Source organism: Micromys minutus (genome assembly GCF_963924665.1).
Source record: "Micromys minutus genome assembly, chromosome: 11".
NCBI lineage: Eukaryota > Metazoa > Chordata > Mammalia > Rodentia > Muridae > Micromys > Micromys minutus.
Genome location: NC_137980.1, coordinates 29,324,056 through 29,464,321, shown reverse-complemented (window position 1 = coordinate 29,464,321; position 140,266 = coordinate 29,324,056). Strand labels below are relative to the sequence as shown.

At 41.4% G+C, this 140,266-nt stretch overlaps 2 pseudogenes across 2 annotated transcripts; one reads left to right on the top strand and one right to left on the bottom strand.

The window, feature by feature from the left end:
* Positions 1-24,244: 24,244 nt before the first annotated feature.
* LOC308427380 (prothymosin alpha-like) lies at positions 24,245-24,715 on the top strand (annotated as a pseudogene). Its single transcript has one exon. The product of its transcript is annotated as a prothymosin alpha-like (transcript).
* Positions 24,716-31,772: 7,057 nt separating this feature from the next.
* Positions 31,773-77,708, bottom strand: LOC308427379 (NADPH oxidase organizer 1-like; annotated as a pseudogene). The gene is made up of 3 exons: positions 77,569-77,708; positions 32,044-32,598; positions 31,773-31,991 (listed from the first exon to the last, which is right to left on the bottom strand). The product of its transcript is annotated as an NADPH oxidase organizer 1-like (transcript).
* Positions 77,709-140,266: the final 62,558 nt, after the last annotated feature.

The following is a 140,266-nucleotide window of genomic DNA, read 5'->3' as shown; positions in this document are numbered from 1 at the left end:
CACATCTAATAGTGCCATCCCCTGGGCTAGGCATATTTAAACCACCACAGGTTGCAAAGTCAACTGGAGATGGAAGAACAGAGGGGAAGTAGGAAGGGAGAGTCCAGGCTCACAGTTTGGGGAGATACAATCCATGTGAGGCAGGACAGCTCGGGCAGCGGGAGTGTGTGGCAGCTGGTCACACTGCATTTGCAGTCAGGAATATCTCCAGGTAAGGAGTAGAAAATGCTGATGCTCAGCTCAGTCTCTCCTTTTTATTCCCATCCCATGGAATGGGGCCGCTCACTTCTACAGAGGGTCTTCCAGCTTTGGCTGGCCCAATCTAGAAACTTCCTTACAGATCACACTAGGGGGGTTGTATTCTAAGAAATTCTAGATCTTCCAAGTTAGCAATCAACATTCACTATCATATACATGTTGGGCTTGAATCTTCTAAGTGGTTAAGGATATTCTTCAGTCCTAATCCTCACCCCCACCCCCTGAGATTAAAGATGTGTGTACCAAGCCTTCCTACCCCCATATGACCTGTTGGGTCCCATTGGGGTTGGGCTGGATAAACGACTCTAAAAATGCTGACAGAAGTTCCTGCCACTTCTAACCCCATTGGGAACACCCTCTTCTTTTCTTAACAACTAGCAGAAAGGATTTCTTCCCTCCCTCCTTCTCTGAGTTTCTGAACTGCCTAACACTATGCATGGCAGTTATGGGGACACAGACTGATGTGTCCAGTGACAGTGACCAGCACTGAGGACACGCCACAGCATGGAGACGAGGCCAAGGTCACTTCGTGCAGTGGTCAGGGATGACCTCTGGAGGTGATGTAAGTTGGATGCTTCCTGAGGAAGGAAGTGCAAGTTGGATGGTTCCTGAGGAAGGAAGTGCAGAACTGTCTGCTGATTGGGCAATTGGGCTTGACAGAGGACTCCCGAGAAACATCCTGGGAGACATCTACTTGCCTGGAGCTAGAAAGGCCACTACCAAAAGGTAGTGGTATCTAAAGAAATGGTTATCAAGCTACTCAGTAAATGTTTGGCGCTAAAAGAACCAGAAAGGCATTTAACTTTCAAATTGACTTAACTGTTAAAAATCCTGGCAGAATTACATGCTCAAACGTGGTATCTCCGTGTATATACAGATATACGTGCAGCAGGCACCACCCTGTGCACTTCTGCTTTGTCAACTTCGTTCATATCCAGAATAAAATGTATAGTGTGATTTCATTTGTGTTCTCAGATGACGAAAAAGCTAATATAAAAATCGGTGCCCTTTGGAATGTCTTATAAACCAGAATATTTCCCCCCAGTAAAGTGGAGTAAATAAATTTGGATGCTGAACTTGATGAGGCCACTGCTGTCACTTGACTCCAATGTGAAGTTTTTGTGAAATTTTCTCCTTGATCTACTTAGAAATTTCTATTTCATGAAGTGTGCTTTGGGTGGGAGCCATCTATTAAAGAGCAAAATGAAATCCTGATGCTACCAAGCACTGTGAGCCAAACTTCATGGTCATTTTGTCAACCCAGTTGTAAGGAAAAGAGTCAGGGGTACTCTAATGTATGGGATATTTTAAAGACCCATTTGTATAGGATGTTTAAACAGTGAAATTATACATTGATAACTGGAAAGATTTGATGTTTTTCAGGGGAATGAAGGGGAATAAAATGAGAAACACGGAGTACATGTTGACAATTAACTGGTCCACATATGGGGAAAAGAATCTGGATAAAAATTATGGCGGTCATTACAGAGAGGGTGAAAGTGAAGAGTTATTTAAAAACCGTATCTGAAAACTCATGTGATATTGATAGTAATGTCACGAGATCAAGGAAGAAAGGAGGGAGAGGGATGGGGTAGGGGGAGAGAGAGAAAGAGAGAGAGAGAGAGAGAGAGAGAGAGAGAGAGAGAGAGAGAGAGAGAGAGAGAGAATGAAGAGAGCAATGGGGAAAAGAGGCAGAACAGGGAGGGTTCAGCTTTGCTCCTGTATCACAGCCCACTCCTGTGGGAAATACAGAAATGCCTTTTGGTCCTTCCTGAGTCCCTTCTGAGGATAGTGGCCTAAGTGGCCCAGCTGTCCCTTACCTTCTGCAGACAACAGCACACTGCCACACTAGAGACTGAATATCCAACATGGAGCATCGGTTGTCACACTCAAACCACATCCAGCCTAGGCAGATCTTAAACATGACTTGGTACCAAACGTCGCATCCTAAGAGATTTATCTAATTAGTTACATGCCACAAAGATGCAGACGCATGACAAACCTTCAGAGGGTATCTGGATACAGCGACAGCAGGTGAGGTCTTTGGAAGGAGCCACATGTAACAGAACAGCAGAAGAGGAGCAAGACTGCAAAGGGCAATGTACAATGGTTAGAGAAGAAGGAGGGAGGGGCAGCATGGTACCAGAGTGGAGCAACCAAAGCACATGGGTCGAGCAGGACTCTAATCTATGGAGCTCCATTTGGTGTTTTTGTACACACCATAGGCTGATGTTTCTGTTCTTCATTGTTTCACTCATCCCCTCCTCCTTCTTCCCTCCTCCTTCCTCCCTCCTCCCTCTTCCCTCCTCCCTCTGGATGGCCTTTACCACTGCTGTCAACCTTGACCTTCTTAGGTTTCTGGGGGTGTGAGAACAATCTGGAGAAGACGCGGACACATGACTGAGCTCTAAATGTTGCTCATTCTATGAAGCAACCATCTTGCTCCTTACAGCCAGCTCCAAGGCTTGCTCAGAGCTTTTCTCCACATTGGACACTTTGGGCTTATGCCAGGTCATACCCTAACTGGGTCAGCACAGTGCAGGAAGCCTAACTCTAAGCATAGTTTCCACTCAGAGGTTGACGTTAGCTCTGGGTGGTGCTCATCCCATGTTCTGTTTTGTTTCCTGACAGCCCAGAAAAAAAAATCCTTGTAGATATAAGCACTCTTAGCTCTCCAGTTTAAAATTTGTGCATTTGCTCCTTACTGGATAAGATGTGTATGAGCCATTGTTTTTGCCTCTGTGATAAAACATTCACTCACATAAGGGAATGAGGCCTCAGCTAAGCTCGGCATTTGAGAGGATCTAGTTCATCACATGGTGGCAGCCACTTTGCCACAGCAGGGGGATCGTGGACCCTGCTCAATTTGGATGGGTAAGGAAACAGGAAGCTCTTTTGGAAGCAGGCTGGGCTCTAAACCCCAGGCTCCACTCCTACTGACCCATAACCACCTATGTCCCACATCCTAAAGATTTCACAACCTCCCCAAAGAGTGCAGTCAGCTGTGGGAAGCAAAGTGTTCACAAACACACACACACACACACACACACACACACACACACCTGTGAGGGAACATCGATCACTCAGACTCCAGTAGGATGAATATTCAAATCTCTAAACCATAGTCATCTCATAATACTGTTGAGAGAAAAGAGGCTGTTAAGAGGTAGAAACAAGAAAAATAAATAGAAGCAAGGAGACACAGGAGAAAGCAGACTCAAAAAAAGGGTGTAACAGCAACGGCTCTCAATCTGTGGGCCAGAACCCTTTCAGAGACTGAGAGGCCCTTTCACGGGGCTGCGTATCAGACACTGACATTATGATTCATTAGTAGCAAAATTGTGGCTATTATGTATCAACAAAATTTTCTGGCTGGGGGTCCCATCAACCTGAAGAAGTGAATTAAGGGGTTGCAGAGTTAGAAAGATTGACAGCCAGTGGCTTTAACACTCTAACATCTTCTAGCCTGAACATCCAGCCAGTCTCTCCATGTTCTTCTGGGCACTGTCATTTTTGACACATCTCAAAACTGCACAGTACTGCTCTGAGTGCTCACAGCCCAATGCCCGGCTTCTAAAATAGGTGTCTAAAGGATGGGCAGGATGGGTGTGCACACCAGCAGGAACGTTTGTCACGGGGGTTGAACAATAGAGCCTGTGTGGCTCTTACAGAAACACTATTTACAGGCAGAAACCTCAAAGTTAGAGGGCATATGAAGTCTTGGACATAATGTATATGTTCATCATAAGCTTCTTCTGAGTCTAATTCTGGTTTCCGATACCAACATGTGAGATGTTCAAGTCCCTCGTGTACAATGGCAGTGAGTTTGTGTACTACCTATGCACATCATCCTAAATTCTTCATCTCTGGGTTATTTATTCTACTGAAAGCAATGTAAATTCTTTCTAGTTGCCCTACCATGCTGTATTGGGATAATGGCAAGAAAAAATTTATACTTTATTTGGATAGTTTCTTACTTGTATGTCATGTTTTGAGATCATACCCCCCCCATTACTTTAGGACCCTTATCTCACTCCTACTAAACCCCCTCTTCTTCCCAACTGGTCCTCTTTCTACTCTTATGGCTCTCATATAACTTCTGTTTGTTTGGTATAGGTCTCATGCAGAAAATTTTTAAATAGTATTTTTAAGCTCCAATTGGTTGAATCTGAAGATGTGTATGCACATGCTGGCTGTACTTACCATGTGTTAGATATTACGATAAATCTGTAGAGAAATCGTTTTGTGGGCTCGTTACTGTTTTTATTCTTGTATGGTAGGAAGCTGGAACCAACAGTGTTAGTGAACATGTTCACACGCAGACTTCAGAGAGTGGTTGAGATGTGGGGGTCACTCTGGCTTCATCTCAAAGTCCATGACTTTAGCTCCTCTAGAGAGAATGAGAAAACCACAAAATCCATGCTGAAAGACCCTGCTAAGGTCCCAATTTTAACCAGTCGGGAGACATTGGCTTGCCCATCTAAAGAAAGTAAACCTTCTCCTGGATCCATGTCCCTTTCACTCCCGAGAGCTAGAAAGTAATAGATTTTCCAGTCACGACATTGGCAGTTCGGCTGTAGGATGTGAATAGTCCTTCCTGGACCACAAGCCTAACAGCTGTTCACATTTACACAGTAGGTTGGAATTTATATTTAAAATATAATAGGTCATAAAGAAAGAACCCAGAACAATGGTGACTGCACAAAAGGGAGAATCGTACTCATGAAAAATGAACTGGTGAGCGAGACATTATTTTTTTTTTAAGTGAAGCATGTTGCTGCATTAAAAAATGGTGTCTTTAATTAATTCTGCCTGGCATTAGAAGAGTAAGGTCACCCATACCGAAAACTGTTGAATAAAGCAAAAATGTATGAAAGATATACTCTCTGGTGTTACTCATAATGAAGAAGGGTTATCTACTGGTCAATACATTACCATTATTTCTTACACAGAGGTATGATAGTTGAAACTAGACAATAGCCTCACAACCTAATACAATTGTCACATAAAATATATTTAATCGGAGTGAAAGTATCTACTCATAAACTAAAGTTGCTTAAAGAGAGCAAGACCATTACTTTAACAAGGGATTTTAGCTAGAGCCAGCTGGCCACCGATGGACACTGTCACTGTTGAGTTTTACCCAGAAACACACTGGAATGTTGTATCGCTTTAGTTTATATAAGACTTTCATAGACATTCTGGGTCTAACAAACACCCCATTTGTCAGATGAGGAAATTAAGGTGCCTAAGGACAGACAGAACAGGTAAACAAGACTTAAGTGCAGGTCATCAACTCAGGTTCTCTGCCACCAAATCCTTATTTTTTTCCTACAGCAGTTTCTAGAAACATCTGAGAACTCTTTTCTAATAAGTTATAGGATCAGGCACATTGTATATCTTGCCGCTGGGTATAGATTTGAGGTAGATAAGAGGGAACCTTGCTCAAAGCTCTGTTTGGAGTTAAGAACAGATAGTTATGTGTTCTAAGGCTAAGAATCTTTGTGCCTGTGAACTGATAGCTGTAAAATAATTTCTTAAAAGTTTAGGTGAGAGACTGAATAGCAAGCACATGTGCAAGACACGTAGGACCTCTGATAGCTTCTCTCGTGGCCAGAGCCTCACTGTCTATTGAGCTCTGGCTTCAAAAGCAATGTAGCATCCATCCGTTGGGCAAGGTGGCTCTTAGAGCATGTGATGAGCATCAGAGGACATTGCTTTGCTTTTGTTCAGACTTCAGAGATGCCTTGGATACTGAAGGATGAATTTAGTGCTCATCACAGATGGCTGCCTTAGACTGCTGGGCAATGGTTTGCTCTTTGGCCAAGAATTGAATTTGGCAGAGTACTTTTTTTTTTTTTTTTTTTTTAAATTTTGTTGTTCTCAAAATAAAATTTGGTTAGCCAAGAAACATTTCTTTGTATGTCTTGCAGGCTTGGGACTTTTCTAGGAGACAGATGCATTTTATTTTTAAGGAGATGAGACAGAGGAAGACAAAACTAACACATATGAAATCAGACAATAGTCATGTAATGTGTAGACAGTGAGTTCAATGTTCTAAGAGTCTAGTAAAAGAGGCAGCATTAGAATGTATGTAGAGGCTGGGGAGAGCCTTCATATAATTGTCCAGACTGCTAGTGCCACACTTAACAAATGTGCTGTTCAGACAAAAAGAGTGTAACCAAACTTTTTCACAGCAGAATGGGGATGAGACTGAGGAGGAACAGAATTCCATGGAGAGCAAATCAGAGCAAAATTCTGTGACCTGGAAAGGGACACTACTCATGAAAGGGACGTGAGGAGCAGACTTGCAGGTTGTGCTGGGAAGACTGAGGTCAAAGAACAACCAGGCCAGAAGCAACCCCAGAAGCAACCCTGTAGCCCACAAGGGAAGCTTACATTCTCTGATGGGATAGTCATCCAGGTATCTTGTTAGGAGGTAGACACAGTTGCAGAGGATGAGCCCAGCATGATGTTCATGATGTCAACTTTGGGTTGGGAATGGAGGTTGTGCTGACTGGGATGGACATTTCTGGGCACGAAGAAAGTCAATGCCATGGCTGCTTCCAGAATCTGGGCATAAGATCCAAGGAAGCTTGTCACAGCAAGGGACAGAGTCAAGGGATACTTGATAGCGGCAGGAGAAAGGAGTTTAGGGGCAAGAGATGAAAGATGTTAGAGGAAGAACAAATAAAAACTCAAGTAGCAAGATGCTTGGAGGATGGAGGGTGGAGGAAACAGACTTATCTCAAGGTTTAGATGTTGTATACCACCAGTTTGCTGAAAATACCTTCTAGAATGTTCTGGCCATTTTATGTTGATCCACTGCTCTACATACTGTGAGGTTTAAAATCTCCCCTCTCCTATTCCTAATTCCTCTTTTAGATCTTATTCCAAAATAGAAAATTGAGAACATGTTATTCTTCATAACACCCATCACTGACTGTGGATCCCAGCACACAGTAAGCATTTAATGAACTGATGATTGAGCTAGGAGAGGGCAGAGGTCAGGTAACAGACAAAGGTATTCCTCCAAAGCAGTGGCTCTCAGCTTTCCTCATGCTGTGGCCCTTTAATACAGCTCCTCTTGCCGTGGTGACCCCCAACCATAGAGTTATCTTGTTGCTACTTCCTAGCTGTAATTTTGCTAGTTATGAGTCATAATGTAAACATCTGATAGGCAGAATATCTCTATGCAACCCCCAAATGGTTGCAAACAGGTTGAAGCCTTCAGCTTTAGAAGGTTGATAAGAACAAAACCTCACTGCTACAAGCAGACTCTTAGGAATGGTTTTCTAGTTCACACTCTTCCTATTATAAATGAACAACATGAACCATAACACTTTTCAGCAATACTAAGAGTTGATTACTGAAGACCCTCAAAAGAGCAGATTGTTACATTTTTAGGCCAGTTAAAGTTTGGACATTGTTATAGTTTTTTTCCCTGTGTTTTAGTTGATTCTTTGTGAATCTTCTATCATATATCCCAAACCCACTTAAGGCCCCATCCCTCCATATTTGCCCTTAAAAACAAAAAAATAAACCATCAACAAAACCTATCTCTCCGTGGCGGCTGTGGTGTGTCACACAGCATAACCTTCTGCACACAGCTTCACTTACACATGTTCATTGCAATGGACATAATGTCGAGTGAAGTAATAAAAATATCCACCACACTACAGCCGGCTACTCTCTGGCCCTGGTGGTCCTCCAAGCATCCATGGTGGACCAGTGCCATTCCAGCCCCATGCATCCAGCTGGCTTTCACTTCTTGCAAACCCATGATTTGCTACGTATCTTTCTCTCTGGAACCCAGCTGATTCACCATGTGAAGGAAAACACCACTCAATCGTAGTTTAGAATCAACAGGTAACACGATTGTTGGGCCCAGCAACTAGCATCCTAGTTTGTAAGTCATTCTAAGATAGCTACTCTGGTAGTGGATCCCAATGGCTCTGCCACCTGAGCTAGGGTGGTGGGGGGGGGCTGGGGTGGTGGTGGTGGTTCCCTACCTACATTCTGTCTTCCAGTTCCCCTGTGTCACCCTACATTCATTCATTAGGGGAAGGTTCATAGGAAGTCACCTGAGTACTTGATTCACTCCTTACTCCAGGCAGCCCCTCTTGGGAAAGTGGAATTAGCATCAAAATACAAAGAGTATCAGGGCTATCCACAACATCTTAGGTCTGATTCTAGGCCTCTGGATTCTGCTCCACTCACAAGGACGTCTCTCAGATAGCTTATTGTTACCCTGTGTCATGAAAATCCTGCAGTCTTGGTTCTGAGGAACGGGCTCCTTCACATGTTCTAGCAACTCATAGATGGGGTAGATATTGGGGTGGGCTGACTCAGAACTGTACCTCTGGGCCCCAGTGGAAGCTGTATTGGCCAGCTTGCCAGCTCTCATGGACCACCAGGGCAGCTGTCCCAGTCTCCCAAGGTTGCTGAGGCAGTGCGGCTAACCTTGCAGTAGGTAGTGAAGATCGGGACCATTTCCCTAACACCTACCTGTGGAGCCCTTACTAACTGCCAATTGCTATAGATGTATTTCAGTCTTCCTGCTTCCTGCTTTTGAGATTCAGTCATTGTGATAGTTCTTCTTTAGATTGGGTTGATGATGTCTTCATCTACAGATGGTGATGCCAAACATATTACTTCAGGTCTGGCTTTTAGGTAGAAAGTAATCAGAAGAACTAAACATCATTTTATGGACACATTATTTTATTTAACACCTTCTAATGCTTTGTAAACCTATTTGCTAATGCACATTGAGCTTATAGTTAGTGTTTTTGACTATTTCTCATGTGTTGGTTGAATGCTTGTTTTTAAGTATTGGGTTTAACCTAATTATTATTATTGTTATTTACAAATGCAATGATTTTAAATCTTACCTCCATTATCCAGAAGCCTACATATCCCCTCAAACCCTTTGAAAACCCGATATGCATAACACAACCAGTCCTGTAGCTACAAATTACTGGTGAAAATATTAACTGTGATGATGTCTGGTGAATAGGTTGTCTTTAAGGAATATGTTGCAGTAAATATTAAATAGATTGTCGTATCTCTTTATTGGCCATCTCGGTCTCACTCTGTGGCCGCCGCTTTAGTGTGGAGCCGAGCGCACAGACTCTGTCACTTGGTCTATGAGCTACACTCTCCTCAAGATTCCCTTCCTAGGCGGTTCACTCCACCTGCACTGGTGCTTCTGCCCCGGAGTGTTTCTTTACCCCACCGCCCAGCACAAACATGACTCTAAGGCCTGATAACTTTTCATACAGGTTTATAATTACATTCTCAGTTCACAAACGCTCTATACCATAAGATTGCACCAAATGGACAAAGATACAAACTGCCCTTCTATATGAGATAAAAGACCTTTAGAATCCCATAAAATATTCCTATCTATCTACCTGTAGATTGTCATGAAGCTGTTTGTATTTTAATGTTAATTCCAGTTCCCTAAGAAGGGCTGGCTAGTCATGTGACTCTAACTGAACCTTTCCATTTTAATTATTAAAATAAAGAAAAGCCAGTGATTGCGCGGGGTGAGGTAGGTGGAGAGGGCTCAGAGGGCTGAGGATGTCAGAAGATGGGGTTAGAGATCGTGGCAACATGGAGCTTCCCAAGGACCAGCTGGACTCAGCTGGGATTGATTGGTGTTAAAAAGCTATGAACATTAAAGATTTTACAGGTCTAATATTTCATATACAAGGGCAGTTTGTATCTTTGTCTATTTGATGCAATCTTGTTGTGTAGAGGATTTGTGGATTGAGAGTTGAATATATAAACTTGTATGAAAAGCTGTAGAGTTGTGTTTGTGTGGGATTTTGGGGTACAGAGATACCCCGGGACAGAGGTGGAGAACAGGCGATAGTAAACCGCCAAGGGAAGGGAGTTACGTGGACAAGTTGGGCCGTGTTGGCGGCTCAGACTGGGCTCCAGAGGTGCATGGGGTTCCGTATCAGGGTTGGGCCTGAGGAGTGAGACCTCAGGGCCAGTAAAGAGATAAACCATTCAGTATTTTTTAATATTTACTGTGATATCTACCTATTGCCAATCATGGTCACCAGGATTCAGGTCCATTTTCTCTGGCTCATCTTGATTTCTCTTTGTCAATCTCTGTTCCTCTTCTGTTTTCCTACCTTTGCTCCACCTAACTCTCCATTGTCCAATCATGTATTGACTTGACATAATTCTACATATCACCCTTTTTGTCTACTTAAAAAACAAAAACAGAACAAATAACCTTCACCTTTAAATGTAAGCTGTGTGTAACTATTACCACTTAAAAATACTCTAAGTGACTATGTTTTCTCAAAGTTAATTATCTTGAATAGGCTATAAAACTAAATTATAGTTTATATATAATTATATATAATTATAGTTATATATAATTATATATAGTTATATATTCAACTGAGTCAGAAATCTGAGAATGGCCAAATATCTAAAAACATAGGAAGCCTAACACGGTTTCCAGAGCTGAGAGAGGTTGTAGAGACAAATCTCCACTAGCAGTCCTGTTAGTAACATGTGAGAGCAAGTCTTCAGCCTTCTGGCCCAGGATCACTGACAGACCTAGAAATGCAGAAATCTTGAAGGGTTGATAATTTTGGCTCAGCAAAAATTATCCATAGACTATTCTGCACAAAGTGTCCCTTTCTGGACAGTATTAGTCTGTAGATGAAATTGGCAGTTTCTGTTCAGTGGCTGCCTGGCAACAAAGAATACCTCACCTCGGGGTAGAGATGCTCAATTTCTTCGTTAATCCTACCAAAGGGGAACTCTAAAGAGGAGATATGTCTCAACAAAAGATAAATAACATTAAATGTCATAATTTCTGTGTTTTTGAAAAACATCTAACTACAAAACACATTTCTGAACTTTGTATTTTAAGCTTTGAATACTCTTGGCCATTTTTAATTGAAGTACCTATAAAACCCTTTTACTGACTCAGAACCATGAGTTTGTTATCCAGCCTTTAACTAGTATTGTTTAATCAACAAAAAATAGTGCATACACCTTACATCTGTATCAACTAAATTCTATAGCACTGTAAAGATTATAATTTTAACTTTGTATCAACTAGAAAGATTCCTATTAGTGAAGGAATGCTTAAACCAATGAATAGCGGAGATTTTCCTCTAGAAGATCAAACTAAATTCATCAATACTTTTAGTATACTATAGCTCCAGTAGAAATAACCTCCACAGTCCTGGGGTAGACAGCATGAAATGCTCTGTCCAATGTAGTTGCTTCACAAGAACAATCTTTGTAGCAGCTCATCTAACCAAAAATAATGCAAGGGAGAACCATATTAAATTCTCTGAGGAGGGCTGGAGAAATGGCTCAGTGGTTAAGAACACTAGCTGCCCTTATAGAGGATCTGGGTTCAATTCCCAGCACTCATATAGTCTCTCACAATCTCTGTAACTTTAGTTTTAAGGAGTCCAAGGCCTTCTTCTGGCTGCCATGGGCACCAGGAATGCACGTGGCATACAGACATATATGAAGGCTAAATGGCCACACATATAAAATAAAAACAAATAAATTTTTCTCTAAAGAATCTGGCTCTTACCAATAACTTTAAAGGACAAATTACAGGTAGGAACTTTCTAGGTAGTTTTTATGTAAGACCAGGATTTGAACTCTGGTAAACATCTAGGAGCTAGAAATGATACCCAGACACAATGAACACATTTCCTGCTGCCCCTTTCCCGGTGAGAACTCAGCAGCCACACCTTTCTCAGCACACAACCAGAGTCCCATTTCTCACCGTTCCTCAGAGATGCCTGCAGCAGAGTACACACGCTTCGGACACACATCTCAGTTCCCCATATTTGTTTGGGTCTCCAGCTTTCTAATCCTGTGTTTGCTCTACCTTTTCCCACTAACACGTCTCTTCCACCTAAAAGACAAAAGAAAATAAAACCGAGCATCTCTGCTCTCTCTTCTTCTTGTGTCAACACTACGCATCGATCCAAAGAATCCCATCTCTCTGTCTCTGTCTCTCTATCTCTGCCTCTCTCTCTTGTGCTTTTTTGGCAGGTATAATACTGTGAGAAAGTCGTTGAGAGCCTGCTTGTCTATGTTCAACTCTGAGAAGAAAAGGATAGGAGAGAGGGGCATTCCTGAATGAGAATGCAGCAGCCATGCCCACAGCTTGGGAAAAATTGTTTTGGAATGACTTTTATCTGTAAGCACACAAGCATACAGTAAAATGTTTATACGGTTTACAGCTATCAAACTTCACGTAAAGTCAGACATCGTCAACAGGGTTGACAGGAACCTCCTCGGTCAGGACTCTTCCTCCTTCCTTCTCTTCATTTCCTGCATCATTGCTATCCAGCCATGCTCCTTACATATCTTTCCTAGGGCTTGAATAATTCTGTCTTACCATTCAAGCATCAACTTGGATATCATCGTTCTGTGGAGACTCTGCTGATGTCACGGCTGGATGCCTTTCCCCCCCGAGTACTGATAGCACCCTTAACAATCTGCTTCCTGCCTTTTTCTCTCAGAAGAACACTGGGCTATGCCACCCTTTCTTGTGTTCCAAAGCACTCAGCACAGTGCTTAACACTGTTCTCAGTCATAGACGTGTTGAATGGATGAAAGACAGAAAGGGTAGCCCTTCTCTTCCATCTTGATCCTTCTGATAAAAAGCAGCTTTGGGTATCAGCTAGTTAGAGCCAGGAAATCTGTGGATAAAAGAGCTATCTAAGCATCCTCAACAAAAAATGCAGATGGATGGTCTTAGCTTTCCAGCTGCTGATAGTACAAGAAGGAAATATATTGATCCCCCTACCGTGTGTGTGTGTGTGTGTGTGTGTGTGTGTGTGTGTGTGTCCCAGCTTGGTCAGGCAATGTGATGACTTTCAGAAAACAATTTTGCTGTTTGTAAACTGGAGGAATGAGGAGTGGAAGTAAATGAGGAGGAATAAATATGGATCTACACAGTGTGCTTTTAATAGTCACTTTTGGGGATGATAACAACACTGTAAAAAAAGGACGATGATTCATCAGGGAGCGAAATGATTAATCTCCTTCCTCACAAGATTATTCAGACTCAGAACTATTCCACGCATTAAACTCTGAAATCTGCTCACTGCAGCTCTTTGAATTTTTTTTGTTTAGTTTATGTGCCCTTCCTTCTGCTTTATTCATGAACTAATGTGCGTAGTTACCTTTCATAAGGGAATTGTGGCTTTATCCATTGCAGAAAGAAGCTATATTTGGATAGAGCTTGACTACAACTGCACAGTGCTTTCCTAAAGGTGCAAATGCAGGACGAGAGCCATGGAGGGTGGTTCCAGCATCCACCGAGGTTACTACAAATCTGAAGAGTATTTTTGAGCTGTTTCTTATTTTCTGTCATTATGCTTGAGACAGGGTTTCTCCATGCAGTCTTGGGTGGTCTTAAACTCACAGTGATTCATGATGCTCCTACTTCAGCCTCCCGAGCCCTGGAATTACACATGTGTGCTATATCATTCCTGGCTGAGACTTATTTTTTAAAGCCAAATTCACCTTACATTCTAGTAACAAACATCAACTCATCTCCTTCACCGAGGGTTTATATAGGAACCCTCACTGCCCCTGCCTACAGCTTCAGGTAAGATGAACTCTGGCTCTCTAGTTCTGGTCTATTCCACCAAGCTCTGGAGCCCCAGCATCCAACCAAAGGACAGACACACACAATGAAGCCAGTGCAGAAAGGGAACATCGCAGTGTTCTTGTGAAGGTCCTTCTGGTGTCTCACATGTAGGGTCCCTTGTAACTTCTACCTTGTGCAGTAAAACTTGAATAAAATTCAAGTTGCATTTTTAATCAATAAGTTTTATTATTCTGGGATACAACCAAATGCCACCATTGAGTCTGACAATAAGCGTTGGGCCCTCATGGTTCTGGACAATGCAAAACCCAAGGTCAAGGCACTAGGAGGGTCACTCTGTGGTCAGCATGGCTTCCTTGTCCATGGCTGACTGTGGCTCCCAGGTTCATAGCTGATTGTCTTTTGGCCACACCCTCACAGGCTGGGGAAAGGAGGCAGCTGTCTCTGTTATATGGACACCAAGATCACTGCTGAAGACTTTGCTTTAATGACACCATCTAATCCTAGCTGTCAAGCAAATACTCTGAGCCTTCACACCACGGCACCACTGAGTAAGGCCTCACCACTTGAACTGCACAGATTTCTGTCCCTAACCACTGTTTCACTCCATCTTGTCATGTGTGAGAGCGAATCCAGCATCAGGCTTCCTTTGGGGAGTGCCTCGGCACCGTGTCACTCTGTGGTGTAAAGAACAGATTCCTTTTTATAACACTGCATCCTGGAGTTAAGCAAGTCGTCCTGTTGTCATGGCATCAATCCACAGACACCAGAGCCCTCATGGCCTTTTACTTCCTATTAGGTCCCTCCCCTCTAGCACTTCTGCTCTGGAGACATGGTTTGCAGTGTTGGGAGACATATTCAGATGATTACACTCTGACATCTCCCTCTGTTCCTAGTTACCTTCTCATCCATATCTCTGAGCACTGGGTTCAATGTGCTTAGAGAGTCCCATCTCCATAGACAATAAATTAAAAAAAATAGTTAAAAGGTTATGGAACAATGTCTTCTAAGTATTAATGCATTTCTCTGATGCATAATTAATATTCCATACTTGCGGTTATGTGCAGGTTGGAGAGAGGAGGCTGTTGCAGTCTTGGTTCGTACAAGGATTTATGAGTGTATAGGACACAGGGAGTTTATTATGGCTGCTGGATCTGAGGTGGATACTTTCAGAAGCAGGATTTCCTGCCAAAAGCTACATCACATACCCTGTTCCTTATTTTGCCTCATGATTCTTCAGGCCAAATGAATCCAAATTAATTGCACTTTTATTGATTTTATTCCGTTGGCTTAGCAGGCTCATCAGAAAGGGATCATTTTTATCTTCATTTTGAGATGTGTCTCAAGGCCACTTGGAAAATAAAAGGCACCAGGATAGTGGTATTCGCGATCCCATTCTAAAGTCTTGAGTAGTGAACAGGGATTTAGAGAAAATCTGTAGTCAGGCAAAGACGTGTTCTCATGGCGTTTTAATTTTTTTTTTCCTCCAAGCCGTCACAGAAGAATAGAAGTTTTAAAAACCGGCTGCTTATTTCCAGTGTCACCACTAAAGTGTGTTTGGTTCTGCTTTGATACATCTCTGATAACTCTATAAAATGATAGGCACATGTCTTTAAATATTATTATTACATTTTCTGATGCATTCTTTCCCTGGGAATAGGTGACTAGATTGGGTATCTCAGACAATTTGGATTATCCCACATTGCTGAAACATTGTCTATTAGCTTTCTCTTACCTGTAGAACAGTCGCTGGAAAGAGCCGGTGCTCTGTCATCAGCAGAGAGGGTCTTAGGACATGATGTGGAGAGTGTGACAACTCTGCCTAGCTGTGCAAGCAGGTTAGAATAGAAGGTAAGCTAAGAGGAGTATGAGGGAGGGGGGAGCGGAGAGCATCCGGCATCCCGGGGAGTAAAGGTGAAGATGGGGGGAGGAAACACTGGAAAGCAAAGAAGGTTCAAGAACGAAGAGGCAGAGAAAGCTCACCGCTCTAACATAATAAATCACGAAAAGAAAAAGGCGGAGTCCTTTGGTCCAGGAAAGCCTCATTGTGGAACAAAGATGGAGGGTGCGCCAGAAAAAAAGGGAGAGAGAAAATGAGTCAGGATGTCAATATTCAGAACTGACTGTCCCCGTGCCTCTTTCCCTTGTTTTTCTTTGTTCTAAAGAAAGCAAATTGGGACTGCGCCATCTGCATGACATGCGGCATGGTGGCATGGCCAGCAAAGGCACTTGAGATAGCGACGCCTGCCTCTAACCACCGAGGCTGCCTTGGTTCGGCCGAGATGAGGGCTTGTAACCATCAGGAATCATTCCTTAGGGAAAGGACCTGAGAACTGGGAGTTAGGGGTGGGAGGGGAAGGAGGTTGAAGGAGAGAACGGCGGCGAGCAAAGGTTCATCAGAGGACCAGCCCTAAGGGATCTCCAAAGCCACACAGAGCCATCCAATTAGAAGCCATGAAGCTGCCATGTGTAAGCTTTTACACCTGTGGTTCCTAACCCGGATGAATTGCCTTCTGGGGGACATTTGACAGTGTGTGAAAACTGTCATATTGGGAAAATGGGCACCCACTATGGAGGTAAAGAGTCAAACATCACACGATTCCTGTAACGCATGTCAGCTTCCCCTTTCATTCCCAGTATGAGAGCTCCTTGTGTACAAATCAACTGTCCGGTCAGGGCTGCTGTCAGGGTGTACATTTAAGATCCCTAAAGCTATCTTGGAGGTTTCATCTGACTGCCTGGACATGGGTTTTTGAGCATTAAATTGATAGAGGAATACAAGACAGGATGGGTGGGCACTGACAGAAAATGACAGAGTCCTGGCCACTCATCACATTTTGTTTAAAATAATATGCATTTTTTTTCAATCTTACAATCTCCAGGATCTCAGCAGTTGTCTGGATTGTTGGCTATAGAAACTGTGTGTGCTTTATTGGTCTATTTCATTCTTATAGAAAAGAACAGTATCATTGGATGGATTCATAATTTGTGTGTGTGTGTGTGTGTGTGTGTGTGTGTGTGTGTGTGTGTGTGTGTGTGTGTGATGGACCATAGCCTCCTTTGCAAATGCTAGGCAAGTACTATATCACAGACCTACACCCCAGTCACTTGGGCACACAACATGAACTACCCTCCTCACTGCCTAGGGGAATTGTTTTTGACAGTCTTTTTTCTGACTTAAACAATGAACCTGTTTCCCCTCATCTTTTGTTCTCATGCCAGACTGGTATCTCCTGGATGTATTCTAAATAGATAGGAGTTTTCTAAGGCCATTTAAATTTCTAATGAAAAGCCACTCAAGGCTATAGTACAGAATAAATACATTGCTATTGATCATGCAATAAGGTATTAAGCTAATTCAATAAGGCTTCACCCTGAGACGTATTTAGTTACCCATCTTGTCATTTCTCAGCCACTGTGGAGCTGGTTTTCCATAACCTGGCAGAAGTCATCTCTGACTCGACTTTCCTCCTATCACACCTGGATGTTCCAGAATGCCTCATTCCGCTCAACTTCTTCTCCCTGTCGGCAGGGGACAGTGACAGAGTAAGGATTCATTACTCTTGAAATGACCCTGTCTACAATATCCACTTTTTATCTCCTTAATCAGCAAAGTGGTACTCTGAGGACTGGCAGGTTCACTGCCTGGAGGCCCATTTATTACCAAGACACAAGCTGAATAATTGTGTATTTACTAACTTCAATTTAACCTCACAACGAGGCTGTCTCTCACAACAAGGTGAGCAGCAGGACCAAATTGCTCCTCTGCCTGCAGCTAGCTCATCAATAACCATTTGTTCACATCCCCAAGCCACTGTTTCCACCGTCCCTTCCCTTGGAGCCATTGATGTGCTTTATCACACTGGCTTATCACCAAGAGAAATGACCTGGTTTGCTTTGGCCAGAGCTCTATGCCTTGGGTGGAGATAGCACAAGGGACGGCTGGTGCAGAGATGAAAGGGACTCTTTAGAGAGGACGTGGCAAGCGACATGCTCTATGGGCTAAAATTCAAAGTGAATATGTAATAAAAATACCAAAAATGCCTGTGGCCTCTAATCTAGAAAGATCTGTAGAAACAATACAAGCATAGGGGTCCAAGTGGCAACACTGCTTTCAGTCAAAGGAAGGTTGGTTTAGGAGAGTGCTAACACAACGTCACGGTGGACGTTCACGGGGATATTAAGTGAGCATGCCAAAGAGAAAATGGAAGTGTGTGCTTTTTGACACAGAAGGGTTCTGGCACACACTAAGGGCCAAGGCAGAACTGAAAAGTGAGCTGGATATATGTCTTGATAAAATGATATCTACTACAAATTGCTCATGGAAAAAGAGCACATGTATGGTATTCTGCCCCATCTTGGATTTATGATAGTGTTACCGTTAGCTCTCTCTATGTGTGCATGTGCAATATCAGCACAAATATGGAAAGTTCTGAAAGACTTGACAGCAAACTTGAGTGTAATTAGTGTTGCCGAGGTAGTAAGAGGTGGATTTATATCATTAAGCTTGGTGGGGCTACTGTGGGTTAAACCTAGAGATTTATGGATGGTCGGAGACTGAGACACTCTCCCCGTCCCTCTTGGTGTATTTATTGTGAGACAGAGTCATGTTAAGTTGCTTAGGCAGGCTTTGGGCTTGTGACTCTCCTGCCTCAGCCATCAGAGTAGTTGGGATCACAAGCCTGGGCCATCAACTTGGCCATTCTATTGTAATTTTATAAGTAGACACATAAATACACATGTAGTACTTAAATAAGTTATGCATACCAAAGCAGTAATAATTGCTTTTTGGATAATTAAGTGTAAACTTAACTGTGCACACTGAACACTTTTATCAAGAGTTGTGATCCAATCATTCAAGAGGCACTGTGGTGTGATCCTAGCTCTCAGAGGCACAGTGGTGTGATCCTAACCCTCAGAGGTACTGTGGTGTAATCCTAGCTCTCAGAGGCACAGTGGTGTGATCCTAACCCTCAGAGGCACTGTGGTGTGATCCTAACCCTCAGAGGTACTGTGGTGTGATCCTAGCTCTCAGAGGCACTGTGGTGTGATACTAACCCTCAGAGGCACTGTGGTGTGATCCTAGCTCTCAGAGGCACAGTGGTGTGATCCTAGCTCTCAGAGGCACAGTGGTGTGATCCTAGCTCTCAGAGGCACAGTGGTGTGATCCTAACCCTCAGAGGCACAGTGGTGTGATCCTAACCCTCAGAGGCACTGTGGTGTGATCCTAGCTCTCAGAGGCACAGTGGTGTGATCCTAACCCTCAGAGGTACTGTGGTGTAATCCTAGCTCTCAGAGGCACAGTGGTGTGATCCTAACCCTCAGAGGCACAGTGGTGTGATCCTAGCTCTCAGAGGCACTGTGGTGTGATCCTAACCCTCAAAGGCACTGTGGTGTGATCCTAGCTCTCAGAGGCACTGTGGTGTGATCCTAACCCTCAGAGGCACTGTGGTGTGATCCTAGCTCTCAGAGGCACAGTGGTGTGATCCTAGCTCTCAGAGGCACTGTGGTGTGATCCTAGCCCTCAAAGCAGAAGAAGGAAAATTGCAAGTTCCAGGTGAGGCTAAGTGACAGACACAGCAAGAAGCCTGCCTTTTTTTTTTTCCCTTAGCTAGTTGAGGCAGAATCTTCAGCAGCACAGAAGTTGATTGAAATTTAGAAAGACCGGGACAAGCCTTCCAGTAGGAGTTGAGCAGGAACATTCTGTCATCAGCCCTAATCAATATCCTTCTTGTCAGCAGCAACCCCGACTGGCAGAGACATATTTTTTTTCTTCTTCTATGAATTCAGGTCAGCATCAAAGTCCTAAATCATGCATAAAAGCCTGCAGCCAGTTCCCCAGAGGGTGCATGCTCAACAGGAAGATGCACTGATCCACTCCTGGAAGAGTCACTGGGTAGGGCTCTTTTTTTTTTTTCTTTTCTGAAAAGGCTTTCATAGCCTCCTACTGTGAACACAATTGCTGTAACTCTAAGGCGTGTGGGGGCGGACAACACCAAACACCATTTCCCTCCACACTTCTGTTTTTTAAGGAAGGCAAAATAAGAGGCCCTGTGTGGGACTATGAACTGGAAGGAGCTTTCAGAGGGTCTTTCTCACGTTAACCATGTCACGGTCTTTGCTATTTAAGAACACCACCCTGGCATTTCTTTTGTACCCACACCAGTGCAGTGTGAAGCTGTCTCTTGAGGGTTATGATGAACGGGATTTGGTGAAATGGAGTGAACAGTGCAGTGAGACTGACAAAAACAGGCCCAGCAGCCATGGTGTCATTCGGCAATTTAGTGTCTGGTGTGGTCTGACTGTGTACCTCTTCCTCCAGACTTCCTGTGTTGATGCTTTAACTCTGAGGTGGTCGTATTTGGAGAGGGGACATCGTTGGGTTTAGATGAAATCGTAAAGACCACCATGAAGGGGTGTATGGGACACATGAAGAGACATCAGAGCTATTGCCTCCCTTTTTGTCTCCATTTGTAAATGCCATGTGGAGGCCATGTAAGGAGACTCTGAGTACACCCTCACCTAATCCACCCCAACTCTACTTTGGTCTTGGCCTCATTCTCTCCAGAAATGTGAGATATAGAGCCTTGTTTTTCTCCACCCAAACATATTTATTTTTCCAATCTGAACTGAATACCATAGTACCTTGATCATTTAGCCATATTTCTGCCTATGGAGCTGTTTGCCAATACTCTTCTGATGATTGTGTATAAAAGGTTTTCTTTTCTGATTAGCCAATTTGAAAACCAGTCCTGTGTTGGTAATGTCGGTGTGGCTGTACATTAGTCATCCAGTGTGGGCTTTAGATACCCACTGTGACATTTATTGTTAGTCCTGACATATCCTTTACATCTATCTTCTCCACTGGGAAAGCACACCTGTCTTTCTCTGAACATTACCTGAAGTATCTCTGTGCGTCTTAGTTTTTGTTGGTTTGCATTGATACATGTTGCCCAAAGCAGCTTGCCTGTGGCTGAGTAGAAAACCATGGCTTTTAATAGAAACTGAGTAAAATATAAAGCCAAGGAGAGTAGATCTTCTTGTTTTCTATGCCTAGTGTGATGAGGTGTCTGGCATGGGTAAAAAGTCAGAAGAAGCCATGAAGGAGGTTAGCCACAGACCCTACTGGCTGTTCTGTAGCACAGGAAACCTCCCCACAAGTGACTTGGAAATATGTGAGCCCAGAAATGCCTTACCTGGGTCATGAATAACCTAAATGCTCTACAAACCTCACACCTCACTTTCAATGTAAACACATGAGTCCAACCTGCAGAGACCCAGGGCAAGCACCACATGCAAACAATTATCTTGATGCTCTGGAGAATTAAATAGACAAAGGCACAGAGATTGGAACTTTGCGAGGTACTGCCTTAAGCAAACATAGAAGTCTCTTAAACAGCCTTCAAAAACCTTCAAGAGAGAAGACAAAAGTGTGGAGCAGATATATTCACAGATGCAAAGGGCTCAGAGTCCTTATGTGGGCTGTCTGCAGATTTTCTCCAGGTCATCCAATAAAGATAGGAAAAGAGGATTGACTTCATAAGTGTTTTGTCTATTTGTATGTCTGTGCACCATATATATGCAGCACCTGTAGAGCCCCAAATATGGTTACAGATACCCTGAAGATGGTTACAGATACCCTGAAGGTGGTTACAGATACCCTGAAGGTGGTTACAGATACCCTGAAGGTGGTTACAGATACCCTGAAGGTGGTTACAGATACCCTGAAGGTGGTTACAGATACCCTGAAGGTGGTTACAGATACCCTGAAGGTGGTTACAGATACCCTGAAGGTGGTTACAGATACCCTGAAGGTGGTTACAGATGCCCTGAAGGTGGTTACAGATACCCTGAAGGTGGTTACAGATACCCTGAAGTGGTAGTTACAGATAGTTGTTAGCCACCATGTGGTACTGGGGATTGAACTTGGGACCTTGGAAGAACAGCTAAGACTCTTAACTGCTGAGTTATCTCTCCAGCCTCAAATGATTTCTTTAAACCAGACAACAGCAATAGATACCAAAGAACACACGCACACACACGCACACACACACACACACACACATACACAAGAAGGGGGGGAGAGAGACAGAGAGACAGAGAGACAGAGAGACAGGAATTTTGGCATTATCAAAGAGGCAAAACAGTACTCTAGTAACTGATCTAAAAATGAAGATCTGTGAATTTCCTGATAAAGAATTCATAATAATGTTTTAAAGGAAGTTTATTTAAACTTCAAGAAAGCAGATAAAATAACAAGTTCAGGGGGGAAAAGTGTTCATCAAAAAGATAGAAGCCTGGGGAAGAACCACGTATGCTTTTGGGAGTGAAGAATAAATGACTGAAAGGGGAAATTCAGTGGAACATGTCAACAGTAAGCTTCACCCAACAGAAGACAGATGCACTCCCTTGCACAGCTTATTTGAAAAGGCTGAAAATGGGTGAAGAAAGCCCATGGGGGGGTACAGGAGGAGAATTAACATTTGCATCATGAAAATTTAGGGATCCAGAGAGATCCTCCTCCTCCTCCTCCTATTCCTCTTATTCTTTTAAACAATTATGGCATAAAACCTCCCCAGATCTGAGATGAAATATGAAAGTTTAGTACATAAAATTTAGAACTCTCCAGAAAACTGAAAAAAAACATTTAACCAAGAAAGATTAAAATCAAACTGTTGTAAACTTGAGACCAAGATATAATTTTGAAAGTATCAAGAGACAGACCCATCATACAAGAAGGCAGGCTGTTTGTATCCACCAAGCGGCCACCAGTGAGTTTCTCAGTAGATTCAGTCCACAGACCCAGTGAAATCATATCAAAGAGCCAAAGGCAATATTCCTAACAATAGAAAAAAAAAGCCTTAAAATTATTTGGTTTCATAAAAGACTTCAAATAGCCAAAATATTTTGGGGGAAGAAAAAAAAAGAAACTAAAGGCCTTACTTCAAATAATGAATGGTTATGAAAACTAATGGTTAAATGAATAGTTAAATGAATAGGGTACTGTAACAGTTGTAGTCACGTGGACTCCTAGAACCAAACAGGAAGTCCGGAAATGAGCATATACAAGTACACTTGTTACTGTCTCTCAAAGGGCACGTGAGCATCATGGATGGAGTTGGGAAAACCAGAACGACGCAGAACACACTGACACTGAGTCATTGCTTTTTATCACCACGGGGAGCAAGCAGAGATGGGCGAGACTCATCGTATTCATTTAGAGAACATTAGTGTGAGCATGGCAGCACAGGCCAAGGCCAGAGGCGCAGCACTTGGGAGGATGAAGCAGAGGATAGAAGCCACTGTGTGCTACATAGCAAGTGCTTCTAGGTGGGGAGGGGGATAGAAGGAGATAGAGAGCAAATGTGAGGAGGGGAGTGAAAGAGCGAGGTGGGGGAGGGGGAGGGCACTCTATGACGTACATGTGGGCAATGATTGCAAGACATGCATCCAAAAGAATGAGAGGCGGGCTGGAGAGACGGCTCAGCAGTTAAGAGCACTGACTGCTCTTCCAGAGGTCCTGAGTTCAAATCCCAGCAACCACATAGGAGTAGCTCACAACCATCTGTAATGAGATCTGATGCATTCTTCTAGTGTGTGTTTGAATAAATAGTAATAAGTAAAAAGAAATCTTTAAAATGGGGGAATAACATCTGATATGTAAATACAGAGAATATATAATAATAATAATAATAATAATAATAATAATAATAATAATAATAAAAGAATGAGAGGCAAAGGCAAAAATAAAAATGAATCATATTATATAAAACCAAAAAGTTCCTGAACAGCAAGGGAACAACAATGATATTAGAAGACAGTATGTGGAATGGAAGAATATATTTTCAAATCATATATTTCATAAGGAATTAGTAATGCTATTATGTATATCCAACATTATATATGTAATATTGACTTCTTATGAAATGTACAAACATATCAGCATATATAGACAGTAAATATGTACATATTAGCATAAGTACACACAGACATACATACACACACACACACACACACACACACACACACACACACATACACATATATCTATATCTAAAAACCCAACAGAAAAATATCCAAAATAACCATTGATGTCCCTTGAATATCTTAGATAATTGGGTAATTTGCTTTTTTCCATCCTATGGTATCACTGTCTAAGAAATAACCTGCAAAACAAAATTTTAGGAGGTAAGTAATTAAGTTCTGTTTGAATACCACTATCATGTAACCAATGACAGAGGAAAGGCTATGGTTTAACCTGACAATGAAGTGGGCGGTATGCGGCCACTGTGATCTACAGAGCAGCGTTGAACACTAAAATGGCCCCAAGAAAACTAGCCTGGCTCCCACTGGCTGCTCTGAAAAGCCATGTTTGCATTGTTCCGGAGTCACAGCCACCTTCGCCGCCCCCCTCCCCCTGCCTCCTCTAACGCTCAGCAGCTTTCTTGCCAGAGTCCTGGAACTCGGCTAATCCCTTACTCCTGCATCGGACCACCAGCGTGCCCCACCAAGTCAGACATGGCAGTGGACACCAGCTCAGAGATCACCACCAAGGACTTGAAGGAGAAGAAGGAAGTTGTGGAGGAGACAGAGAATGGAAGAGATGCATCTGTCAATTGGAACGCCCAAAATGAGGAAAATGGAGACCAGGAGGCTAACCATGAAGTAGATAAAGAAGAGGAAGAAGTTGGGGAGGGAGAGAAGGAAGAAGGTGATGGTGAGGAATAGGATGAAGATGAAGATGAGGAAGCTAAGGCTCCCACGGGCAAGCGGGTAGCTGAGGATGATGAGGACGATGATGTTGACACCAAGAAGCAGAAGACCGATGAGGATGACTAGACAGCAAGAGGAAAAGCTAACCTTACGCACCGTGACCTATTCGCCCTCCACTTCCCATCTCAGAATTTAAACATGGTCAACTTCGAGTAGAGAAGCAGGCCCCGCCCACTCCCAGTGGGCAGTGCCACCCACAGATAACATGCGCTCTCCACCACCCTATCAAAACAGGAATTGGCAACATGGGAGGAAAAAAGGACCAGAACTTGACAGGCCCTGCTTATTTTCTTAAAAATACTTTAAAAGGAAAGTTTGTTTGTATTTTTATTTACATTTTATATTTTTGTACATATTGTTAGAGGTAAGTCATTTTTAATGATAACGAGTAACCGAACCAGCTTTCGGAGCACTTTATGTCTCACTTCAGACTTTACTTGTGGTGTGACCATGTTTATTATAATCTCAAAGGAGAAAAAAAAAAACTTTGTTAAAAAACAACAACAACGACAACAAAACCCCCCAATCTTATTCCGAGCATTCCAGTAACTTTTTTGTGTATGTACCTATGTGTACTATAAGTAGTTGGTTTGTATGAGACAGTTAAAAAGTCCAAAGATAAAAAGTCCCTCCCCCCTTTGTCTATGAAGTTGCTGTTTATTTTTTGGCCTGTTTGATGTATGTGTGAAACACTGTCCAATAATAACCGGAATTTTATTTTTCTGAGTTGTAAGGAAAACTAGCCTGACGATTTAGCTTGAATGAAGTTTATAATTTTGAGCTGTTACTTTTTATGACGGTCATTGTCTAAGGGCTTTTTGTTTTTAGAATGATTATCATTCTCATAATCACTGACGAAATTGACACCACTGCCATCTTCTTGTATAGATTAAAAGAAGAATGGGCAGCCTCGGAGCTAAAGGACTTGGCCAGCTTCACGTTGTTAATGTGACTTGAGGCAAAGCTTGCTCTAAAGTTCACAATTTTAATCACTGCGTGGCATTCTCAACATAATATTAATGGAAAATGTAATTTATGGATTCTTCAGCTGTCACAGAATTCTGTAGTAGATTTACTATATCACCACATAAATTCAATTTCGTTATTCTATGAACTCATAGTTCAACAAGCCAACTTTTGCAGACTTTAAACAACGCGACACCCCATTGGAACCATCTGACGATGCAGGGAATTCTTCTCTACGTATACTCCCCACACACCGCATTCATCACTGGAACATTCCATTCCACATCATCTTCCATTTGGAAAATTCAGCTTTCCAGGATTAATTTTTCAGTGCTTCAATTACCCATGAGTCATTGCAGATCTTGTGGATTAAATATAAAAACATTCCAGTACGATTTCCCAGTTTTTAGGTTAAAAATAGCATTTGAGCTTAGACTGTTACCATCGGCATTTCGATTCTTTGTTCCACATCTTCCTTTTGGTAATAGCAAAATCTCTTGTGGTTGGGACCAACCGTGGACCTCTTAAGAAGTCCAGAAAATCAAAGCCTTTAGGTAACAAACTAGTATATAAACTTGTATCTCAGAAAGTAACGACTCTATCATTTGAAGGAAAAGCTGGGATGTATGTCAGAGTTTGCCAGGACTTTGTCTTTGATGGGCCACAATGTGTTGACAGTCTGAAGCTAAAGTAAAACCTACCACCAACAATGAAGAAGCAGCCAAGCACAGAGATGTAAAACTAGATTGTCTCAGAACACTTTGTTTTTCTAGAGGAGTAAGAAGAGCTCTACGCCATATCAAACAAGTAAACAGTGTTCATAATATTTAACGTGAATCCTCAAAAGTTCATACTCTCCTATAGGTTCATGCCTGATATATCATGAAATGAAAAATAGTTTGGTACTTTAAAAGTTATCAGAATTTGTTGGGTCAGGTCTAGTAGCTCATCATAGTTCCCTTTAGTGTGGTGTCAATAGTTTTATTGTACATTTAGCAATCACATCATTCATCCATAAAGAAATATTTGCTGCTGCTAACTATGTTCTATCCAGTATATTTGAAACCAAGGACTCAGTTCAGTAAGACAGACAACCATCAGACTCAGGTGAAAAGATATTAAAATAAAACAACTAGGCATTCATAAAAATCCAAATAGTTTCCACAAATGACATTTTATTTTCAGGACTTTTTTGTGCAAAATTCTGTTTTTTTGGTTGTTTATTTGAGGATAAAAGGCAGTGCTCAGAACCTGCTGTGATCTCCTAATAGTAATCGCATCATCAGAAAGGACTTGGACTGAAGAGATGCCAAGTGGCTAAAGCGTCTGCCTTGCCATGAACCTGAGTTATCCCTAGAAACGTGAAAATGGTGCCACGGGCTTGCCATTTCTGCACGGGGGAGGTAGAGACCAAAGGCTTTTGGGGGCTTGCTGGCCAGCCAGTCTAGCTGAATCAGTGGGTTCCAGGCCAATGAGAAACTTTGTCTCAAAGAAAGTAGGTGGCACTTCTGGTGATGGAGGAAACAACCAAGTAAGGAGGGAAAGAGTTCCAAAGCTGGAAACAGGAGCCACAGACAAGCCTGTTTACACTGTTAAGATGACCAAGCTATTTAACTGAAGCATATACAGAGGGTCTGGGTCAGTCATATACAGCCTCCCAGGTTGTTGGTTCCATCTCTGTGAGCACCTATGAGTCCAGGTTAGTTAATTCTATGGGTGTTTTCATGGTGTTCTTGACCCCTCTACCTCCTATGACCCTTCTTCCCCATTTCCACTGTTACTGTTTGACTGTTGGTTTTTGCATCTGTTTCCATCAGTTGATAGATGAAGCCTCTCTGGGGACAACTGGGCTAGGCAGCATTCTATGAGCGTAGCAGAATATTGTTAGGAATCATTTCACTGGCCTCTGGGGTATGACCCTCCAGGCAGTGCCGGAGGTAGGGTCCCTCTCATGGCATGGGTCTCAGGCTGGACCAGTTATTGGTTGACCACTCTCGAAACTTTTGTGCCACCTTTTCCCCAGCTCATCTTGTAGGCAGGACAAATTGTAGGTCAAAGGTTATGTGCTTGCATTGGTATCTTAATTCCTCCATTGGAGGTCTTGCCTGGTTACAGAAGTGGCCAGTTCATGCTTGATATCCCCATTACTACCAGTCTTAGCTAAGGCCATCCTCATAGATTTCTGGAAATTTTCATTGTAGTAGGTTTCTACCTTGTCCCCGAGATGCCTCCCATTTCCAGTTGTCTCTCACAGTGCTCTCTCCCTTCATCCTCCCCCAACTTGATCTCTCTTGTCCCTGCCTCTCCAACCTCCCCATTACTCATAATGCTTATTCTACTTGCCCTTCCTAAAGAGATTTATGTGACCCCCTTGAGCCTCCTTGTTACTTGGCATCTCTGGGTCTGTGAACTGTAGCATGGTTATATCCTTTACTGTACAACTGATACCCACTTATAAGTGGGTACATACCATGTTTGTCTTTCTGGGCCTGGATTACCTCACAGGATGATTTTTTTCTAGTTTTATCCATTTGCCTGAAATTTCATGTTGTCATTGTTTTTAACAGCTAACACTCCATTGTGTAAATGTACCATATTTCCTTTGTCTAGTTTTTAGTCGAGGGACATCTGGGTTGTCTCCAGTTTCTGGCAATTACATATAAAGTTTCTATGAAAATAGTTGAGCAAATGTCCTTTTGGTATGATGGAGTGTTCTCTGGGTATATACCCAGAAATGGAATAGCTGTTTTTTAAGGTAGATCAATTCCCAGTTTTCTGAAGAATTTGCTACATTGATTTCCAAAGTGGTTGTACAAGTTTGCACTCCCACCAGCAATGGAAAAGTATTCTTCTTGCTCCATATCCTTGTCAGCTGTCACTTGTGTGTTTAATCTTAGCCATTCTGACAGATATAAGATGGACTCTCAGAGTCATTTCGATTTGCATTTCTCTGATGGCTAAGGATGTTGAATACTTCTCAAAGTGCTTTGTGGCCATTTGAGATTCCTCTGTTGAGAAATCTCTGTTTAGAACTATACCCCATTTTAAAAATTGGATTATTTGGTTTTTAATGTCTAGTTTCTTGAGTTTTTAAAAAATATATTTTGGAAATTAATTCTCTATTGGATGTGTAGTTGGTGAAGCTTTAAAGAAATGTTCAATATCCTTAGTCATCAGCAAAATGCAAATCAAAACAACCCAGAGATTCCACCTCACATCAATCAGAATGGCTAAGATCAAAAACTCAGGTGACAGCAGATGCTGGTGAGGATGTGGAGAAAGAGGAACACTCCTCTATTGGTGGTGGGATTGTCAGCTGGTATGACCACTCTGGAAATCAGTCTGGTGTTTACTCAGAAAATTGGACATAGTACTACCTGAGGACTCAGCTATACCATTCCTGGCATATACCCAAAAGATGCTTCAACATATAACAGAGATACATGCTCTGCTATGTTTATAGCAGCCTTTTTTTTTTTTTTTTTTTTTTTGTAATAGCTAGAAGCTGGAAAGAACCCAGATGTTCTTCAGCAGAGGATTGGATATAGAAAATGTGGTGCATTTACACAATGGAATTCTACTCAATTATTAAAAACAAAATATCACCCTAAGTGAGGTAACCCAATCACAGAAGAACACACATGTTATGCACTCACTGATAAGTGGATATTATCCCAAAAGCTCAGATTACCCAAGATACAATTCACTGACCACATGAAGCTCAAGAAGTTGGAAGTCTAAAGAGTGGATGCTTCAGTTCTTCTTAAAAGGGGGAACAAAATATCCACAGGAGGAAATGAAGAGACAAAATTTGGAACAGAGACTGAAGAAAAGGCCATTCAGAGACTTTGGGGATCCAGCCTATATACTGTCACCAAACCCAGACAATAATGTGGATGTCAAGAAGTGCATGCTGGCAGGTACCTGATATAGCTGTCTCCTGAGAGGCTCTATTAGAGCCAGAGAAATATAGTGCTGGATGCTCTCAACCAACCCATTGGACTGAGAAAGCTTTTCCATTTCTTAGGCTATCATTTTGTCCTTTTGATGGTGTCCTTTGCTTTAAAGATGCTTCTAGGTTTCATGAGGTTCCATTTACTAATGATTGACCTTAGAGCCTGTGCTATCAATGTTCTTAGAAAGTCATCTCCTGTGCCTATTCATTTAAGGCTATGGCCCACTTTCTCTTCTATCAGATTTAGTATATCCAGTTTGAGCTCTTTGTTCAACTTAGACTTGAGTCTTGTGCAGAGATACAGATATGGATCTATTTGCATTAATTTGCATGTGAACATCCAGTAAGATCAGGGACATTTATTGAAGATGCTTTCTTTCTTCCATAGTATAGTTATGGCTACAATTTGTCAAAAAATCATGTGTCCATAGGTGTATAGACTTCATTCTGGATATTTGAATTGATTCAATTGATATAAACTGTCTGTTTTTATGCCAATACCATGTGTTTTTTATGACTATAGTTCTGTAGTACAGCTTGAAATCAATTATGGTGATACCTCCAGAAGTTCTTTTATTATTCAGGATTATTTTAGCTGTCCTGTTTTTGTTTGTTTTTTCCATATGAAGTTGAGTATTGATTTTTCAAGGTTTGTAAAGTGTAGTGTTGGAATTTTGATGAGAATTGTATTGCATATAAAGATTTCTTTTGGTAAGATGGTCATTTTTACTATCTTAATCTTACTGATCCATGAGTATGGGAGATATTTCCAAATTCTAATATATTCTTCAGTTTTTTTTTTTTAACGACTTGAAATTTTGGTCATACAGGTCTACTTGTTTGGTTAGAGTTACTCAAAGTTATTTTGTATTATTTGTGGCTATTGTGAAGGGTGTTGTTTCCCTGATTTCTTTCTCAGCCTGTTTATCATTTATATACAGGAGGGCTACTGACTTATTTTAGTTAATCTTGTGTTCAGCCACTTCCTTGAAGGTGTTTATCAGCTGTAGGAGTTCCCTGGTAGAAATTTTAGGAGGTTGCTTATATATACTATTATTTCATCTGAAAATAGAGAATCCTAAATTTCTTCATTCCCAATTTTTATCCATTTGATTTCCTTCAGTTGTCATATTGCTCTAGCTAGAATTTCAAGTACTGTATCGAATAAATATGGAGTGAGTCAACAGCCTTGTTATTGAATTTAGTTAAATTGCTTTGAGTTTCTATTTAATTTGATGTTGGCTACTGCCTTGGTGTATATTGTCTTTATTACATTCAGGCATATGCTTGTATCCATGACCCCCCCAAGGCTTTTATTATGAAAGGTTATTGGATTATGTCAAAGGCATTTTCAGCATCTGGTGAGATCATCACATGTCCCACCCCTGCTTTGCTTATATGGTGGATTACACTGACAGATTTTTAATATGTTGAACCATCCCTGCATCCCTGGGATGAAACTTGCTTGATCATGGTAGATGTTCTTTTTGATGTGTTCTTGGGTTTGTTTTGTAAGTATTTTGTTGAGTATTTTCACATCAATATTAATGAGGGAAATTGGTCTATAATTCTTTTTTTGTTAAATCTTTGTGTGGTTTGAATATCAGGATGTCTGTGGCCTCAGAAGATGAATTTGGCAATGTTTCTTATGTTTCTATTTTGTGGGATAATTTGAGGAGTATTGGCATTAGCTCTTCTTTGAGAATTCCACACTAAAACCATCTAACCCTGGGCTTTTCTTGGTTGGGAGACTTTTATTGACTACTTCTATTTCTTTAGGGGTTATAAAAGGGTTATTTAAATTGTTTACCTGATCTTGATTTAACTTTAAGTGTTATCTATCACGAAATTTGTTCATTTTATTTATATTTTCCAGTTTTGTGGAGCACAGGTTTTTGATGTATGACCTAATGATTCCCTGGATTCCTCAGTGCTTGTTTCTTTGTCCCCCTTTCTTTTTTTTCTTTCTTTCTTTCTTTCTTCCTTCCTTCCTTCCTTCCTTCCTTCCTTCCTTCCTTCCTTCCTTCCTTCCTTTCTTTCTTCCTTCCTTTCCTTTCCTTTTTTTTCTCAGTGCACAGTTTTATTTAGAGGAAATAGAAAGTTGGTTGACCCATGGCCCTGCCAGCCATAGAGCTCCACCCTCATCCTGCTTTCCCGGTGGGGCTTTGACAGTACAACCTCTCTGCAGGGCCATATAAATCCTCAACGGGGAACCTGGGACCTTTGTTCCTGTCCCACTGTCCTGGTGATGGAGCAGTATTGGCTCTGAATGGCACTCATACAGGGGTGAGATGGTACCAGAGGGGGAAAAGTCCTGCCCTCAGCCACCTTGTCTGTTCCATCACTGTCTGAGAGCCCTGGCCTGCCCAGGAGAGAGCCCAGCCCATCGAGTTGCAGCAACACTGCGGGGAGCAGGCCTGTCTGGCCATTGTACCTGCACAGCCTCCAGCCTCCCTTCCCGAGTGTGGAAAGGTCTGTCTCTTGTGTCGAAAGTGTGGAAAGGCTGTAAAGAGCGCATGCTCTGAGCCTCCAGGATGTGAATGGCCAGGCTGCCTGTAGGTTGGGATAAGGGCTCCTCTGGTGTGGACAGGATCACCAGGTTGTCAGGAGGTAGCATGGGCTCCAAATCCAGAGGTTTGGGTGCAAAGAAGCCGTTGAGTGCTGAGCACCTTAATATGTGCTCTGAGGTTGCCGGCAATGCTCGTACATAGGTGTCCAGCAGCCGAAAACGTACCAGTCCTCGGCCATAGTCTGCCCCCGACATTTCAGCAATGGAGCACCAGGAAGCTTAGGAAGAACTCATTCAAGTCTCCGTAGCAGGCCTGCCTCCACTGGGAAGGCTTTCTTAAGGATCTTCTGGAGCTGTTTAAATTCATCCCAGCTCCTGCGAGCAAACGTGTCACTGTTGTCTGACCAGCAGCACACAGAGAAGTCAAATGTCTGGAGTCGTTCTGTCAACAACAGGGCTACAGCATTGGTACTGGGTGTCCTGGACTTGCCACGATTATGGATGGCCTCACACAGGGTGCTGGAAGGAGCTCTTTGTCCTCTCTTTCATTTATGATTTTGTAAATTTGGATATTCTCTCTGCCTTTTAGTTAGTTTAAGGGTTTGTCTATCTCGCCGAATTTTATAAAGAACTAGGTCTTTCTTTTATCAATTATCAGTATTGTTCTCTTTGTTTCTATTTTATTGATTTCAGCCCTGCCCTCTACCCCTCTTGTGTACATTTGCTTCTTTTTGTCCCAGAACCCTCAGATGTGCTGTTAGGTTTCAAGTATGAGATTTCTTTACGGAGGCACTTAGTGCTGTGAACCTTTGTTTTAATACTTCTTTCATTGTGTCCTGAAAGTTTGGGTGTGTTCTGCATTCATTTTCATTGGATTCTAGGAAGTCTTTAATTTTTTTCTTCATTTATGCCTTAAGTCAATGGTTATTTAGTAATGGGTTGTTCAGTCTAGATGAGTTTGTAGGTTTGCTGTTGTTACTGAAATCAAGTTTTAATCCGTGTTGGTCTGATAAGATACAGAGGATTATTTCAACCTCCTTATATCTGTTGAGATTTGCTCTGTGACAAAGTATGTGGTAAATTTTGGAGGTTTCATGAGGTGCTGAAAAGAAGGAATCTTCTTTTGTGTTGGAGTGAAATATCCTCTAGATATCACACAGTCGTTACTATTGTTTAGCTTCTGTATGAATGACCTGTCCATTGTTGAGAGTGGGGTATTGAAGTCTCCCATTATTAATGTGTATTGTTTGATGTGTGATTTAAGCTTTACTTATGTTTCTTTTCCAAATGTAGGTGCCCTTATGTTTGGGGTGTAGATGTTCAGAATTGAGACATCGCCCTGGTTGATTTTTCCTTTGATGAATATAAAGTGTCCTTGCCCATCTCTTTTGACCTATTTTGGTTCAAAGTCTATTTTGTTAGCTACATCAGATTGCTTCTTGAGCCTATTTGCTTGGAAAATCTTTTTCCAACCCTTTACTTTTAGATAATGTTTATCTTTGATGTGAAGATATGTTTCTTGTATGTAGCAGAAGGATGAATCCTGTTTTCACATTCGTTCTGTTAGCCTGTGTATTTTTATTGAGGGAATTGAGTCCATTGATATTGAGAGATATTAGTGATTAATGACTGTTAGCTCCGATTGCTGTTGTTTGTGTTTCTCTTCTTTGGGTTTTTACTAATGTGAAATTATGTATTTACTATGGTTTTTTTTTTTTTGGGGGGGGGGGTATAGTTAACCTCCCTGGGTTGGAGTTTTCCCTTTAGTACCTTCTGTAAGGCTGGGTTTATAGATAGATATTATTTAATTTTGACTTTGTCATGGAATATTTTGTTTTCTCCATCTATGGTGATTGAAAGTTTTGCTGGGTATAATAGTATGAGCTGGCATCTTTGACCTCTTAGGGTTTTCAAGACATCTGTACAGGCCCTTCTGGCTTTTAGAGTCTCTGTTGAGAATTTGGGTATAATTCTAATAAGTTTCCTTTTACATGTTACTTAGCATTGTTTCCTTGCAGCTTTTAATATTCTTTTATTTGTTCTGTGCATTTAGCATTTTCATTATTATGTGGAGGCAGTACTTTATTCTCTGGTCCAGTTCACTTGGTGTTCTGTCAGCTTTTTTTACTTTTACAGGTATCTTCTTTAGGTTAGGATTTTTTTTCTATATTTTTGTTGAAATTATTTTTTGGGCCTTTGAGCTGGAACTCTTCACCTTCTTCTATTATCATTATTCTTAAGCTTGGTCTTTTCAGAGTGTTCTTTTATATATTTTTTTTAGCTTATTGACTTTATATCCCACTCAAAGTCCCCTTCCTGGTCATTCTCATCTACACTCTTTTCCCCTGGCCCCCTTTCCCATTCTCCTCTGAACAGGTGGAGGACCACTGTGTATCACACACACCCTGGCACTTCAAATCTCTGTGATGATAGGCACTTCTTCTCCATAAGAGGAGGTCCAGCTAATAGAACATGTCCCACATACAACCAACAGCTTTGGGGATAGTCCCCATTCCAGTTGTTCAGGATACACATGAAGGTCAAGCTATACATTTGCTACATATAAATGAGAAGTCTTAGGTCCAGCCTGTGTATGTTCTTTGGGTTGGTGGTTCAGACTCTGAGAACCCCAAGGGTCCAAATTAGTTGACTCTGTTGGTCTTCCTATGGAGTTACTATCCCCTTTGGGGCCCATAATTTTCCTGTTTTTTTTTATAAAAGTCCCCAAACTCTCTTCACTTTTTGGCTGTGGGTGTATGTGTTTTTCTGAATCAGCTGCTGTGTGAGTTCTGGGATGTTGGGTGTTTGAATATGGGTTCTAGGAACTGGAATGGCTTCTGAGGTTCTGGATTCCATTGTGTCCTCTGGCTTTCCAGATTCTGGGGGACCCTAGTGCTGGTGTGGAATTTTAAAAAGAGCAATGATTTCTATCATACACAATTTGAATCAAATCATTCTCCTTCATACCTGAATTTTAAGTGAGAATGCTGTGCCTGGTGTGGAATGGGATGAACCAGTGACCAAGCCTTAAGAAAAACAGGGGAGAAGGCTTGTGTGGGATATGTTAGGAAGCCGACTCCCTCTCCCTCTTCCTTCCTTCCCTCCCTTCCTCCCTCCACTTTCTTTCCTCCCTTCCTCCCTTCCTCTCTCTCTCCTTTCCTCTCTCCCTCCTTCCCTTCTTCTTGTTCGTCCTCCCTCCCTCTTCCCCCTCCGTCCCTCCATTCCTCTTTTCCCCCTCTCTCCCTCCTTTCCTTCTTCTCTTTCTTTCTCCTTTCCTCCTTCTTGTTCTTCCTCCCTCCCTTTCCTTCTTCCCTCCTACTTCCCTCCCTCCCTCCCTCCCTCCCTCCTTTCCTTCCCCCTTCCATTGTTCTTCCTTCCATCCTTTCCATCCAATCTTTCCTTATCAAACAAGACTTCACTACACAGCCCAGCCAACCACAAATGCATTATCCCCCCAGCTCAACGCCCTGTCCTATAATACATCCTGTTTGCTTCAGCATCAATTTTACTTTCAAATGCTTCCTAGTTAACCACACCATCCCTGAAGTCCACACACAAGCTTTGCCAAGTAGATGCAGAGTAGCTGGAACTGTGGGCCAGCGGCTTTCAGAGAGTCAGTCCCCAGGTGGGAAACAATGCCTGCCGTGTTTTAGGTGTCCAGGCATCTTGGCTTCCACCTGTGGTGTGCAGAAAAGCATCATATGTACACAGCTCCATTTTTTATCTCTGGAAAGAAATGCTATTTCAGCCCACAGTGGTGGAGGAATGAGGCCAGTCAAAGATTTACTACTTTTTCACATTAGTGATGTCAGCACAAAACGGCCATCTTCTCTGAATAATTTATCTTCCCCCTTGCATAATTTTCTTATCTTTTTTTCTACATTTTGGCTTTTTACTATAGATGAGAGGTAAATGGCTGTTAGTCCCCGACAAAACCTGTGGAGCATCCTTCCCATCAATCAATTAAAAAACACTTACCTTACATTCAACATGATTTATTCCTTGTTAATACAATTGTCTCACTATATCCTTCTATTATTATACCCTTAATTCCATTAGCCATTCACTTAATGCTCACTTTCAAGCTGACCCCCAAAGAGCTTAGAAGAGAGAGGGAAGTCTGTCTAACGGTGGCACTGCCAATAAAGCTCAGAGTCTCTTCTCCTAAAGCCTTGTAGGTCACAGGAAAGATAGGTCACAGAGCACATCCTGCCCGGAGAAGAGGCAAGCATCATTTATTTGTTCTGATGGCTGCTGCCTGATGACTTAGAATCCTTAAGAGCTCTTATCTTAAAAGTCAGCAGCCGTTGTCCCAGGCGCGTCCTGCACATGACACAGGGATGGCTGCGCCTCTGCCAAGCTTTCCTTAAGTGAATCTTAAAATGAAGTAAGGAAAAAAAAACCATTTATATCATTTGAAGATTAATGGTTGGCTTTGGGGGTGGGGTAGGGAAAAGGTTAACCTCTTAAACAATTAAATGACACAAAGAAATTGTAGTAATTAATTTTCACAGAGGTAGTGTTGTCTGTTCTGTGGTAGATTTCCTCCATTTGCCTTGGGGTCTGAAAGCTATGGAAACATCCTTAGACTGCACTTCGAAATTATATACTGAACGGGATTCTGCTTCTCTGTGTGTGTGTATGTGTGTGTACATACATACAGACACATATAGACACACACACACACATATATATCCAACTGAGTGAATATATATATAGAGGTAGAAACAGAGATACACATATACATATACATCATATACATATATATCTCCAATAGAGTGAATATAGATAGGGATATAGATGATACAGATATAGCCATAGATATGCATATAGATATATACATATAGGTATACACACATATATAGATATAGATATACATATGTATCTCAAATTAATTGAAAAAAAATATATCTCCAACTGAGTGAAAATCTTTCCTCTTCAAGTTGCTTTTGGTCGTGGTATATCATTTCAGCCATAGAAACCCTAAGTAAGACCAGGATTAATATTCAGAATATACAAAGAACTCAAAAACATAGTCATATGTGTGTGTGTGTGTGTGTGTGTGTGTATAACACTTGTTAGTCAGGGTCTGAGTTACTTCATATTAATATTTTCTGATTTCATCCTTTTATCTGCAAAATTCATGCTTTTATTTTTCTTTACAGCTGAGTAGAACTCCACTGTGTATATGTACCACATTTTCATCACCCACTCACCAGCTGAGTGGTTTTTGGGTGGTTTCAGTTTCTCCACTGCTGTGGATGGAGCAGCAGTGAGCAACATGGGCGAGCTGTGTCTGTGGAGCAGACTGTTGAGTCCTCTTGGCATATGCCAGTGAGTGGTTTAGCTGGCTCCCAAGTTGGATCTATGTTAGCTTTCTGAGAGTTCTTTACAGTGATTTCCAGAGGGGGTTCATGGGTTTGCAGTTCCACCAACAGCACGTGAAAGGTCCCTTCCCCACATTGTCTTCAGTGTTTGTTATCAGTTGTTTCCTGGATCTCAGGCATTCTGGCTAGAATAAGAGGAAATCTCCAGTTAGTTTTAATTTGCATTTATTTATTTGCTAAGAATGTTCACAACATTTGAGCTAAGTCTTAGACATTTTTATTTCTTCTTCTGAGAACTCTCTATTCAGATCTTTAGCCCACTTTTAAATTGGGTCTTTTTTTTTTTTTTTTTTGGTGACTCTTTGATTTTGAGTTCTTATATTCTGCATATATTAATCCTGGTCTCACTTGGGATTTCTATGGCTGTGAGAAAATACCATGACCAAAAGCAATTTGGGGAGGAAAGAGTTTATTTTAGTCTTATTTCTTTTTGTTCATTTGTATTTATTTTTCAAGACAGAATTTCTCTGTGTAGCTCTGGCCATCCTGGACTTTGCTCTGTAGACCACACTGGCCTCAAATTCATAGAGCTCTGCCTGCTTCTGCCTCCCCAGTGCTTGGATTTTAAGTCATACTCCATTACTAAGAACAGTAAAGGCAGAGATTAAAGGCAGGCACCTGGAGACAGTAACTTAAGAAGCTATGGAGGGGTGCTGTTTACCATCTTGCTTCTTCATGATTTGTTTAGACACTCATTTTTATTTTTGATAGCACCGAGGACCACCTGCCCAAAAGTGGCTGTGTCCTCAGTGATCTGAGCCTTTTCATATCAACTGTCAACCAAGAAAACGTACCACAGGCCAATCTGGTTGAAGCATTTTCTCAGTTAAGGTTCTCTCTTCCAAAATGACTTTAACTTGTATGAAGCTGATATAAAGCTAGCTGGTAAAATTCTTTTTCAAGGGTGTAGATGGGGGCATTCTCTCCCACTCTGTGGGCTTCCTCTTCATTTGGTTGGATTGGTTACTTCCTTAGATAAACAGGACAGAAGCTTTGCAGTTTTATAAGGTCCCAATTGTTACTTGTTGGCCTTAATTCCTGGGTAAATAAAGTCTTATCCAGGAAGTTCTCTCCCATCCCTATATCATGAAGGGAACTGCCTATCTTTTCTTCTAGCAGTTTTGGTGTTTCAGGTTTCACACTGAGGTTCTGGTCCATTTGAGGTTGAATTTTGTATAGAGTCATAGGTATGAGTCTCATTTCATGATTCTACACACAGATACAGTTTTACTAGTACTATTGTGGAAAATGGTGGCTTTTTTCTCTAGTAAGTTTTTTTTTTTTTTTTTTTTTTTTTGGAGGGGTATTTTCTTAAGATCCCAAGTATCTGTAATTAGGTATATATCAAGTCCCTTGATCTGGTTATTACCCCAGTATATAGATACATGCAGAGAAAGGCCACACGGCAGCCCTTAAATACATGTAATTATTATGTATCATTAAAGCTAGAAACTTAAAAGCAGACAGGTTACCCAAGCAATGGTGTTTTTGAATGCATGCCCTATCAGGTGCGTGCTGCGGTCCTACAGTAGGTCACTCAAGTGTGTGGAAAATTGGAGGTGTGTTTACAGATAATAGGCTCAGATATTGTCACAGACACCCAAAAGGTTGTCTTGGAGGTAGGTGGCAGTGACAATTCTGCCCCAAGTGGGCTGGGTTCAAAGATGGTGGTTTACTCTTATGTGGTGACTTAGATACAAGGCAAGGCTGGTGCTGTCTGGGAGAAAGGCTGCCAGATTCCTTCTGCTTGGTCAGGTTGGGTCCCCCTTTGTCCTTGCTGCTCCTGGAGAGTGTGCGTGTGCAGCTTGTTCAGTCAGGAAGGTCCCTTCCTTAACTCCTTCAGCAGGGTTTGCTTCTCTGTACACTCTCACTAAACTGCCCTTTGCTCCTGGGTTTTGTGGGTAATTAAGTGATTGCCTTCTGTGAAGACAATTGGCTCCCACGGACAAAGTGCTTGAGTGCTGGGGAAAAGCCTGCCTGCTGCTATGATAAATGGGCCATCCCTTTCCGTTGTTTTACTCCTGTGAATTAAGAGAGCCTTCGTGGCGACCGAACCATAGGGATGACCAAACATGAGGACATCGCCTGGCTCTTCAGTAATGGCTTCAGTTACTTTACTCAGCTATCAGCCCTGCATGGTGGTGTCTTCCAGAAATGCGTGGGTCCTGGACTCAGTATGAGACAGGGACATCGAATGGGGCCGCATGCTGGGCTGAGATTGTGCTCTGAGTGGTGTTCAAGCAGAGTCTTTAAATGCTATCAATTTAGTGTGGATTTGTCTTGAAGGTTGGCCGAATTCCACCTTCTCTTTTAATGAGCCTGGTGATTAGCTCTGAGTGGCCCCTAGAGGCTGCATCCAACCCGTCAAATATCTGTGACTCCATCTAGGACAGTGGATTGCTACACTTTTGCGGATCAAACAACCCTTTCACAGAAGCCACTGAAGGCCATTGGAAAACACAGATATTAACATTATGATTCACAACAGTAGCAAAGTCACAGTTGTGAAACAGTGGTGAAAATAATTTTATGCTTGGGTGTCACCACGACATGAGGAACGGTATTGAAGGACCACAGCATTAGGAAGGGTGAGAACCACTAGTAGATTCCTCTAGGGGTTCATTCTCCCTGGTTCATGGTGTGCACTCCATTCTGCCTCCCTGACCCTTTCACCTTTCTGAGCTGGCTGCACCAACCTTTGCTCTCAGATCTACACAATACACCCCACAAACAGAGGTGAAAACAGAGGTTTAACTTAGTTGGTAGTGAAAAAAATCATTCTAGATTGAATTTACTATTATTCCAGGAGCATAAGACAACCCTATCGCCACCATGATAGGTAAACCATGTTCAGGTTCCCGGAGTGGACTTTTTTGCTACCATTGGAGCAATATCAGTGTGGAAATCACTGCTGGAGTAGGTGTGGGTTGGGACACAGGGGTAGTAAGCTCCCAGGTCCAGTGTCTCAGCCTCAGTGCCTTACACACTCCCTCAGAAAGAAGCAATTTATTCTCTCATTGCATGGAAGACAGATGTAGGAAAGACCCATTATTCCAAATGCACCCATCAGTCAGAAGCAGATAGAATCCGAGTTACATTTTCCACATCAATGTCGCCGGCACTTGTGCAGTTTGGTGTGGAAATTCCAGAAATAGAACCGCAGAAGGTTTTGACTCTGGTGGTATTGTAGGAGCTGTAGTCTGTTACTTTCTTACTAAATATATCATTTTCTTCAGGTTCCATTCACTCCCAGAATGCAGAGCAACAGCAGGAAGGTAGCAAAGGCTCTTGGGAGAGAGATGGCCGCTGCAGGGCTGATCCTTCTTCTAGTCCACTCACAACAAGAGATCCTTCATCTGTCCTTTCAGTACTGTTGGAACTCAAATTGGAACTATATTAAGACATAAATAGTGTTTTGTGAGTATGAAAAAAGGCCAAGGTATGTAGGCTATTAAGAATCAGGAATTAAACTTTAAGTTCTAAGATTAACAAGAAAGGAATAGGAGAGTAGGAGAACCAAGGTGTTGGACTCAGCAACACACAGTAGAGACCCAGAACCCATGGCAATGGCCACCTGCCCAGCTAACACAACCTTAGTGGAGGAGCTGAGAGCTGCCAGTCTTGGGATAGCAAGACTCTCCTGCTCAGTTCTCAAATCTGCTGCTCATAGTAGCCTTTAAAAAGATTTAGTTTTAGTCTTTGATAGTTTCGTACATGATAAATTTTAGTCACTTTTGCTTCCATAACTCTCCCCTACACCCCGTCTCTTCTCAGTAAGTCTCCTTTCCTACTTCTACATCTGCATTGCATGTGATGCAGTAGTTTAATCACAGTTGTCCACGTAAGGACAGGTGGGAGCTTATTTTCCGGAGCAAGCCCAGCTTGTCAGCAGCTACACCACCGAAGAAAATGACTCCCTTCTTCCAGTAGCCATTAACTACCATTAGTCCCCCAGGGAGGGAGGTGACTTCCTGAGCCCTTCCTCTATCCATGATGAAATACTGACTGGCCTGATCTTGTGCAGGCCTTGCTCAGGTTTTTTGCAGGTGACACAGCTGCAGTGAGCTAATGACTGTAACAGTTATGCCACACCCATGGTCTTTTTGCGATGGTCCTTTTTAGGTCAAAGCTTATGTGGTTTGGTGATGGCAAGCAGTGGAGTGGGAGCTTACTGTGGGGACAAATATTAAGGCTTTCAACACCTGAATCTCTACTTAGTTATTCCTCAGTTTTCTCTGGCCTAGATAAGAAATGGAGAGAGAAAGAGGAAAGACAGAGGAGGTTGAAGAGGAGAGAGGGTGAGGGAGAAAGGGAGAGAGAGAGAGAGAGAGAGAGAGGGGGGGGGGAGAGGGAGAGGGAGAGAGAGAGAATATGAATTCCTATTTAGATGCTGGATACACAGTGGGATAAATCTAATAAAAAATGCATTTCTATTTAATTTACCATTACATTTTTAAACAAAATTCACCCTGTTTTAAGATTTATTTTTGTATTTTAAATTAAGTGCACGCATGCATGTACGTCTATGGGGAGTAATGTATAAGTTAGCACAGTTGCCCAAGGAGTGCAGAAGATTCCTGAGCATTGGTGATTTTGAGCCTTGGGGTTTGAGTGCTGGGAACTGAACTCAGGTCCTCCATGACAGTAGTATGTTTTACTAACCACAGAACCATCTCTCCGTCCTTATTGCTTCTTGCATTTTTCCAAGTTTAAATTCTTTTTTCAAAAAGTGACTTAAGGCCTATAGTTACATCCTTGCATGTGTGAGCTTCTGTCAGTTCCCAATGCTCCATGGTTCCTGGTAAAGTGCATTGATTTCTGTAGGGTTCTAAATATCTCGGCTATTGTTAATTTTATCATGCAGTTTTCATACTGCTTAAATGACATTTTCAGTTTCTTTCAAGGGTGGAACATTCGATCCTCATTAAGATAGGAAGCTCATTAAAATAGGAAGCAAGCAACTCAAAATACCCTCAGGAAGTCCCTGAAACTGACCAGATTCACTAGAACCCTCCTTCTCAAACAGTATATAACCAGTAAAGACTACTTCAAGTCATTCTCAGAGAAACTCAGCTGTCTGGAAGAAACAAAGACCAGGGAGCTTTCTAGAAGGGGCTCAGACCAACTGAGCCACCTGAAAAGATACTTCTTGTTTTGCAAACTATGCAGCGGGCTCTAGGTTTCCTGATTTAATGAGCTGTCCCTCATGCTGGGGTGGGCTTCAGTCATGCTGCTGATTCAGAGTCACTTAAACTCCTTTAACCCCTCACCTATATTCCTGTAAGTAACCAACAAAACCCTTTGACTCACTAAGTGGGATTTTAGGGGACTCTGTACTTTGACCTGTTGTGAGCTCACTATCTGGGGTGAGTAGACCATTGCTCACATTTATTCATAAATGATGTCCCACAATATGTTCTTTATAACTAGCAGTTAGACATTTGCTGGTGATATAAATTGTTTTTTAGTGTAATGTTTAAATATGGCCTGTGTACATCCTCCCATATATATGTACATACATACTTTTATACATATATTATTAATATATTATTATATTACATTAATATAATATACTATATATATTAATATTTTATATGAAGTTATATAATATATTAGTATATTATAATGTATTAATACATCTAGGTATTAATATTTATTTTAGAGGTCCCAGTCTCCTTTATGCCTACTTCCCTGGACTCCATATCATAAATCTAGATGATTTTTATCTTCCTTTCATGCAACACATCTCAAGTACAGTTCCCCTCCCTCCACTCTTCCCTCTCCCTCACCCTCTCTCCCCCTAGATCCACTTCTCTGTTTCCCTTCGGAAAAGAGCAGGCCTCCCAGGGATAGTAACCCTGACATATACTTAGAGTAGTATCTACAGTGATTTAAAATTAAAATTTGTTATAATACCTAATAAAATGTAGATTGTAGCTGTGTAAGTGTTGTACTGTATTAGTTGGCGAATGACCACAAGAAAAGGGGGTGTGCGCATGTGCAGTACAAAGACAACTTTAAAAAGTACTTCTATGGGAGAGATGACTAGACTTCTGTAACTCAAGCATCTTTTTTTTAAATTAATCACTTCATCTGTTTACACATCAAATATTATCCCCTTCCCAGTCTCCCCTCCATGAATCATCCCCTTGCCTCTAAGAGGTGTGCCCCAATCCACCCACTCACTCCCACTTCGCTTTTCTAGCATCCTCCTTCTCTGGGGCATCAAGTAGCCACAGGACCAAGCACTTCCCTCCCACTGATAAGACAGTTCTCTGCTTTATATGGAATGGGAGGCATGGATTGGTCTATGTGCACTCTTTGGTTGGTAGTTTAGTCTCTGGGAGCTCTGAGAAGTCTGGTCGGTTGATATAGTTGTTCTTCCTATGAGGCTGCAGTCCCCTTCAGCTCCTTTAGCCCTTCCCTAACTCTTCCATTGGGGTTATCGGTTGGTTGTGAATATCTGTATCTGTCTTCAAGTGTCTTATATAACACTGCAAAATGGAAAATCTACATATTTACTTTTTTCTTATGTTGTAATGAAAAATATTCTCTATGAGAGAATATCAGAATTGAAGAAATTTGATATGTGTGTGTGTAAGGATTGCTCAGAACCAATCCTGTGTGGATGACAAGAGTGTGAATGCATGGTCTCAATAGTCAATTTATCCTATTCAGTGTAAAACTGGAAGATTTAAAAATATAGCATATACTCCACATCTACTTCCGCACCTGACATTGCCTTTCTTCTGACCAAGAAAGAGAGCCTTAGTGATCACTGAGCAGCTACTAGTAGGAGAATCTCCAATATGTTGTCCTTCTAAGCCGAGCCAACGTTTATGTAAAACTTCCAACTGAGCCAAGTGCTTCCAGTTTCATCTTCTGCTTGCAAAAAGATCTTTAGTAAGTCCACTGTTGGTGCACGCATTCTCAACAGAAGGACCAGGCAGTAGGCATTTGTCTATGATGAAGGGTTCTAACACACATGTCACCATGCTATTACACGTACCTGCACTTTCCAAAATCACAGAGAAGAGATTCTGAACTCAGAAATCACTCAGAAGAGCTAACTGCATTGTCTCCATACCATTATCAGGTGAAGGCTTGTGTGAAGGGGACTTTACTCTGTAAGGGAAGTCTTCTTAGAATAGATGACACTTGACCTGGGTGTCAAGAAGGAGGTAAGGTTTCCAAGGAGGACTGTGGGGGAAAGAGTCATTCTGAGACGGTAAAGAAGCTTTTTCAAAAGTCCCTGTGGTTCATATGGTCATGCTAAGTATGTGTCCAGAGAGTGGGAAGAAAGCAGTTTGAAAATGAAGCTAAGATATGGTCCTCTGTAGCAGGTTTCAAATGCCACCCAAAGGAGTATGAGCCTTTAAGCCCTATACACAGAGATGCACCATGGATTCATCTAAAAGGAATCATTGATCTAATCCAGAAAAATCACTACAGAGCCATTGCAAAATGAATTGTAAGGGCATGATCCTGGGGAGAACACCTCAGCTAGCTTCATTGCTTCCTAAGTTCTGGGTACTGACACTAGAGGTGTGCGGAGGAGATTGTCTTTCCTTTCAACCATCTGGAGCCTTTCCAACGGTGCAGAGATGTGTGCACTTAAATATAGCATACATATAGCAATCTATTTATATAAGAATGATGTAAATATAGTAACTTAAATATAGTAGGGTTTGTTAATTGTTTTCCCTCAGTGTGACTGGAGCACTACAGGAGTAATGGGGGAAACCTGTTTGTTCTAGGAAGACTAGATATGAGGACCAGGAAGCAGTAGGGGATGCTGCCTATTACCTCCAAAACTGTATCATATGTTTATGAGCTAGCGGTGCACTTCAAACATGGTTTGTGACAATCTGCAATGAAAAGGAAGTGTGAAGGCTTGGTGGCCATAAGAGTTAGCTTCGGCCTTTATTCAATAAGGAGTTGGTAACTAAGGATTCCTAAAACATGGAGAAATTCTAGATTCACGGGAAAGGTTTTAGATGTTGGATACTAATAGGGTTCTAAAGAGTTCATATCTCAGTGTATCCAGTTATAGACTGTAATGGTCAAGTCATGGAAGCTGTGGAAGCCTCTGTTGAGTCTGGAGATTGGCACTGCACCTTTAACCTCATTCCACAGGGTTTAAGGAGGCTGGAATAGATAGAGTCCTGGGTGTATGCTTCTGGGAAGTACTTAAATAATGTCAAGTAATATAATTATGACTCTAAAATATCTCACTGTTGTAAAGGCCAGTGATTACAATCAGAAGACTGTCTAAGGTCACTGAATGTGCAGAGGTGGGGTCTCCTGATGGCCTGGACAGGATACTCTTCTTACTCACTTTAGTGGCAGAGTGGTATGTGGTGGCGCTAATCAGAAAGCAGTAAGGGGAGAGGATGATGAGAAAAATACTGATTAAAGTCAGAATCCCTCATCTTTTCCACCAGGATGTTTAAGATATATGCTGAGGCCAGTCTTCGAGATACAAAAGTCACTACAAATGAATTGTGTCCGATATTATTGTACGTAAGAGTCCAGGAGGAGGGGTCCATGAAAACAGGAGGTCACTCATGGATGTGGACTCTGGGCTGAAAATCTGTGGTTTCAAATGGTGACTTCTAAGCAGATGGAGAACTCTTGATATAATGGTCAGAAAATATTTTATGCCATAAAAAAACTTTGTTGTATCTATTTAACACTGCCATCTTCAAACCACATCAGTCACAGACAAAATGTAAAGAATAAAAATGCCCATTGTACTGGCTGGTTCTGTGTCAACTTGGCACACACTGGAGTTATCACAGAACAAGGAGCCTCCGTTGAGGAGATGCCTCCATGAGATCCAACTGTAACATATTTTCTCAACTAGTGATCAAGGGGACAGGGCCCAGCCCATTGTGGGTGGTCCCATCACTGGGCTGGTGGTCCTGGGTTCTATAAGAAAGCAGGCTGAGCAAGCTATGTGAGCAAGCCAGTAAGTAACATCCCTCCATGGCCTCTGCATCAGCTCCTGCTTCCTGACCTTCTTGGGTTCCAGTCCTGACTTCCTTTGGTGATGAACAGCAATGTGGAAGTGTAAGCTGAATTAAACCCTTTGCTCCCCAACGTGCTTCTTGGTCATGATGTTTGTGCAGGAATTAAAACCTTCACTAAGGCAGCTGTGTTTCAATCAAAGTAGATTTATAAAAACAGGGAGACTGGCAGATGGGCCCATGTGTTATGTTTACCATACCTGCTGTAAACATGGGGTAGATGAGTCTGAGTCAGGTTAGGGGTGGAATGTATCCTGGGAGATTGAGGCTGGAGCAAGGAAGCACCCACATTCAGGGTGGATGGGTAGAGAAGGCCAGTGAATTCCCATTGGACTGTTGGTTTATGGAACTCCATGGCATCTTCTTGACAGCACAGGAGAAGACACTGAGGGTAAACATGAGTGCTGTTTCATTAATTCTACGGAGAAACCTACCATGAGATGGTAAAGGTGGAGGACAGATGCTGGGACATGTGCTTTATTTGTTCTAAACCCCTCATCACAACTCCCTTGCCCCAGGTTTCCTATTTCTGTTTATTCATCTTCCTTCACTTTCTGAAGCTTCTCCCCCTCTCTTGCTCCTACACCCCAAGGCACCCACACCAGCGCCAGGTGGGTGAAGTGATACCCATGCAGCCAGCCATTAGAAGCAGCATAAACAAATGACAAATCTCCGGGCACAGGAGACGTAACAAGAGGCAGATCCGTAGTTCCAGTTATCTTCCCTGCGTGTTTATTGCAGTCTGGTGCAGTTATTTCTAAGGGCCTGACATTGATCGACAGCTTCTATTAAGCCCGATCCAGGGCAGCTGGATTGAACAGATACATTAAATAAAGCAGTTATTGCTTTTCATTGCCTTTCTGTAAAATATCACTGCTAAATAGCTTCTGCCATCACATGCAGTTAGGTACATGGTTTTAATTTGAGGGACTGCTCTATAACATTGCGCAATTGACACTGGCCTTTGTTTCCCCTACAATAATGATTGTGTACATCCTGCAGAATTGATGGGCTGTCCTTTGAGGTGGAGCTGGGAGGAGGGGGGGTGCTTTGTTATTTTCTCTCTCTCTTTTATACATGCCAAGTTTGTTACTTGTTTGCAGCCAGAGCAGGAACAATGTCAAGGGAGGGCTCTTATCTCAGGATGTTGTAATGTAGGGACTGTAAGCCTTCGCCCGGAGACTAGATAAGAACAGCCCTACAAGCACAGAGAAAGATAGGGGTGGGGCTGTGGGTGCCCCATTGAGACGACAATGGGAAGCCATTGGGCACCTCTTACAGCTCTTTCTCGTGACATGGATATCTATGCCTGTGGATCGGTGCATACAAGCATGAAAATAAAAGTCTGGAATGTTCATTGAATAATGATGCATTTGGAACGGGATTATGCTGCCCAGTGCTATTCTTGTTTTATCTCTGGGCTGAACGCTGGGGCAGCTGTGTGCTCTGGCACCGTGCTCAGTCCCTCCTCTGGTGTGCTGCATATTAATCCTTTATTGAAGTAATTAAATGTGTGCTTAATGGCAATGAGCTGGCTGGCTGAACGCACAATTGAATTAGCAGTTATGACTGGGAACGTGCTGCACAATGAACTAGATGTAATTACTGTAGGCATTTCTTTCTCCGAGTCAAATCTGCCTACATGACACGACTTAATTACAGGTTGTTAGATACACTAGTAACTGGAGCCTCTTGTGGGTGTGTGCTTTAGTTAGAGTGCCTGTCTCCTGTGCCCAGCGTTCACCCTCCACACCAACCTTACTCGGACTCATGGCCCTTCTGCCATGAAGACAAAGTCTGACAGTTTATAGGACAGACAGGAGCTCACAGCAACATCTTGAGGATTCAAGCTCCAGCTCTTTGTCCAGGTGAGTGAGGGCCGGAGCTACGGCAGGACATGGCAGGCTCTGTGGACTCAGGGAAGACAAGATTCCACTGAGTCAACAATGGAGCTTTGAAGGGGAAGAACGTCTACTCTTTGACTCTTCACATCTCCAGATGCCCAGATGTGGAGGACCTCAGATGCCTCCTGCAGAGGATGCCTGGACAGACTGCCAAGTCTTTGAGACAAGTGCTGATGGCCCATTTCTCATCCCTTCCTGGGAGCCGACTGAAGTGTTATGCACTCTTAAGTGAGGGCCTTCATAGCTCCTCTAAATGTTATACAACTTAATGAATAAATGGATAAGTGAATAAATGAATCCTGTCCAGATTTGGGAATTCCCTGGTGCATTTTGAAAAATGCGGATGGCAGCTGTACAGACGGAGCTCACCTTTAACCCCAGCTCTCTAGAAGCAGAGGCAGGCAGACTTCTGTGAGTTTGAGATTAGCCTTATCCATGTAATGAGGTAGGTCAGCCAGGGTTATGTGATGAGACCTTGTCTCAAAAAAGAAATCCAAAGCAAGCCAAAGCTGCCACCACCCAACCCCCAAACTCCAAAATAAAACCAAACCAAACCAATCCAAAACCAAAAAAAAAAAAAACAACCAACCAACCAAACAAACAAAACACGAAAGAACTTCTGACCAAGCTTTATTCCTATAAATTTCATTGTCTGGGTTAGATCAAGGCAGTGGATTCTGACTGTACAGAGACCTGGGAAAAACAAAGCAGGCAAAATAGCTTTCCTCTTGAATATTTTAAAATCTGGTCACCGCCTTTCTTTCTGTCACACTTCTTGGGCTCTGCAGCATTTTGTTCGAGGTTGATTCACAGCCACACGAGTTACGGTGGATGTCGGCAGGTGACAGAGGGGCAATGGCCCATGGTTGTCTTCCCCTGATGGACACAGCTATGGCTTCTTCTCATCTCTCTGCTGTTCCTGGCTGACCTGGGAAGCACGAGGCAGGATTTATAAGTCCATCAATTACCGACCGCTCTGATCTGCCCAACCAGCAAGGGCTCTCGTTACTCGAGGCGGCTGTTTTGCTTGGAGTTATTTACCAAGCCGCTGATCGCTATCCTGCAAGCAGACAGTTGGGGTTGGAAGTCCTCACCAATCCCTGTCATTGCCTTTGCTCTGGATGGTGGCTGCAGACTGGAGGATGAGGCCCTATAAAGAAGAAGACGCAACCCAGTGTCACGTTTGTTTTATTCTCACTTGAGTGTACCAAGCTTAGACTTCTGATCAGCCAGAGCTCCTGGGTCTACTTTACAACCTCTATTCTCTATCCCAGGGCCATAAATGAAACACTCTCAGCCCTAATGACCACGGTGACTTTCTCCTATCATGTTATTGCTCCTTTGGCACATTTATTGCACTCACATGCGCTAATGGATGAGTTTGGATATGTTAACAATTTATATATCATTTGATCCTAAAAAAGAAACCCTACCAAACTAACTCAGCCCCCACGATTGAGTACCTTTTAAGGAGTGTAAATGAATTTAATGCTTTAGAAAGAGCTTCTGTAAATTATGAACATGACACCTATTACATTAAGCTGCATTAAGCATTAATACATCTTCATTATGGGCAGGTTGCCCAAACCTCCAAGGTTGAAAAAGCTGCCTGAAACGTCCAATGTGACAGTCACCTAGGCGGAGATGGATGGCTCTTTTTGGGGGCCGCTGGGAAGGATGTCTTGTGACTGGATCCTTCTGTTCTCACACAAAGGAATGTAAGTGGAGTCTGTCAGCATTCCCCGAAGGCTGGTTTCTAATGGGCAAGAACGTCTGTGTCCATCAGTTACATATGTTGGGCAAGAACCTTTGAGCAGGGAGGAGTAGGAGATATGACTCTTGTTGCTGGGGAAGCGTACTTGCTGTTCTTATAGTAAAGTATATAGTTTATCGTTATTGAGGACATCATGGAGACTGAGTATTATCATTTCCCAACTGTTTAGTTAGTTTGTACCAGCACTGTTAAGCTTCTTATAGTTTTATCTTATTTCATCTCCTTCCTAACCTGTGAGTCAGATTTTGTTAATTGTGCCCCAGGTTACTGCATTACTGTATTAATTGCCCTGTGACTACTCTAATGAGATGCCTTGAACTAAGTGCCTTCAAACAATAGAGCACACCCGTCATGATTCTGGAGGCCGCGAGTAGGCATCAGCTTGGTGAGAGCATGCTCTCTGTGAGCTCTCGGGGAGAATTTGTTTCATGCACCTTTGTTTTAGCATTGGCGGCCTTAGTGCTTCGGCTTGCAGATGCTTCATCCCTGGTTCTGTTGCTACCCAGTGCCCCTGTGACTGTGTCTCTCTGTCTTTTGACATGAAGACTATCTTTTATTTATTATTCAAGAACTTCATCCATATAAACATTGTGTCTTGATTACGTCCACCCCAACTCCTTGCTAACACACCCCCCAGGCACCTTAACACATCCCCCTTCCACCCAATTTTATGTTATCTTCCTTCTCCCCCCTTCTCATCCTCCTCCTCCTTTTTCTCCTCCTCCCCTTCTCCTTCCCCTCTTCCTTTTCCTCCTTTGCCCCCCTCTTCTTCTCCTTTTCCTTCATTTCTCTCTCCCCTTGTTGTAACCTACTGAGTCCGGTTAGTGCTTTCCTGTTGGAGTGCTGGCTTACCTCATTATCGTGGTGTGCAGGTAACTAAGCTGCTGTGAGTTCCTCAGTACAATGTCCGTGTCCTGTCCAGAAGAGTGCATTTCATAGCAGGACTCCCCCCATCCTCCAGCTCTTACAGTCTGTTTGTCCATTCCTTCTTCTGAATGTCTGTGCCTTCCTGTAAGGATGCCACTCACATGTTATCAGAGGCCATGCTGTTCCAGAATAACCCCATCTTACTTTACTCACATTGCAATGACTTTATTTGCATAAAGGCCACATTTTGTGAAAGGGATTGAGAGATGGGAGGAAGGGAAGGGGGAGAGGGGGGGACAGAGGGAAGGGGGAGGCAGGGAGGGAGGGGAAGGGAGAAAGGGGGAGGTAAGGGATGGGGGTTAGGGAGGGGAAGGTAAATTAGGGAGGAAGAGGGAAAGAGGGAGGGGAAGGGAGGGAAGGAGGGTGGAGGACGGAGAAAGCAACCGAAGTAGTGTAAACATACATTAGCAATGTAGTTCTTGTAGTTTATTCTGAGTAGATTGGTAGATTACTTTTGGAATTGCTACTAAGTATGGACAAACATCTTGAAAATTCTTTTGGTTCAGCTTTGATTAAGGGATTTTGCATTATGTCATAGGATAACACTGTTAGTAACTGTAAATCTTTCCATTTGCTTCTGAGCCAGGAAATAATTTTTTTTAACAACAGTAAAATTCCAATTGAGGTCTTTGTACGTGAAAAATGTTATTCTTATATTCTGCATTTCCCCACTGACAATAGGAAAATGGACTCTCAGACTGACAGGAAGAGATGAGAGAAAACAGATGAACATGCACAGCTGTCCTGATAAAAGAGTGTGTGACCTCAGCATCTGGAGGCCCAGCTGTGGAACTGGACCAGCTGGCTGAACACCTGGATTCATGTCTTTCTTCACTTGTCTCTAGTTAAGACATTTATATGATTTCTTTCTGTTGCAACCCTTCCTCCTCTTCTTTATTTTCCTCTTCCTTTTTATCTTCCTCTCTTTCTTTCTTCTGCTTTTCTCCCCCCCGCCTCTAGAAATAGTCTCATATAGCTCAGAGTGGCTTAAATTTAGCATGTAGCTGAGAATGTCCTTAGACTCATAATTCTCTCTGCCTCTGGAGTGCAGGTATTGCGGCTCTATACCACCATGTCCACTCAACTCCTTGATACATAAGTGTACAACAGTATCCAGTTTATACTGATTGTTGCTTTAAATATTAAATGAATTAGTTAGAATGGTATTGACATCAATATTACTTAAAATGTAAAAGAAACTAAGCTACTTGTGAAACTTGGCATAGGAACATTTTGAACATTTTGTTTAGTGGTAAATATGTTTGAGAGCCCCACTTTGGGTGGGAAGAGAATATTATTCTATCAATGAGTCTTGTGCAAGTCTTTGATAAGCATATTATTGACAGGGCTGAGGAGACAGCTATGTAAGAAGTATGAGGACCCATGTTAAATCCCCAGGATCTATGTGAAAAAAAAAACACGTATAACCCCAGAATTGGGAGTGTGCTTGTAACCCCAGAATTGGGAGGGAAAGAAATAGACAGGAATAGGCAGATTCCTGGGATCTTTAGACACTCACATTAGCTGATTAGTGAACATCGGGTCCTTGAGAGACCCTGCCTCCAAAAACAAACATACAAACAAAAACCAAAGTGGAAGGTGATGAAAGAGGAAGAATGCTAGAGAACTTCTTCTGGCCTTCTCATTCATATGCACACATGTTAACACACACACACACACACACACACACACAGAGAGAGAGAGAGAGAGAGAGAGAGAGAGAGAGAGAGAGAGAGAGAGAGAGAAGCTGGGTGCAGGGAAAGAGAGATATATCTTAATGATTTCTTTTGGCTGTTAATTTAGGGTTTGATTTATTCTTGTTTTTCCATAACCCTAAGGTGCACTAAATTTTTATTAGAGATTTCTCTGATATTTAAGTTGAGGCACAACAGCCAACCCTTTTAGAACTGCCTTTTTTATTGTCTGGGTTTGGTGTGCTGAGTATTCATTCCCGTCAGCTCTATAAATGAAGAAGGTTCCCCTTTACTTCTTTGATGACTCGTTCATCACGTAACCGTGTTTTAAAACAGCTGTTGTCCTTATTCTTAGTTGCTCATCTAATTATCTAATTGGGTGGTAAGACTTGATCACCCAAGATAACACACACTTTAGTTGTAAGACAGAAATCAATCTGGACCTGTCCTGCAGTTTTGTTTTTTGTTTTTGTCTTTTGTTGTTTTTTTAATCCTTGCTGGATAGATTTTATAATTGTAGAAGGCATAATACAGGTCATTGGAAAGAAAAGTCGTCAATGGCCTTATGCATGGCTGGACCCTTTATACTACAATACTGTCTTGGTTAGGGTTTCACTGCTGTGAACAGACACCATGACCAAGGCAACTCTTATAAGGACAACATTTAATTGAGTCTAGCTTACAGGTTCAGAGGTTCAGTCCATGATCATCACAACAAGAGCATGGCAGCATCCCGGCAGGGATGGTGCAGGAGGAGCTGAGAGCTCTACATCTTCATCCAAAGGCAGACAGGAGAAGATTGACTTCAGAGCAACTAGGAGGAGGGTCTTAAAGCCCATGCCCATAGTGACACACCTACTCCAACAAGGCCACACTTCCAAATAGTGCCACTTCCTGGGTCAAACATATTCAAACCACCACAAATACCAACCTGTCAGGCAAGACATGTTCAGTGGTGGCACAATGGTGTCAGGACTGTTAGGGTAAACAACAGGAGGGAATTCATGCCTAGTATTATAAACTTTGTTAAAAGTCCACAGCTAGGGAGGTGATAGGCCTTACAGGGGAACTTAATGTACTTATGTAGGCAAATGGTCATGTTATTAAACTACATTCTAAATATCTATGCTTTATATTCATAAATATAAGCTGGTGGGAGTTGGTCTGGTGCTATGTATACAAATGCTAAATTCTGTACCCCAAGATTGGTTGTCGTCAGACAAGAGAATTCTCACATATGCTGGCCTTTGTTGTATACACCTTGCTTCCCAATTTAAAGTTAATTGGTTGATAAAATTTATTTACAATAGGCTGCTGCTTTCAGCCTTTGTAAGAAGGTGTGTTTTTACAGAGGACGATAATTAATGGGGAAATTCACAAGTAGTCTAAATTCTCAGTCCTAAAAGGGACATCTGTAATAATCCTTCCCTAATGGCTGAGAGCATTTCAGAAGAAGGTGTGCAAAGAAGCTAAGAGCTGGATAATTGGAGGGAGTGCTGAATGATGGGAGGAGCACTGGATGATGGGAGGGAGTGCTGAATGATGGGAGGAGCACTGGATGATGGGAGGGAGTGCTGGATGATGAGAGGAGCACTGGATGATGGGAGGAGCACTGGATGATGGGAGGAGTGCTAGGTGATGGGAGGAGCACTGAATAATGGGAGGAGCACTGGATGATGGGAGGAGTGCTAGGTGATGGGAGGAGCACTGGATGATGGGAGGGAGTGCTGAATGATGGGAGGAGCACTGGATGATGGGAGGGAGTGCTGAATGATGGGAGGAGCACTGGATGATGGGAGGGAGTGCTGGATGATGAGAGGAGCACTGGATGATGGGAGGAGCACTGGATGATGGGAGGAGTGCTAGGTGATGGGAGGAGCACTGAATAATGAGAGGAGCACTGGATGATGGGAGGAGTGCTGGATGATGGGAGGAGTGCTGGATGATGGGAGGAAGAGCTGGATGATGGGAGGAGTGCTTGATGATGGAAGGGAGTGCTGGATGATGAGAGGAGTGTTGGATGATGGGAGGAGCACTGGATGATGGGAGGGAGCCTATGAATACCGCCTTCCAGACATGATGTGATCCATGTACTTATGAACGCCAACATTTGTGGCTACCTACACAAAGCCTGTTCAAGACCAACTTAGAAAAATCCTAACATGGATTAGAGAGGTGTCTGTGTTGGTCCATCCCTAGATGAGAAATTTCTGGAGATTAATGGCATCTGGGGGACAGATGGTCATTTATTTTTGTTATCGTGACTACAGTGGATGACCCCACACTCATGTACACAGGGCAGCATTAGTTGGATCTAAAACAAGAAGACATAAATTTGTGTTGCGAAGAAGTAGGACTTAGAGGGAAGAAATGGAGGGCTGAATATGACCCCCAGTTAAATTAGAATTTTATGTAGATGGCATATAGCATTTTAAAACATGTCACAAACATTCATGGGGAAAGAGACTGAAAAAATGATCGCTTTTATTTAAAATTAAAATATAAGAAAGATAGTCTGTATCTGGCAACCCCACTAAATAGATCTGAATGTAGTTCTGGTTAACATTTAGCACAATGCTTTTGGAGAATTTTTCCTCCAATTAATTATGAGATGTTTTGCTTATGATTTTCTTATAAATTGTATTTTTTGTGTGTATTTAGTTTAAACTTTAATAATGTTTATATCTTAAAGGTCTTGAAATAATTTTGCCACCCAAGGAACCTGACAACATTTGTCAACATTTTTTTTTTCTTTTTTTTCCCCCAGTGCTTAAAAGTAAATTTTTGTAATTTTATTTTTTTTTAATTTTAATTAAAAAAAAATTTTGGTTATCTTTAACTTACATAAATTTCAAATGTTATCCCTTTCCAGGCTTTCCCGTCATACCTCCTATTCCAATCACCCTCCTTCTGCTTCTATGAGGGTGTTCACCCACCTATTCCCCTTGTCCCCTTCCTGTCCTGACATTCCCCTACACTGGAGCATTGAGCCTTGCTAACATTTTTCTAATCATGTCTTGAAGGAGGTGAACAGCAAGGATACTGTCTGATTAAGTAGAGACCTGGAATGCTGGGAAGCCCCATCGCTAAGAATTATTCAGCAGAAAACATAAAAGGTGCTGTTGAGAAACTCTGCCTCAGATATTTGAAAATGGAGGGTTTAGTTTTCAAAGATATCCTAGTATAAAATAATTATTAAATCATCATATAAAAGAATGTTGTTTTCCTTCCCATGAGAGTATGTAAATGCTGCAGCTTCTCTTGCTCTTCATCTTCAGTTTTACCTCCCTGGTGTTTGACAGAATACAAGAAATCGTTTCGGTATTCTATTTGTTAAGATTTACTTTGTGTCCTATTATGATAATATCTGTTTTGGAGAACGCCCCACAGACTCAGAGAATGGTTGTGTGTTCTGCAGTATTTGGGTAGACTACTCTATTTTGTTGTTGTTTCTGTTTCTTTATTAAAAATTTGGATAAATTCTTTGTGAATTTCATATCCTTCACCCCAATCCCATTCATCTCCCTGTCTCTCCATATTTGCACTCTTCCCTTGCAAACTTCCCCCTAAACAAAACAAAACAAAATCTCACTGTAGAAGCTGTGGTGTGTCACAGAGTATACGGTTTTGTCCAAACAGCTTCCCTTGAAAACGTTTACTGCCAGGAGTCATTGAACTTTTTTTCCAGGCTTCCAGTTTCTATGCTATCAATACTGGATCCTCACCGGGACTTCTCTAGGACATTCTGGTTTTTGCCCCATGTCATGGAGATCCTGGAGTTTTGGATCTGTAGAAGCAGCCCTTTCATGGACTCTGCAGTTTATGGTTGGGGAGAGGATGCTGTGGGGGGTCAACTCAAAGCCCTGAATCTGGGCCTGTGTGACATCTGAGATAGTCTCTGCCCACCATTCCTCCTGCACCATGCCACCAAGGCCTGCTCTCCGACTGTGCCCGGGAAAGGAATGGGGTCAGCTTCTCCACTGACACAGGCATTGAGAGGGAGAGCCATCTCTCCTATACTCATGCCCACTGCATGACAAGCAAGGTGCAGGGACAGTTCTCTTGTGCCACTCCATCAGGGACAGCTCTATGCCCAGATGTGGTTTGCAGTCTGCTCTCCCAAAGTGCTGTAGCCAGAGGAGCAGGGACAGCTTTCCCATGCTGCCCAGGGGAGAAGTGGGGCTGACTCTGCACAGCCCTCAAACATCTACAGGACCCCAGGCAGCAGCCTAGACTAGGGCTATCTATCTGCATGACCTTTGGAGATAACATGGACATTGGTTCATAGACCACTGCAGCGACAGGACCCAGACATGGCCCTTGGCAGCAGCACAGGCCAGGACTTCTCCGTGGCCTCAGATGTAGAAGTATGGAATACTCACATCAGGCTGTTCCTTGCCACCCTTGCATCTCCAGTTCTGCCCTTCTCCTCGTTCTCTTCCATCTCTCCATCTCAAACTTGCTCATCACAATGGTGCCTCCATGTGCTGTGTCAGCAATGACATCTTCCTTTGAAAGGTGGATGGTTAAATGTTTGTCCAACCCCAAAGGTTCCAAAGCAAATAATTCCCTGGCCAAAGTTAAACTCAGCACAGAAAAACTGTAATTCAACATCGAGTTGTCCAACTTCATGACTGAACCATAACCAACTATAAAGATGAGCAGTTAGGCCAGTGATGGAAAGCAAAGACAGCAGGAAGTGTCAGTCAGTCACTTTGCAGGTCCTGTTCTTCTTCCTAGGTGTCTTAGGGTTTTATTGCTGTGAACAGACACCATGACCAAGGCAATTCTTATATATAACAACATTTAATTGAGGCTGGCTTACAGGTTCAGAGGTGCCATCCATTATTATCAAGACAAGACAATGGCAGCATCCAGGCAGGCATGGTACAGGAGGAGCTGAGAGTTCTACATTTTCATCAGAAGGAAATCAGGAACAGACTAAGCATCCTCAGGCAGCTAGGAGGAGTGTCTCCAAGCCCACCCCCAGAGTGACACACTTTCTCCAACAAGGTCACACCTTCTACTAGTGCAACTCCCTGGGCTAAGCACATGCCAACCATAACACTAGGCTAGGGTACAGCTCTGGGAGTCACAGTGGCTCACACAGTGGTCAATTTTCTCAGAGGACACCACTGCCACTTGAGTATGTTGTCAACACTACTGATGGACAGTGCAATTTACCATTTCTCAAGGAGCAAGAACAGCAGCTATCTTTGCATCTCCAGTTCTGCCATTCTCTTCCTCTTCCCTATCTCCATCACCTCCATGGTTGCTTCCACTGGGAGGGACCAGGGCAGCCTAAGGTGTTGTTTCAGATGCTGGTGAACAATTCTTTAGGTATCCATTATGTTAATTTGACCTGGGACACCATCTAATTCAGGTGTTTCTCTATTTTCATTAGAATGACCTGTGTATTGATAAGATTGGGTTATGGAAGCCACCCACTGTTGTTGGGTTGGGGGTTGATCCATGTCTTTACAACAAATTAGTATTTGTTTTATGAAATTTGGTGTGCTGGTGTTTAGTGCACTTATACTTAAAATTGTAAAATACTCTTGATCAGTGAGAAGTGCCCTTCTTTATCTCTTCTTTGACATTTCTTTTGTCAGATATTGAAACAGCAGGAACATCTGCTTGATTCTTAGTTCCATTTTGTTGAGCTATCCCTTGCTATCTCTTCCTGCTTCAGGGTTTTGTCTTAGCTATGTTTTCCACTGCTGTGATAAAACACCATGAACAAAGCAAAGCTTTGGAAACTTTGCTTGGAACTTTCGGGTCCAGAGGGATAAGAGTCTCTCTCTTCCTTCTCTCTCTCTCTCTCTCTCTCTCTCTCTCTCTCTCTCTCTCTCTCTCTTTCTCTCTCTGTATCGATATCTATCTATTTATATATCTATATCCATCTCTATCTCTATCTCTATCTATATCTAATCTATCTATATCTATCTATTTATCTATCTATCTATCTATCTATCTATCTATCTATCTATCTATCTATCTATCTATGTCTTAGTCAGGGTTTCTATTCCTGCACAAAAATCAGGACCAAGAAGCAAGTCAGGGAGCAGAGAGTTTATTCAACTTACATTTCCATCTCTGTTCATCACCAGAGGAAGTCAGGACTGGAACTCAAGCAGGTCAGGAAGCAGGAGCAGAGGCCATGGAGAGATGTTACTTGCTGGCTTGCTTCCCCTGGATTGCTCAGCTTGCTTTCTTGGAGAACCCAGGCCTACCAGCCCAGGGATGGCACCACCCACAGTGAGCTGGGCCCCCCCCCCTGAAAAAATGCCTTACAGCTGGATCTCATGGAGGCATTTTCTAAACTGAGGGTTTGTGTGTGTGTGTGTGTGTGATGACTCCAGCTTGTGTCAAGTTGACACAAAACCAGCCAGTACAGTATATATATATATATTCAATAGCTCAATAGCAGCAGGTATATATGCATGTATGCAAAAGCAGCAGCTGGGAGCTCCCATTTATATCTAAAAACAGAAAGTAGAAAGAGAACACTTGAACACGCCTCCTCCAACAAAGCCATACATTTTAATTCCTTCCAAACAGTTCCATCAACTGGAGACCAGGTTTCCAAACATATGAGCCTATGGTGGCCACCAGAGGATGTGTCCATCTTTGATGGTAAGATATGTATCTTGGAAGTGATAAATACATATAGCCTGTATTCTAATCCATTGTGTTGTATTCTGATTGGGAAATTGAGATCAGTACTATTTAGAGTTATTATAAAAAATTTGTATCAATTTTTGTCATTTTATTGATTTTGCAGCATGTGTTTTGTAGTGTCTGCTGTTTCCTTATTTCTAATTTTCATAACAACATAACTGTCCTAATATGGTTTATTCTTTTGTGTAGCTTCATGGATGTGCATTTTTTTTCCTTGCAAGATTCTGTGCTGTTGAGTTTTATACCAACTTGACATAAGTTAGAGTCATTTGAGAAGAGGGAGACTCAGCTGAGAAAGTGCCTCTTCACAGCTGGCCTGTAGGAAAGCCTTTGGGGTGTTTTCTTGTTTTATGATCTTTGTAGGAGGGCCTAGCTCATTGTGGGTAGTGCTACCACTGGGCAGTTGGCCCTGGATGACATAAGAAAGCAGGATGAAGCAGGGTGAATGGGCAGCAGGGAACAAGCCGGTAAGCAGTACCCATCATGGCCGCTGTTTCTGTTCCTTCATTCCTGCCCTGCTTGAGTTCCCACACTGACTCCTTCAGGGATGAACCATGATGTGGAAGTGTAAGCTTATTTCAAGCCCTTTTATCCCCAAGTTGCTTATGGTCATGGTCTTTCATCACAGCCATAACAACCTTAGTAAGATTCTCTAAGAAGAGAGCTGGTTTATTTATCAGGAATTGTTTCAGCTTGTTTTTGTTGTGAGGTTTTCCCTTTTCAGGTGTGCTGGATGTAAGCAGTCTGAGCCGGCTATTGGCTATTGTCTTTTGGAGTTTAACATACATCATTCCAAACTGTCCTGCTTCATAAAGTTTCTGTTGACAAACCTATTGTCATTGTAATCAGCCTGCAAGTTCACTTGGTCTTCATCTCTTGCAGCATTCAACGTACTTCTTTTGTTCTGTGTAGAGTTTTAACTAACACATGCTGTTAGCAGCTTCTTTTCTGGTCTTGTCTATTTTAGGTTCTGAGCAATTCCCATACGGAAAGGGCATTTGTTTCCTTAGATCCGGGCTGTTTCTGCTATGATTTGGTTGAACAGGTTTTGTATGAATTTGCCATGGAATTCTTCCGTCTCTGTTGTGTGGATTTCTTCTTTTCATTATGTTCCATTTGTGCCTTCTCATTGATTTTCTTCCCTGTTATTGTCTGAATGTTTAATTCATCTGCCTTTCTTCAAGTCCTGAAATTGTCCTGTCTTTGATTGGTATTGTTTTCTATGAGCTTTGCGTGCAATTTATTGAACTTTTTATCTCCAATATTTCAGCTTGATTTTTTTTCAGTATTTGTCTTTATTAAATTACACTTTACATCATGTGTATTCACTTTCTTATTTTATTCAGCTGCTTGTTTGTGCTGTCTTGGAATTCATAAGAGTTTATTTGTGTCCCCATTGGTTGGTTTGCACATGCTTGTAAGTATTGCTTTGAATTCTTTGGGAGTTAATTGAATTCATTTTCACTGGAGACCATTACTGGAACTTGCATCTAGGGTAAAGTCACTGGTTGTATTTTTTTTTTAATCATGCTTATTTATACAAAAGTAATGTTTTCAGTGTCCAGGAGAGAGGAGTTGTAGAAGTGTTGAACGTTGTTTTTCCCTACCAGATTCAGGACCTGGCTTACTAGTTACACTGTCAGGCCAGGTGTTGGGGAAAAGGGCTCCCAATACTACTCTGAAAGTTCAATACCATCTGCAAAAACAGTGTCTTTCCCATGGTACTCTACTCTTAGAACAGTAACTACCTAATTAAAGACTATCACTTTGCCAACTCTAGTCACTCGAGAAGGATAGAAGAGAACAAAAGGATACAGCTCTTTGATAATATTGGGGCAGGTGAGTAAAAGCAGAGGAAGGAAAGGTAGACAGATGTAGGAGCTGGCAGAAGAGGGCAGAGAGGAGGCTTATCTGGCTTAAATAGAGTAGACTGAGGGGTAAGTGAGCTTAAGGAATGTGACCGGGTATTCTAAAATCATTCCAGTCCTCAGCAGCATGGAGATCCAAAACCCAACTCAACCTATGCACCTCCTAAATACCCACTGAATAAAAAACAAACAAAAAATAGAGAAAACAAAAGAAAACAAAATAAAAAAGAGTATAAGGGGAGATGAATAGGGAGAAAAACGGAGCAAGAACAGAACAGGACAGAGCTGGCTTGCTACGTGGTGTTAGTTATTAAAGAAAGGAAGGGTAAATGTGAAGAAGAGAATGCGGTGTAGGGTTGGAGACTCTTGAGTGTCATTTCTCGTTTCCTTTGTAGTTCTGATTTCAATGCTCTGGCTGCCAGTGGCCAGCCACACCTCTAGGCATTTCATTTGGAGGCTGGATCACTACCAATGCTGGTTCTGTCTTCAGAGCTTGGATGTGGATGGAGGTGGTTCAGCCCATTTTTCTTCCAGCCTCAGAGGTCCAAGTTCTGAGGGGTGTTCCTATTCCAAGGGCATCCAAGGTCATCCTTCTGTGTGATGTTTAGAAGTTAAATCCGTGTCCCCCTGTAGCCTCTGGTTCTGATCCCGTGTCTACCTTTCGGAATACTATGCAGTTCAGATGCAATATCTTTGCTGGTGTCTGAACGTGTCTCCTTCTCCCACCCTCAAGTGCAAGATCTTTCTCTCTCTCTCTCTCTCTCTCTCTCTCTCTCTCTCTATATATATATATATATATATATATATATATATATATATAACTATCTATCTGTGTGTGTGTGTTAAACTAGTTGTGTACTTCTTGTTGCTTCAAATTTCTTTTACATTCCTTTATTATTACATAATTTTCACTATTCTATAAGCACATTACTTCATTATTACATAATTTTATCAAATAGTATCCCATGGTTATTTAATATATTAGCATATTGGTAGTACATTAATATTATGTAGCATAATAAATTACCCATTTATTGGATTTTTTGGGTATCTCTTCCTTTTACTATAAAATACTGCCCACCCTTTTTTTTTTAGATTTTTTTCCTTACCACTTTATTTAAAAAAAAAAAAGAGGGAAACATTTACAGATTTTTAAAGGCATTTTGGCATAACATTACATGAATATTTTTGTGAGTACTTAATTCTTTGAGAGGTTTGATAGCGTGCATTGAAACCCCACTAGTTACCATTAGCATAAAGTACATGTAGGACAGAATGTAACATGGAAACAGATTTCTTGTTGGGTATAGATTAAGCACGATGATCTGTGAATACCAAAAATTGCCACAAGGCTATTATCTTAGCTCTTAAATTATTAATGATTTGAGGTCCAGGTGTACCACACTCTGAGACGGTGTTATACATTTTTTCCCCTAAGAAGGATTGAGGCTTTCTTTTCTTTTCTTTTCTTTCTTTCTTTCTTTCTTTTTCTTTCTTTCTTTCTTTCTTTCTTTCTTCCTTCCTTCCTTCCTTCCTTTCTTTCTTTCTTTCTTTCTTTCTTCCTTTCTTTCTTTCTTTCTTTCTTTCTTTCTTTCTTCTTTTTTGTTTTGGCCTTTGTTTTTTTTTTTTTTTTTTTGAGCTTCATATATAGTCTGTGAGTTGTTTCTGGGGTGTTCAGAGCTTTCTGGGGGTTAGTATCCAATTATCAGTGACTACATCTTATGTCTGTTCTTTTGTTACCTCACTCAGGATGATTTTCTCTGCATGCATCCATTTTCTTAGGAATTTCATAAAGTCATTATTTCTGATAGCTATGTAGTACTTCATAGATTTTTTTTTTTTTTGTTTTTGTCAGAGTTACAGGATCTCATGGTAACTCAAGCTGGCTTTTAACTTATTCTGTAGCTCAGGTTGGCCTCAAATTCTTACCTCCCTCCTACCTCTGCTTTCTATTTCACTATTACCTGACTGGCTCTCACAAGCAGATAGTTGTTCTACGAATTTGATTTTAAATAGGAATATAGTCTTTAAGAGCAATAAAAATAACTTCAATAAGTTATCTGATTTCATAAATCTTGGTCTAATATGATGTACTTTCAAACATAATCTGGAAACATGGCTAGATATGAGACTTCTGATAGCAAGTTGTAAATTTTTTGAATTAGAAAGATAATATATGGCATTCCTTAGCATATAGGTTGTATATTAATAGTCTGTAAGCAAATAAATTATCCATTTATTGAGTTTTTGGTTATCCCTTCCTTTTACTATAAAAAACTGCCTGTTAGGGGAAGGATGAAGAGAGTGGGGGCATATGGCCCATGGAGGTGCGGCAAGGTCTGGAGGCAAGGGAGATGCCTGTGGGGGGTCCATGTTGGGAATCCCTTCCCCCTGAGGGACCAGCCATACAATGGTATAGTACAGAATAGAGTTTATTCAGGTCATGGGAGAGTTAAGAGGGTGGTAGAGGCAGAGAGAGAGAGAGAGAGAGGAATAGAGGAGTAGAGGCTGGCCATGAGCACATGGGGGGGGGGAGGGAAGGGGAAGAGGAAAGATAGGGGTGGGAGAGCAAGAGAGCCAGGAGGCAAGAGAGGCCAAGAGAGAGAGAAGGGGGCAAACAGCCCCTTTTATAGTGTCAGGTCACTGGGGTGGAGCATACCTGGCTACTGCTAGGTAATTGAGGGGTGGGGTTTACATAATCCCAACACTGCCCAACTTCATTAGTCACTAAATTATTACAGATTTTTTGGTTGGTTGTGCTTAACGATTAAATTGCTCTTTAAATCTGGCTCCAGGAGATTCAGAAGATAAAGAAACTGTGCTGAGGAAGAAAGTGGACACAGACTTCAATGTTTCTTCTTGGTCATTAGTTGATATGAATCTTTTCATATCTGTCCCCTGTCTCTTTTCACTGTCTGCAGATGCATTTAAAATACATACATATGTAGCAACAGAAAGGAAATACTGTGTAGACTTGAATTCTTGTTCCACTTGACTTTATAATGCCCTGTGTTATTGGATCATGAAATATTCTTAGCACCATTTTGAATGATTTGTTGGTGTACCCCTTTGGAACATGCAGTAACAAGTTACTCATTTATTTTGTGCTTGTTTTACTCTTACAACTGATCTGACCCACTGTCTACATTTCTCCTGGGTTTTAGTCTCTCTGCTGAGGTGATCACTTTGAGAGCTTTGTTCTTTTTAAGTCAGATATTGTGCATTCTGGCACATTAGCCACCTTCTCTTCTATGGCTCTTCCTTTAATTCTTGGGGACAGAAACTCTGTTCTATAACGATCCTGGTGTCTGGGCCCGTGCGTAGGATATTGGAGAGACCAATAGTTTCTGCCTCCCATCCCTGGGTTCACGTCTTTTGTGAATCAGCTACACAGTAGATGCCTTCATCCCCCAGCCATTTTATTGCTTCCAACGTAAGTGCAATAACACCTACCTCATAACTAGCTGTGAGGAATTCATATATTAGTTCAAATGAATAGTTTAGATAAGAAATTAACACACGATAAACATCAAAACGTACAGAGGACATTGTAATATGTGCCAGAAACTTTATAAATAATAACACTTAAAACACACTGAACTTTTTACCATGAATTTTATTTCACAGGAGGAATGAAGTCATCAGGGGTGAAGTAATTAGATCAAGGTTACCTGGGAGAGCAGCAGAGACCAAACTTAAACCCCAATATACTGACTCTGGAGTTTACTTTTTTTTTTTTTTTCTGAGACAGATTCTCACTGGGTAGCCCCAGGTTTTCTGGAATGCACTATGTAGACCAGGCTGGCCTTGAAATCCCAGAGATTCATTCATCTCTACTTCTCTAGTGCTGGGATTAAAAGCATATGCCATAGGATACAGCCTTGGAGTTCACATTTTTAATTTCTACCTTGTAGTAACTAAAGTGCTCAAAGCATTTGAAAAATTGTTTTAGAATACTCAGTATATATTTTTAAAAAAGCATAATAAAATGCTCCCTGAGTTTTTAGGGTTTGGTTATAGAACTGAATCAAGTACTTGGTTAGAAATGGTGGATGTTGAGCAGTTTGAAAGCTGCTAATACCCATTTTCAAAATCGAGCTTGGAGGTTAGGGAAGATGCTAAAACACACTTGATGTGTCAGCCCCAAACCTGCACAGAATCCATCTGGATGCTTAGGACTGTGCAACAAAGTTGTGAACAATTAATGATTCTTTTTAAAGTGGCTACCGTGTTCCTTGTCAGTCAAACTAGAAACTGTTCGTTTTACAGGGCCTTGCTTGCAAACAGCACCGCAGATTTCCACGTCATAAACAGTTTTGAACTTTCTCATTTGCATCCTCCTCCTTCCGGGAGTTCCTCAGCACGGCGAAGTGAACAAAACCCATGAGCAAAACTCTCCTCACTGCTGTGTGTGCGATGTTGCAATTAAATATAAGTCCCTTAGAAAAATGGGGGCTGGAACAGGAAGGCAAAACTGTAAACACCACCGAGCTGAGGCTGTTGACTTGATTAGGATTGTGATGTCTTCGGAGAACCGGGGAACTACAGTTTCAGTGAAAGGTGGAGGTGGAAGTTGCTTCGTGGTGGACCAGGAAGTGATGGGAGGCAAGAAGAGGGCAGAGTAAAGGGAGGCTAGCATTTCAAGCAGCGGATTGTAAGCAGGCGCAATTCGGTCTCCAGGGAGCATCCAGGATGTCTAAAGACATTTCTTGTTTTCCATGACACTACTAGAATCTGGGATATGGGACTCAGCGACAACCTTTGGTGCTCAGGAGAGCTCCTGACTGCAGCTTGCTATCCCACCCACAGAGCAGCGTGGAGAACATGGAACCTCGCATAAGTAAATATGGGAAGAAGGGCTGCATTCTGTGGTGGGAAAAGAATCCTGTGGGGTACAGATCCTGGGGCCAGGAGGGTCCTGGGGGGAAATGGGGTGGGGATCTGGGGGTAAGGGCGGTCCTGGGGTTGAGGGGGTGTTGGAGGTGATGTTCTAGGGACGGGGTAGCTGTTATAAGGCAGGGAAGGGGTCAGTGTTAAAGGGAGGTTACAGGGGTAGTGGTTAGAGAACCATTCTGGATACTCAGCGTAGCCAGGATCACAGAGGCCCAGCTGAGAGTTTGCTGGATGAAGGACCCTAATCCTCTAGAAGCAATGAGGGAAGAGGGAAAAATGCAAGTGCAGATGGAGGGACAGGAGCATGCATCTCTGCTTCTGGGGGAAGAGAATGTAAGGCTGTAAAGCACTCAGCTTTTGGTTTTGGCCACCTTTTAAGACTCTGAGACGTGCATGTTAGACCAGGGACAGACAATGTACCTCAAAGTCACAATCCATTTATATTGCGTCATGGATAGTCAAACATTCAAAAACCAAGTTAGTGATGTAGAGATCTGTGTGGGACTTTCCTAAGACACTGTGACAAAAACTAGTCATCTGTTTGGTGACTAGTACAGACTTGGAGTAACGGGAAAATGACATTTTGGGAGATCTAAGGCATTTATAATAGGATTTGAAAACATCTTGCCTTTTTCTCAGGGTCAGAACCATGGACACACCTGTCACCACTGAGTCCTGCCTACTACACTCCAACAGAGGACACACGGACACACAGACACACAGACACACCTGTCACCACTGAGTCCTGCCTACTACACTCCAACAGAGGACACACGGACACACAGACACACAGACACACCTGTCACCACTGAGTCCTGCCTACTACACTCCAACAGAGGACACACGGACACACGGACACACAGACACACAGACACACCTGTCACCACTGAGTCCTGCCTACTACACTCCAACAGAGGACACAGGGACACATAGACACACCTGTCACCACTGAGTCCTGCCTACTACACACCAACAGATTAGCGAAGGGAGAGCCATACAAGATGCTGTGGAACGCCATCTCTAGAGATGAGTGGGGGAGAAAATCAGAAAAATGTTCAGAACTGTTCTGGTAGAGGGGGTTCTTGGGGCACATGAGGGTGACTTAGTTAGAAGAGGTCCACGGAAGGAGGGGCCGGAAACAGTACAGTGGTCAGGAAATCTCAATCCTTCATTACAACCATCTGTGGGGTGGTGTGACTCTCTCTAGCTGGGCTTGGTTTCAGTGATGCAAGGCCAGGAGAAGATGGATTGCTGGGGGGAATCCAGTGTTGGAGGTTGGTGGTGGTGGGGGGGCACATGACAGAAGGCAAAGGGTCTGAGGAAATTGAAGTCCTGACAAGAGGCAGGTTGAAATGATGGCCATGGGGTCCTAGCTCAGTAAGGAAGGAAATGAAGCCAGAGGGGTCTGATGGGCCATCGGAACGGCGAGATCAACAGGGGTGAAATCTCACTGAGGTCTGGAGCCGGTGAAAAATTGGACTTGGGTGTGAAAGCTGGGCCTCCTTATTTTCACGCCAACTTCTGCAAGGTTGTAATTAGTTAGGTTGCTGTCTGGCCCTCCCTTGGGTACATTTTAATGACTAAAAACATTATTATAAATGGCACTAAATGTGCCATTAAAATACTTCTGCTCTACACTCAAGTGTGCTCAACAAAACACAGGCAACTCAATTGGATACTGGAATGAAAAAGAAAAGAAAAAGGGAGTAAGCCAAAAAAAAAAAAAAAAAAAAAAAAAAATCCTTTAGTCACCTTTGGTAAATTGCTCAAAACCATTAAATAAATTAAGCTGCTGTGGGGGATGCATTTCACGGAGCTCCAATTTAGCAATTACTATTTCTGTAGCAAAATCAATAAAATATGCATCTAAGATCATACAGAGAAAATAGGTCCAGGGACTTTAAGTCTTCAGATAGAACTAGCTAATTAACATGTGCTGGGCCCAACACTGGACTATGGTTGGTGATTTTTTTCTTTTTTGTTTGTATGTTCAGGTTTGTAATTGGCTATGATAAATGTTTCAAAAGCAAAATGTTATAAAAGGTACTGTCTTAGTCAGGGTTTCTATTTCTGCACAAACATCATGACCAAGAAGCAAGTTGGGGAGGAAAGGGTTTATTCAGCTTACACTTCCACATTGCTGTTCATCACCAGAGGAAGTCAGGACTGGAACCCAAGCAGGTCAGGAAGCAGGAGCTAATGCAGAGGTCATGGAGGGATGTCATTTACTGACTTGCTTCTCTTGGTTTGCTCAGCTTGCTTTCTTATAGAACCCAGGTCTACCAGCCCAGGGATGGCCCCACTCACAATGGGCTGGGCCCTCCCCCCTTGATCACTAGTTGAAAACATGCCATACAGCTGGATCTCATGGAGGCTTTTCCTCAACTGAGGCTCCTTTGTCTGTGATAACTCCAGCTTGTGTCAGGTTGACACAAAACCAGCTAGTACACCTACTGAGAAGACTCAATCTCCTCTCTTCTCTGTCTACCCTGATTTTTCATATTGTGGGTTTATTCTTCCAGTCACTTTCTAAGCTACTAGGAGTAGGTACCTCTGCTGGACCAGAAACGGTCATAACTGAACCATTCCCAGTGGCTTTGTTTGCACAGAGGTTTGCACACCATCAATATTGTAAGTACTGTGACTTTCTTCTCCACTTAACAGTAGATGTCAATCATCTCTGTGCCGGTTTGTTAGATGTGTGTGTGTGTTTTTCTGTGTTGCCTGTGTACTTAATTTATAACCCATCGTGCCTGGGAAGATTCCAAATTTCCCACATATTTTGTGACATAGGTTCCTTTAGGTGCAAATTTACCTACTGGTTCAGCCTCGGATGCATCATTGCTAAATTAAGGGTAATGCCTTTGCAATTGGGGAGCATCAGATTCTACTCTGAGGGGATCTGCACTCCCAGTGGGTGGGCCTTGCTTCTGTGAGCTCTTGCTCTGAAGGGCATTTTAATGTGGACTGTATTTACTGACCACACACTCGGAGACTATAATCATGCAGGGTTTGAACATGTGCCAGACTGTTGTGGAAATAATCACCAGGCACAGGGCTAGGGGCTATGCCAAACCCTGCTGTCCCTCATCATGAGGGCAGAGTTTGGCACTGCAAGTCACCAGCCCCATCAGCTGTTGAATTTCTTTGAATGCTCTTTTCCTGACACCTACTGTGTGCTTGTTAGGTAAGGAATCCGAATGTTGCTTCTTCCTGTTACTTGTAGTCTTTAAAATTTGCTCACACATACACCAGAAGAGAATTAAACAAAGGTTAGTGTTGTTTTATATATCTTAGACAGAAATAGAGTCATTGAAAAGATGGATACCTGCTATGTAGGGAAAGCTTGCCTTTAAATAAAAGGTTGTAAATGTTGAGTTTTATGTAAAATTATCATATCATCATCTTAAATGAATCAAGTAGAATCCAAATGCTGGTTGGATATCACTTGTCACCTATTGAAAAGTCCACAAACAAACTCTCTTTTAACAAAAGGGACACTTATGACATTCATTTGTTTTTCTTTTGAAGTCATTTTTTCAATCCACTTTTCCCAAAGAATTTTATCTTTATGTAATACACTTAAAGCTTAAAGTTTTGTATATTATCATATCATAATTTTCTTCTAAAGTATGCATATGTTGACATTTTAATTCAAATTGCATCTAACTTCAAGCTATAAATATTAAAATATTATTGAGTCACTTTCATGACTATTTATAGCATGCACCTGGTCAAAATAATATGCATATATACATTTGGGTAAATAAATAGCTTAAAACAGGAACTTCTATTGAAATGCATTTTTATTTCATGTTTAGGAGTATTTATTTTATTCATTCAACTAGATTGTAGTTCAGTGAAGCTGCGGATGTCTCGGGACGGCTAGAGAGAGAATCACATCACCTCTATTCATAAATGATAAAAATGTGCAGCAAAACAGAAGAGAAAATAGAGAAGGAAGAAGTTTTATTCTAGTGACATTTCTCAGTTCTCTGAAACCTTGCTATCTATCCCAACTTGCAATAAGAATAATTTTAAGCAACAGACAGTTCAATAAAGTTGTTCTTGGAAGTGTTTGGAAAGTCTTGGATAGTCGTGGCAGAGTTTCCAATTGTTTGGTGGCCCGGAAGTCATTATATCTTTGGGCTTTGCTGAGAAAAATGTATTATTTATTTACTTAATCCCAAGGTTGAAATGAAAAAGGAGATGAGGGGGGGAAAGAGTTTATTTCTTTCTACTAAGCTCTTAGCAACCCAGATCTTTATGACAAGAACTTCAAGTCTCTGAAGAAAGAAATTTAACAAGATTTCAGAAGATCTCCCATGTCCATTATGGATTGGTGAGATTAACATAGTAAAAATGAACATCTTACCAAAAGCAATGTACAGATTCAGTGCAATTTCCACCAAAATTCCAACTCAATTCTTCACAGAGATAGAAAGAGCAATTCTCAATTTTTTTTTTTTTTTTTTTTTTTTTTTTTTTTTTTTTTTTTTTTTTTTTGGAAAAACCCAGGATATTGAAAACTATTCTCAACAATAAAAGAACTTCTGGGGGAATCATCATCTCTGATCTCAAGCTCTGTTACAAAGTAATAGTGATAAAAAAAACTGTGTGGTATTAGTACAGAGATAGGTAAGTAGATCAGTGGGATAGAATTGAAGACCCAGAAATGAACCCACACACCTATGGTCACTTGATCTTAGACAAAGGAGCTAAAACCATCCAATGGAAAAAACTCCCAACATTTTCAACAAATAATGCTGGTTCAACTGGCAGTCAGCATGTAGAAGAATGCAAATCAACCTAATTCTTATCTCATTGTACAAAGCTCAAGTCAAAGTGGATCAAGGACCTCCACATAAAACTAGATAAACTGAATCTAATAGAAGAGAAAGTGGGGAAGAGCTTAGAACACATAGATACAGGGGAAATTTTTCTGAACAGAACACCAATGGCTTGTGCCCTAAGAAGAACAATCAACAAATGGGATCTCATAAAATTGTAAAGCAAAGGACAATGTCAATAGGACAAAATGGCAACCCACAAACTGGGACAAGATTTTTACAAACCCTACATCTGATAGCGGGCTAATGTCCAAAATATCCAAAGAACTCCAGAAGATCCAAATAACCCTATTAAAAATGGGGTACAGAGCCAAACAGATATTTCTCATCTGAGGAATTTCACATGGCTGAGAAGCACCTAAAGAAATGCTCAGCATCCTTAGTCATCAGGGAAATGCAAATTAAAATGACCCTGAGATTCCACCTCACACCAGTCAGAATGGCTTAGATTAAAAAAACAAAACAAACAAACAAAACAAAACAAAACAAAACAAAAAAAAACCCCTTAGGTGACAGCAGATACTGGTGAAGATGTGGAGAAAGAGGAGCACTCCTCCATTAGTGGTGGAATTGCAAACTGGTATAACCACTCTGGAAATCAGTCTGGCAGTTCCTCAGAAAATTAGATATAGTACCACCTGAGGACCCAGCTATACCACTCCTGACCATAGACCCAAAAGATATTCCAACATCTAACAAGGACACATGCTCCACCATGTTCATAGCAGCCTTGTTTTTCATAGCTAGAAGCTGTAAAGAACCCAGATGTCCTTCAACAGAAGAATGGATACAGAAAATGTGGTACATTTACACAATTGATTATGTTACTCAACTATTAAAAGCAATGAGTTCATGAAATTCTTAGGCAAATGGATGGAACTAGAGAATATCATCCTGAGTGAGGTGACACGGTCACAAAAGAACAAACATGGTATGCACTCACTGATAAGTGGATATTAGGAAAAAAGCTCAGAATACCCATGATACAACTTACAAACCATATGAAGCTCAAGAAGAAGGAAGAACAAAATGTGGGACACACTTTAATTTAGAAGGGGGCACAAAATAATCATGGGAGGTACAGGGCAGGAGGGACTTGGGAGGAAAATGGGGGTGGTATCAGATGTGGGAGGAGACAGGGGGGCACAGAGTATCAGGAAATGGAATAGAGGTGTGTATGAGGGATGGGAAACTGGAGGTAGCCAACAGGAAGTCCCAGACACCAGAAAAGGAAGAGGCTCTCAGGACCCCATGGGGATGACATTAGCTGAACTATATAACAAAGAGGAGAGAGAACCTGAAGAGACCATATCCAGAGGTTAGGCACAGCCCCCAGTTGAAGGATGAGGCCACCCACCCTTCTCAAATTTTTAACTCAGAATTGCTCCTTTTTAAAGGAAACACAAGGAGAAAGAGTGGAGTAGAGGCGGAAGGAAAGGCCATCCAGAGATTGACCCACCTGGGGATCCATCCCATATGCGTTCACCATGTCTAGACACTGTTGCTGATGCCAAGAAGCACTCCCTGACAGGAGCTTAATATGAGTGTTTCCTGAGAGGCTCTGCCAGAGCCTTACAGATAGATACAGATGAGGATACTTGCCACCAACAATCAGACTGAGCACGGGGACCCCAATAGAGGAGTTAGGGGAAGGACTGAAGAAGCTGAAAGGGTTTGCAATCCCATAGGAAAAACAATAATATTAACCAATCAGATGCCCCAGAGCTCTCAGGGACAAAACCACCAACTACAGAATGCACTGTGTTGTACATAGGACCCACGGCTCCAGCTGGATATGTAGCAGAAAAAATGGCCTTATCTTGTATCAGTGGGAAGGGAGGCCTTGGTCCTGTGAAGGCTTGATGCCCCAGCATGGGGCAATGCTAGGGTAGTGAGGTGGGAGTTGGTGGATGAGTGGGGGAACACCCTTATAGAAGAAAGGAGGAGGGGTGGAATAAGGGATTTTTATAAGGGAAACAGGGAACAGGGATAACATTTGAAATGTAAATAAACAAAATAACCAGTAAAAAAATCTCAAAAAATCATAGTACAACTAGTTTAAGAAAGAGAGAGAGAAAACACAGAAAGAGAAGGCTGGCCCACTTTCTCTTCCTCTCAACTAAACAGCTGAGGAGAACAAGAAGTGAAGAATCTGGAAACCAATCTCTCATGTCTTTCTGGCCATTCACCCCCTGGAAACATCATGTTTATTCCTGGAGGTTCACAGGATCTCATTAAGAACAAAAAAACAAAAGCAAGCCTAGGAGTATTATCTGGTCTCTGGGGTTCTGAACCAAGAGTGGGGGCACAGCACCAGTGAGGAACTCCCAAATGGAAAGAAAACATCAGCCATGCAGAAGCCCTGAGGGCACTCGTGTGGCATTGTTGTAGATGTAACATGGTCCACTATAGCGTGTAGTGCACCTAAGGGGGGTTAGCTTCATTAGAAATGACTAAAAATATCCAGTCATCAGAAGGTACATATTTCACTAAGTCTTCTTAGAACATTATATGACTGCTGATTATGACATAAGGTTGGAGACAGTCCTGGTTCCCTGTGAAAAGCTTCAGAGGCAGAAGACAACCTAAAACTTCACTTCCATCACCTCACCAACTATAGTCCCCAGGGTGAACTAAATGCCTTGTATTGGGTCCACTAGTAAGGAAGGGTACCTGGTTTAGTCGGTTAATGTAAGGATTACATAACAGAATACAACTGAATCCACAGAGACAGTGCCCGGTGGTTTGGTACTTAATCAACCAAAGGTGAAATCAGGTATGTACAAAGAAACGGAGGGCAACTAAGTAACCAACCTTTTAAACAGTAATAGAGGGATACATAGTAACAGATGCCCAGGGAAAGAGCTACTAATCCCATTTACAGGTGGAGATGCAGACGCCCCAGGGATCTTTAGCCATGTGCTCAAGGCTACTGGCCAGTTAGAGGCAAATTAAAGACACAATGAAGACCCAGAATGCTATACTCCTCATGGCCTCTTCCAATGGGCATGAGTGCGATCCTGTTCTGCAGACTACAGGACTCCCCCATTATTCCAGATGTGAGATGGTTTGAAAAGCACATCAGCACTAACTTTAGCTCACAGCTGAATGTTTTGGTCCTGGGCCTATGAATGTCTGGCCAGCTCTGTAGGCTAGAGAGAGCATCCTCCTATGCGTGAAGGGCATTCCAAGGTCAACAAAGTGCTTCAAGCTCCATAAAGAAAGCAGCTATATAAATGGGGGTTCTTGTTAAGATAATAAAGCTCAAAAGGCCACTTTTACAAAGAGAGAGCAACTGGAAGGTTACCAGGAAAAGCCACATGCCCAGCTGTGCTGTTTAACCTCCAGTTTTCATAAAATATACACATACTATAGGGATGTATTTTTAATTATTTTACTTCTAGAAGACCATGGCTTTAGCACTGTGAGCCCCTATTATTAGATGCGAAGCATCTTGCATTTTACAGGTGCCGAGGCTAGTAGGAATGGGTTAAACAGAAGGCTCATTAAATATATTGCCACTGTTAGCCAAACTGTAAAAGTCTTTGGAGTGTGATACAGTTCCAAGTGTGTACAGTTGTGCATTAATGGCGGAGTGTGCCCTGGTGCATTTCCTTCTTTTGAATAAATTGTGGTATTAAATTCACAGCCTCCCTTCATCAGAAAGGGAAAATGGTTTGACCCTTACATTCCTTGGAGCTGAACTCAAACTTTGGAGGCTCACTTCAAAGCTCTGTAAATAAAATGAGTAACACTCTGGCCCCTTGTGAGGTGGGAGGAAAATTCTCTTTCTGAAGAACACCCAAGTCTTTAAAGAGAAATGGCGGGGTTTAAATAGCTCACTGTTTTTCTTGCTCCGGGCTGCATGCTGAGGTTGTTATTTTCTCTGCAGAGCTTGTGCTACCCTGGCTCCTTTCTCAGAGGCTGGCTGGCGTTGGGGCACCAGGGCGGAGGGCCGGCTTGCAGGTTTGCAGGAGCAAGTTTATTTGTAGTGTGGCTAGGGGCGGGTAGAAGATCCCTTTATGATATGGGAGGCTCCCTGAGTTTGGAATATCAATGGCACTTCAAAGCGGCAGAGCTGCGAATTAGCAGGCAGCCTTCTTCTCAGGGCCCAGAATAGGATAAAATAACACACGGAGATGTGTTCCAAGATAGCAAAAGAGGAGAGTTTTCTTCAATGTGATCTCTTGATTTTGTGTTGAGCAGTGGCAGCTGAGGGTTCCTAGCATTTCTCTGGGCACAAGAGGAAGCCGTGGATTTTTTTTTTTTTTTTTTTTTTTTTTTTTTTTTTTTTGTGGAAAACCGTTCAGAGTTCCCAGCCTGATTCCTAAATACAGTGCTGGACCTGTCCCCAGACTACAGTTCTCTCCAGATTCATGCATGTGAACCATTACTCACCCTGGGGGAAAGCCTAACTAAAACATTGTGTAGCCTAATTTGTTTATTTCTTAAGGCCGACATAGTATTAATTTTAAGTTTTGTGAGCATTCATTTCTACCAAATCTCCTCCCAGCTCTTCTTCCTCTGTGAAGATAAAGATAGTGGGAACAGAAATCAAGTGTGCCATCTTCAGTATGCAGTCTGAGTCAGCAGGAGTTGTGCTATAGCGGGTGAACCGCACCAAGTCCAACGGCGATGCCAAAAGCACAGCGCCAACCCGCCTCATCCTTCTGCCGTGGAACTATGTTTATGTAGTTCTAGAAAGGCAATTGCTTCGGCTTAGAGACTAAGGCCTTACAACTCTGGGAATCTCTTGTCACTGATAAGTGCGTTTGGATGCGAGGTACTGTCCTAAAGCTTAGTTCATGTCTGTGTTTCTTTCCATTCATATTTAAAAGAAAATGAAAAATGAAAACTATGCCCGGTAGGATGGCTCTGGAGGGTGAGTACTTATGCCGGTGTGCGCCTGCGCTTTGGTGTCTGCCACCCCCAATCAGGAAAGGCAGATACTTGCAAAGGCAAATACGCTGTAATAAACTTGGACTTATCTACAACTGAGACTCACCACATGGCCTCCTTGGCTTCTGAGTTTCTCATTCTGGAGAGGCTTCCTGTTGACTGAGCTCAAGTTGCAGTGCCCCTTGGAGGCTGTATGTCCCCCCCCCCTTAGAAACAGCAACCTGTTGTCCGTTTCTGCTGTTTGCAGCTTCTTGTTCAGACTCTTACCTTCTGGCCACCGCTCAGTGAGTTTTACCAGATGGACGCTCAGTAAGATCTGGCGGGGTTAGGCTTGGAGTCTTTGGTGTCTTCAAAGCCTAACTTACACTGTACTGCTTGGTCATTTCCGGCTATCCACACTAGCCTGGAACAATAAGGCTATATCACAGCTTCTTGTTCATTAACGTTTCCTAGGTATTAGCACAGTACCGGGCATCCAGAAGGTACCAGCAAATTTTTACATTAATTAATTAATATGAGCCTTAGACTTCGTTCATAATTTTAGGTGATTATTAAAATGTCTGGTCCCAATAATTCAATGAAATATTGAAAAAACCCACAATGAACAGTTCTTTATATTTCATTTAGAGTTAACATTTTTTTGCCATGTTGCTTTACTTTCTGTATACAAACAAATTTTATCGAAATATGAGAAAATATTAGAAAATACTGACACAAGACCATTGTCACACCCCAGAAATTAAATTAAAATTCCACCAAATTTTTAATTGAGATAAAATCTATAAGTTGCGTAGGACAAAGTTAATCGTTGTGAAGTGCACAGTTCAAGGGCATGAACGATTTCTGTGCACTCACTTCCCCTTCCCCCGGCCCCTAATGCACTGTTTACTTTCCGTCTCACTAGACTTACTAACTCTGCACATTTCACACACAATAAAACCATAAAATGCGTAGTCCCCACATCTTTCCAAAGTATCTTATAGCTATTTTTGTAGAAAAAAAATTTTTTAATTTTTGTTTTTGAAGCAATGGGTATTTTGAAGCAAGACTACATTTTTAGTTCAAGCCTTCCGTGGCACCTGATGTCTCCTGCCAAGTTTCTGCAAAAGAAAACATCAGCGTTTGCTGGGACAATTCAGTCTGTGCTTTTGGAAAGGGGCCAGAAAATCTGCCCTCAGTGTTTGGTGACAGTTGGGGGTTTGGAGCATGACCACAAGGCCGAACCCAGCCATGGCTGGCTTTCTGTGTTTGCCATGCAGATGTGTAGCTGGTGAAGGAGCAAAGAGCCCCCTTGTCAGTGATTTCAGGCTCAGCCATTGTTGGGCGGGACCAGACCAGTACTGATGGTGGTGGCCAATGTTTTGACATAGTGCTTCATGACTCTTGTGCTCAAACAGACGTCTGTCCTGCAATTCTCTTTGCTCTACGAAGAGGAAGTATATTTGAGATATGCTATAATAATCCCCTCTGCTTTTAATATGCCTTCTATACCCACCTTCTGGTGCTTCCCTACACTGGGTTCCTGAACTCAGTAATAATTTCTCGGGACTCCTTTGTCTGAACTCACCTATGTCAGGACTCACCTATGTTGGCTTGCGCCGGACACGGTGCTCCAAAGAGTGCCGAGGTCTACAGACCGCCAGCACTTCACACGCTTGGTGTTAAATGTGGCAATGTGCTCTCGAGGCATCTGGTAGGCGACAGGAATGGCAAATATCACCATCAAGCCTCATTTTTAGCCCCATTCTCAGCTCCTCATACCCATAAGCTGTTCTTACATAGTTGCAGATTAAATTGTTTTTCACCGGGGCTTATAGTAGTCCTGTATATTGTTCAACAAGGGTTCCAGAGTACTACAGACATTTAACGGGGCTTTCTTCTTTCCACATCTGGGAAGATCTCCCAATTCTCTGCCTGAATGAACATACAGTATCACCATCTATACATATACTATACATATACTACACATTCACTGAATAAACCCAAACATACACTATCACCATCTATACATACACTATACATATACTACACATTCACTGAATAAACATACAGTATCACCATCTATACATACACTATACATATACTACACATACACTGAATAAACATACACTATCACCATCTATACATACACTATACATATACTACACATACACTGAATAAACATACACTATCACCATCTATACATACACTATACATATACTACACATACACTGAATGAACATACACTATCACCATCTATACATACACTATACATATACTACACATACACTGAATGAACATACACTATCACCATCTATACATACACTATACATATACTACATATACATTGAATGAACATGCACTATCACCATCTATACATACACTATACATATACTACACATACACTGAATGAACATACACTTTCACCTCCAGAACTTAAGAGATCTCTCACCCGGAGGCCAAGAGCATTTAATATTGATTGGTTGACTTCCTATCTCTAACAGGTCTTTGAAACCCTAATCCTATAACTTGCTGGATAATGACTCCAAATTTCTAGCAAAAAATAATAATTATGTGAGAGGTAGTATGATACATAATTAATATTCACAAGTAGACTTGAGTGAATTTGTGTGCCAAAATGTCTCCCTTCCCCGGTGATGTGGCATCGAACATGGTGTGGCACAATTTTTGTAAAATGGTATTTATGATGGGATCTTCCTTTTTGAATTCCCACTAAATAGAATGGTAGTATTTTGCTTCTGCTAAGCATGGGAATCAGGAGACGCGAGACAAAAAGGTTGCAAGGCAAAGTGAGTGGGGAGTTTGTATAGATCTCTTATGACACAGTCAACGGAGTGTCCTACTCTCTTTCTTGGCCCTTGTGCCCCAGGCACTAATGTTTGTAGTATCCTTTTCCCTGATAACTGGAATTTTCATGGGAGTGTGGGCAAGAGCCTGTGACCTGTGGGGAAATAAAAATGAAGTTTTATTCTTCCCAAGAGTCTTTCACTGTTTCTGCCCTTGCTGTGTTTTTGATGGATGTTTCATGGGGAAGAAATATAAAGTTTATTCTTGTCTCATCTGCTTTTCATTTCTGTTAGTTGTTTATCTTTATAAATCACTTTGAATCTTGTTGGGATAAATTTGGGCATAAATAATCAATGGTGGTGGTAGAAATAAGAACCATAATTGATCAAATAATTGGAGGTTTATTTTGTTTTAGATACTGTTCTATATACTTTAGTGTTATATTAATATTAATTTTTAATATCTGATCATAGTTATTGAGGAAAGTATTTTTATTCCTACTGTACAAAGGAGGGAAACTGGGTCTCAGAGGAGTTAATGAACCTGGCAAATACCCAGCTGGGGATATAAGCCGGATGCTACTGACCCTGAGGTCTGGGATCCAGTTACTGCAGTGATGTCCCTGAAAGTGACTGACCACAGGCTTTACTGTTGTTGTCCTTCCAGACCTGGCTGGACTGGTGGCATCAGCGTTTCTATACTGAGTCTTCTAGCAACAGACAATTCCTAGTGATTTCAAAGGGAATACTGAGTTAAATTAAGAGACTTAAAAAAAAAACCTATTCTACTGCTTCTTGGTGTTTAGTTAAAAACAAACACGGGGGAAACACTTTTAAAAATCTGATTCTTTATTTGTTTTAAGGATACAGCTAAGCTTGTTTAATATATTAACATATAATTACACACAGGTATAGTCTTCCATCTGTCATCTATCTATCTATCTATCTATCTATCTATCTATCTATCTATCTATCATCTATCTATCTATCTATCTATCCATTAATCAATCTACCTCTATCTATCTATCTATCTATTTATCTGTCTGTCTACTCTCAATCATCTATCATGTATTCTTTGATATAAACAGCATCTATACATCTGCACACCATCCATCAGCCACACTGTTTTATATGGCAAGCAGATGTTGGGACAGACAGCACCTGCTAACAGAAGTTGATTCTTTATGGCCACAGCATAGTCTCATCGCTGTGGGATTTTATGTCCCTCCTCCCTTGCTGCCCATGGGGGCCGAGCAGAATATGCGTTCCTGGTTCATTAGTGCCGCAGAGTCTGTGGTGGGTCTTGGAGCTTCGATTCAGGACGATCTTGGTCTGCTTTGATAATGCAGCCAAGACACTATGGGTTGCAATGTAAAAATAAAAAATGTCGGAGACTTTGCCTCTGTGTAGAAAACTCATCTGAAAGCCCCACAGTGGGAGGAAAGCACAAGTTTGCTTGTGTAAAACCTTACACGTCTGAGAAACCAGCTTCAGACAGTTCAGACAAGGGTGGCCTCATCTGTCTGGTGTTTCTGAGGAATATGCCTGCGTTTGGAGAAACTCCCTCCTTGCTTTTTCTCTCACTAGTAGCAGAAGCTACTGAGACGGGGCTTCCACTTCCTGAGAGAGGCCAACCTACTCAGTGCTCTTGTTAGCAGTCAAGCTGGAGAAGCAGCCAGGGACCAAGTCTGCCTGTGAGTCTTTCCCTACTGAGTGGCCCTTGTGAGGAGTCTGATTTTCCACTTCTCTGAGTTGACCGGTTCCCAACTAAGATTGTGGTATCTCAATGGCCATCTCAAGTCTTCACCGCCCCTTTCTGCTTCGAAGGGGATTTTGCATGAAATGAAAACCTTTTAGATGACTCATAGGCATGGGATTATGGTGGATAAAAAGAACAATCCCAAGAATGACTTACCCACTTTTAAGGCAGCACATTAATAACGAGGAAAGTTCTGAGATAGGCCTGTAAAATAATTTTCAGAGAAAGTTTTGTTATTTCATAGTCATACTGTCAGAGAGTATTTTTACAGTGCATTAGTTAAGCTCTGGCTGCCTTGTTTTCTATGTAGAATGCTGTTTGTGGTTAGCACAAGTCTGAAACATGGTAAGGAAGAGAAGAATAAACCTTGGTGAGAAGTGGTTGCCCTGGGTGACAGCCCCCTTTTGTTCCTACTTCTTCTGAGCCCCAGGGAGTGGTAGGGGGAGGCCTAGCTGAAGTGAAATACTATTCAAAGGCTGCCACCTTCCAGGGAGAACACTCCAGTCTAGGAAATAACAGAGCAAAGAGAATTTTAAACACTGAGATCCTATCTTCGTTTTTTGTTGTGTGCTCCTAATACCTGCAAACTCAGCATTATCACAACTCATTACCACTGTGCTTACGGCTTCCATTGCTCCTAATGGCTTCTGAGGAAGTGTCTCCAGCTACTTCAACAGCGGCATGAATGTAAAGGATACAGTCAACCACTTTCCCTTTTGATTCAAGGCTCACTCCACAAGGCCACTGCCAAAGCCAAGCAAAATCCCAGAACAGAGCAGAGAGGGGACTGCAGGGCTGATGGGGAATTCTAGCTGAGGAAGAGTTGATTTTATTTAAGAGCTTTTTTATTTATTAAAAAGCTCCAGAGGATGCCTACCCACCCAAGATTACATGGCCAGCACTGGGTTAGCCTGGAGAGTCTTAACACATGAGAGCACACAGTGGGCTGGGTGTTGAATAGAAGATGGATCAGAGAGAAATTAGAGAAGGGGTAAATGATCAAAGTACAATGTACAATGTATGAAATCATCCAAGAATTTATAATAAAATAGGTACTAAAGCAAGTTAATTTTGCAGATTATCTGCTAAAACACCTAATTGTAATGGAAAACATATGCTACTAGCATATACATCTTCATATTTTTGGAGGGTAAGGAGAACAATGACTAATTATATATTCCTACATTTTCTTCAACAAATTAAGAATAATTTAAATGTATTGACAAAAACTCACTAAAGTTCTCTTGGGGGGCCAAAATAAAGGTTATTGGTAAATGCTTTTAAAGTTACAAATTCTAGCCTCACCTTTTAAAAAAAACTCTTTTATTAAAAGCATTCTCTTGTTCTTTTATACTACAAAATCTATCACAGACTGTACAGAAGGAAAACTAAGCAAAGGAAAATTCTGAAACAAGATTCTAATTTCTTGTACATTGGGAGGCCAATAAACCAACATTAGACATAAAATTCAAAAGACAAAGAAAATATAAATCAAAGAAAGACAGAAAGTTATCTAATTGCTTATCAGTTAAGAAAAGTTTCAAGAATAGCGGGGATACTTGTTGGTGAGGGTATAGGCGTTATATCTCCCTGTGCTTGGGTAGGGTAGGAGGCTGAACTTCACCTGGCAGTCTACTCTGTTTTACTAATTGACATTTTAACTCCTAAGAACATATTCCCAAGAAATACAAATGTCCATGGCAATTTATGTCTCTTAAGCACAATATTTATAATAATAAAAATTTGAAAACAACCCACAAATCTCCAGTAGGTGTGCCTATTTTAATAATTAACTATATACTTATGTTCTGATATATTGCTTTAATAATGGCATGGCAAAATAGAATTTGACACCGTGAAAAAGCTTAGAGTATGTTGTTATGTGGTAAGAAGGGCAGACTACAAAGCAATATCCACATGACTCTAATATTGTAATAAAAACACACAAAACATTGGAATGCCAATAGTCACTGTTATGGTGTGCCCACATTATACATAATTGTTACTTTGTATTTTATGCCATTATTTAAATTTCCTATGATAGCCATATTATTGACTTTGTAATATGAATGAAAAAATAAATAATATAAAAAAATGACTCAAGTGTCTAATTACCTAGTGGCAAATCATTTAAGCATTTTGGAATTGAGTCTGTCAAAGAAATCAGTTGAGTACAGTCAACTTTAGTTCAGGTGGGGAATCTGTGGTATCAAGATCTTCAGTGAAGTTTTTGCTATTTTGCCTAACAAGGTCTGATGGAGAAGGTAAAGATATTAGTCATTTTAAGCATTTGGCATATTTCCAAAACACTGAGTCGATTTAATGTAATTACTTTTTCATAATTATCGTCTCAGAAGTGCTTAACTTCAGTTCTGACTAATCTTTAGTCAGCTCCTTGTGTTTCCTGCCTGTGAACTTGGGAGCAGAGAGGACAGTAAATAAACATTTAGACGCATTGGTTACTTACTATTTAAAGAGGACCCAGGGGGATTAGTTATTTGAAGTGATTTTTTTTTTCTGGTTATAGAAGCAATGACTATTAATGTCTGTTTTGCTTTGCTTATATCATGGTTGCTTAAGTGAGGTCCTTGGCATGCCAGGGTAATCAGTGCCCCATGAATGGCTCTTGGCTACAAGCCACAGTGACCTCTTGGGGGAGATCCAATGACAATAGCAACAATGTGCCCGAAAACAGAACTGTGTTGAGTCCCAGAGCTCTGTGCTGTGATGTTGCTCTGTTTTCAACCACTATGAAAAATTGATTCTTAGATTCTTTTTACTGGGGTTCAAGTGTATTTGCATTTTCCTTTCTAAATCACCTAAGTCTCTGGAATGATTGTCTTGTTTCAGTGGTGGCTATAATTCTAATGGACCATGTAAGGTGTGAAAGCTTACTTTTCTGTCAGTTTTGAACTATGCAAGGAATTATTTTAAACAGAGTTAAAATAGTATTAGCACACAAAAGTATTCAGTGAGTATTAAAAATCTGGGTTGTACAAGTTGACTCTTTATTCTTCTAGAAGTTGCATATATGTCCAACTTTTGAAATGTCTGGTAATCATTTTAATTTCCATCCTCTATGTTTGTAGACTATTGGTCTATCTGGGCTGAGTCTTCAGGTAGCGTGCTATCACATGTCACCCAGGAGTTCATTTTTATGGTTCCGTTGAATCACAGAGAAATAACTTCTATAAACCTCCCAAACTTTCCATCTCCAACTGGGGTCATGGTGGCAGCAGTGATGCCTGAATATGAACTTCTGTTCTATGTAGCTCCAGAGACCAGGGTATGTAAAAACATGACATTTGTGGGTACAATACCTCTCAGAAGGTGAGGGTCCTATCTCAACAGAAGGATTTGCATAGGCTATAGTTCATAACTATTGCCATCTGCTGCGAGAGAGACCTGTGCTCAGAGTAACCTGGACTTGTGTGCAAACTGTCACCGAAAGGATGAATGTTTTGAAGATGACCATATGACCCAGAGCAATCCACAGTATCAATGTAAACGCATAAAAATTTGGCGATATTCTTCATAGATTCAGAAAAAATTCTAAAATATGTTTGGAAGTATTTAAGACCACAGATAGTCAGTGCACTTCCAAGTAGAAAGTATACAGCTGGAAACATAATGATATTCACCTCAAGATACACTACAAAAGTGTAATGATAAAGCCAATATGGTCCTGAGCAAAATCAGACATGTACACAGACCAATGGAACACTACAGAAGACTAAGAGGTGAACTCACACAACTGTCTCCATCTGATTATTGGTACAATGATACAAAACCCACACGGCAGAAAGCAGAGAACCTTGCTGATTAATGGTGCTAGTGAAGTTGAGTTTCCATCCACAGAAAAATCAGATCAGTTCCGGGTCTTTCTTCCTGTAAAATCAGCTGGGTCAAAGATCTTAATGTCAAACTGGAAACATTAAAATTGCTAAAGAAAGACATTTCAGGATTTAGGTGTAGCAAGACATTTCTGAACACAACTCTTATGGTGTAAGCAACACTCCCAGGAATTGTCAAATGCAATTGCATAAAATTAAAACAAACTCTTGCACAGCAAAAGAAACTGTCAACAGACTGAGCAGAATTCAAAACTCACCCTTTACCAGCTGACGAGGGGTGAGTAACTATATTTGCCTATTTGTCTGTCTGCCTGCCTGCCTCCCTCTCTCCCTCCCTCCCTCCCTCCTTCCCTCCCCCCCTTCCTCCCTCCCTCCCTCCCTACCTACCTATATCATCTATCTTTAATGTCTTCAAGATTAAACACACAAAACCAAATCTGCTTATGAACCAAACAGTTATCAAAAGAATATGTACAAATGGTCAATAAGCATTTCGAAAACTGTTCAACATGCCTAGCCTTCAGAAAAATGCAACTTAGAACCACATTAAGATTCCATCTCTCCCTAGTTGGAATGGCCACCATCGAGAGAAAAAATTAACAAATGCTGGTGAGGATTTGGGAGGAGAGGAGCCATGTCCACTGTTGGTAAAGGAGTAAACTGCAACATATGGACATGCATGTGATCGTTTCTCAGAAATCTAAAAATGGAGCTTGGGTATGACTCAGCTATTCCACTGCTGGTGTGTGTCCATTCTTACTGCACAGATGCTTACTGCAGAGATGCTTACTGCAGAGATGCTTACTGCAGAGATGCTTACTGCAGAGATGCTTACTGCAGAGATGCTTACTGTAGAGATGCTTACTGCAGAGATGCTTACTGCAGAGATGCTTACTGCAGAGATGCTTACTGCAGAGATGCTTACTGTAGAGATGCTTACTGCAGAGATGCTTACTGCAGAGATGCTTACTGCAGAGATGCTTACTGTAGAGATGCTTACTGTAGAGATGCTTACTGCAGAGATGCTTACTGCAGAGATGCTTACGTTGGCATGTGTATCTCCACGTTTGCACAGTAGCAACAGAATGAGATCAGCTCAGATGTCTGACAACAGATGAATTATCAAGATGTGGCCCGTGTACACATGGGATTTTACCCAGCAATAAAGAAGAATTAAGTAAACTTAGCAGGAAAATAGGTGGATCTGGAAGATAAATATATTGAGGTAATCCAGGCTCAGAAAGATAACAATGTTTTCTTTCCTAAGAAGACCTTAGCTTCTCAGTGTGTATCTGGCTGGGAGTAAATGTAGGTAGAGGCAAAGAACACAGTAAAGAGCCCATGAGAAGGGGAGAAAAGGACAGTTTAAGGTATGTAGTGGGAAAGGCAACTTGCTAGATATTAAAATGGGAGGGGTAAACTATGTTACCAGATGGTGGTGCATGTGCAAACAGAAATCCTTTTATGTTAATAGAAAGTTCAGGTGAATGATGATTTAAAGATTTCAAACATCTGATTTCAGGACAAGGTGTAACCAGGTCGAAAGCTGGACATCTAGATTGCTTACTGACAGACAAAGTGTGAACCGTTGCCTTAGGTTGTGCATGTTGTTACTTAACACACTTAACCATTACCTTGTCTGAGCTATTGTAGCCCTACCACATCCTGGCTTTTTTGTTTTTCATTTTCCTTTTTTTTTTCTTGGTTTCTATTATAAATAACCATTCTGGGTAGGAGCCTGTAATGTTTTAGATCAGCATTTCTCACCCTTCCTGATGTTGTGAACCTTTAGTTCAGTGCCCCAACCATGAAATATTTCACCTGGAGGTAGGAAAGCTCAATTTCTTTGTTAAATCCACCAAAGGGGTAACTGTAAGGAGCAGATATGTTTCAACAAAAGATAAATAACATTAAATGTCATAATTTATGGATTTCTGATGTTCTTGAAAACCATCTAACTATAAAAAGAATTTCTGAACTGTTAATCCTTGACTACTCTTGGCCATTTTTAATTAAAATATCTCAAAAACAGTCTTTTAACTGAGTCAGGACCATGGGTTTGCTATCCGGCCCTTAACTAGTATTGTTTAATCGACTAAAAACAATGCATAATAGCAGTTATAGGACTGGGTCTATGCCTTGCATTTCCAAATGTATAGGTACAATACCTATATGAAAGTTACAATACTAATCTCAATTTTAAATCAATAAGAAATTATACCAATGAAAACCTTAAACCTGTATCAAATAAATTATATACCACTGCAAAGATTATAACTTCAACTTTACCAATTAGATTTTTGACAATGTAAGATATGACTTTAGTTACCAAATAAAGATTATGTTTGAACAACTTAATCTGGCTAATTCCTCCCTGTTAAATTATGACCATTTATAAATTCTTCATAAAAACGCTACAATAACTACTTTCACTCCCAAAAGTCCAGGGAATCGGGCAACAACTCTTCATAGCTTCTTGAAGCTAAATATATGGGCCTTGAGAATTTAGAAGTGGGAAAGGACTGAGGAAGCAGGACAGGCCTCAAGAAGGGAAGCCACACTGATGGTTGTAGTTTCTGATGTTTGGAAACAGGACAGTTCAGCATTCTGATGACCAGCTTCACTGTAGCTGCACATTCTGTAATATAAATTTCTCAAAAGAAAACATTTTAGTATCGAGATATATTTTTGTTTGATCCTTTTGAATTTAGTTTTAGGTGGTCTACCTCTATCAAATCTAATCCATATAACTGTGGAAGGCACACAGAGCCGAATCACACATTTTAAAAACACAAAGACAAAACCTTTCTCCCAAAGTAACATGTCCCTTAGTTGGCAACTAGAATATCTTGTATTCTTTTCCAGAGAAATGATATAAACACAAAACTCAACATCATACACATTTTGAAATTTAAAACCATATAAAACAAATGGATAAACTAAAAAACTGTATGATCTTATTCTTAGGCCTCTGATAATCTGTCATGTCAAGAAATCAACTCAAATTCCCATAGATCTCACTCTGAGAGAATATGAGCTTCTTTCAGTAATTTTAAGATGACCACAAATTTTTACTAGCCACCATCTGAAGAACAACGTGCCCCCAGTGGGGGTAATTCACAAAACAAACTAACTTACTATCAATTACAATTCTATAATTAAGCAATTTGTTAAACCAGGATATTAGTCCAATGTATTTCAATCTGTCCAGCCTTCAATCTGGAGCATCAAATTTCATTTATTAATAATTTCCATAATATATGTCTGTATTCACTCTGCCTGGTGTACAGACTTCTATCTTAGTTCCAAACTACAGGTGAAAATTCCCACGTGATTCGGGTGACCTCTATACTCTCTTCTAACTAGAAATCCAACTTGACGTGTACATTATTTCTTTACACCATCTTTAAATCAAACAAACCAGCATTTGATACATTCTCTAAACAATTATGTAAAACCAAGACCTTAGTCCAGAGTATTTCAATCTGTGTTAATCTGCCTTCTCGAAGCCGGACACCACAGCCTGTCAGCAGAGGCTGCCTCTGTGTTTCTTTTGTTTAAGATTCCTGCACTTGAGACATCACATAACTCAACATGGCCCTGGCGCCTTTTTATTTAGAAAATAAAACTTTCTTTTTAACTCTTGGGCTGAAGCCTTAACTTTTTGGTGGATTCTTGCCTAACATGTTGGTTCGACACCTGTTGCAGTAAATATTAATATGATGGCTTAACCTTTTATCCCGAACTTTGCTGGCGCCCACACGGGGTCATCTGGCACTGCTGGGATCTCTAACCCGGCGGCCTTAGGCTGCCTCTATGAACTCTACCACCCCTGCTGCTTCTGTCCTAAGTGGATATGACTGCCCTGGTGTGTTGTTTTCACTCACTTCCCCTTGGCATGTTGTTGTTGAGCCTTAGACACATACTTCCCAACTCTGTGGTGGGTTTTATGCACTCCACCACTATATCCATTGAACTCAAGTAGTCACATCAAAGAACACACCAAACTACTCTGGTCCAATAGGTATAATATAATCTGCTAACCTGTATAAGTCAAATGATCTTATACAATTTCATCCCCTATAAAACATTCAGAACAACCTTATTTATGAAGAGATGCACCGAGAGAAACATACACATCCGCCTCCAACTTGGTTCCTCCCAGAATCTCCTCTCTCCCTTCCTCCTCTTCTGTTTTTCTAGCCTTTTTCCTGCCTACCTTTCCACTGTCCAATCATGTATCACCTTAACATCAACCCACATTGCTTCTTCATAACTGTAATTTTGCTGTTATGAATCATAATGTAAATATCTGATATGTGACCCCTCCTTAAAGGGTTTGTGATCCACAGGTTGAAAACAGCTGTTGTAGATCATGGGAAGGAAAACCTTCCTTACCTTTCTTTTGAAGCCAAAGGGGATGGGAGGGACTTCTGAGAGGCAGCTCCTTGTAATGCGTGCCAATGGTTCTGTGTACAGAAAGACTCCTAGGACCACAGGGGTGCTCACTGGGTCGGCAGTGAGGCATTCTATATGTACCCATCATAACTGTAAAAGATTCTATATGTACCCATGCTAACTGTAAAGGTTCACTATGATCCTGTGCACTGCTGCAGCCTGATTTTAGCCAGCGTCAGGGATGTAGGGAAGAACTTTTTATTTTTCTCATTGCCACAGTAGAGTAGGTAACATGTCTTTGCCTAGCTTGCTTTCCTTCCTCTTTTCCTGGTTGGCAATTTTCGGTAGTTTCTATGGTTGTCCTTGAGTGCATCTGTCAGAACAGAAATTCATGCTGAGCAGCTAGTTCTCTGTGATGGCTCAGGTTTGGGGATGAATGATACATGGAATGGTTTTTGGAACGGCACATCATCTTGGACATTCCTGTCTAGCATGGGTGAGAAAACTTTAACATCTTTCACAATGTATTGAGAGACAATGATTTTAGGTCATAAAATAGGAAGTCATTTCTGAGATTCAGACAACTTGGGAAGGGCAATTTTATAAATTACAGTCATGCTGGGAATCGGTCAATAACACAAGGAGATGCTTTTAGGGGTAAATGTGACATCAATAAAGACTTCAAATTGTGTTTCCCTCCTGACTTTAGCTTTCCCCATTAATATAAAAAAGAACTACACCACATCATCTTAATACCAATTATTTAGAAATAAAATGTCTAGAGATTTCCTCTCCTTTTTCCCCTTAGGTTCCCTGCAGTTTCAGTGAATGCTCTGTTTAAGACTTAGGGGGAAACAGTACACCATAGCAAATAAAAATTAGTTCTGCTAGGGAAACAAAGGCTGCTAATATAAAATATTAGTTCCCTGAGAAGGCAGGGTTTTCTGAGTTCTACGGGTTCTTCATTTCCACTGCTGATGCTAAACCCTGGGACTTCAGGGCCAGGAGTGGCTGTGTGCAGAGTCATCTGCCCCTGGGAAGTAAGTGCTCCTAGGTTTCCTTAACACTTGTGCCTCCCTCTCCTTCTTCCCCTAACTTAGCTGTCTTTGTAGGCCAAGAAGCCACCCAGAAGCTGTAACTACCAGCAGATTCCCACATGACAAATTCGTCCTTTGTGAGGGTACAATTGACCTGTCACCCCATCTTTACAGCTAATTAGCTCTTTAGTAAGCGATGGCTGGGGTCAGAGGTCATCTGATACCTGATTCTGGTAAATTGACCGTAAATATGACTGTCATCTGTATTTACTGTTTGAAACGCTGCCTAGTGACCAGATTTCAACCCTTTTCACGGGAGCCCCTGCTCCCTTTTGTTGGCAAGATAAAGTTTCCGAGTAGCGCTCCCAGAATTATTGTAGCCTGAAGTTATGGGCTTGCCGCTCTGCTGCTCTTTTGGTCACACCGCCCATGGGGGCGAATCGGCTCCCAACACTTTCCCAGAGTTTCTTTTGTTTCCTCCTCGAATGAGGACTCTTGGAGGAACTCTTGTCCTGATTCTGCCATGACTATTTTTACTTGTGAAACGTGCTAATGCTTCCTCACAATCTCACTAGCAAGGCCAAAACACTGGTAATTACTGGGTGGTTTGCACTTTGCCAGACTCTACATCGAGAGTACACTAATTCTAATAAGTGGATGTGGGGACACTTTTAATCCACAGAGGAGGAAGAGACGGGTTCAGAGATATTAAATGCTCTATTCCAAGATGGAAACATATAAAAGATCGAAGCTTTGTTCAGGTTAGCCCTGACCTTTGATTTAAGTCTCTTAGGTCCTCCACTAGTCAGCCTTAAGGACCTAGTTATTAATATACTTGCTGTGGTAAAAATGTTAGTTATTCAACTATGGGGCAAAGTGAGTCTAGATTGCCATTTTTCATGGGTATTAAGAGTCTGGGTTATCCAGGAAATACGTAATGGCAACAATAGAAACAGAAATTGACCTAAGGCCTAGTTCAGAGGCAGATAATCTGGAAGGAGAATGACAATGGAATGGATGTAAGACCATCTGAGCAATGCTCCCCTGTGCTCCTCCCTAGTGGTTCTGCTGCAGTGCTCCCCTGTGCTCCTCCATAGTGGTTCTGCTGGAGTGCTCCTCTGTGCTCCTCCCTAGTGGTTCTGCTGCAGTGTTCCCCTGTGCTCCTCCCTAGTGGTTCTGCTGCAGTGCTCCTCTGTGATCCTCCCTAGTGGTTCTACTGCAGTTCTCCTCTGTGCTCCTCCCTAGTGGTTCTACTGCAGTGCTCCTCTGCGCTCCTCCCTAGTGGTTCTACTGCAGTGCTCTCCTGTGTTCCTCCCTAGTGGTTCTACTGCAGTGCTCCTCTGTGCTCCTCCATAGTGGTTCTACTGCAATGCTCCTCTGTGCTCCTCCCTAGTGGTTCTACTGCAGTGCTCCTCTGTGCTCCTTCCTAGTGGTTCTACTGTAGTGCTCCCTTGTGCTCCTCCCTAGTGGTTCTGCTGCAGTGCTCCCCTGTGCTCCTCTCAAGTGGTTCTGCTGCAGTGCTCCTCTGTGCTCCTTCCAAGTGGTTCTACTGCTGTGCTCCCCTGTGCTCCTCCCTAGTGGTTCTACTGCAGTGCTCCTCTGTGCTTCTCCCTAGTGGTTCTACTGCAGTGCTCTTCTGTGCTCCTCCCTAGTGGTTCTGCTGCAATGCTCCTCTGTGATCCTCCCTAGTGGTTCTACTGCAGTTCTCCTCTGCGCTCCTCCCTAATGGTTCTACTGCAGTGCTCCTCTGTGCTCCTCCCTAGTGGTTCTGCTGCAGTGTTCCCCAGTGCTCCTCCCTAGTGGTTCTGCTGCAGTGCTCCTCTGTGCTCCTCCCTAGTGGTTCTGCTGCAGTGCTCCTCTGTGATCCTCCCTAGTGGTTCTGCTACAGTGCTCCTCTGTGCTCCTCCCCAGTGGTTCTTCTGAAGTGCTCCTTTGCACTCCTCCCTAGTGGTTCTACTGCAGTGCTCCCCTGTGTTTCTCCCTAGTGGTTCTACTGCAGTGCTCTTCTGTGCTCCTCCCTAGTGGTTCTGCTGCAGTTCTCCTCTGTGCACATCCCTAGTGGTTCTGCTGCAGTGCTCCTCTGTGCTCCTCCCTAGTGGTTCTGCTGCAGTGCTCCTCTGTGCTCCTCCCTAGTGGTTCTGCTGCAGTGCTCCTCTGTGCTCCTCCCTAGTGGTTCTTCTGCAGTGCTCCTCTGTGCTCCTCCCTAGTGGTTCTGCTGCAGTGCTCCTTTGCACTCCTCCCTAGTGGTTCTACTGCAGTGCTCCCCTGTGCTCCTCCCCAGTGGCTCTACTGCAGTGCTCCTCTGTGCTCCTCCCTAGTGGTTCTGCTGCAGTTCTCCTCTGTGCTCCTCCCTAGTGGTTCTGCTGCAGTGTTCCTCTGTGCTCCTCCCTAGTGGTTCTGCTGCAGTGCTCCTCTGTGCTCCTTCCTAGTGGTTCTGCTGCAGTGCTCCTTTGCACTCCTCCCTAGTGGTTCTACTGCAGTGCTCCCCTGTGTTTCTCCCTAGTGGTTCTACTGCAGTGCTCCCCTGTGTTCCTCCCTAGTGGTTCTACTGCAGTGCTCCTCTGTGCTCCTCCATAGTGGTTCTACTGCAGTGCTCCTCTGTGCTCCTCCATAGTGGTTCTACTGCAGTGCTCCTCTGTGCTCCTCCCTAGTGGTTCTACTGCAGTGCTCCTCTGTGCTCCTCCCTAGTGGTTCTACTGCAGTGCTCCTCTGTGCTCCTCCATAGTGGTTCTACTGCAGTGCTCCTCTGTGCTCCACCATAGTGGTTCTACTGCAGTGCTCCTCTGTGCTCCTCCCTAGTGGTTCTACTGGGAAGCCCAGGAATGGCACGCTCAGCTGCTCTCCTTTGTCTAGGAGGAAAGACAAGGCAGCGCCATGTCACATGAGAACAGATGAGGTGTATGAAGCTGTCACATCAGAGAGAGTAACTAAGCAAACACAATGTGGATTCACACTTCATTCACCCCACCATTTCTGGATGGCCGAGACTCACTTGTTTATATCCCCCAAGTGGATTTTCAGAGAATCGAGTAGACTTCTTCTCTCCCCTATATTCTGTCTCGCTCCTGAGGGAGAGTGTAATGAGGAAGCCTTCTTGGAAGGCATATTAAAAGGATTAGGTCATCGATCACTAATGAGATGTCTAGGATTTAGAAACAAGTAGACAGAATCTCGGATCAAGTTTAGCCCAGTTTGTGCATGGATAGGGAAAGAAATCAAAGTATACAGACACTACAATTTCCTTTATGATGGATTGAGCAGATACAGTAAGAGCGTTGATAATAATAAAGATATAAAATGAGCAAGAGTTTGCTTTTGCATTAAAGCAGACCAGAACCGGATGTACCTGACTGCTATGTAGACTGAGATTGCAGTCTTAAAAAATATGAGAGATTCGGTATGCAAATGTGGGACCACGGCATAATCAATCAGCGTCCCCTAAGTGTATTGAGTTGCCTAGGTAATATAGTCAGCACAGTGTGTCATGCCAACGGATGACACAGTCTTTGACCTTATCTAGAGAGGCGAAGTAGGTGCAGTGGAGACAGGGGAGGACCAAGCACTTCATCATGAAGTTCCAGAGGAAGAAGGATGATGGAGACAAGGGAGTTTTAGAAGCCAGCTTCAATTAAACAGAAGATTTGTATGGGAATTTTTGTGATAGCTGGGTGACGTTGAACTAACCAATTTCTTCCTTGGTTTCTTTTTTCTTTTTTTCTTAACTTTCTTTTTATAAAATAAGGGAGGTAGAGAGATCAACCTCTGGTTTTATCAGAGATATTTGGACATAAATCATCGGAAAAGATTCTCATAAATGGAGTTAGAAAGCATTAAGTGTGTGTGTGTGTGTGTGCACGCACCCGCACATGCTGTCACATGCACACGTTGAAGATGTGAGGCCTAGGACTCTCAGGGAAGACAGAAGAGAGGGTTTGTTTAGACCAGATGTAGAGAAGTAGAGATGAGGTGTGTTCAAATGTGAAAGCAACAGCAATCACTCTGTATTTCAGCTCCAGGACAGGAAACAACTGTGTGTACAGTTAGCAAAATCAAAGACCAGGCTGACATTTCTGTCTCCTTGCTTTCCCTTAATAATCACACTTAGGTCCATAAACAATATGTGCTCAGATCAAGGGACTGCTCTTCCCCCATCAACACTAACTTAGTCTGCTGTGGGAATATCGCTCTTGGATAAAAAAAAAATGTTGAACCTATTTACTTGAGTTAAGCTCCCTTGAAGACCCAGAGCCATCTTTAAAATTATCATTGGATCCTATCGCTAAAACCCAAAATCCCTTTCGGGACTCTGGCCTGCACCTAGTGTACAAGCCATTTTCCTTCTCCTTGCCTGAACAGGGAAACCGTGGATTATCCAGCCTCTTCCATACGGTCACCCTCTTCTCTCTGGGTTTTGTGTTTTATAAAGTCACGCACCAATGTGTTTTATAAAAATAAAGAGACGAGAAGTATGTTTGGTGGAGGCACAGTATGGTGTGGGGGAGGGGTGCCTCTGCAGACCCATGCTAAGGCATCCCTCACCAGAGGGACCAGCCATACAGTGGTACAGTATAGAAAAGAGTTTATTCAGGGAATGGGGGAATTGAGAGAAAGGGAGAGGGGGGGAGAAAGAAAGGGGGGAAGGCTGGGGAGAGGAGTAGAGGTCAGCCATAGGCATGTAGAGAAAGGGGGAGAAGGGAATGGGGAGAGAAGAAGACAGAGCAAGAGCAAGAAGGCAAAAGAGTGAGGAGGTGAGAAGCAACCACTTTTATAGTGAGTCAGGCATACCTAGCTGTTGCTAGGTAACTTGTGGGGCAGAGCCGAGACAAAATGGCAACACTAGACCCCATTGACCTCTTGTATATTCTCAGACATTCCTGCACATGCTTGCCTTAAGAGTTTCACATCTGTTAGGTTTTTCTTGTATCTTTTTAACTCTATGCTCAAAGGTCACCTCCTGTAGGAAGGACCTTTAAGTTCCTGCATAACTATATAATATCCTGCCTCATAAAATCTATAATATATAATATAATTGGAAATTGTTCTGCATACTTACTGGCTTATTGTATATTTCCCCTCTAAGATATAAGTCTCAAGAAGTTAGGGGACTTTTACATAGCTCACCTTTGTGTTTCCCATCTTTAGAGCAGGGGCCCAGTAAATGTTCACTGGGTAAATGAAAGGTTGATTAAACTACAGCAACATAGCAGAATCGTGTGGGGCCCGTGGAGCAATGCTCAGGCAGATGAATTCAGGTTCTAGTTTGCTCTTTCCTCAACAGCCACGTAAGTGATCCTGGAGAGTTACATAGCCTTCACAAGCTTTTAGGTGACACAGGGAAGAAGGTAGTGTCATGTCACTGGACTGAAGTTCCAAGTACAGAGTCATAGAATTAGCTCTCTTTTAATTTTGATTATGGCTTCCTGATTATTATTATTATTGTTATTATTATCATCATTATTACTATTATACAGTCACCTGAGGCAATTTTCATACGCACACATATGGCCTGGGATCATAAATGAGAGAAAATGTGATACTTATTTTTCTAAGCCTGACAATTTTCTTAATATGATTATCTGTGGTTATATCATTCTTCCTGCAAATGACTAACCTCATGTTTCTTTATGAATATAAAAATCTTGTGTGTATGAGTCCCACCTGCTGTTTTATCCATGGTTGGACAGCTTGGGTTGTTTGCATAATGCATCCGTGTGAATAGTTCTGCCAAGGTATTGATGTGCACGTATCTCCATGTTGTGTTGATTTGGAATCTTTTGGATAAATACCAAGAACTAGAATGTCTACTCCATATGGTGAATTTAGAAACTTCGCATCCCTACCAGCAGGGTCTCCCTTTGTCACCATCCGTGCCAGCACTTGTTATAACTTGGTTTTTTTGGTGACTGCCCTCCCACTGAGGTGGGCTATAATCTCAGTGCAGTTTTTATTCCTCTGAGCATAATGGCATTTTCTTTAGGACATTCAAACCTAGGTTTATAGAACAGATTCCTGTGAGGAACAGGCAGTATATGATACATGAAGGAGCTTTCCCTCACCTATCCCGTCTCCCCCCCCCCCCCAGTTCCTTCTTCATCTCCTTTCCTATTCCTCTGTTCTCTTCACTTCTTCACACACCCCCCCCCCCCGTTTATAGAGGTGTCTACATGTTTATAGGCAAGTAGTAATTATACATTAGATACAAGGATCCTTTTATTGTTACTGCTAACATTTATTTGTGGCCAGATTCCAGTGAGAGACAGGCATGCGAGTCTGGAAGCATGGACTTACTGTACCAACAAACTCTTCCACAAGATTCATCCTCATGTGCCCTGAGACAGCAGTCTGCGCTCTTATTAGAAAACCAATCCCAAGAAATCATAGAACGGAGATTCCGTCATCCAAAACTCCTGGAGATTTTCTTAAGCAAGGAGCCCCCTAATATAAGTCAGAACGACACACCTTGTTCAGTGGTCTAAGTATAGCATCCAGCCCCTGTAGGTGGCCTCCGGAACTTCTAGAACTATTCCCTGCCAGGGAACAGCTCATCAACAGGAGAAACATCTTCCATTGGAGACTCTGACATCACTACCATACCAGTGAATGAAGGACTACACTTTAATTTGTGGACTCTGGCCACAAATAAATGTTAATAATAACAATAAAAGTTCTTTTATCTAATGTATAATGACCACTCGCCTATAACCACGTAGACACCTCTATAAATAATCCAGAACATTCACCAACGCACAGATGGCATCATGAGAGGCAAGCACAGTACCCTGGGTGCATATGGGGTGGCAGAGTCCCTGGTGAGGAACAGGGACTTTCTCAATAGTGTGGCTCCTGTGTTTATATTTTGTTTCTGTGCTCTGTTTGTGTCATTATAGCTGTGAGACCAAGTCCTTGGGTGTGCAATTCTTTCTGTTGGAGATGAGTCCCACAGCAGCCACATTCCTCTGTGTGGTGTTGCAAGGAACAGTAGTGGTTCCTTTTGATAGCCCACTTACTGAACGTGCAGGAGCTGAGGCTGCCACCAGGGGGACCAATAACAGATTGAAGTGTTTTAATAGAGTTTACTTTTTAAAAAGTGAGGGTGTGACAGCCTTGAGAGTTGGTTTTCTTTTCCCTTAGGACTCCAGCTCTGTTGTCTAAGAACTGAAGCTTTTTTGTTTTGTTTTGCTTTTTGTTTATTTGCACTGCATGTATATATATGTGTGTGTGTTTTCTTCTGTGGCGAACGGTGAATCCCAGCTGTAGTATCTCTTGGTTACCTAAGCCTGCAGTAGGTATGTTCCTCAGCACAAGTTACTCCCTATATAAATTCCCCTAGTAACAGGCACTCCTACATTGCCCCCATGCAAGCTCCTTCTGGTAACAGGCATTGGGAATCTGTCCTCTTGTCCCCGTTGAGACCCTGGTCCTCTGGGAGTGGTTTGCAGACCGATGTCAGTCTTGTTGCTGAAGGCTCAGCTCTTTCCTGTATCAGCCCTAATGGCTGATAGGATTCAGGCTCTTATCAGTATATTGTCCCCTGGGATGAAACACTCCCATCCACTGAGCTGTGAGAAACAGTTTTAAGGAGAGAGATTCATCTGTGAAAAGTATAGTTAAAATAATGTACTGCCTATGTTAACCTATTCTTTAAATGACTTTGAAGATATATAATAATGATCATTTGTATTACAACTTTGCTTTAAAATTGTAAGCAACGGCTGCCCTCAATCTGACTTAATATGACATTATTCTCACATCCCACAGGACAAGCCAGAGTTTAGGGTGATGCATGAAACCGTGTTTCACCCAAGGATGTGTCCACATTCTGTCCTTGGGTACCTGAGAGTGTAGAATCTGCAGACAGCATCTTAGCAACTGCAACTGTCATCTGCCTGAACTGAGAACAGGTTGTGACTGAGGTTATGACATGAGGAAGGAAGGTAAGGGGACACTGAGGCTGAGACTGGAGTCACGTGTTTTAAGTCAGAGTGGTCCATCTCAGTCACTCCAAAGAAAGCTACTGCTGACAGCCTGAATTCTGCCTCCTGCTACATGCAAACAAAATTCTGTTGTTTTTACACCACCAAGTTTGTGGTCATTCCTTGTCATATCTGCAGCAAGTAAACACATTCCTTGAGTTTGTTGAGATGTGGTACCGACAAAAGCATCATCTATGAACCGGGTCAGCCACAGTGTGCAAGGCCTGTGGGCCGCAAAGGGCTCTTCTGAGGAACAGACCCATCCTACTTCAATCTCTCCCGAAGACGCCCTTCGAACATAAGCATCTGTTTCTACCAGGCCAGCTTCAGTTCGTTTGGATACCATTTAGTTTTCTAAGTCCTGAAATCATTCTTTGTTTCTTTGTTTGTTTTTGTTTTTCTTTTTTATCTGCCTCTGGTGGTTACTGAGAAGGCTGCTTCAGGAGAGGGCGTTGTCTTAAATTGTCACTAATCTTACTCACCTGTGGACACTGTATGCTAAGCTGCCAACCTTCCAGGCAAGACCTGACCTCTGGTGAAGTGGAGGCAAGTCTGTTCTGGGCTTCTCTTTGGCCTGAGACCTACTCCACAGGTAGAAACCTGTTCTTAGTGCCATGATCCTGGTTGACAACCCATGGCTGGGGAGGTGGTAGGCCTAGACAGAGAAACAGCTGCTACTGCTTTAGTGAGGTGACTGTCCTGAGTCCTAAGCAGCTCATGTTATGCTAAATACAGTGAGCAGTCATGGCTCATGACTGCCATAGTTTCTTGTCACAAAGAGTGAAAAAGGTACATCTTCCCAAGGACCTTACATAGCCTTGCCTTCTCTGCACACCTTCGTTTACATTACCTTGCTACAGACTTTACATTACATGAGAGAGAAGCCTTAAAGGTTCTGTTTACCTTACTATTCCCAGAGACTAGGAAGGGCCTTGAACTTGATAGCTACTCAAAAGAAGTTTTCTGACTTGTAACTTGACAGGTGAATCCACAGAAGGCTTCTGAAGGCTCCATTTCTATGCGCCTCCCCCTTTAGAGTGTAGAGCCTTCTTGATAGGAGTACATGTGTTCTATTATATTTCATATTGTCTACAGATTGGCATTACAGTTTTTTAAAGTTTAGAAAGCCTCTCTAGGATTGAAGCCAACTAGAATAGTTAAAAAGGATATTGCTCATTAAAATGGGAATGGATTAATCTTTTAATTTCTCCAAAAGCTGTCTTTCTTCATTTTTCATTGACCTTTTCTGCATCTGATTAATTGTTCCTTTGCTGTTTGAAAACTTTTCTTAGTCCTATTGCCCGCAGCAGCTGGAGGCCATTGGTCTACCCTGGGCAACTTGCCTGTTTGTCCGTTCAGCCAACCAGGAATTGGTTGAAGACTAGAGGTCTGGAAGAGAGGGTCAGCATATTTTCTTCCTGCTCCAGCCCTGCTCTGGAAACATTTTTGCCAATGAAAACATACCTTTAGACTACAGTTGCTGCCAATCACCCACCCATTCTTCATGGTTGCCTTGCACCTTAAACTCTGAGAACAATGTCTTTTCCGTATCCTTTTCTGAATGAACCACAGGAAACACAGACTTTTGGGTAGCTAGTGACATAATTATCATGCCCTAAGTAGTTTCCTCTTGTTGCTTCCTCTTACTTTACCCAAAGCATTATAAATGCATCTTTCTTAAATTTTCTTGAGCTATCTGTGCTAGATTCTGTTTCCTGCTTAAACTTTTATGTATTGTATATACTATATTATTAAGATGGAGGCTTATAGCCAGCCCTGTGACTGTACTGATTGAACTCTAAGGTCGAGAAGGTCCTCTTTGCCTGTTAGGCTAATTTCAAGTCTAATGTAGGAGTCTTAATTTCATAGTGTGCATGAAACTTTTAACCAGACTCAGTAGCCACCTTTATGGTTTTATAGAAAGTGTTGATGAATTTAGTGTTCATGAATTTCAGCTAAGTTGGGCCCTTTGGTTGAATCCTGGCCCATAGCAAGTTTCATTGATGCAGACTGATTACTTGGGACATTCCTCACTGCTCCTTTTTACTCTTTCTTGTTCATAACAGTATCAGATGCCAGATGGTCCAGCTACAAGATGCATGAGAGCTTTCTGTGTTCTCTAGACTTTGAATGTCGCCTTTATAGTGTCAATCATTTATATTTTTGGTTATTTTTTAATGCCTCAGTCCTGCATAGCCTAGTTTGACTAAAACATTTCTTTAAGTATCTTAGGATTTTTTTTGTTATAAGTCAACAATAGAAAACAATCCATTGGTGTCTCACACCACATCAAGATCATGGTAACCATTGTTATTTTGCAAGGACACTCCTTATGACTATTATAATTAAATACTGTAGGCTGGGTGGGTTAAAATGGCAGAAACTTGGGCTGGAGAGGTGGCTGAGTGGGTAAAGCCCTTGCTGTGCAATTGTGACTACCTGGTTTTGAGCCCCACAACCCACATAAAATTGGGAGAAGAAATCAACTCCAGCATGTTGTTCTCTTATCTTTTCCATATATAAACTATGGCATATATGCATTCCTACACATATCACACACATAGTAGTAGTAATAACAACACAAGTAACCCATAAATATCTCTCTCACTGACATGAAATCTGGGAAGGCCAAGATCAAGGTTCCATTGAACTCTGTATGTGATGAATTATTTTTGTTATCTGATGACACTGATTAATATGCAAGACAATAAGAACTCTAATTCGAAGACTCCTTATGAAGATTTAATCATATAACTTATATGATATTCTTATGACGGTGCTTAATACAGGCCATCAGTAAATCTTGGCAGTTGTTATTGCCGAGTTGCTAATGATAGACATTACTAAAGTTGAAGAACTCCTTGAAGTTGGCCATTAACCCCCAATGCCCTGTTTCTAGGCAGAAGACTCATGTCCAGCAGTGCACAAGTTGACTTCTATAAAGATAAAACAACTATACAACAGTTTTGTGACATTGAGACATGAGACTAGTCATTACCAGCTACATTATCTCCTCTCATTTAAGACATAAAAGCTACTGATTCAAAAATCAGTAGCAATGTAACACAACAAATTAGTATTTTGGAAGTGATGAGTCAGCATCCTAGGGAAACCACTATATTTCCCTTAGGTATTATCATAAAAGAAGTGCTTGGTTGCCAATATCCTCACCCCCTATCCTATAATCTGCCTGTGATCTGCTCTGCAGAGGTCTCTAGTCATTCCAGGCTCTACAATATGCAAGGAACTCTTTGGCTGTATTGTAGCTTGGTTGGTTGAAAGTTTATTTAGCATGCATGAAGCCCTGGATTTTATTTCTAGCACTATATAATATAAATCAGGCATAATGTTTTATGCTGGTAATTTTAGCAGAAGCATTGGGAACTCAAGGTCATCCCTAGCAAACAAGCAAGTGAAAAAAAAAGAGCTAAATTAATTATTCACATTGTATAAAATGGAGAAATGCACTAATGCCTTTCATGTGTAAAAATCTGCCATTTTTGAGCCCTTCAGCTTTTAGTTATATGTTTACAATTAGTGTCTGATCCTTGACTTCTGTTCTCTATGACACCTGATTAATTTCCTTATACTGATAGTTACTCTTTGTATCTCCTATAGACAATCTGCATTTCCTCTTCTGCCCTGGGATAACACAGAGGACAGAACATAAATTCTGAAGTCTAGAAGTCCTGATGTGATGTCTTGTTTTAACACGTATGACCTCTGAGACTTTTATAATATACCTCTTTGAAGTTATTAAGGTTCTCCTTATACATGGCAGAATATGTGTTTCATAAGCACCAATTCACAAATTTGTTACAGGAAATTAGTTATCATATGTGTAATACATACTATAAATAATTCTTCACAATGAATGCTAATTACTGTCTCCTTTCTTACACTTTGAATAGCATTCTCCTGATCTTTAATTACTGCCGAGACCTCGATTATGCCAGAGAACTCTACATATATCAAAGATCTTTCCTGCCCTCCTAAGTAGGTAAGCTGAATGTAATAGAGGAGGGGAAACTAAACTAAAATGCCAGAGAAGGGTCTGGTGGGAAAATTTAATGAGTAAGAGTGCTTGCTTTGCAAACATGGGAACCCATATACGGCATCAGATATGACTGTGGGTGCATTCTGGAGTGGAGTCAGATAGATCCTAGAAGCTCATGGGCCAGACAGCCTAGTCATAAGGGCAAATTTCCAAGTCAGCGAAGATATCACCTCAAGGCAATGAGGTCAAAGAAGGCATCCAAAATTTCCCTCCAGCCTCATCATGTGTGTGCAACACACACACACACACACACACACACACACACACACACACACTCACACACACACACACACACACTCAGTGCAGATGACTGACTCTATACCTAACATCCTCTTTCTAATTCTGCATTCTAGTAACACAGAATGTGACCATGTGGCCAACCCCTGGAGTCCCAAACTTACTTGGTATTCAAGCTTTGTAATTTTATTGCATATAGCACATGATCCAAACATGAAGATGTCAGTTATATCAAGTCTGGAGCTTTACTCCAAAAAAGGGAAGAAATATACCTTGTTGAGTAGCACAGCTGAAAGTAACACTCTACACAGGTAATATCCAAAGGGCTGGAGAGATGGTTCAGCCACTAGAAGCTAGGCTCACAACCAAATATTAATAGGCATTGCCAGAAGAGCTGCCACAATACATCAGATAAATAAGGACAAATTACTTCATAGAAATCCAACTGTGTGCATAATGGAAGAGGAAATTTGCAACATTTTTTTACTTTACTTTCTGTGCAGTTTCTATGAATTGAGAACTGTGTTTAGAGTGTTTGGGCTTGGTGGCAGCACATGGGGTGGATTCCCAAGTGAGGCAGCCCCTGAACTATCCCCTCTTCAATCCCTGTTCTTCCCCTTGATCCTGTGCCTCCTCCCATGAGAGTTTTGTTTTCCCTTCTAAAAAGGACTGAAGCTTCCATATTTTGGCCTTCCTTCTTTTGAGTTTCATAAGGTCTGTGAATTGTATCTTGGGTATTCAGAACTTTCTGGGACTAGTACCCAACTATTAGTGACTACATATCATGTATGTTCTTTTCTGAATGGGTTACCTCACTCAGGATGATATTCTCTAGTTCCATTCATTTGCCTAAAATTTTCATAAAGTCATTGTTTCTAATAGCTGAGTAGTACTCCATTGTGTAAATGTACCACACTTTCTGTATCCATTCCTCTGTTGAAGGACATCTGGGTTATTGCCAGCTTCTGGCTATTATAAACAAGGCTGTTATAAACATGGTGGAGCATGTGTTCTTATTATATGTTGGAGCATCTTTGGGGTATATGCTTGGGAGTGGTATAGCTGGGTCATCAGGTAGTACTATGTTCAATTTTCTGAGGAACAGCCAAACTGATTTCCAGAGTGGTTGTACCAGCTCACAACCCCACCAACAGTGGAGGAGTGTTCCTCTTTCTCCACATCCTGGCTAGCATCTGCTCTCATCTGAGTTTTTGATCTTAGCTATTTTGACTGGTGTGAGGTAGAATCTTGGGGTTATTTTGATTTGAATTTCCCAGGTGACTACGGATGGTGAGCATTTCTTTATATCCTTCTCAGCCATTCAATATTCCTCAGCTGAGAATTCTTTGTTTAGCTCTGTGTTCCATTTTTTAAATAGGATTGTTTGGTTCTCTGGAGTCTAATTTCTTGAGTTCTTTGTATATTTTGGATATTAGCCCTCTATCAGATGTGGAATTGGTAAAGATCCTTTCCTCGTATGTTGGCTGCTGTTTTGTTTTCTTGATAGTGTCCTTGGCTTTACAGAAACTTTGCAATTTCATGAGGTCCCATTTGTTGATTCTTGATCTTAGAGCATTGGCTATTGGTGTTCTGTTCAGGAAAATTTCCCCTGTGCCTATGTATTCTAAGCTTTCCCCCACTTTCTCGTCTAATAGTTTTAATGTACCTGGTTTTAAGTGGAGATCATGTTCATGGTCATCTCGTTCTTAAGGGTAGGGAAGTTTTCTTCTATGATTTTGTCGAAGATATTTACTGTCCCTTTTAGGTGATATTCTTTGCTTTCTTCTATACCTATTATCCTTAGGTTTGGTCTTCTCCTTGTGTCCTGGATCTCCTGTATATTTTGGGTTAGGAGCTTTTTGATTTTTGCATCTTCTCTGAATGTTTTGTCTATGTTTTCTATGTTGCCTTCTGCCCCTGAGATCCTCTCTTCTATTTTCTGTAGTCTGTTTGTGATGCTTGCATCTATGACTCGTGATTTCTTTGTTAGGTTTTCTATCTCTAGGCTTGTCTCTTTTGTGATTTCTTTATTGTTTTTATTTTCATTTTCAATTCATTTACCTGTTTGGTTGTGTTTTGCTGTAGTTCTTTGAATGATTTCTCCTGGTTCTCCTTTAATTGTTTAAGGGAGTTATTCATGTGCTTCTCGACAATCTCCATCATCATCATAAAGTATGATTTTAAGTCTAAATCTTGTTTTTCTGCTGTGTTGGGAAATCTACTACTTGCTGTGGTGGGTAAACTGGGTTCTGATCTTGCCAAGTTGTCTTGGTTTCTTGTGCTTTCCTCTTGCCATCTTGTTGTCTGTGATTATAGGTGATCTGTTGTCTCTGACTGATGCTTGCTTGTCTGTTCTATGGGTCTGAGTGCCCGTGGGCTCAGGTAGAAGATTGCTTTTTGGTTTTCAGCTTTTTTGGGGCAGGCAGTGAGTTCTGTCTCTGGGGGCTCAGGTGTGAGAGCTTTTGTAGGGTGTTCTCAGAGCTCAGCCTTCTACCTGAAGGTCTTGAGTCCTAATGGCAGAGACCTGGTTCTCTCTCTGGGCCAGAGAGGACCCTTTATTAGAGAGCACCATGCTCTATGTACCCTGAGAACTTCTAGTGTTCCATCCCAGGATAGCTGGTGAGTTTTTGTGTCAGGCTCACCTTTGGTTCAGGTGAAAGAGCACTTGTGCAGCTGTTCTGGGAGCTCAGCTTCCTGCGGGCAGATCCTGAACCTTGTTGGTGGAGACCCGATCCTCTCTCCATGATTTTTGTTTTTTACAAAGAATAGGTAGTTAATTCTTTTATCAACAAAGGAACCAAAAATCATATTTGTTTTTTGTTGTCGTTGCTATGTACTCAATTGTTTAAATGTTGAAAAGTAGTGTTCTAACTAAAGCCTTTATGGACAAAGCAAAACATGTTCATAAATTACACACTGCTTCCAGCTAGAAGGATGTGTGGAGGGAACCAATTGTGTGGAGATCACGAAGGGATTGAGTCGACTGAATTATCTGGAACACCAAGGTCAGATGAGGCTGCAAACCTTGGCACATCCCTCTGCTAAGTTTACGTTCTCTACAATTTGTGACAGAAAGGAATGCTGACTCCTTGGCATGGCTCAAGGTGAGTGAGTTGAGGCAGGCCAAATCCACAGCAGCTTAATCTGGGAAGAAGTGTTCTCTTCACCGGAATATTTGTAGTTCCTGACCACACCCATGGGACACATATTTCCTTGCCAGTGTTCCCATCCCCCTCGAAGGCTCTTTGCTTAGATATGAAATACTCATCTATGAAGGGCTGACATAGGTACTCCTGCTATCCTGTTACCCTGAAGGTGAAATAGCCAAAGCACTGTAGCTATTCGTTTCTCTTTGATTTCTAAGGTTTTAAAATGTTTTCTTGCTATTTAATAGTGTTCTTTCTCAACAGGCAGAAATTATAATTTATTTGTTTAGCTTGCTTTGAGGCACAGTGGGAGGTGAGGGACTGAAGGCTTTCTGAGTAAAACCCAAAGGCAGTGATTGGATGAAGAAGGCTTTATCTCTGGATAGATCATAAGGTTGTGGCCCTTCTGAAAGACATCCCAGCATTTTCTCTCTTGGCCAGAAAGTCATTGTATAATCAGGCTCCCATTGTTCCTTTCTCCACTACTTACTTTTTAATTATGCAGAGATGCACAGTTGGTCCCAGGGTGCAATGTTTACTGTCTACAACAGGTATTAGCGATCTGTTGGAGAGATGCTAACAACAGTAATCAATATAGAGCAAAGAAAGATGAGCCACTGAAAAGAATATAATTAGATGGAAGAAGTCATCTCAAATATATTGTGGTTGTGTGAATATAGAACTTTATTAGTTATTCTAGTGAGTTATATTCTAAGGCTATCTGCAGCATGCACGCCAAATAACTAAAAGAAAGACTGATAAAGGTCTATAATTGTTATGAACGTTGATTATCTAAGAATTCCAATTAAAAACCATGCCTTGATAGTCTACCAAGAATAAAGAGGAAGTTTTGGTTCACACTATGAAACATCCTTTAAAATTACTTTCCAGGTAATTGATGAATACTTACTTCACAGAACTGGATGAATGGAGTCTGTAATTTGAGGATCACTGGTAAGGAGCAATGCAGGGCAGGCTGAAACTATCTTCCCAAGTTAAGAACCATCTGAGGACTAATGCATTTGAGAACTGATTGAATTGAAGTGCCATCTGCAGTGCTGACTTGCAGGGTCCTTTGATTGTGCTATAAAGACTTGTCGGATTCTATGTTTTCTCAGTGGGGAGACCACTGGATTTGGAGTTGGACATGCCTAGAGTCATAGCTAATGTGTGTGTGCCAGGAGTATTTCTCACATAAACTAGGATTTGTAAATTCACCATGGAGTCCTGCCTGGTTTGCAGTTCTTGCCTTGCCACCTACTAGCTACATGACAGGGAGTATGTTCCTTAACCATTTTGATTTTTATCTCCTCTGTTGCTATCATAAAATAAAATTGAATAACACTGCAATGAGTGCGATTGTGTGGTGCTGGGATAGTTCAATGTGCAGTGTCACACAGGTACTTTTACAACAATAACAGGACCTCCAAGAGCTGTAGACTATGAACCTCTGGAACTTGCTCACGTTTGGTATGGACTGCATGGTGACTTCCTTTTCCTAACGAGCATCGGCTGCTTTGCTAGTCCCATTGCATGGTTTACCCATCATCAACAGGTCAAAGACTTTAAATGTTCTAATGAACTTTCTCATCCTATCAGTGTTCAAGCCTTGGCATATGTCGAAGCAAAATTATTTTAGTCTGTGGTCATAAAACAAAATATGTCAAAACAAGTAAGGGTGTTATTTTATTTCCCTTTAAAACGAGGGAGGGAGATGAAATGGAGCATCTGTCTGTTCGTTACTTCCCATCTCACTTGACAAGACACCTGACAGAACTGATGTAAGGAGGGAGAGATTTGCTTCCACTCATGGTTTCATGCCAATAAAAGTATGTTGTGGTAACCTTCATCCCACGGTGGGCTAAGAGGCAGAGAAAATAGTCCAGTAGCAGGGACAGAAATGACTTTCAAAGTCCACCCCAAGTGATGAACTAGTCTTATGGGCTCTTTCTTATGAAGGCTCTAAAAGCCCTTAAAATAAAGCCAACGGATGTAGAGCAAGTGTTCAGAACACTCACCCTTGGAAGACAACCTATGTCCAGATCACAGTGAAATAAATATAGACACCTCAGGCTTATTTTACTTTGCTTACTTGGAGGCTGAGTATAAAAGTCACACTTTGACATTTTTAGTAAGAGTCAGTGAGCTTACCTTTGTGTGATATGCCCTACTGGCATATAAGAATCTCTGTGTATAAGGTGGTCATAAGCTTTGCCCATTGATCTCACAACCTCATCATTGGCTCTTGTTCCTGGTACAGGATGAGAGTCTGAAATAAATCCACAAACAAATAGAACTTTTGAGGCAGTGCTGCTGATTTCTGAGGTCTCCCTCTCTTACTGAGGTGCTCCAGCACTGCACCCTGCATGTAAAGGCATCTCTGCATGGCTGCATTTAGGGAGAAATGCAAGGAGAGCTTTCCTTCTTTATTTTCTTAGTAAGGATTGATACCACTCTTTTTCTTCATATTGATGACGTCTACATTTAAACAGACATTGCTAAACTATTGCACAAATCTGTTAGCATGGGCTTCATTTCTGGTTGGACTACTTGTGGTTGAGATAACTACAAGAAAGTTAGAGTTTAAAAGAGTCCTTAAAATTATTTTTTCCCAAGAAACAATAATAGATGGAGAACTCTCATTTATTCACTTATCTAATAAAAAATATTACTGTTAATTTTATGTGCCGGTCACAATGGTGAAACTATAACAAAATTGCTGAATACCTTTGAATAAGGTGGGGAGCTGTCTAGTCTTGTGTCAACTTGATACAAGCTAGCCATCTGAAAGGAGAGAGCCTCAGTTGAGAAAATGTCTCTGTATGATCCAGCTGTTGGATCACTTAATTAGTGATTATGGGGGAGACCTAGCCCATTGTGGGTGGAGCCATCCCATGGCTGGTGGGTTTTATAAGAAATAGTTTGAGCAAGCCATGGGAGCAAAGTAGTAAACAGCGCCCCTCCATGAACTCTGTATCAGCTCCTGCTTCTAGGTCCCTGTACTGTTTGAGTTGTCCTGACCTCCTTTGATGATGAAAAGTGCTATGGAAATATAAGCTGAATAAACCTTTCTATCTCCAACTTGCTTTTTGGTCATAGTGTTTTATTGCACTAATGGAAATCTTAACCAAGACAACTGAGTACAAGGAGTGGGATATTGCTGAACTGAACCTGGTCATATTTTGAGGGGATTATGGAAGGACTTTGGAACTTTGAGCAAGAAAAACCATCGAGTGTTCAGTGTTTGGTGACCTGTTGCATAAATAAGGTGACCTGCTGGGAAGATAAGAATATTGGGGACAATGTAGAAGAGGGAGGCCTGGCTTGTAAAGTTTCAGAGGGAAGTTTAAAGATCTTATTGGACTATTTGTTATTTTGAATTACACTGTTGGGAGTCTAAATTTGCTTTGTTTAGATTGTGACTATGTCCTGGTTCTTTCCTCATGAAGTAAGAAAAAACTTAATTTAATTTTGATTTAATTAATTTACAGAAGCCAATAATTGAGAGACTTTAAAATTAAAAAAATAAAATAAAAAGATTTTGGGGGTTTTACAGAAAATTTGAATTTTATAAGAGACTGTATATTTTTGAAAAAAAACTTGAGGCAGGGAGATGGGAGGGAATGGTTGGGTGGGGGAGCACTCTCATAGAGGCAGGGGTAGGGAATAGGGGGATTCCAGAGGGGAAACCGGGAAAGGGGTAGTAACATTTGAAGTGTAAGTAAAGAAAATATCCAGTAAAAAAAATATTTGAATTTGTAAGGCTGTGGGACTTTTAAGTTTGTAAAATGTTTTATGTTGGGATGTCTTTATTAATGTATAATCTTGAGGATAAACAAGAAAAGAACCTTTGTTGATTAATAGTGATGTGTTTCTGAGGCAAGTTGACAAAGGGCCAACTATGCCGGATAATTTTATGCCAACTTAACAGAACTAGAGTTAACTGAAATGAGGGACCTCAATTGAGAAAATGCTTTTACATGACCCAGATGTAAGTTATTTCCATAATTAGTGATTGATGGAGAAGGCCCAGCCCACTGTGGCTGGTGTCATCCATGGGTTCTAGACGAAATCAGGTTGAACAAGCCATGGGGAGTAAGCCGGTAAGCAGCACTCTTCAATGGCCTCTGTATCAGTTTCTGCCTCCAAGTTCCTGCCAAGAGTTCCTTCAATGATGAACGGTACTGTGGAAGTATAAGCTAAATGAACTCTTTCCTTTCAAACTTGCTTTCTGGTCATGGTGTTTAATAGTAGCAATAGAAACTTTAACTAAGATGGATGAGATCTAAAAATAAAAATAAACAGATAAATAGATGCAATAATAAGATCTGATTAAGGTTTGACAGGAAATCAATGTGATATAAAAATAAGAAATAATAGGGAGCTCACAATCTGGACTGGTCTTCTAAAGATACCCGAGGGACAAAGAAACGTTAGTTTTTATGGATTGGGGGAAGCCATACCAGCAAGCTTCACTCTCCAATATTCTAGATCTTTTATTGACTGCTTTATGGAAGTTCTGTGACATATTAGATTTTTTTTAAAAAAAATGCTGAATACATTGGAGATGCAGAAATATGAGGCAATTTAGGAATTTCCCCAGTGTCATCCATAGTCTTTGTAAAAACAGTTAGTACAAAATTTTTAAGGCGAGAAAGCTTTATTTATAGCTCCAAGGAGTAGAGTCGTCATGGTACAGAGGGCATGGGATATGTTTGATCTTTGATGCCAACCAGAAAGTGCGGATAGGGGAATGGCAGTGCTCAGAACTTAAGCCAATGTAATGGCACTGGTTGTCTTCAGATATGCTGAAAGCATGACTAATCCAAGGCTTCCTCATAGGCCCTGATGATAGGGCAAAAGAAACCTAGTTTTGGGCCCTTGCTTAGGAGTGTACTTGGCAAGACCAGTTTGAGGTTGAAGCCAGGGCAGCAAAAGGTTTAAGGTTTTAGTACCTGGGTACTTGGCTGTGTGTTGGGTCTGTAATTTTCTTTGAAATACTCTGCATTCCTTGATTTGCCTCCCATCAACTCTGTCCTGTTTCTCTCCTGAAGCTTATAAGATGCTCTACCTCTTGGTAAGTTTGCTTGGCACAAGGTGTAGTTACGGAAGACATCCTAGGCCACTCCTTCTATCTTCTTTATCTCTAATTCCCTGGACCTTTCTTCTCAGGATCCTGCCACCAAAGGATGACCTGCTGGTCGGGTCAAAGGTGAGCTAGTCTCTTCTCAGTTAAACCTCTCTTAAACACTCTCACAGGCACACCCAAAGGTGTACCTCAATAGGGATCATAGCTAATCTGATCAAGTTGAGATAATCTAAATTAATCATAATTACCATTATGTCTTTCTACATTATGATGTTGTTGAATTTTGTGAGCCTCAGGTTTAAAAAAATAAATAAAAACCCCACAGAGCAATTCTAACTTGTTTATGTCAATTTATCTCAAGAAGTCTCTTGGCAACTCAGACAGCCACCTACAGGAACCCTTCCTGGTGCAGAAGTAATTTCTGGGGAGGAAGGAGGGAGAAAAGAAAAGAAATGCAGAGAACAAAAGACACAGCTACTTTCAAAAGAGATCATTTCTCCCCAGGCAGCTCAGGCTAGGGCCTCTCTTGATTCTCTGGCCTTTTTCCTTCCCACCTTCCATGTGGTCATTATTCTATTCATTAGCATTTCTATTAAGCAGTCCAGAAGAGGAGAAAAAAAAAATCAATCAAGGACAGGAGCTTCAATTTAAAGCTCGATGGGTGGAAAGGAGGATCTATTGCTTTGAATCAGCTTACATTTTGGCTTCTCAGTGGCTTCCCTTCTTCCAGGTGATTTCTGTCCTTGTAGCAATGCTGGCTCTGCCACATGACAGGAGGACTTCTCAAGACTTCTGTGGTAGGCACATCTTTAAACTAAAACCTGTAGGAGATGAAATGAAACAGTTTGCAGAGGACACTCATACAAAAAAGGCCAAGATTTCATTTAAAACACTTTCTTTCTGTGGCTGGAGGACCCAAGAATTCTGCATCCAGGAAATAGCTAACCATGCCTCTAACTCTCCAAAATGTCAGTTTACCATCTCAGCCTTTAGTTATTCTTGAGGAGATCCTTTGATTCTTACAAGCTGAGCGAGCTACCATAGTGAGCCAAAGACAACCTGATCAGTACCTCTGAAATATTCACCAGAAATGTACGACATACCTAAGAATATGCCCTGAATTACAGTCACCAATATCCTTTGTTTGTAAGTCTTCTCAAAACCCTCTTCTTTACAGGCCAGAAGCTGTTTCCTTTTGACTGATTGTTGGGTTGGCTCAGCCATGAGAAGGATGCACAAGGAAAAGGAACACCTCAGAGCAGAGTTTACAGGGTAGGTCAGAGAAGGACGAAGATGCTGTGTCCTTGGTGCAAATGCGTTTGTGCTGAACTTGCAAAATGGACAGGATCTGTGTCATGTGTTTTCAGTATTTCCTGAACAATTGATTTATTCCACATTATTAATGAACTTTGCTGCACTTGCGCTTGTCAGAACCTACTCCGCAGGGGTCAATAATGAGAGGAAACCTGATGTTAGTGAATCCAGCCTAAGTGATTCTGTCATGCTAACGATTCAATATATCAGGACAAATGTCAGCTCCTTCCAATATGGTAATTCCTCCCATCCTATTTGCATAAACTGCACTCAATGATATACAAGTTCTCCCTTTAAGACAGTTAGTAAAGATTTGTAGAGCATTTTAATTTACTTTTTGGGATTATCTCTCTTTTTTTCTTCAGTCACTGAATATTTTATCTAATTTTGTCACAGATCTGAAAACAGCAACAATACAGTTTAAATATGAACAAAGCATGTGCACTTCTTTTTCCTTTTTTAAATAATAGTTTTGTTTATTCTTTGAAAATTCCACACATGTATACAGGACTTCCCCCACACACTTCTCTCACAACTTCTCAAGTAAATATTTAAGTCACAACAGAGATGAACAAGTCTCACAGGTAAGAAGACGAAAACTATGACAGAGCCCAACTAGAGAAGGGCAGCACTTCCGGGGAGGTAACTGAGCCCTTTCTTTGGGCTCTGTAGCCAGAAGAATAATGTTGCTAGAAACATCTTGGGAGACAAAATGTTTCTCACCTTGGGTTCAGTTTTCAACCTCTCTAGTTTCCTGGAATAATTCACCAGTTCATTCGTTCTCCCAAAGGACATTAAATCCAGCTTTCCCATCTCTTCTACCAGCTCACATCATCTTGCCGGGACCACTGACAGGTGAACTCAAGGTTTTCGTACAATTCCCCCTTTTGTGACTCTAAAATCCAGGGAATAAATACATCTCACTCAACAACTAAGGGTAAGAAATCAGAATTTCTTTCCATAATATAAAATACACAGCTGAGTTTTTTTTCTTTTTAATAAATTATATTATTTAACTTCCTTTCTCCTCTTTACAAACTTCCTTTCTTCTCTTACAAATTCCAAGTTCTCCCTAAACTTGGAGTTCTTTTACAAACATTTATTGGTTGATTGACAGCTGAGTATTCACTTCTGGCATCTAATTGCCTGCATTACTGTCAGTTGTAATTCTCATTCCTACACTAGAGATATTTTTGCTGATGTCTTGTCCTTCTGTTGTGTGTGGCTTGACAGTTTACTTTTCTTTTACTCCAGAAATGTGTCCTGTAAATTCATGGAACCTGGATAGAGACTAAAGGCTTTCTTTCTGAAGTTTATGTTCATTTGCTGTCTCCTGCATAGTCCCTCTGGCAGGTTGGATTTGTATGTTTTCCTGTACAATGAAGTAAGGATTGTCAATCAACAAGGGTGGTATGGGGATGTGCACTGGGGTCTCCATTTTCTCAGCCATCAGCCTGGTGACCTGTCTATTTGTCTATCTTCTAGGTTGCAAACTTAACCAGAGAGTTATCTCAATCACTCTCTTTACCTGATTGCTGGGTTTCATCCTCCATCTAAGGTGAAATATCAGAATCTGGCTTATCTTCTGCTCACTGTCTCTTTACTGCATACAAATTCGGTTCAAATTGTCAGTTGTGACTGCCTTTAAAGAGTAGGTAAGAACACTTTATTAACATACATGTGATATTAAGACGAGAATGCTATGGTCCAGGATGAAAGTTCACATTATCAATGAGGTACTCTAATACCGTAGTGTTCTACAGATAGCTCCTAGGAAGTTGTTTGACAAATAACCCTAGAGAGTTGATTTGTATTTGATATTCATCCTCAGGATTCAACCAACTTCTGAATTCTAGAAGAACAGACAGATTTTTTCCTTTGGTCCAGCCTGTTAACAAACTCAATTTGGTTATGTGATGTAGGAAATGTACCTACTTATCACGTAGAACGTTCCATAGGACCATGGATCTTCTTTTCACAGTTGATATAAAAACTGCCTCATATTTAACCTGTAAAATTATGTCTCTACCATGGAAACATTATGACAATTCATACCTGAACAACTTCATGCCTCCAAAGGTTCTTTCTGTCCTCTTTATTCATGAATTCTACAATTTTATGTGTGTGTGTATGTGTGTGTGTGATAAAAGGTTTATGTAAGAGCTAAAACCTTTCTTATTCCCCACCATCAACCCTAACCTCAAATAATTAAAGAGTGCCATCTGTACATGAACATCATGTAAAACCTGGAAAAAGTGGCAGAAAAAGGGGAACAGTAAACAGGAAGCAGCAACAGAGCAAAGTTTGTATGAAGCCAGGAAGAAAGGATAAAGGTTTACAGATTGGATAAAGACAATTGTTTTTTGATCCAGGTTCTCTCTGTGTAGCCCGGTCTGGCCTCAAACTCCCAAGTGCTAGAGCCACACCATGCTTTTCTACCATGGTTTTGACGAAAGTGTGCATCCTTGAGGAAAGTCCGAGGGTTTCCTGGCAATTAGGTCTAAAATAAATGTCTTGAGTTGTGCTTATTTTTGATAATATCTTTGCAATGAAAACTCTGGAGCTTCCAGATGTGTGGAGTATGCCAGGACTTAAGATGAGGGCATGGTGCAACACTCTCAGGTACAGTTAGTGACCAAACATGACACAGTGTTCTGATGGCTTAGCCTCCACATGAAAATATTCAATCCAGGAACAAAAAGCTAGTGTACCAGATGTTTACCCTAACAGTACTGCATCAATAGCAAGGACTTTCTAAGTGACTTGTTCTCATGATCCTTGTGGTAATACTGGAGCCAGCCTGGAGTAGTTTCCTAAATTGTTACTTGAGACACAAGGTTAGTCAGCAATTTACTCCCCTTCAGGTAGTAGAGCTATGATAGTCACAAAAAGAAATGGTTCTCTTTATCTCTTTCTCTGGACCTTTCCTCAAGCCTTCAGACATTGAAACCAGTCAAGAGTCTGCACAGTAGCCATGGCAACCAGTTCTTTGCATATACTTTATTGATAATTTCATAGATAAATGCTCTCCACACAACACTATGGGTTATTCAATACTTCCAAAGGGAATCTGATGGTTAGTGCTCATTTTTAACTTGACAGGATCTAAAGTCTCCTGGGAGATGGGCCTCTGGGCATGTCTAAGAGGGATTATCTTGATTATGTTAATTGAGGTAGAAAGACCTGTCCACTGTGTGTGACATCATTGGCTAGATGGAATCCTGAATGTGAGTAATAGCATGCACCCATCCCTTTCCAATTGTGGATTCATTATGGTCAACTGGTTCATATTTGTCTCCTGGATTTATCCATGACAGACTTCATTCTTGAACTATGAGCCAGTATAAACCACCATTGCCTAGTTGCCTTTGCCAGGGAATTTTGCCATAGCAACAGGGAAGGAGCTGAAGACAGAATGATTAGGACGAGATTTAACTTGGTGAGCAATGAACCAAAATTATAAGGCAGGGTAGGTATCTCTTCTATGTATATTTATCTCACTGTCTCTCCTTTCTCCCAGATGCCACCAAGGAAAGCACACTTAGCCTTACTGGCCGGAATAGCTCTCCAATTATTTACAAAGGAGCAGTGCTTGCACAATTTTATAAATGATTGCACAATTGGATTAGGTAAATTACATGGGCTGGAAGGGATAGTAAGAGGTAATGTGCAGGATCACCTCAGGGCTTATGAAGTTGGGAAGTACATCCACTGCATGGGCTTTCTCCCAAACACAGCCACTGATACATGTTGGCTCATCTGCAGCATTAGATTCACAATGATGGATTCTTAAAGTCAAGAGATACAGAATCACAGGTATCCCATAATAAATCATTGGGTGAATAAATGAATGAATGAAACATAGGATAAGTGAACAGTGGTTCACTTGTTTTGTTTCTCCCAACTCACTTGGATGATTCTAATACAGGACTCTAGGGGATTCCTACAATGCTGGTTTGCACCAATAGGACACTGTTGACATTTCTAATCAGGAAAGTAGTGATTCACAATGGAGCTAAGGAGGTGTAAAGGGTGTGCAACACATTCTGCTAATGGACAGAAACAAAGATTAGAACAGCAATGGCCTATTCTTCCTTTATCATCACAAACTCTCAACTTCCTACCCTGCTGGTAAACTTGACAATTTAAGAAAATCATGAAAAATAAAAAGTTTGTCAATACACATCTGTTTAATACTGGGATGTTATAATTTTACAAATGTCCTTTGTGGTAGACCTCTTGTGGCAAGTTATCAGAGAGGAGGAAAATATTATTGTATCATTAATTATGAATATCAGAATAGGCACCAATGTAACTTATGAAATTTGGTAGATTTTTATGTAGTTATATACAGAGATGGTAGGGTTGAATATTTAATAGTATAAAAATTAATAGAAGAGTCAAATTTCTATGAAAACAAAAATGTGTAAAATCAAATACAAAGTGCAGAAAATGAATATTTTTAATAAAACGACAGAATCCAGAGAGAGCATACATCAGTAAGAAACAATGGTTTGAGGAGTAAAAGAAATTGCTCCTAGTTATATTCTCCCTGTCATTTGTTTTTTAACCCTTTAAGGAGTAATTACACATTAATTTTATAAATACTTTAATGTTAAAATTTTGTTTGCAGGGCTCAGAAAACCACATACCAAATAAAGTACTCTATAAAAAATATGAAGACCTGAGTCTGATCCATGTAAAAAAGAAATAGTGGGTGTAGGAGCACATGCTTGCAATCCACTGCTGGGGGAGCAGAAGGAATTGGGAGACTTTGGAATTTGCAGCCCAGCCAGCCTAGTCAAACTGTTGATTCCCAGGCCAACAATACTGTCTCAAAAAGTAAAGTGGACTGTCTTTCGGAATGACACCCAAAATGTCCTCCTTGCTACCCATGTGCGAACACACATGCATGCGTGTGCACATAAACACAACTCACATGAGTGTGAGTGCTGGCACGTGTGTACACACTACTTTAGTTGCATCAGACAAGAATTCTTGCATTTAAAAATATGTTTTAAGAAAATAGAGCATGGTGAATGATCATCTCCCATCGTGAGTGTTAATTGAATTTATGATGTGTTTAAAGTTTCCTCTTGGGCCAACTGGTTTATGACAACTTGATATAAGATAGAGTTATCTGAGAAGAGAGATTCACTACTGACAAAATGACTCTAAGACTGGCCTGTAGGCGAGTGTGTGAGTTACTGTCTTGAGTAATGATTGAGTGGGAAGGCCTATGTCTCAGGGGCAACGCCAACCCCTGCGTGGGGTTCTGATTTTTTTGTTTTTGTTTTTAAATAAAGTAGGCTGAACTAACCATGTGAGACAAACCTGTAAGCAGCCCTCCTCCACAGCCTATGCATCAGCTCCTGCCTTCAGTTTCCTGCCCTGCTTAAGTTCCTGTTCTGACTCCTTTCAAAAATGATCAGTGATGTGGAAATGTAAGCTGAATAAAGCCTTTTATTCCCAAGTTGTTTTTTGGTCATGGTAGTTTGGTGAAGCAACAAAAACCCTCAATAAGACAGCTTTTCATATAGTTGTTTATCAGCAATGTAGGTTCCCTTTTTATCTCTCATTTTTTTATTGTACTTGTCCTCTGTTGATTCCCTTGGCGTTATAATACAGCACCCAAAACTTACTTCTGAAGCCATTACTCTCTCTCTTTTCCCTTAGTTTATTTAACATTTATGTTACATGAGTTCATGAAGAAAGACTCTTCTCCAACTGACATTTTGATGTGTTGGGGTGAAGAAATTTCTCTATGAAGTAAAAAGTCAGCAGAGTTCAGAAGTCTAGGAGTGCATACCATCTTTACTAATTCAAACCTTTTATCAGTCTTGGATTTCCCTCAGACATGTTTTACTTTAGACGCAGGGGGCAGTTTGCATGCATACCTGTGAGCATACATAGTTCATGGAATCAGAGGGCTGTGCTAAATTGTCAAACAGAGTAGCACATCTGAAAGGACTTAGCATCTCCCCTGATACTCTACAAATGTAGTTGTGTTTATTTCCTTGTTGAGCCGATTAAGTAAAGAAGGAGCAGGAGATGCCCCAGGGAAGCAGAGCAGCCTCAGTTTTCCAGAAACCTCAGGATTATGGACAGACTTAATGTACCCCACAGTCTTATCATAGAGTGCCTCCTTTTCAGCCCCACTGTCTCTGCCATTCCCTCTATTTTCCTATTAAAACCCCTATTAAATATGCTTAGAAGAGAACGTGTCACTTTGTAAAAAACACCCATCTTGGCATGGTATTACTTTTTGCCATCTCTGAAAATTGACATGTGACCAAATCATTTCACTTCTGGTAACAAAGATATATGGTACGGCAGGTTCCTCCACTGCCAGGAAGGCATAATCCAATTTAAGAGAGGCTCAGAGAGAAAGAATGGTGATAAATTTCTACCTAAATGGCTTGCATCCACATGAGCTCATAGAAAGTCCTCACCTTTGTGAAGTTCGGAAGTAGAAACACAGGGAGCTGGAGTTACTTCCCACTCCAGACTTATTGGAGACTTGAGACTCGGGTCAGAGCCTCAGAATCAGGTCTAGGGTATCTTGCCCTCAGTCTTCTGGCCTCCATTTCTTAGGCGCATAAAAAGCACAAAGATCAGAACAAATCACTTTCAGTCTTGCATTTTACCTGGGAAATGCCATCAACCCTTTTATGTGCATGGCCACATGGGCATTTAGAACAATTTCTAATAAAAACAATCACTAACATTCGCCCAGGAGAAAGTCATCATTATACAATCTAAACATTTCTCGTGTCCCACTGGTTGATTTGAAGAATCGGTAATAAATCATTTTGCACCGTGGTAACCAAATATATCCGCTTCTGTTTATTCAGTGGTCTCATTCTTGTTTAGAGGATGAATTTGGAGTTACCATTTTAAAGCCCCCATCCTGGCTGTGTGCCAACTCTTATTCCAGATTTTGCACTAATTAATGCGGGGGTTTTCTTTCTTTCTTTCTTTTCTTTCTTTTTTTTTTTTTTTTGACTGCAGATATGAAGGTGTTAGAGCCAGAAAAGAAAAGTGTCTGCTGTTGTGTTTTCTCAAACTTTCTCTCTCTATGAACCCATTCTGATAGATCTGCAGGAAGAGATTTAGTTGCAGGTGGCAGAGGTCAGTGTCTTGTGTATTCAATGTAGTCAATAATAAAGTCAGGACTTATGCTGGCCGAATGTTAATAAGGAGGCACAAGGACCTTGGAAAGTCATTATGTCTGGTCATTTGCTTCATGATATTACTCCAGCTGGCTCAGGAGGCCAATGCAAGGAGACTGTAAAACAAGTATCAAGGAAAGGCCGGAAAAATAAGGCAAGGATTGAAATGCTGTGTAGATTGTAAGATTCCGGGGATGCGGTACAGCTCAGCAGAAGGACAATTTTTAAAACCTGGTTTTTATGTAGCACAGGAAATAGCATTATTCCCAACTGAAGGAAATCTGGCCTTTATCTAAATGTTGGTTTTAAATACTGGATGAGCTCCTACCGACCCTAACTGTAGGTCCTTCAGGTGAAGTTAATCTCATGCAACTAGTAATATTTCTGTGGAGAGTACTTACACATCATTGCCTCTGGGCAGACAGACATGGGAAGCTTAGTGGGGGTGACTGGCTTAGGAAGAGCACGTCAACATAAATCACCACCCTTCTCCCAGCCTCTAAATTTTCTCTTAAAATTTATCTCTTCTCAACGTGAGGCTACACCATACCTGTGCATTTAGTTCAGGTGTGGGTTTCTGACATTATATCTTTGTAATCTGTAATACCTCACTCACGAGACAGTCATGGACTCGTTAGACTCAGAAGCCATCCAGCACTAGTTAGCCATTGCACAGGAAAACAGTAAGCTTGCTCCTGTGTAGTGACCAGGCCATGGATGGTTCTCAGAGAAAACATCTCAGTTCTTCAGGGGGCATGATGAGATCACTCCTCCCTGCCTGTGGCAGCCTTGGCTTCACCAGAAACAATTCCAGAGATTCAGATTTGGACTTGGTTGTTCATTGCTCAATAGCCTTTTTGTTGCCAGAATCTGCAGCTCTGACATACACAGATATGTAACAGATTACATATATGACACTTCAAAATATATCACACTATGTCAATTGTTTATAATGTATAGTATATGTGATATAACATGAAGATACAAAAATTAAGAGTAAATGTCTTTAAATACAAAATACAAATTCACACAAATATTTCCAATTTAGGGTTTGGTTTTTAAAGTATTTTTACTTGACCATCTATATTACAGCTTTGCTTTTAACTTTTTTAAAAATTAGGAACCTTGTGAGAGGATGTGTGTATGTGTGTGTATATGAGTGAGTGTGTGTGTATGAGTATGTGAGAGTGTGTGTAAGTGTGTGTTTATGTATGCGAGTATGTGTGTGACTGTGTATGTGTATGTGAGAGTATGTGAGTGTGTGTATGTGTGAATGTGTGTATGTGTGAGTATGAGTGTGTGTGTGTGAGTGTGTGTGTATGAGAGTGTGTGTGAGTGTGTCTGAGTGTGTGTAAGAGTGTATGTTTGAGTTTGTGTGTGTGTATGTGTGTGTGTGAGAGTGTGTATATGTGTGTGTGTGTGTGTGTATTGAATGAGTATGTGTTATGACTATGATCCCAGCAGAGGTCAGAGATATTGGATCTCCTGGAGCTAGGCTTCCAGGTTGTTGTGAGTCACTTGGTGTGCAAACTGGAAACCAAACTCAGCTCCTCTGCCGGAGTTGTTCACTGTCTTGATGGCTGAGCCTTGTCTCTGGTCTCTTGTGCAGTTTTAAACGGTTGTACTGAATCTGTGTCATCAGACGGCAGCACAGCATAGTCTGCCTTTCACCCTCACTTACTCTTACCCTGCAGGCATCTGTGCCTCCCATCATGTCTCCAGTCTCCAACCAGTTTGCACATTGAACTGTGTTCTCCAGGAGCCTCTGCAGGAGAAGAGAACAGTGGTTACTGAATGATCACTTTTGTCTATCGCCTGTGCAGTCAAAGATCAGTTTTGGCGGACAAACACATCTTTATCTCGCATCTTATTCTTTAATATTTAAAACAATTTCTCAGTTTTCTTTTCGCATCAAGTGCTATAGACAAGGTAATAATATAATCATTATGTAAGTTATATAGTCTTTAAATATTGGCTCCAAAATAATTTTTTCTTGAAATTTCTTACTAGATTATTCCTCACTTTCTGTTACTCCGGGTTTAGATTTTCAGGGATAGAGCAGTTTGCTGCTTTAACAACTTAGCTAAACACAGTATTCAGCTCCCACCTACTACCTAGAATCTTCCCCAGCCTGGTTTTTTGGTTTTGTTTTTTATCAGGTTTGCAGTACCAAACACAAATTTTCTCCTGAGGAGGATGCCTGAATTCCAACCAGAAAGCAGTTGGTTTTCCCCGTAACAGTTGTGTCTCTGTTATATAAAGTGGGTCCATCTTCCCTGGAAAGTTGGACTCAGAGACTCGGTGTGCACAGGTGGATAGTCCATTGATGTCTTTCCCCTCAGCACCATCTGACACTATGAATGCTCCCCATGGAGGGAGCTTCCAGCTCTGTTGTAGCTTGTTAGCTCTGTAACCTTAAGTGTAAATGTATGGCGTCTTCAGCAATAGCAAACTTACACACATAGTTCTGGTGAACAGCCAAAAAAGAATGACGGGAGTCTGTGTGGTTTGGGGGAGCTTTGAGGCTTCCCTGACCAAACAACTCAGTAAGGGGTGTCCCACCTTGGGACTAGGGATTTTGTTTAAATATTCACGAGTTTAAAAAATTTATTTATTTTAAATTGGATATTTTATTTACTTATATTTTAAATTTTATCCCCTTTCTTGGTTTTCCATCTTCAAACCTCCTATTCCACCCCCCCTTACCCTGCTTCTATGAGGGTGTTCACCTACCCACCTACCCAGTCACCTCCCTAGCATTTGTCTACACTGTGAGCAACATTTCCAACCATGTAGGGATATCCTTTAAACTATTTTTAAGTGAATTATATTTTTATATTTGATTACAAGATATATGTTTTCACATGGATTTTTCACATTTCTTTTATTTTGGTTAAAAGCCCCCTTCAACATACATTCTTTCAATGCCTATTTGAATGAGATAGGCCCTTATACGTTTATATATTTGCATACTTGGTCTCCAGTTGGTGGAACTGTTTAGGAAGGATTAGAAGGTGTGGTCTTGTTGGAGAAGATGTGTTACTTGGGGCATCAGGCCTTGAGATTTCTAAAGTCTACACCATTCCCAGTTCTCTCTCTCTCCCTCTCCTTCTCCCCTTTCCTCCTTCCCCCTCTCTCCCTCCCTCCTTCCCTCTCCCTCCCTCCTTCCCTCTTTCTCCCTCCCTCCTCTGCTCTTTCTGAAAAAAGCCTTTGGACAGCCTTGTTACTATTGTTTTACTTGTCTTTACTATCATAACAACTACCTGAGATATAGACCTTCATAGTCTTCTGTTGCTTGCTTGAGTGTAAATTTCATTTTGGGAAAATGTAGGCTAGCCTTCTTTCAGAAGTGTTTCAGCTCCACAGACCTCCCTCATGATGGCATAGCAGCTGGATGCTGAGATGTCTTGATGTTTCCCCCATCTACTTTTTCTCTGGACCACTTCCTTACTTTGCCTTCACTTCTTGTTCCTTTCTGACTCAGATCTTGGTTTCTTCCTGGCAGGATAGCCTCTCCAGGAGGAGTTTCCTGATTGTTCAGTGTCTCGTGTGCACTCATAAGTTCTGCTCTGGCTTCTTTGTGACCTTTTACCCATTTAAGATGGATTATACAAACTCTTGTTGTCTACAACTCTTGAACTGACCTAAGGATACTTGTTCTGGGAGTCATCCTGGTCTTGGTCCAAAGAGATCGCTTGTCTCTCTTTTGCTCCTTTCTACACTCACACTGGCATTTTGCTCATCTATGATAATGGTTCCTTGCCCTTATTGCTTGGGTTCATCTTACCTGGACATTTTCATTGTTTTTATGGCTAATACATGTATGGTCTATGAGTTTTTCCTGTGCTCCCTGGTTGTTTCATTGCCATGGACAAGCTGGAGATATTTTACACCGTCTACTGCAACTGCAATCTCTTTGGATATGTTAAAACAATTCTTTTGAAGAATAAATTACTTTAAAATCTTCATAAATATCTGTGCTGGGAAAAATGCCTTTCACTAGTAAATCAGTCATATCTGAGGGAAGTGTCTGGGGAATCCATCAGGAACTAGCCTGAGCTGAAGTGATATTATATACACTAGGGTCTCCCAGATGTTTCCTAGCCCACTTGGGTTGGATTCCCAATGCTAACTTGTTATTTAATTTCAAACTATGTTGCCAGATCTTTTTCCATGCAGACACACTGTAACTACCTAAACCATGTTGCTTAATGGACTAGCTATGAGTTCTGGCAACTTTTACTCACCATCTATAACTTCGTGATAAACTTAAGATTTATTTAAGCTGGATACGTGTGCAGTAACTTTTATGCTTTACAAAATTGGGGTGTGAATGCATGTTTAATCAAGAGGGAGTCTTTCCTGGCCTTGAGGCAGGCATGCACATTGTAGGGTATTTGGCAGCATACCAGGTTTCTACCCACTAGGTGTCAGCACTATCCCCCCCGTTGTGACACCCCAAAAAAGTTTCCACATGAAGAGTTTCATAGTGGGGTAGAATGGAGTGGTGAATAGGGGCTGTCTCCTATTTATAACCAATGGTCTAGGAGGCTTCACACACCACAGTGAAGGATAGCAGAGGGGCGAGGAATTGTTTATCTAAAAAGTCACACAGTTATTCAAAACTGTGATCTAGACTCTTCTGTAAGACATAAATACAAAGCGTGGAGCATTACATGGTTATGCTTCATATTATAATACTGAATGCTTGAGATTTGGGGAATCAGAATTTAGATTTGGTCCTGCAAAATTAATTTAAATTAATTTAAAATTTAATTAATTTTAAATTAATTAACCTATTAATTTCACATCGTGTGCTTCACTTTGGCTCTTGGAATGCATGCTGAAAAATACCGACACATCTTTGTACTTTGGAGAAAAAATGGAAATAGTTCATATAATTGGATATATGGCTAGTCAGATATTTTGAGGTTGCCTTCTCTTCTGGAATTTTCTTTGATGGACTTTGTTAAGATGAAGGAAAAGGAAACATTAACGATTCACTATCACTAAAGAGTTCTTGGGGGAAGCAGCCAAGCTGACAAAGGAACACGTGGCTGCTGGCATCCTTTTAAGCAGTGGGATGACTCCTAAGTCCGATTTGGTAATGCTGTTATCACCATCTGTGGGAGATTTATGACAATATATTGCCTCAAATCTTCTGACATTGCTAAGACAACTGACAGAAATAAAGATGGAATAGAAGGAAGATATGTATAATGTGTAGGTTTAGCAAAGATTACTAACTCTTTGTTTTACATTTAAAACATAATTATTTATTCACTTTATAACCAAATATTAGCCCCCCCTCCTCCCAGTATCCCCTGGTTGTCCACCCCACATCCTCCCACTCACATTAAGTCACTTTGGCACTAGGTCCATCCTCTCCCACTGAATCTAGACAAGGCTGTCCAATCAGGGGTACAGGATCCACAAGCAGGCAGAGAGGCAACAGGTTCAGGGACAGCCCCTGCTTTAGCTGTTTGGGGACCCCGTGAAGACCAAGCTGCTATGTACGTGCCAGGGCTTAGGTCCGGCCAGAGCGTGCTCTTTGGTTGGTGATTCAGTCTCTGGGAGCCCCCAAGGATTCAGGTTAGTTGTATCTGTTAGTCTTCCTGTGAAGTCCCTGTCATCTTCGAATTCCTCAATCCTCCCAACTCTCTGAGCTCCATCTAATAATGTTTGGGTGTGAGTCTCTGAAACTGTTTCCATTGTCTACTGGGTGGAGTCTCTGCCAAATTATTCTTAACGGTAGTAGCTTCTTTTGATATTTAGTCAAATTTTTCATATCCCCCCCCACTGTTTTGAGACAGGGTCTCTCTATGTAGTTCTGGTTGTCCTGGAACTCACCACATAGAGCAGGCTGGCCTCATTCACAGATATCTGCCTGCTTCTGTCTCCTAAGTGCTGGGATTTAGGCCATGAAGCACCATGAGCAACTCTACATTCATTTAATGTTTACTTTTTCTGAACACTGTAAGCATAAATATACTAGAAGAAGAATGTAGTGAAAACTTTCATACATTTGCTGTGATAAAGTTGACCCAATCTTCACAGTTATTTTAATATTATTGAGCGATAGAGATGTACAAATATGTTTTTTTCAACAAAAATTTTCTTTACTGTGATCATTCAAGTCTTTTAGGGGAGAACCCTTTAAGAGGCATTTTTTCTTTACTTAGAAAATTGTTCACTCTTCATGTGAATCCAATACAATATTACTTAATTTTTTGGTATATTTTTTGTTTTGTTTTATTTTTTGGCTTTTCAGGACAGGATTTCTCTGTGTTGTAGCCCTGGCCATCCTTCTGGAACTCCTTCTGCAGATCAGGCTAGCCTCAAACACAGAGACTCACCTGCTTCTGTTTCCTGAGTTCATGTATGTATATGTGTGTATGTATGTATATGTGTATATGTATGTATGCATATATGTATATCTGTGTGTATGTATGTGTATGTATATGTGTGTATGTGTGTATCTATGTGTGTATATATGTATGTGTGTACATGTGTGTATATATGTGTATATGTGTATGTATGTGTGTACATATGTGTGTATATGTATATATGCATGTATATATGTATGAGTGTATGGGTATGTATGTATGTGTGTGTACGTATGTGTATGTGTATGTATGTGAGTATGTATGTATGTATATATGTATGTGTATATGTATGTATGTATGTGTATATATATATTGCATGCATGTGTGATTATTATCTCATATGCCCCTTAAGTAATTTCAGCACAGGGGATTCTTATCCTTATTTTCTAGATCTGGAGCTATTTGACATGATAATGACATGCTGTTACTGGGACTGTCTCATTTACAGCTCAAATGGGACTTTAAAAGTACTGACAGAGTGTCCAGTGTTAGCAATAAATACTTACCTTGTAGCTCTCTGTTAACATTCATTATTAAATCTTTTATAGATTTAAAACCCTTCAAAATGATATCATCAATTGAAACTCCACAGGAAGTCTAGTTTAAACAATGCATGGGATGTAATAAATGCTAAGACGCCTTTGTTAACTAAACTGACTTGTAAGGTGACATATATATCTCAATGAGTTCTAAGTATTAAGAAAGACAATGCAGCTGCTATAGGTTGGATGTGAAAAGTCCCCCAAAGGTCCATGCACTTAAAGCACAGTGCCAGATATGTGCTGTTGGGCAGTGGTAAGAACTAAGGAGCAGAACCCAGTGGGAGACTTCAGGTCACTGAGGATGTGCTTGGAAAGGGACTCTGGGACCCTGTCCTTGTCCCCTCTACCCTTCTGGACACAAGGCAAAAGGTTTCATCATGTGCTTCTGCTATACTGTGCTCTCATTTCACAAAGCAGAGGCCAACCAACTAATCCTGGACAGAAACTCCAAAGACTGTGAGACAGAAACAAGTGCATTTGCTAGTAATTTGCTTAGCTAGTTGTTGTAGTAACAGAAATCAGACCAATACAGCAGTAAAGAACCAAAGGCCATTCTCTTCTCTCTGCTGTAAACTTATGTTCCTGAGTTACCAATGACTGGCCTTTGCTGAGACCCTCAGCAACATTCTTGGCATGTCTGAATTGGGTCACTGTACCCCAGAAATGCTCACTAGAATCAGTCACACTGGAGGCAGGTCTAACTCTAATGCCTTCCATATGAAAGGTTCCTATGTGGGGTCCCAGGTTGAAGACAGAAGCGCACAGCATCATTTTGAATTATCTGGAGGACCTTGAGAGAGGGCCACCATTCTTGGTGTTTTGGGAGAAACCATCTCAAAAAGTAAGAACCCTGAAAATTAAAGAGCTATGTGTCTCCAATGTGGAGACTCTTCATTAATATTCATGAGACCTGCCTCAGTGCTTCAGGCTGAGGAGCTGTTTTCCCATTGTCAGTGTAAAAATCTATGTTCAGGTGCTCTTCAGGAATTCCCATTGAGTTATGAAAACTAATTTTTTTCATTGCATTTATTGTGCAGCTCTATTCTGATGAGCGTGTGTCAGAGAGAAATAGGAGAGCTTTGCACTTTGCTTTTTCCGTCTTCAATTTCAAGACTGGTTCCCTCATGCATTTGAGCTACAGAAGAATCTCTGGTTCTTAATATGTGCAGTTGTGTGCATTTTAACAAACTTTAAACTTCAGAAATTATGCCTTCCTCTACTGCCATCAGCTAACTGCATGCATGATAATGGAGAATTGAAGTCTCAGCAGGGAGAGAGAAGCTCCTGTATAGCAATTATGCCTTGGAGAGAGAATTTAGCTTTTCATCAAGTTACTGGTAAGCCTGAATCTCTGTCTGGAAATGCAACTCATTTCTCTGCCTGACTACCACATACTTCTGGAATATTAAAAAGAGTGAGAAGGTGTTTTCTTTCTCTCCTCTACCTCCGTCATCGATAGAAGTCAGTGTAACTCAAGAGGATCGATGTTGACAAACTTAATACGATGAGTTGAGGGTGGGTGATTTTGCAAAGGGAAGGAAAGGGAGGCAGTGTCTTCATTTCCTGAGTGGGAGATTATCCCGTCATAATGCGCTTGCTATTTATTTATTATTTATTTATTTTGGTAAAGCGTTTGGAAAAATCATAAAGTACTAATTAGATGTTAATACATGTGCATATAAATTGCTTAGTTTTAATATAACTTGAGTTTTTCCCTCAGGTCCTATGGTTGTCCTTCACAGGGTTCCAAAACAGGTACTCATGGTCACTAAAAATGTTCATGCCCTTTCTTCTTCACACACACTGAAGTCAACCACAGGACTCCACCCTGTGACTGCCTCTTGGGACTTGGAACAAGTTGGTTACAGTGGTCTCCAGGTATTTTCAGTGCATATTGGAAAATTCTTGATTACCCACTCATCAAGGTGACTTGAAAAATCACTGTTGAAGTGAATCAACGCCCTCTGTTCTGTCATGCAACATTCTAGCTGTTTCATCAGAGACTACATCATCAACACTCCTGTGTGCGGCCTGTTGTCAGTCATTAACTATGCAAAGAGATTGGCACATGATTTGTCCCTGTTAGAGATGGGAATGGGCTCCCTCTCACAGAACTCTGACTTTGCTGGTGGCAGCTTTAGACTTACTAATTAGGAGTCACTGACTTGAGGTCACATCCTGGGCTTGCTGCCTGGTGACATCACCTTAGGAAAGGTTCCTATTTCCCAGTGACTGAGCAGGAGGTACTCAGAATGCATTTTGACTGAGTGAATGATTTGTAATCCTTGTTTTATTTTCCTAAAATAGAACAATAACGTGTAAGTAATAGCACCGTTGAAGATGCCCTTTGGCAAACCTAGAAAGGTAGGAGAGTGCTTAGATGTCTGACACACGTGCTGTGTAATAAACAACTGTTGTTTGCCTGTCCTTTTTTTCTGCCCTTTGCGGATTCATACTTAGAATTTTTAAATCTATGGGTGATCAGCATGTAGTATTAGTGTACATTACATTTGTGTAGCTATCTGTCCATGATAATTGTTTGAGTTTGCCATCATACTGAACACCTACCAACATTATCACCTACCTTTTACAGATCAGATGGAAACCTGAATTTCAAAAAGAACTTACCTGAAGTTATGGCAGACACCAAAGTGCGGCCAGAGCTAGGTTTTCTGACTTGAAATCTGTCTGGCTTTGGATAGTGCCTGCTATTTCCCCATTAGTGGGAATTTCTGAAACAAACCAAGCATTTCTTTATCCCCACAGCCCGGTTCCTTTGATCAGACAAAAGTGTGGAGACCAGAGTCCGACGCTGTTGTGAAACTCCCACTCGAGGACATTTAAGTTACCTTTTTGATCTCTGCTATTTGTTTGTGACTGGAATGAGGAAAACACAGGACTGAGAGGGAGTCCATTAGGCTGCAGCTGTGTTTGTGTTCGCAGCTGTTCCTGTGCACACAGGGCCATGGGGAGACACCCTCATTGGGGGACTAGCTGGTCTCATAGTCAGTAGATGGCTTTCAGCTTAAGAATAACACTTTCTCCTTTGTGAGCATTTGGGGACTTGCTGAAGCATGAGAAGGTTCAGAAGAAACCTGAAAGACTTCAGACAAGGAGCCTTAATTTCAAAGCCTTAAAGTCTTCATTAAAAAGAATAGATGTACGGGGCTAGAGAGATGGCACAAAAGTCAGGACTGTATGCTGCTCCCGTAGAAAACCAGAGTTTGGTTTGCAGCACCCATGTTTGGTGGCTTACAAGTGCCTGTTACTCTAGCTATATGGGGTTCAGGCACCACTGGCTTCTGTAGACATGTGCTCTCACGAACAAAGCCCACCTCCCAATTAAAATAAAAATACTTTAAAATACAGTCAGGCTCATACCTGAGCAAGCAGAATAGCCATTGAAGAGTCAGCTGAAGGTGTCGTGGCTGAGACTACTGATGGTTTCAATAACTGAATACAAAAGTCCTTCCAAGTGTGGGTTTTGGAGCTCACCAAGCCTGTACTATGAGAGAATTCTTGAGGATACCTAAGTCAAAACTAACTCCTGGTCTTATCAAGTTTGCAGTTTATGAATGAGATAAATGGGAAGCAGAATCAGTGAACAGACAAAAGAATATGTTAGAAGCATGTAAGGACTATGAAAAACAACTGGCCAAGGAAGAGAAACAGCTCACTAGGATCTATGGAAATTTTTCATGATATAATTTTTGAAAATATGAACATCTAACTCTTGGACTCCTTTGATTTTTCTTCTATTAGCTCTGTTTTTTACTTCTTCCAGAACAGAACGGGCAAATGAGTATTTTTGCCAACCTGCTGTGAGCTGAGGAGTCCATAAAGGTAAAGAAGATGAAGAGATAATTTAATAAAATAATAAACTCTAATAAGTACATTTGTCAAAAAAGAAGAAGATGAGAGATAAGAGAAAATCACTATTTAGCTGTAAGTAGCCATTGAAAATCCACACTAAAAGTGAGCTCCTCTTCCTTCTTGCTTGCTGTTTTCTACTTTTTGTATGTCCATAACATAGAATGAGTTATGGCTTCCATGAGTCTTAGTTTCAGTCCTCAAAACCTCACTACAGAGTAAAATGATATTTGAATTTTCCATAGGTTTCTTTTTTCTGTGTAAAAGAGATCTTAGTAGCCGTCTTGGAATGGAACACGCAATGTATAGCACAGAACGCAGTCAGGGCTGAGGACCTGGGAAGGCTGGAACCATCACAGCACATGGTCTGCACTGTAGACGCCCTGGGTCCTTCCCATGCTCATGCTTGTGGACAAAGCCCACTGAGTCACCACAGGGGATGGTACTTTGCTTTCATTTAAAGTTTCGAATCAACTTCAAGGATGAACAGTATCCTCAAGTCCTCTCATAGTAGAGAATCGCCTGGCTTCAAAACCCACACTTGGAAGCAAATTAAATAAACACTCTGCAGTTTTTCTTTCGTGGCTTTAGGGCTTTAGACCTGTTGATGGCTGGGCAGGTCTGACTGCAATGTTCTTCTGTCACCTCCTCTAATCATTTCTTGGGGTAGAAAATATGGGCGGGACCTTGGAAAGCTAGCTGGAGACTGAAGGGAATAAAATGTCTCTATTGTGAAGGCAAATGAAAGCTCGGGACTTTGTCCCAGATAGGAGGGAAGGTTTTCATGAGGTTTCTTGATCTTTCCAGCCTTGGCTCTCTGTCAAAGGCTTTCATTTTTTGTTCTGCATGTCCTGAAGCTAGTAATGTAATATACAGTACTACTTAACATGCATGCTCACATCCACCCAACTTCACACATGTGCATATACAAACAGAGTTCAAATATAAATTTCCCCAGATTTTCAAAATCAGATTTTCCCGTATCACAAATCAGGTGTTCCAGTATTTAAAACTCTGGCCCATTCTGTAATTGCTACTTGGTACTCATTTTAAAAATACAAATTTGATAGCATAGTTTAAAAACTTACTTTGAATCAGTTTTTACCAAAGAAGGCTACTTTATAAACTTTATGTGCCTGTCCCTAGTATGTATCTAGGTATATGTATCAAGGTAGTAAACTGTCCTTCAACAATTCCAGTGTGCCTCTTTACCATCCTCTAGTCAATCCTAAGGGACAGAATGTTAGGGGGAAAGCAAAAGGCTTTTTTTGTTGATGTTAAGGCTTAGAGCAGAATGCTCTCTTTTTTCCTGGGGAGGTGTTTCCAACGGAGCAATCAGACAGAGTACCACAGTTACCAGAAGGCAGGCACCAGGCTCATCTCTGACAATATCTGCTTCCTTCAGATGCCCAGTGGCTTGCATGTTCCAGCATCCCCAGATTTGATCGGCGTTTACCCAGAACTTTGTCTATAGCTTCTCATACAGGAACACATGGAGAGCATCCTAGGATGGCTGTCTGTCTGGGTGTGAACCTTCAGTCCCACATCAGGACACAGAGGGACAGTCACCTTTAGAACCCATCATGTTTGATACTCAGAGAATCACTTTTTAATAACCTTCCTCTACATGACAAAGTTGTTCTCAGTGATAACCGACAGGAAACAAAATGAACGTTTGTCAGAAAAGGAAATATGGAAACTGACATTTTGAAACCAATCTTGATACATATAATTTTGCCAGGAGAAGATAAAGACCATAATGAAATATGTATTATGGTACAAAGACAAAACTATAGACTAAAACGGTTTAATTACAGAAACATGGTTTTTGAAATTATCTTATATGTCACAGCAATGAATAAAGCATCACAATTTCCCTCAGCTTTCAAGCCGTTTGTAGTTTCTCCATGGTGATGTGTAATTTGATATCTTCTGCATATTTATGTTCAGTAGAGTAAGATATAGCAATCCATCTTTGCTCATAGCTGATTAAAATATTTTTAATTAATTTGCCATTTGAATCATTCTTTTCAGATGAAACCACAGCTTCCTAAAAGAGTTAGAGAAAGCTTAAAGATAGGTTCACCAGAAATTGCTAAATAACTGTATCTGATGGACTGTTTCCAGACATTTCAACCCCCACCAGCCCCTGCTTCCAACACATACCATTTTGGATCAACTTTAGAAATTTGCAAATGTCTGAATGACCCCTGAATTTTTCTATCACAGATTTATGTGTAATCTTCTGAGATATTTTTAACTCCTTCAAAAGAACATAGAGTTGAGTGACAGTGGCCAAGTGGCTCCTTTCATCCTCTGCCTCCCAGCCAGTTATGTCACTGAACTAAGTCTCACAGTCTCTATGCTGACACTGGTCACTTAGAAGCTGCTGTTTAAAGGCACAGGCTTAGGCTCCAAACTGTGGCCAACACAAGCTTGAGCCCGGTGTGTAACCTGGGGCTTGTTGAAGAGTCTGCAGTGTAGAGTGCAAGTGTCTGCCAATGGAAGGATAACCACACAGACAGGTTCATCTGAAGTGCTTACAGAAAGTAGTTAAAAATTCACCACTATCTGCAGCAATGCTTTAAAGTGTGGCCAGTATGTTTGTTCCTTGGGACGGTGTTTCTTACCGTCAGCATTTATTTAAGATCGTGAGCACACTGTGATGTTGACAAGCAGGTTAGGATGTGGTACCGTAAACTAAGGGCCACATGAATAACTGCCATTTGGAACTGGAAGGAGGTCCCTGCTGTAAGTATGTGAAGCCCAGCTGGAGAGGGGACTCTAACCTCTCTGGTCGAGGTCTTGTTGCTTTGAGTGCCAGGAGCCTCTGCCACAGTTTGTGAGTTGGAGGACCCAAAATGGCTTCTCAAGTTGAAGGTGGTAAGGCCCTGGCTTTTAGAACTTCAGAGAGAGGATCCAATGTCCCATGAAGTCCCCTTACTGAGTGTCTGCACACCAAGGATGAAATGCTCTAGATTGTAAGGAGAAATTGTTGTTTGGGGGGTGACACTCTGGTCACAGAGGAACAGAACACTTTACACACGTACCCACTTTATTTGTTTCAGTCTGTTGGTGTGCATATATTTGGTTTAGCATGTTATGTCTAAAAGATAAGAAGCAAAAACGTATTGTTCACATTATTTTTTCAGAATTTGTTTGGGGTTACAAACTTCTCCGAAAGACCACAAGAGTATGTGCACGCTCTCATGCACATGCAAGTGCATGCACACACACACACACACACACACACACACACACACACACACACACACACACACCGTACATGCCCCATGAATCTGCTAGTGCAGGGACTGATTGCAAGGTCATATACTGAGGAAAGTGTTCACGACAACATGCAAGCCTCCCAGTCACGAGAAAGTGCAGGCTAGACCCTTCTAGCTATAAACTCAGATAGCTCTGTAACTGTAGTGTCCAAGAAGACACCAAAGAGTTGAAGAAATACAAACCCCTGAATGACATGGAGACTTGTGTGTTTGCCAAGGTTGGTCCCAAAATGGCTAGTCACACTGAGAAAAGGGAATCTTAAGTCATGTTTTAGATGTGCAAAAAGCTAGAGAAAAGGGATAAATCATGCCCAGAATGTAGCCAACCCCTCCTACTCACCTGTTTGTGCTAATTTATTTCAACTAGCTACATTATTCACAAGATAGAACCATGTATTTCTAACTATAGATCACTAAAAGTTTAGCCAGTGTGGGATTCTAGCTTTATTTATATACATCAAAAAGTTGAGGTGTCTTATTCTGATCAAATTTCCTTATTCATTTTAGGGGTAGGAATAGTTATTTACTCTTAGGATAATCTCTGTTTATAATTTACACTGTCTTGTAGTATAATGACACTGGCTGCCTCCCACCTTCTTAGCATTGGCCCCATGTATTTCAAGGAAGATCTGCCTGTTTGTTATCACATAAGAGATAATCTCTTTAAAACAACTAGAAGCAGAACATTTACCTTATTTTGTTACTCTGTGGAAAGAGCCAAAGTCTGTGTGAAAGGGTGAAGACTCAGAGTTTAGATGTTCAGAGACTTCAGTCCCCGGTTTCCCTAGAAGTTGTGGCCTGTGTATGACACTGTATGAGACCTGGTGTGTTGTTCTCCAGCCATGTGACACTGTTGAAACCTCATGTCTTGTTCCCCATCCTCTGCTGTGTATATTCTGAGGCGGGTGCCAGGGTCACTGTTTCCTTAGCTTGCAAAGAGCTCTGTGACACTTGGGAACACTAACTTGGCCAGTTATGTGCCTCTCAACGGATGCTCAGGCTTCACCCATGTTCTTAAGGCCAGTCTTGGCTACCAACACATTCAAAACAATTCAAAAATTTAATAGAAACAACTTTTTACATAAAAGCAGGCACTGTATTGTGAAATGAGCTTTCAAACTGTGTTGTTTACTTCTTTTTGAAAGTCTTTAGCAGCCAAAATGTAGATAAGCTAGCTTGACTTTGGTTCCTATAGTTTTTTACCAAAGGTTTGGATAAACTTCTATTACATATGCAAAGATGGACACACATTTAACCACAACTGGGAAAATTCACAAGTGATGAACCTATAGAAACAGAGAAGGGCCCAAAGTACAGGGAAATATGGTGAGTAACTCACCCTGATATAATACCAGGGATAATTTACCTAGGTTGACCCCAATTTTGAGTTGACACCATAGCTTGATTTCTTGCTATGTGCAGTTAATTTCAGTAGTTGTTTCGATTTGGTTTCAGAATGGAAAAGTAGCTAACTTCTCTTTCTTCACGTGTATTTTTAATCGGACCTGTCTTTAACCTTACTTCTGTTAGATGATAGACAATAAAACTCTGTACACCCTAGGGATTTCAGGTTAGAAAATGAGGCTACAGGACAGAAGAATATTTTAATCACCAAGTCATTTTGGTTTGCATGATTATTGGAGCTGTAACATACTAGCACGTTTCTAAATTTTGCCTTGTTTCTTTGGGCCACAGGGATCCCAAGATCTCTTCCCTCACTCCTGATCAGTGGCCACACAGTTTGGACTATTGATTCTATTTGTTTCTGGGTGGCATATTCCAGGTCAAAGGCTCTCACCTGGTTTCTGTTGACAGGAAGAACTGTCTCTGCATTTCATAGTTATAGGGTAGGGAAAGTGGATATAAATGTTTGGTTGAGGTTTGACATATGCCACATTGTCACACATTCACCTCATTCTCGGTCAAAGTCTTTTCTATTAGTTGCTTTTTTCTTTTTCCGTCTTTTTTTTTTTTTTTTTGACAGAAAGTGTCATGAAAACTGCGTAGGCTTCAAACAAGCTGAATAGCCCACAGTAGCCTCAAAATGCCTGGCAGTTTTTCTGCCTCAGCCTCTCCCATTCTATAGTCACACACGAGTGCCTCTCTCTCCCAATGAGATAAGGTCATTTCAAAATAATTTTTAACCGTGGACATAACAGAGCCCCCATAGTCTTCACTGAGCCCACAGTAACTAAATATTTAAAGAGTAAATATCATGGATTCTGATTGTGTACCAAACATAAACATGTTTTTTTTTCTTTCTTTTTTTAAAGAAAACATTTCTCAGGAAAATTTTCAGAAAACAAATTCTAAAGTTTAAAGCATTGGAAAAATTAAAATGTACATAAGTCTCTGAAGATGTTTGTTCTATACTGGAACATTGTTAAGGAAGAGTTCAGAGATAAACGTGTACTCATACCATTGGTGGCTCTCAGTGCTAGATGTCCTTAAATGTTGGGGTCTACTATTTGACTTAAATTAATCTGCAGCCACCTCCTGTTACCACGACCACCCAGTCGTGTTCCCAAACTGCTTATTGAGTTGCTGCTATGGACGAGAAGACTCAGTGAAATCAGATGCCCTTAAAATGGGGAGCATGGCTGACCAATGCAGCTGAATTCAAGACTGGATGTTTTCCACCTTATCGCCATGGACGGTGCAGGCAAGGCTTGCCAGAAGCCTCCAGGAAGAGTAGATTTTGTTGATGAGGACATGGAGGGAAACACAGGTCCATGCTAGAAGGTTCAGGATGTGACACACCAACAGCAGTGATTGATTGCCTGAAAGACTTGTCTTCAGGTTAAAGGGTGTGGAATCTCAGGAGTATCAGTGTTCAGAAACACATATGAAACACACAAACAGAAAGCTAACGGCATGACTTCCGATTGCCCCCAAATCTCTTGAGGTGGGATGGAAGGGTCTCTGTCAAGCCCAAGGATTCAGCAATGATGTTAGGAGCTGGAAGATTGAAGACTTGCTTTGATGGAGAGGGAAGATAGCCAGTCAACAATGATTGAATAGTAGCATCAAACTGAAGATGAACATGTCACAGATTTATCACAGAGACGATTAGCATCATAATACCAATTCTTTCTTCAACAGGAAAGGTGATGGTTATTGATGCTACTGATATTTATTAATTCCAAAGATAGTAATTTTTATGTTTCCTCAGTCCCTCTAATGTCTACACCCTGCCTTTGTCAAGATCTATGACGAAGGCCTAAAAATGTGTTGGTGTATGTCTTGAGGGTTAGGGGTAGAAATATTTTTTTACCAAGAATAGACATGACGCCTTTTTGACAAGAGACAAATGTTTCATTCAAATGCTGCATTTCGCATATTGGAAACAGTAATGAATTCCTGCCCACCTTTCTACCTAGTTCACCGTGTCAGGCCCAGACGCCGACGCACCTCAGGTTTTCCTCACAAAATTAAATTTAATGTTACACCCTCTCGTCGAATGGTGCATAAATCATGCATTTTATTTGCATGCGCTGTAGCAAACAGCTCCGTTCTGGACAAATATAAACCTAAGTCTGAATATTATGTCAAAGACAGGGACAAAGCAATCTTGGACTTCCAATCAAAGTCTGCTACCAAGTGTAATTCATACCGGTGTTACGCCGCTCCCTGTTCAGGTCTTATTAAAATGCTTGCTTTAACCTCCTTTCTTTCATTTCAAAAGAAAATGTTTTTCTTGACCTTCCCGTATGCAGAAAACCAGCATGTAGTTACACCGGCACTATTTATTAACTGGTGTCTAGTAATACCCAGGCATGTATATTTTCTTCTTCATCCACCCTTATCCAACTTAGAGTCCAGAAAGGGATGTGCGTGGGAGTAATGAAGCAGGAAGAAACAAAACCGAGTACATAGTATAAAACACACCCAGGAGATTAGGTAACAGGGACATTCAGCAATGTTCTGTCTCTAGCCATAGTCCCAAGGGTATGCTAAGAACCCTTGCAGAGCAGATGAGTTTTGAAATAACTCAGTTGCCAAAGTTAATATACATTTAGATGCAGAGCATGGATCAAAAAAGCGAGCCCAAGTGCGCATCATCTGGTCTGGTTTCTGGCCTCCAACAGATGCTGAGTTACACACCTGTTTTACTTGCCTTTTCCCATTCTTGAGTACCTGGCCGGGTGTTCTAAGGGGACAACCACAGTGTTCTGAAAATTGAGGGAGACTCTGAGGCGAGAAACAGTTTGACAAATGCACAAGGACTCTGCCCTAAATCTCTGAAGAACATAAATGGATCACCGGCTTGCTCGTATTCTGCTTCACGTCGAGGCCTGGAATGTTGAGGAAGTTTTACAGGCGCCGCTTGCTTCTGAGGCCAAGTGCATTGCCAAGAAGGCACAGATGTCTGAAGCACATGACCAGGTGAAGATGTGATCCGAGAGCTGGCCTGATGATTGGTTATCTGCAGTGTCATTTCTCCCAGCTGTCTACAGACAGCTGTTAGATTTCAGCATGCTTCAAGGCCGGGATAGGTGAAAGTGTCTGAGAAACTAAATTTATGATGTATTAAGGATTCATTCATTCATTTTTGATAGAATGTACCCATAAATATTTATGTGTGAATGTACACAATTTGCCATCAGTCAGCGTGGGGCTATAAATATGACACAGAACTAAATTCTGCCTCTAAAGAATTTACTTTAAAAATTAAAGGGTGTGAGAGAAGTAACTATTGTTTAAAACGTAAGAATCAGAAAGTGCACAGACATATAAGGGTACATTCTTCCTAGCTAGATAGGAAGCAAGTTGGGAGGACTTGGTCACGTTGATTAGGGGCAGAAAAGGGAAAACAGTCCTTGGGGAAGAAATGGACAAATGCGTTCAGAACTACATGCACAAGCAGTGAATAGGACTAAACCACAGACGGGTCTGGGGACTACATGAAGAAAGGCAGAGATGAGGGTGGACAGGTGTGCAATGCTGGGAGCTCACCAGTGAGTTCCAGGCCAGGCAGTTCAGATGGTGAAAAACACGCAGTGAGTGCCATCAAATGTCTGGAGGCAGGGAAGTGACTTTATTCAATCTGTGCTTCTAGTAGATGAATATGGTCATGAGAGGGGTCAATGAGTAGAGGCCCATATAGTCCTAGAGAGAGAGAAAGGAAACAGGAGAGCCCAGGGAATGGACAACAGGAGCCTAAAGTTGTGAACTGGGTAAAGAGGAGAAATAAACTATCCGCAAACGGTTGTTGCCATGGTTATAAAGTCAGCAGAAAAGTCCTTGGAATCTGTCGTTCTGATTATCCCATTAATGTTCTCAGAAATTCCTAAAGTCAGACAGACCTGACTGGGTCTCGAATAGAAGAAATGACTAATTTCAGGCATGGACTTTGTTGATCGTATTTTAAAGGTTTGCACTGGAGCGGGAGAGCTTCTAGCCCAACTCAAGTTTATTTTGAAAGTCCAGTCCGTCCACTTCATGGATAAGGTATTCTCTAATCGACTGAAGCAGCAGGCGGGCTGATCGCTAAGCCAGCCTGTCAATATTCACACAGAGAAAGCTAGTGCACGCCTGCACCTTCCTGCAGACCATGCTGTTAACTGTGCATAGGCCATTTAGGCTAGCAAATGTGGGGATGGAGGGAGTGTTGCCATAGGCCTCCTGCTGTGGAAATAATCCCCTCCCATCTTGGCAAACCTAAGAGCAGACCCAGAGAATGTGGCTTCAGAGTTAAAGAGCAACAGGCCTCTAGTTTTGAAATAGAGCCTTGATGTAGTTAACCCTACCCGCCACACTGCTGGGAGGCACTGCCAACACCACCCTTGGAACTGACGCAAATCTGTTTTATTGAGATCTCTTTTTCTAAAATTTGACATATAACGCATTTAAGGATTCTGTTTTTGGGAGAAGCCAAATGCACCTTGGAGATGGGTAGCAACTAGGGAAGAGAGAAGAAGATGTAGTCTGCAAGGTTCTTTCTTGCTCTTTGAGATCAGAGAAGAGAATCTATTTGCCACTAAACCACCAAATGAGAAGAACCGCTTTTATCTTAAATTTCTTCATCTAATTAGGCAAAGGCACTATATTTCATTTGCTGTGTTTCTGACCTTGCACCTTTATTAAAGCAACAAAATAGCTCACCTGGTGGTTAATTCTACGTAATGCTCCTGCTTCAATTACTTGGCCCAGGATATGGCTACTGTAAAAGAGACACGGTATCATATAAAATACAGCAGTGGTTTGATCAAATTAAGGGATATCACTTAGGACAGGACATATTGAATCAATGTTCTTTCGTCTCTACTTCTGTCCCTAGGAATTTGCTTCTGACCTGCAATAAATGTTGTGGTTGCTGAGCTATTTAAGCCTGATTAAGGTACTTGTTATGCATTTGGTGGCACAAGGCAGTGCACGATGTCAGTTCTCTACTGTCATCGTCATGATTAGAAAGGGTAGAAGACAGTGACCCTTACGTGGAACAAGTCGTGATAAATACGCTTGTGCCACGAACCCCCACTCCAATCACACGCTACAGCCAAAATGGGCAAGAACCTCGCAAGACCTCTCACAACAAAAATGTTGTTTAGCAAATGATGCTGAGTTTTCTTATTAATAAAAATGACTTCCTGTTGTCCAGTTATTGTTAGAACATCTTGTTATGAATACAAATGAGGAGAATCCAATTGACTTCAGAGAAACACATGACCTTCCTGCTAAGGTTGGCTTATTGGAAGTGGCTAAATTTGAAAAATAATTTAGGTTAAAAGGAGACAGTCCAATTAAAACTCGAGCCAAGAGGTGACTTTGGTATAAGGGGATGGGCCTAAACCGGTTGTGAATTTGGCCAACAACTTTTATCATCAGAATGGCGTCCGCTGTAGTCATTCGCTCGCTACTTTGTTGGAATGGCCTGGAGGAGAGCAATTGAAGCTGGCTTTTCAGGGAGCCCCCGAGCTCGGTGGTCACTGTAGGGCAGCTGCTTTAGCTGCGTTAGTCTCTGGTTTGTCTGAAAACCCATTTGGCTGAAACCCACATCTTCCCAATAACAAACCAAACATCAACAATAAGGATAAAAATAACAATCAAAACGTTAGTCACAACTTTTATTAAAGGTCTACCTCGACCCAGGCTTGACTTACATCCTCCGCTTGGGTCCCTTTCTTTATTCCTAATAACATCCAGGCTTGCTACTGCAATTATCTTTTTCCTTTCTTAATGAAGAAGATTAAATACCACGTCTTGACTAGTGTATATCTGAGGCAGTTCAATGCTTTTTCCTATTCACACTTTGATCGATACTTTCTTACTAAATATAGAAACCTCAGAAAGATTTTAAAATTTGAATGATTTAATTGTGGTGGAGACATTTTGGCATAAAAGCCTCTTAAAATTGTACTCATGAAATAGTTT